General features: G+C 40.6%; 2 protein-coding genes across 10 annotated transcripts; both read left to right on the forward strand.

Annotated features, from left to right (window-relative positions):
- Positions 1 to 6,532: 6,532 nt before the first annotated feature.
- NSMCE4A (NSE4 homolog A, SMC5-SMC6 complex component) lies at positions 6,533 to 16,021 on the forward strand. Of its 4 annotated transcripts, XM_010412918.3 has the most exons (11): positions 6,537 to 7,147; positions 8,347 to 8,427; positions 8,963 to 9,093; positions 10,102 to 10,250; positions 10,572 to 10,671; positions 12,556 to 12,646; positions 13,110 to 13,204; positions 13,983 to 14,031; positions 14,693 to 14,784; positions 15,337 to 15,428; positions 15,927 to 16,021. In XM_010412918.3, the coding sequence occupies exons 1-10, from the start codon at positions 6,955 to 6,957 to the stop codon at positions 15,418 to 15,420; spliced, it is 1,065 nt and encodes a 354-aa protein (XP_010411220.3). In that variant the 5' UTR covers positions 6,537 to 6,954; the 3' UTR covers positions 15,421 to 15,428; positions 15,927 to 16,021. The 4 variants fall into 4 exon arrangements, with proteins under 4 accessions (XP_039410032.1, XP_039410029.1, XP_039410031.1 ...); XM_039554095.1 differs by lacking the exons at positions 13,110 to 13,204; positions 13,983 to 14,031 and having other exon boundaries at positions 6,534 to 7,147; XM_039554097.1 differs by lacking the exons at positions 13,983 to 14,031; positions 15,927 to 16,021 and having other exon boundaries at positions 6,535 to 7,147; positions 15,337 to 15,426.
- Positions 16,022 to 16,753: 732 nt separating this feature from the next.
- On the forward strand, positions 16,754 to 86,820 carry ATE1 (arginyltransferase 1). 6 transcript variants are annotated; one of them, XM_010408070.4, is made up of 12 exons: positions 16,754 to 16,776; positions 18,234 to 18,297; positions 18,639 to 18,701; positions 19,185 to 19,288; positions 20,070 to 20,342; positions 22,890 to 23,119; positions 24,735 to 24,863; positions 35,134 to 35,166; positions 40,776 to 40,957; positions 43,837 to 43,936; positions 67,933 to 68,053; positions 83,647 to 86,820. In XM_010408070.4, the coding sequence occupies exons 2-12, from the start codon at positions 18,236 to 18,238 to the stop codon at positions 83,823 to 83,825; spliced, it is 1,476 nt and encodes a 491-aa protein (XP_010406372.1). In that variant the 5' UTR covers positions 16,754 to 16,776; positions 18,234 to 18,235; the 3' UTR covers positions 83,826 to 86,820. The 6 variants fall into 6 exon arrangements, with proteins under 6 accessions (XP_010406372.1, XP_039409644.1, XP_039409642.1 ...); XM_039553710.1 differs by lacking the exons at positions 16,754 to 16,776; positions 24,735 to 24,863 and adding exons at positions 16,785 to 17,005; positions 25,784 to 25,912; XM_039553708.1 differs by lacking the exon at positions 16,754 to 16,776 and adding an exon at positions 16,894 to 17,005.
- Positions 86,821 to 123,443: the final 36,623 nt, after the last annotated feature.

A 123,443-nucleotide genomic window follows, 5' to 3' on the forward strand; every position in this document is an offset into this window, starting at 1 on the left:
CCATTTGCAAGGACTCAAAGCTGGCGGAACCTTGGGTTTGACCAAGAAAAAAGAATGCTGGCTAGATCTTATGCTTGCTGGGAAACCAGGGAAGTAAATGAGTCTGTCAAGTTCTAACTAGCATTTAATGACAAATTTAACTTGGCAAGAATATATAGTTCAGTATTTTGTCAAGCTTGCTGAGGCTTGTATATTCTGTGTATGGATCTTGACCAACTGCTGTATTTTCATAGGATCCTGCATTAAAGAGCTTCTAATGCAAACATACAAAACTTAAATCAAACTTTGTTTCACCATGTGATTTTTAGAACACAGTACTTAAAAAGGATTATGTCAAGAAAAATAAAAACTATAATCTCTGATGGCTCTGCTCTTATCCTGGCTGTCAGCAGTGCAGCTCTTCAAACCATTAGTTTCTGCAATTAAATGTGGAATCAATTAACTGCACTTAAGCTATTCATTTAGCTTTAAGCCTAGATCATAGAAGTAGGGTAAATTGTTACTCTTTTCAGACTTGTTATGGACTTTAGTGATAAAAACCCAACTATAATGTAGCTTAGATCAGCTTAGATTGGCTACTTCCCAGACTAGGTTGCTTCCCACAGATTGTTAAAATGCTTGATGAAAAACACTAACTAGGTAATTCAGGAGCATGTGCAAAGTGCTTACTGATCTCCTTAGGCCAGGATACCAAGCCTGTCATTGTCACAGGACTCTGCCTTAGAGATGGAAAAATGACTGGATGTGATGCAGATGCAGATGTCAGGTTACTTAAAACTAAGCCAATGAGGATTAGGTCATCCACCCATAGGCCCATCTGACTTTTCTGCTCAACTACCAGCACTTTTTCCTGTCCAAAATCCCTTTAAAACAAGATTTATAGATTCGATGTATTAACATTTAATTAGTCTTTGAATCTATAATGAAAACATTTTGGCATGAAGGGATGGAATTTTTTTTTAACTCCTACATGTATAGAAGGTTTCTAACCTGTCTTTTGGACTGTGTAAAGGGAAAAAAGTCTACTCCTAGGTAGTTAGCAGCTTGATTGTGAATAGCTGAATCATGAGGACAAAACTCTATTTTTTAGATAAGGTCAGATTTTGTAGGAAATACCTGCTTCATAATACAGATAGAAGCATGCCTGCCATTGTCATCCTGTTGCTGTCAGTGAGATTGTTAGTTTTGCCTGAAGCTAAACCTATTTTTTTTAACTTGGAAAACAGTTTCCAAAACATTTTGATAATATAAACCCTGTTCAATATAAAATCCAGAAATAACTGAAGTGGTCATGGCACACTGACAAGGGATTTCAATATAATGTCGTCAGTGTTAAAAAGACTAACATAATCAAATTTTTGCTAATCTTATTTTGATCTAATTAGCTTTCCTAGTGGGTAAGACTAGAAGTGACTTCAGCTACCTGAAGATCTGTAAGTTTTGGATCACCAGAGGCAATACTGTACCTACAACTGCTCAGTGTTGTGTTTTACGGCCTGAAACAAACTTTGCTATGCATGAAAGGACAAAACATCGTAGACAGTTCCCACTTAAGAACATCATCAAACATCTGCATAATCTGTGTAGTGAGCAGCCAGCTCATTTCATCCCTGAAATTCTGCATGAGAAACACACATTCTTGTTGTTACATGGCAACTTAAAAACAAGCAATCCTTTCTGACACAAACCCTTAGAACTGTTTCTGCAAAAAAAAAAAGAACAAGTGGAAGAGAGCCACATTTAACAACTCCAGCATTTGCAAATCGTTATGACGGTCTGTAATGTTGTAACTTGTTTTTAAATCAGCTATTTTAGGACATGCACATTTAATGATCAGTCTCTTGGTCTTAGAGATATACTGACTAAACAAGACATCATCCTGTAGACGTACTATATAGGGTATGGGATTGTAAAACGAGTTATACAAGAGATCATGAAACTGTAGAACCTCAAAGCAGAAACTCTTTTCTTCTGGTACAGAGAAGAAAATTCTTTTACTTGTCAGGCACTCCCTTTGCCTTTTTGTAATGTCTAAAACATAATTAGTAAACTGTTTTGAGTCTAGACATTTTTAAATTTAAAGAACTAATAAAAAATTACTTACCCAATCTTCCTCTAGACTAAAAATGAAAATGCACCACTCTGTCCCTGATTTTTATAACCTTCTGCACTCCTTCACTCCTAGCTGGTGTGTGGATCCCCTTTCTCCCTGGATCACATGAAAGTGTTCTATTAATGTGAATTGGCTGATGTTTGAGAACACTATGCTGGAGAGCTATGAAGTGTAAGGAATCTGACCCAGGGAGCTGTGGGGCTATGACACATCAGTTCTTCACAGGAATTCTCAGTTGCTGGATGGGAATGACATGGGACAGGTCCTGTAAACTAGGTGCAGCACGTTGGCACTGTCATTGTTGTTGTTGGGATATAGATTACTTAAGGCAGGGCGGTGAGTTCCATGTTAAACCAATGTAACTGGAATTTTACTCTCTGGCTTTTCACTCCAGAACTGTAACTTCCACATATCAGGCTGTCCCTTTGACCTCCCAAGCAAAGGCTGGGAAAATGGATCAACTTAGCATGTGACAAATGTAAATAACAACAGCACTGCTGAAAGTGACAGCTGCCTTAAGACAACCACTGCAAGTCAGCGCTGCTCTGCAGATTTCCTAAGGAATGCCTTGCTGGAGCTCAGGATAAACTTTCAAAGCCTAGGAATGCTAGCAGATTACCTGGCAGGATGGAGAGAAGGAAAAGGAAGTCTTCTGCCTCTGTTCCATTCTTCATCTCTTTGCCTGTGTTCAGTTTTCTCTTGCCCCCATGGGCAGAAAAGAGGGAATGCAGCTTTGTCTCTTCCCACATGGGATGAGATGGAGCTTTCAGCCCACTGGTTTGAATGGAGTCGTTGAAGTTAGAGGGTATTTTTGTGTGAGCCTATCAGGGAATCAACCCATGTCACTTCAGCAGAGAGTTGTCTCAACCATAAACCCCCAAAGTGCATCACTGCAATAGGAAACCCACACCAATCACAGAAATGTCTTAAGCAGAGCATGTTTTCAGTTACGTGGTACTTTTGGAAAATCCTCCCTTGGAATACACTAGTTCAGAAAGGAAAAAACATTGCTTTCATAATAGGTTGTGAGTTACAGGCCTTTAAAAACATAAATATATCCACATCAGCACAAGATATGAAGAAATGATTGCTGGGATAGGATTAAACCTATCACAGAAGTGCTTAGGCTTAAGTCAGTTGTTTGCGTGGTGTTGGCAATGTCTAAGAGGTGACAGTTTCTAGAGACTGCTATAAGAAGTAGTGAATTTATGGTTTTTCTGTGAATACAGAAATTATTAGCATATTAAAATTTTTATGTCCAAAAAATTGCCATGTAAAATATGTGCACAAATCTCTAGAACGCTAATTGGCTTTCTGCTTTTGCAAAAATCTGACATTGTTCCACATTTGCTTTTAATTTGTTTGTTCCTCTGTTCAAAATGTGCTGGATGGACCACCAAGGCTGCAGCTGTCTGGCTATTCTCCACTCTGAGGCATCATTGATATATGTATATATTTCCTGCTCCTTCTTGCAAAGATTTTATTATTTTATTTTATTTTATTTTATTTTTCTACATTGCTGTTTAATTGTAGGGAAAAAGTGGAAGGTTTTCAGTATTTTGGTCTCCAGCAGCATGACCTTCGTATGTTTTTGTAGCAACCTGGTGTCAAGTCTTTCATGTAATGGAACCTTCCAAGTCCTTAATAGGAAAGGGTTTCTGGTGCCAGTGAAGGTTTGATCCTACCAGGATTTTTTCCTTGACATCCCACCAAACTGGGCCCCAGTTTTTTTCATAGTTCTATTAATAATTGTTCTTTCATATTCCTCTGAAAATACCTTCTTAGACAGGCACTGATGAGATGGGCTGTAACCTAATCCATGCTGCTGAGGGAATAACTGGTGACAGATTTTCACCTCCCACAGGATTATCTGTAAATACAGAAATAAAAGCTGCTTCAAGAACCAAGTATACAAATTTACACTTCCACATTGCTAAAACAAATTTTTTAAATTAGCTACACTCATTAAAAGAGTTTCCCCTCATCTGTGTTTGCTTGCAGAGCTGGCAGCTGAATGCCAAGCATTTCAGATGTGTTATTTCTGATGTTTTCAATTAGTCCAGGCCCCATTTCAGATCACCAGGATTAACTTTATATCAGGAACAGCCATCACTGGGCAACAGGTCTTATGTTGTCATGTTTTTAGACAACTAATTTCTTGCTTTATCTTTTCATCCTGAACAGGAGCATTTATTTTGGTGTATTCAAGGGAAATGCAAAAGGTTTGTGCTTTAAAATCACAAGCAACACTCCTGGGCAGTGACTAAACTGTCTCATTTAAAGACAACTTTTTTCCATTAATGCCTGGGAACATCTGCTAGCAAATCAGGGACATTCACATCAGGAGGCCAATTTTCAGAGCTAGACAAGTGATTAGGTTTGATAGTAAATGGAATAATGGCAGATCCACATTTTAAGGGCTCTAGGTAAGAGCAGCAGTGTGCTGGGCAATTCCCAAGCTGAGATGCACTGCGAGCCCCACTTGTAATTCACTGCTCAGCACCACAAAAAACCCAGATTATTGCTCTGTATTTGATGACAATGGAGATTGTGTTTTGCTTGCTGAAATACAGTACCTGTATGATCATGGTATATACAAGGTGTACAACGTTAGGAATTAGAATTCATTTGGACATCCACTGCTAAATGCCAGAAACTCTACATTCATTTCTGCACTCTGAGAGGATCAAAAGAGGGAATGGTGAAATCTGCACACAGTGAAACTCTCCTAACAGATCTGAAATGTTTATTTTAGGATTCCTCTATGTGAGTCTTCTCCTTTCAGTGAGAATAAAGTTTTATGGACATGCATGGATGAGAACTGAATGAACATCAGACAAAAAATAGCCTTGGTGAGTAAAGACAATTGGAAAATCTTTCAATCAATGGCATGTAGGACATTTTCTTCACTTACCATTTTCACTGTTGACGGTAACAATTGACATAGAGACAAAATAATAGCCAGAAAAGCAGACATCTGATCTTCTGGACAAGCAGAAGTCTCGAAATAAAAATGCAGGGCAATGTCTTGCAATATTGCAGAATGTTGAGTTCCTATTAAGCATAGTGAGATGACAGTAAAAAATTGTAACTCACATTTGCTAAGCCTGTATTTGCATCCTGAATATTTTTACCATATGTTTGTGTACTGCAGGGTACAATGGGCCCCAGTCTTGTTTGGATCCTCTCATGAGCCTTTCTCTGTCAGCATTCAAAAGCGAATTACTCATATTGAATTTGCAATGCAAATTTGACAGCACTCTACTAGTCACACAAAGAACGGAAGATTGTTCAAGACTTCAAATATCATTCATTAATGTTCTCCTGAAGTATTACATATTTTAGACATATATTTTGAAAGATAGCTTGTGCATAGTTGCAGTTCTGTAGTCTAGCTGAAGTACTGGTTTGGGGAAGCCAAAGTAGATCCATGTCTATACACTGAATCAAGCCAACCTATGAAGATGTTTTAGAAAATACTCACAAAAATACCTTAAAGAACCCGCCACAATAATTAAAACAACATAATAGTATTAATCAGCAATGAAGGGCTAAGTGTGATGATTTATATTTTCCGGGATTCATTTGAATCCTCTGTATGGAGAATAGTGTGGCCAGCAGGACCAGGGAAGTGATTGTCTCCCTGTTCTTGGCATTGGTGAGGCCACACCTTGAGTGGTGCATTCAGTTTCGGGCCCTATAAAAAGGACATGGAGGTGCTGGAGAGTTCCCAGAGAACTCTTCTGAGGAATGGTTTAGGGAGCTGGGGGCTTTTAGTCTGAAGAAAAGGATGCTCAGGGGGGACTTCATTGCTGTGCACAAGTCCCTGACTTGGAGGAGGATGCAGTGAGGTGGGACCAGTCTCTGCCGTGCCTGCAGTGAGAGGACCAGAGGAAATGGCTTTACACTGAGATGGGGGACATTCAGATTAGAGATCAGATTTTTTTTTTTTCACTGTTTAGGTGCTCAGGCATTGGGAATAGCTTGTCCAGGGAGGTGGTGGAGTCACCATCCCTGGAGGTGTTCAAGAGGAGCTGGGTGATGTGGTTTGTGGTTTAGGGGTTACAGCGGCAGTGCTGGGTAGACATTTGGACTGGATGGTCCTGAAGGTCTCTTCCAGCCCTGATGATTCCATGATTCTAACTAGATGATCTTTAAAGTCCCTTGCAACCCAAACCATTCTGAGGCTCTTTGACTTATTTCATTTGCCAGTGCACAGATCCCTGCTCAGTACCTAAGGCAGGCATTTCTATGGACAAATCCATGTATTAAAGGCGCTGGGACAAGTGCAGCGTCCCTTTATCTCTCATTTACGCCGCGTTCCCCTCAGATGCTGGCTGTCTCCGCCTCCCTCCTCCCGCCCCGCGGGTCTCCACGCCCGCAGCGCCCTCCGGAGGCAGCGGAGCGCGGCCCCGCCCGCGCCGGGCTTCACGGCACCGCCCTGCGCCGCCCACAGCGCTCGGCCTCGGGCAGCGAGCGACCCGTGCGCGGCCGTGAAGGGCTTACGAGGAAGTAAGTACGTGTTAGAGGAACGGTGAGAGCTCCGTTACCACCTCTGCGGCGAGTCAGAAAGGCCCAACCCGATTTGCTGAGGAACAGACTGCGCAGCCTGCAGAACCGGGGCGGAAGACAGCACCAGTATGGAAGATTGCGATCAGCGTGCAGCGGCTCAACGACCACCGGCGGTGCCCGAAGACCCCTCCACAAAGATCCTTTGAGGCGAACTGCGCAGGCTCGACTCGGTGCGCGTATCCCGGGGAGCCCGGCACACACGTGAGGCGGGGTCATCCCCGCCGCATCCCGCGGCTGTGGGTGACAGCTCCCGCGGCCGCGCACCCGCCATGTCGCAGACCAGCGACAGCGGCGAGTCCTCCCCCGCCTCGCGGGACCGCCGGTCCCGGACGCCGCGAGCCCGGGAGGACACGGCGGCGGCGGGCGAGAGGCTCCGGCAGCTGAACATCGGCGAGGGCGACGACAGGGAGCATAACAGGATGATCCGTAGCCAGTATCGGGAGCTCATCTCCACCGTGCAGCGTAAGGAGGCAGCGGGGGAAGCTCCGGGGATGCGGGTGGGGTGTCTGGGCTGGAGGCCGGGGGGGCCTCTGGGGCCGGCGGCCTGTCCTGGGCGTGTGGGGAGCTGTGGGAGCGTTCCTGGAAACTCCGGGTTCCTTGAGCTGCCGATACTTTGGGTTTGTACTTAGATCGAAATTCGACTCCCAGGAAGCGTGGAATTGCAAAATCATGGATTGGTTGGAGGGGACCTTACAGGTATTCTCGTTCCAACCGCGTCAGGGGCACCTTCCACTGTCCCAGGTTGCTCCAAACTCTGTCTAACCTGGCCCTGGACACTTCCAGGGATGGGGCAGCGACAGCTTCTCTGGACAACCTGTACCACGGCCTCCCCACCCTTACAGGGAAGAATTTCTTCCTGATATCTAAACCTACTCTCCTTCAGTGTGAGGCCATTCCCCCTTGTCCTGTGGAAAGGCCGTCTCCTGCATCCCCAGGGATAGCGAGGTTACGAGGGATTTGGCTGCATTAGCCCACATGTGGTGCATACACTGGTGCAGGGGAACTGTCAGCTGTCAGCTTTAGACCTAGACATGCACCGAAATCCTTTAATTTTGCTTTCGTGGTGTCTGAGCTTTAGTTTGAAACTGCAGGTACCATTATGTGCCTGGACTGGAAAGTTATTCTTGGGCCTTCCAAAAAATGCTGTGTAGTTTTTAGTATCTCTCCGGACAGGTGTGTGAGTCCGTCTGCTATGTGCATTTGAGTTGTGCTGTTTTCCTCACAGAAACGTGGCCATGGTTGTGTGAGTAGCACTGCCAAGCTGAGCAACACATGGAATTAGTTGTTCTCTGAATACTTGATAAATTTGTGCAGTTGTTTTACAAGAGGCTACAGTGCAGTTTATGGGGGACCCAGCCTGTTTATAGAAGTGACCAAGCATATAGTTTTGGGGGCTGGTTTGTTTCTTTCATGGAAAATGCCACTAATTTCCCCAAGTCAAGCCTGTTTTGCCTGTGACAGTAAGCGGTGAGTGATCTCTCCCTGCTCTTATCTAGACCCATGAGCTTTTTGTTCTATTTTCTCTCCCTGGTCCAGCTGAGGAGGGGAGTGATGGAGCTTTGATGGGCACCTGGCCTCCAGTTGGGATCAAACAAGCACAGTGTTTCTCAGTGCTTCTATGTTTAAGTAATTCAGGATTTCCTTTGTGTCTTTTCCCACAGAAAATCGAGAAGCTATGCTGAATTCAAAAAGCAACAGGCTGACAGAAGCTTTGGAAGAAGCCAATAAACTTTTTGATGGAGGTAAAACAAATTCTGTGCTTTTTAATCAATACGTTTGGCCAAGCGTGAGGCGATGATGCCTTGCAAACAAGAGAGGGCAAGAGTGAAGTTGAGGTGCAAGTACTTCATCAGAATTTTTATATAACTTAAAATAGATGTGTTAAGTTGAAGATTGGTTGAGTAAGTTGATGTGAGAAAATAGATGTCATTACAGTTTATTTGCTCTTAGAAATACTCCCTGCTTTATTTTGATTCACTGGAACAATGTATGTAAGTAGTACACATAAAAGATATCGGTGTAGAGGGGTTCATTTCACTTGGAAAGGTGGAAAACATGTTGATTAAAAAATGCATTTGTTCTTCAAGATCACATGTTACTTTTCCATGGTTTGTCATTCTTTCCTTTTTTTAAAATGCAAATATTATTGTAAGGATAGAGGTCACTGTAATAAAACCATTTCCAAAGCGCTAAAGCCTGGATAGTCCCTATGCTGAATCTGATTATTGGATTTGTGACAATTTCATGTTAATTACCGTAAAATCTTTTCTGTAACAGTTTGCCGTGCACGAGAGGCTGCACTGGATGCCCAGTTTCTTGTTATAGCATCCAATATAGGGAAGGAGAAGGCCAATGAGTTACACTCGGAGATGTCAGCATTTGATTCAACAGCATTTGCAGAAGACTTGGTAAGTTCCAGGCTCTGAATTTGCCAACATTTCTGCTGGAGGTTTGCCCTGTTTGTTACAGAACCATAAAGCCTCAGATTGTCAGGCAGTACATGGCATTTCTGATGGAATTTAATGCTTTTCCTATGAATTTCTTTGATTAACTTTCTGGTTACTGTTGTTAATTGTCTTAAACTATGTATTAAGCATTTGCAGTAGGGGAAATCTAACTTAAAATGCAGACAACCCCCCACTATTGCACTGCTGCTGCTTTATGGCAATTCAGTCAGTTCATGCTCTGAAAGTCTTCTGCACTTTTTTCAGCCACTGTTCTGTAGTTTCTCAGTAGAAAAGTAGTTTCTTTATCCTGTCCACTGGTTTCTATGTTTTTGGATAGAGTTCTTGAGGCCCTGTGTCACTGACATAAAATGGGACTTTGGATGATTTGAATGGTTTCAGACTGGACAGTTTGTCTCTTTGTACTGTGACTGGGTGGAAGAGTCAGTTCAGAACAGCTCTTAAGCAGGCTGTTGGCTTTTTGCTCTCTTTTGTTACAGCAGATCAACAAGGAATCTTGAGTGTTTGCTCAAGTCTGTAAAAAACATTAAGTTCAATATGAAGTTTTTCTTGGGTTAGTGTGGACTGGTGGGTGCAGGGATACGCCAGATAAATTCTATGGTGTTTGAGGGGCTGGGCTTCCTGGGAGTGTGTGGTGTTCAAAAACTGTGAAACATCTGAGCTCTAAACTGCAATAAAAGTAATGTTCTGCTACTTTGTATGTCATTGAAAATGTGTTGGAATCTAAGCAGTTTTGTTTACCTGTGACTTTCTTTCATTGCTTGCTGAACACAAGGGCGAATTTGAGTGTTCATCTGTTTTCATGGTATCCTCAGGAAAGTCAAAGTTCTTAGGCAGTGGTCTTAAATGGTAATTTGTCAGGCAAACACCACAATACAATGTTTCACCATGAATGTATCTACTGCTTTACCTCTTAAGTGAATTTTTATTGCAGCTTTTTTTCTTTTGTAGCTGACCTTCATGGGTATAAATCGCACGGAAGTAGAAGAAACTGATGACTCTGAGGATGTTCCAGGCGGTTTTTTACCTAGTGATGCCTGGCAGACAATGGGAGAAGAAGCACCCAAGTACTTTAGAAGAGCACCTACTTTTCATTACATGTAAGTTTCTTATAGGAAACAGTATGTACTGCAGCTCAAGATAATGGCTTTAATTGATTTTTATCTTTGATGCCCTGGGCTTGAGTTGAGTTTAATCTGAGGTCACAGCAGAGTGTTGACAAGGTATGAGGCTGTCAACATATTGGGAGCAACTTTTGGGGCTGGTTCTTTCCAGAAATCTCTAAATGTGATGAAGCTTTATCTTTAGGTATCAGTCAGCGCCTTGCACTTTCTTGAGGAAATCCACTGCTCAGTATAAAGATTCCTGAACATACAGTGTACACCAGATTTGCATGTATGTGTTCTTTGTATTTTGGTTAGGATGGGATCTTTCAAGTCTGAGCCTCCTGTACCAAAGCAACGGATTGAGAGGCAGAAGAAAGCTAGCAGAGGAAAAGCAGAACGGGCAATGCCTGCTCAGGTTTGTAAAGTGTTGCCTTTATTTACCATTTGTTCTGGCAGTTATAACAAGTGACTTCTAAATCTTTCAATATGTGTTGTTTTGGGTTTTGTAATTCTGAACTGTGTAGTACTTCTGACATTCTACCTTTAAGGGGGAGGGAGTACCCAAGATTCATAGATGCTTGTGCTGTGCTGATCTCCAGGAGCCAGAACAAGGACGTATGTCCCAGAAAAGTGCTTCCTTACCTCCATATGGCTCTTTCTCCACTTATATCCTGTTCTTTCTCAGAGTGGGTTATTACCAGCATTCCTTGGCTGGTAAGCCAACAATCCTTGGTTGGCTCCACAGCCATCCAGGTGGAGTTGGAGAAACACACATCAGCCCTGTTTCTTCTGAGCTTCTACTAAAGGATTCAGATTTCATTATTAGGCTTCTTGATTTGCTTTGTGTGGGCTGCAGTATTTCACTGAGTAGAAGAAAATAGGATTTACAGACCTGTGGCAGTGTAAGTAGCCCCAACTACTCTAACCACTGAGGATGGCACTGAGGTCTAAAGCAGCTCACTCTGTGGGGAGGGTGAGAACCCACAATCGCCCAGTTCTATGATGTGCATGTTTCCCTACGATTGGTTCATGTTTTCCCTTCCCGGTTTTATGTAAAAGTCGAAGTATATTCATTTCCCTTAGTTGGTATGTATGAGTTCTAGAAGCTTCTGCAATACTCGACACCCCATTGGTTCCTTCCCCAAGTCCCTCCTAGGTGTTGTTCCCATTGGTTCCCTCACTGCTAACCCCGCCTACTTCCCCTTATCTCATTGGCTGGAATCCCTTTCCCCACCTTCCCATCCCCACTATAAAATCCCTGGGTGCTGCCAGAAATTTGGATATTTGTCTCTGTCCGTTCATGTGAATAAACCTCAGCATGGAATCCATACAGAGAGTCCCTCTCTTCTTCTTTGCCTCCGCCTGTGTGCCCTCCCAGCTGCCTCAGGGAAGATTGCTCCCTCGAGTGAGGAGCTCTTCGCTCCTTTTTATGTGTGCCGCCTTCCAGAGGGGTCGCAGCCTAGACCTCCGGGCTCATCTTTGTTGGCATGCTGGGTGCAAACCCCCTCACAGACCAATTTCATTTTCAGAAATAGGGTTTACAATTTTCAAGTTATGAGCTTACATGTTCTGTTGCTTTTTGCTTTGAAAGGAAACAAAAAAGAAACTTCTTTACATTAGCCTGGTTCCCATTTTTCTTTTAAAAGTGTCTAACAGGGTGTTGCATTTGCACTGAAATGTGGTTAATGGCAAAAAACTAATTACATCACATAGCCACTATTGTTTCTGCTTTCTGTTTTCTTATTCTTTGTGTCATACACTGGCAGAAAGGCATAAGTCTGGGAATACTGAGAGAGGCTTACATCTGAAACTTTGCAAACATAAACCATGTTGTTACACGGAAGCTCAGGCTGTGTTAATGCTGGGATATAGGGGCAAATAGTTGATCATTGTTTTTTTAAAGGCAGCCTACTCAATCCAAATACTGATAGAAAGGATTTGTTACAGTCTGTACTGGGAAGGAGCTGAAGGGTTTCTGGGTTGCTTATAAATGATCATCTTCATTAAACTCACAGACTATAGCACTGTGTAACCCAACTGCCCAGAGGTACTGAAAAGTAAGTGTACACCTGTACACAGGCTCAAAACATACAAGCCATGGCCTTTCATATTGATTCTGTAAGTTGGGAATTAAACCCTAAAGCTCTTCAATGTTGTCTCATGTTTGCCTAAGTGTGTTTGTTATGTTGCATGTAGGGAGAAAAATTCAAGTTTTATGTTATGTTCAAAAGAAGCCGTTTGCATATTCTGGTAATTCAACAACCATTATTTGAGGTGAAGCTCTGTTTCTTTTTCCCAGTTAAAAGAAATGCAGGAGTCTCATCAAGAAGCTACAGAAAAAGAAGTAGAAAGGATCTTGAGAATACTGCAAACTCATTTTGAAAATGATCGTAAGTATAATTAAATTAAGCATTAACTGGAGAAAATGAATATTCTTTGTCTTCTACAGTTGGGAGTGGTAAAACTACAGAGACAAAATGAGTTGAAGTTTGCAAGTAGAAATTTTTGTTGAAGAACATATACCAACTATGTATTTTTTATTAACACTAATCAGCTGTTGTTTTCCTGCGGAGTAAATGTAAATCCTCTCCCCTGATTAAAGCCTGCTGTTTTTAGAAGGCAGTCGAATAGTCACTGTATATGGATCTGTGGGGGGGAAAAGATGGAAGAAAATAGTATACTTTATAGAACATTTGTTTTTGCAGGCAGCTGGGAATTCAGCTGAGTTGACAAATATCCCTTTAGCTTTTGAAAGGAGTATTGGCTCTCTTAAGTTTGTGTTTACATCTGTTAGCTCTGTGTATACTGCCTGTTTGTTTGTTTGATTTAACAAAGCTACATTTGCATCCCCAGCTAATACACCTATTTCCTTCTTTGATTTTGTGATTGATCCGAACTCATTTGCACACACTGTGGAAAACATGTTTCATGTGTCCTTCCTTATCAGGGTAAGGCATGACATGTTCTTGAAATATCACTTTAGATACTAGAATTACATAGAAATACTGACCTGGCTTCAATATTGAAGAATTAGGATTTAAATATGAGAAATACGAATTTATTTTCTGCAAACAATCTGTGATATTTTGGTAGTCAAATAGAAAAGGAAACAGAGTTGACTAGGCTTATTTTTTTGTAGTGCAATCAGTTTTTGTACTGCAACCAACAAAGCAGTGGTGATATTTTTGCAGTCAATATGCTTTTCAAAAAAGATTCTGGCTCACATTTTAGATGTAGAAAAGTTCTCATAGAGTATAGAAGAGTTACTGAGGCTGTAGAAAACAATGTTATGTCAAAGTTATATATTCTTTTTGAATCCATGGATTTGCACTTCAAAACTATCCTTAGTTTGTCTAATAAATAAAATTAATTCTGGAAAAGACAAAAACTGACAAGGATATTTTGACTAATCCAGGTTTTATATTGAATAGAAATGTTATTATGAATTATACTTAGCTTAAGTATATTTCGAGAATAATAACAATTTTAATAAAGCAAAACTTCTCTAATCCAACAGTTTACACACTATGTGCTATATGGGCTCCTTCTTTATGCATAAGTGCTGTGTTAAAATAGTTTTTTCTTATGTGATATGCCAGTGAAGATTCTTCATCAGTATATGTACCTGTTCATGATTATGTAATAAGTAAAACATAAGAAATTTCAGTGCATTATCCTAACTGGAAAGTTCTAAGTTTCGAAACTTTAAATCCCACTGTTGTTTAGGATGGTCTTGCAAAAATAAAGCTGGATGAAGACAAATTGCCAACAATAGGTAAAATCTAGCTTTAAAGTACTCTAACTGGTTTTTGTAACAACATTACATGTTACGTGTTCACAAAGTTTTAGGTATATTTTTAACTGGGGATATGCAGTGAGTGTAATTGAAGGCATGAAGAGATTTCTGAGCAAGGATTGAGTCTTTTCAAATATCAGTGTATGGAAAAAGACCATTATGCTGATTTATACAAATTAATTCTATTAATAGAAATCAAAGGTTATTACCTTTCCTTTTAAGTTACATTTTTGCTAGTAAGTACAGGAACATTGTTACACTTAGCTGAAAAAAGGTATTTTTCGGTGTAAGAACTCTCTTGTCTCAGAGTTGGGAACTGCTGCAGCTTCAAAACAATTGGAAAGAAAATGCCATCCTACATACGAGGTCGGCTTTCATTCCCACAGGATGTCAGTGGGGTTAGGACTTTGGTGGGATTTCATAAGGAATAAAATACTTAGGTCCTTCTGTAAAAAGTTAGTTCCTAAATTTTTAGGAGGTGAGGCTAAGGAAGTATCTTGAGCAGTATGTGGTACAGGTTGTTGATAGAGACTAACTGGGTGGGACATGTAGAATTGACGTGATTTTTGTGGAGCTTTTGTGTTCCTGGTGGAAACTGACTTTGCAGGTGTAAATCCTGAAAATGCTGTGTTTTGATCAGAGCCTACAAAACCCAGCGGGAGAGGGGAGGAGGAGAACAGAGCTGGAGCACGGAACCAGGTCGTCATAAGTCTGGACCAGAGAGAATGGAAGGTACCACAGAGAGCACTTGATACGTGGGATTAGTTCTTTTTTATTTAAGCCTCTGAGAGCTGTGCTGTTACCTGCTCTGGGGAGGGCAGATGTTCTGTGTACAGTCACACTGCATTTGACCTCATGGATGCCAGAACAGTCACAGATCTAAGGGATGTCTGTAGTTGCAAGAAAACTGAGAATCGGGGTAGTGATTCCATCTTTGATTCTTGAAGCCTGGTCAGTTTAGGTGCATTTAAGCTGTGCACTGACTTGCCTTTACTGCTTTACACAAGGCCTGGGTAAATATGGAATCTGCTTTTTTCCCTTACTTGTTTCTGGAGGGGAAGTTCTCCATTCAATTTCCTCACTGTTTGTAATAAACCCTAGACAAAAAGTAGTTTTGGGCACACATACAGCTCTTCTCCTTTGTCCCTCACTCAGAATGTGCAGGAGAAATGTAGTAATTTGAAATACTGCTTTAGTATAAGGAACTTTATTACTTGCTTGGTAGTAATAAAATTGAAATAGTTCAGCTCTGGCGACTGACATTCTGCTGTTATCTCTAACCAGGAGATCATAGAAACATTTCAGATAAGAGAAGCCATGATTACCCCTCTTTCTCAGAGCAGTGAAGAGGAAATGGAGACAGAGTAACTATTCAAGTAAGTTCTTTTACTGAATCAAACTCAGTAAGGTCCTTACGCATGTAGAAGAACTTCAGGGAAACTATGTGCGACTTACAAATGCAGAAGAACTGTAAGCAGGGTGACTGTAACATTTGGAATTGCTGTGTTCTTGCCCTCTTCATGAAACAAAATGTTATCTAGCCTTGTATGCAGTGATTAACTAGAAAAAAACCCTTTATTTTTGCGTTTGATGGTCAGTTAAGGGATGAGTTATTTTTTGGAACTTTATACTCAGAATGCACTGTTGGAAAGAATCATAGCTTTTTGTGTTTGGTTTCTTAACATCCTGACAGCTGATGTTGTAATAAAGTAGTCTGAAGAAGGACTTAGAGGGAACCAGGCTGTCTTCCCTTCTGCTTCCATAAAATTCTTTCAATGATAGGACTGAATTCCTTTACTGTCACAGTTGTTTGGTAAGTTCCAGATCTTAATGCACACTGTCTTACTGCCTTATCTTTTTTTTTCTCCCCTTAGGTGCCTTAAAGAAAATACTTCAAAACATTCGTTTCAACATTTGTTTTACATGTATATGTTGTAAAATTAAATTTATTTTTTCTGGAACATCTCAACACTTTCTATGAGCTGCTTTGTTTAGAACCATGGAATGGGTTGGGTTGGAAGGGACCTTAAAGATCCTCTTGTTCTAGCCCCTGCAGTGGGCAGGGAAACCTTCCACAGGACTAGGTTGCTCCAAGCCCCATCCAACCTGGTCTTGGACACTTCTAGGGCAGCCACAGCTTCTCTGGGTAACTTGAGGAAGTGTAGACTTGTTACAGGGTTTTTTTTCTACTATGACTTACTTTACTACTTTATACAAAGTAGTAAAGTTTACTGGCATTTATGAACTTTCTTAGTAAAAAGGAAACACTGTGTCCCTTCTTTCCTCCCTTGTCTCTCCCAGCAGCAGCAAGTGGAATTCACATGGTTAAACATCCCTACTGGGATAACCTTGCTATCCTACATGATTTTGGGTGCTGCAGAATTGATACTGCTCTGCTGTTCTTACTGTTCTGGAAATAAAGGTTTGAGTTTGGAAATTTGGTCTCAGCTAGAGATAGAAATCGCCCCTTTCTCTATTCCAAACTCCTCCTGTATTTGTTTGGTAACTTGGGCAGGCCGGCTCTATGGGGCCACGACATTATTTTATTAAAAATACATGAAGTCTTGTTCCATTTCCAGAAAACACTCCCAAGGAGGAGTTCAGGATTTCTTCCATCCTTTTTTCCTGCTGTAGCAGCTCGGGGTGGATACAAAGGGATCCGTTCCCCCTGGAAGGCCTGTTAGAACGTGTTTGTGGGGGTGAGAAGCTGGTCTGGCCATGAAGGTGTGCGGGGACACGGTGCGAGGATCCGCAGAACCGGGAGCGATCTTTTATCGCCAATCCGCCCGCGGGGGAGGCCGGGCCGGGCGCGGCGGCGGCTGCGGCTGGGCGGGGGCGCTGCGAGGCTGCGGGGCCGCCGGCGCCATGCCCGCCGCCGTGGTGGAGTACAAGGGCTGGAAGGAGGGCTACGGCTGCGGCTACTGCGGCGCGGCGCGGGGCAAGGTGTCCGCGGGTGAGCGGGGCCGGGGCGGGGCGGCCGGGCCGGGCCGGGCCGGGCCTCGGGGCTCCTCCGGCCGCGCCGCGCTGCCCGCGCGGAACATGGCGGCGCCGCCGCTTCCTGTGCGCGCCGCCCGCGCGCTGCCCGGAGCAAAGATGGCGGCGGGCGCTGCTTCCGGGCGGCTCGGGGCGCTGACCTGAGGCGGGCGGGCACCGCGGGGATGGCGGCGGGCGGCGGCTCCCCGAGTATCGTCGAGTTTTTCGGCGGGGAGGATGGCTACCGCTGCGGCTACTGCAGGAGCGACACCGGCAACGTCTCGCACGGTGCGGGCGGGGCGAGCTGGGAACGGGGCCGCGGGCGGGCCGCCCGGGGCTGGCCGAGAAGCGGCGGCTGCGGGCGCGGGGCCGGGGAGGGCGGCGGGGACAGGTGGCGGCTCGGCGGCAGCCCCCGCCTGCCCGGCCGGGAGCTCGGAACGGCTCCTATGGCCCGGTGGTACCGAATGAGTGTAACAGAACTAAGCAGCAATTTCGTGTTGTTTTTCGTGTGTATTTCTGGAGAGGTGGGAGGTGCAGAGGGGAACTTAGCGCTTGCATGGTCACAGAAATACAGTTGATTGCATCCCAAGATTTGTGTTGGGCTTGGGGTTTTTGCACTTAATGTGGTTATTGAAATCAGTAGTTATGTATTTAAGAATATGCTAAATCCTTGTAAGACATCTCTGCATAAGCGGCCGTTAGCTGCTCGGATTTGCAGTAATCACAGAGTGGTTTGGGTTGGAAGGGACCTTAAAGCTCATCCAGTCCCACCCCTGCCACGGGCAGGGACACCTTCGACTATCCCAGGCTGCTCCAAGCCCCAGTGTCCAACCTGGCCTTGGGCACTGCCAGGGATCCAGGGGCAGCCCCAGCTGCTCTGGGCACCCTGTGCCAGGGCCTGCCCACCCTCCCAGGGAACAATTCCTGCCCAATATCCCGTCCATCCCTGCCCTCTGGCCGTGGGAAGCCATTCCCCGTGTCCTGTCTCTCCACCCCTTGTCCAAAGTCCCTCTCCAGCTCTCCTGGAGTCCCTTTAGGCACCGGAAGGAGCTCTGAGGTCTCCCCAGAGCCTTCTCTTCTCCAGGTGAACACCCCCAGCTCTTCAGCCTGTCCCAGAGCAGAGGGGCTCCAGCCAGTTCTGCAGAACTTGTTGCATTTTAAAGCCAAACCGTGGTCAGTCAAGTGTGTTGCTGTGTTATTTATTTCAGGTATGTGGGCACATTCAATGACAGTTCAAGATTACCAGGATCTCATAGACAGAGGATGGCGAAGGTAAATTGGAAAAGAAAATACAGAGCCATGTTGTCAGTTGAGATAAAAGTTAGAATCCACATTTAAAATTTAGATATGCAGAAACACTTATATATCCATTAGTAATTGAACTATTTGTCCAGTGCTCTGTGACCTTTTGTAACATGACACTGTCAAACAGGAAAATATTCAGTGATTTTAGAAGGATAATATGGTACTATCAGCAAAGAGCTGAAGAACTTGCTCTTTGACTTTTGTTACTGATCATGTAGTATTTTGATGTGATTTTAATAAAAAAGCTTCTGCATTTATTTTGTAGTATAAACAAGAAAAATTCAATGCATATGTATTACTCTTTTCAGAAGTGGAAAATATGTCTACAAACCTATCATGAATCAAACGTGTTGTCCTCAATACACAATAAGGTAAGAAACTCAAAATACACTTTTATAAGGGATTTGACCATTTCAAATATGTTCCACCATTTGTGTTTACGGCTTGAAATACATCATACTTCAAAAGTTTAACAACTTTTAATGATACTTTGAATAGTAAATATATGCTCTTGGGTTTGTGCATAGGCACATCAGCTGCTCTGGGATATTTCCCTGTAAGGAACCTTGTCTCTAACCCACAAACACTGCTTTAGTAGCCCAAATAAGAAAAGCTCACACTCCTATTTTAGTGAATATACAGGTACACAGACAAACATGCCATAGGGACTGATATTATTCAGTACAAGACAACATAATTTCATTAACTCAAAAGCGTTGATAAAACATTTGACCACAATATAGGGAAACTAAGAAATAAATAGAAATTACAACGTAATTCTTACAAGCGGTTCCTTAAATTTTTTTTCTGAAACAATCTTTTGCAAAAGAAATGGTCCTTTTTTTCTTTTTTAGGTGCCAGGCTTTGCATTTTCAGGCCTCCAAGTCCCACAAGAAAGTTCTGAAGAAAATGTTGAAATTTATTTCCAAAGGGAATGTTTTGAAAGTAGTGAGTGAAGGTAAGAAACTCTGAGTGTTTGAAAACCAATACTGATGCATGGAAGGAGGATTTAAATACCTGCTTGAGTGGTCAAATGGCAGATGGGCTTTGAGTTCTGTGTGTAGACCCCTGGCTGGGTTGTGTCTTGGCAGTGTTTTGAATCAAGAGCACTTCAGTAGCCCAGAGGCCAAATTGTGCAGGTGACTTGGGTTATTGAAGAAAATATTTCCTTACTTTTTCCGCAGATCAGCTTATTTTACTGGGCATATCTTTACTTTCTAGCTGGGTGCTGTAGAGAATTAGATACTGGTTTTACTTCTATTATGAAACTGATAATCTGGACAGGACTAACCAGAGCAGCTGGTGACAGAGAAAAGGAAGAGCAAAGAGAGTTTTTCCACGTGACTGAACAGTCACCCTCCGTTTATCCAGCACCAAAACCAGTGATTCTTCGTGGTGGTGAAACTTGTATTGGTTCTGAATCATTTTAATTTGCCTCTTTTGTGTGTGTGGTATGCTAGGTTGGTTTGTTTTTATTTGTTTGAAGTTATGGCCTGAAAAAGTTGACTTTTTAAGTAAATTTTAATGGAGAAAAGAAAACTGTTCTCATAAATGAGTTGGTGTTCGTAATTCGGGGTCATAAAGGAAACTTTGTTTTCAGGCTACTGCAACAGTCACTTTATCTGTTGGAAAACACTTGTCAAGTTGGAAACGAGTTAATTTAGTGTTAATTTTAATTGTGCAAGGTGTGAGCTGTGGTTGTACAGAGAGAAACTCATGCAGGTTTTAATTATTGGCAGAAGAGCCGATGGATTCCCATATAGAGGATGTGGCCGCCTGTGATTTTCCATACAAAAGTGAGTCTCAAGTCAGTCAGTCTGAACTGACTCCCTTGGCTGTGGATCATGCTGAGAGGGTGGAGAATGAAGATAAGGACTCAGGAGAAACAAAAGAAGAGGGGAATGTGCAGAAGGTGGAATCAGATTCTGTTCAGATCTGTACAGACAAAGACACACCAGTCCCTGCAGAGCCATCACATTCAGCTAAAGCTGTTCATGCACCACCTAAGCCAGGTAATTTCTGCTAGTAACTGGAATATGCTGTCATCATTTCTCATCTTCTTGAATCCCTTTTTTTTTATGTTGCTTAGTAAATTAATATTTTTGGTTTATTCCCTTTGCTCCTCCCAGTTTATGGAATTACACCATAAAAACTGAGAGGTGCTGGGTGTTACTTGTAATAATGTAATTTATATTTTGTTATATTAAAAAGTTATATTTATCCTCTTATTCTCACCTTAATTAAGACTGAATCTCTTGGATCTGAAACTCTAAAGAGGGGAGATTCACATTAGAAATTTTTTATGATGAGAGTGGTGAGGCCCTGGCACAGGTTGCCCAGAGAAGCTGTGGCTGCCCCATCCTCAGAGTGTCCAAGGCCAGGTTGGATGGGGTTTGGAGCATCCTGGGATTGTGGAAGGTGTCCCTTTGAAGGTCTCTTCCAACCCCAACCATTCTGTGATTCAATGGCTGCCTTCTTTTGGGACATGGGTGATTTCTGGAAGGAAGGTAGTAAGGGTGAGTGGATTATTGCCAGAATAATTAATTTAAGGTAGAATTGCTGACACACACATTGTGGCCCAGAGGCTGCAGATAAGACAGCCTTGTCTTACAGATCGTGTTTCCCATTTTGTGTAGGCTGTACTGGAAAATAAAGGGAATTTTCTGAATTGTGGTTTACTGGTACATGGTGAGTGATGGTACAGAAAATTCTAGTGGCAACTTGTGTCTTTAGAGTTTCTGCCTGTGTTGGGCCATCCTACTAATTCCTGATTCCACTCACCTGTTGCATGTTGTGCCAGTATTCAGGAGAACAAAGTACTTCTGTCTCTATCTATAGCATGACTGATTTCAAATAAAATAATGTTTTTTCCTGAATAAACACTCATCCCTATTGGATCTGATTTTCCACAGCTTAATAAGCAATTTTTGCATCTAAATAAAAGGAAAGTTTTCAGAAATGCTAGGTCAGAAAACCAGTTGTGTTGCATAGAACTATTACAGATTTTTTAAAACTGTATTTTAGATTTTGATCTTATAAAAACCTTTATAGCCCTTACATACTTTATTGTTCATACGACTTTTAGTGTGCAAACTTTCAAAGCTCTGTTGTTTTTAAATAATAAATGAAAAACTTTGGCCTGTGTGTAAACTTAGTATTGGAAAGAAAGGAAGTGGCTGTTGACAGCAGATGGCAGACTTGGGTAAAGAATAGGAGTGTAAAAACCTGCCAATGCTTTGGATAAGGTGAGGTAAGGTCTTCAGTTGGGTTAAGAATAGCTTTGAGTCAGTCTTTAAACACTGGAAATGCAGATAAGCAACATTGTAGTGCATTTCAGAAAAAGAGGGTTTACTTTTACAGAACAGAAATATTCATTTGTGTGCTTCTTTCTGGAGATTTTAAAGGAAATCTAAAAGTGAATAATAAGTGCATCAGAAAGCTTATTTAATTTTTTTTTCTGTGCTAGCTGGTGTCACAGGTCAAATTTAGTTTAAAATTTTCCAGATAGGAAGATGTTTAGTTTTCATCTTGGAAAATGTAGACTTAGTCTGTAATAAGATTGTTTAATTGCATTTTTATTCCTTTATAAACAAAACAGGTCATTGTCCTCTGGGAATAATGGTCTGTTTCTGCACAGTTTCAGATAGAAAAGAAGGTTTGCTTATGTCTGTGTAGGCACACTCACTGCTTTAAGAAGTTTTTCTTGCTAATTTACAGCTAACAGAAGAGACGAGACACAAAACAGATCCCAATACAGATGAAGTACTCGTTCTTCAAATGTATCATGAGTGTTTGAAATAAACTCTTCCTCTGACTTGTTTGCCTGAGGACAGGGCACATCATGTCTGTAATTCCCTCGTGTCTTTGGATTTGTGTTGCTTTACAACTTGCAGTTCTTGTATTAGTAAAAAACAAATGGATCAAGATGGGAAATAGTGCTTCGGTTTCACTTCTCTCCTTAGCAAATGCCATTTCACAAATAGAATTCTATAAATGGCTGATCTGTTATAGGTAGAGGGAAACTGCAAAAAGTGAATTTATTAGTTAAAACAGACAATCTGAAGATAATTTTAAGCAAAGATGCAAACTTCTGTGGCCTTTTACTCTTCCATTACATGATCACAGTAGCACTGGCAGCATTTCAGCATCCTGCCTGTGGATTCCAGGTGAGAAAAAACAAATGCTTTGTTTTGGGGTGTGTGTCTCCTACAGGAGTCTGTGGTATAGCCACGTGGGCTTCGAATGCAGAAGCAAAATGCTCTGTGATTTTGTGGCTGTATTTTTGTCCTTCAGTACTTCAAGTTTTTAAATACACCCTTGGCTTTGGGGTGAAATGGTCAAGGTGATTCCAGATTAAAGTGCTGCATTAAATGGCTGTGGAAGAATCACTGCATTAGCTTGGCATCCGTGTTGGTAGTTGTAAATGTGAAAGGCCATGTTGAGTTCAGACCACAGTCTGCAATAAAGGGTGGTTTTAGCCATTTCTTTTTGGTGATTAGGTAAGAACTGCTTGTTTGGTGTCAGATGTGGTGTTTAACACTTTGCCTGTGCCCTTGTAGGGAAAGGGGCTGATTTGAGCAAGCCCCTGTGTCGGAAGGCAAAGGACATAAGGAAAGAGAGAAAACTACAGAAGCTCCTGCAGAGCCAGATGGGCACATTAGAAGGCTCTCAACTTCAAGGAGATCAAGCTTTCTTCTTGCAAAACTCTAAACCTAAAACAAACCAGCCTAAAAACATTGAAGACTTTGTTTTTGCCCCTTTACCTGATGATGCACTACACAAATTAGAGGTAATGTCTTGTTCACTGTTGTTGGAAGCAGATGAAGGAAAAGTCTAGTTAAGGAGTTTTTCAAAAGCTTAGGTCTGTATTTATGATTTTATGGAGTAGTTGTGGTTTAAATCTTGAAATATATATGGTACTGAATGGTGTATGTTTATATTTTTATAGATGTGCATCATAGGGAGGTGTGTGTGCGTATATATATAGATAGATATATAGATATATAGATACAAATTACACACCTGTGGTGCAGCTGAGCTCTGTTAACCACAGGAGGGTACTCTTGCACTGCAGTCAGTCCTAGCAGAGGCCAGTTCAGTTACTAAAATAACTTGCAAATTAATTTCATACAGTGTGACTTGAAAATGAAAGTCTTTGAATTGAGTATTGAATGATGAGAGAAATTCAGTATTTAGGTCTACAGTATGTAAATACTTAAACTATCTAAGCTAAGGAAACTTAACAAGGAAGCAGCAACTTCATGAAATTAAACAGATAAGATAGTTGCTCTTTATACACATCATTGGTGTGTGTTGATGTCTTTGAAAGCTGTGAAAATGAGGGTAGAAAAGTTTGTTTAATACACTGGTTGCCACTACATGTATTAGAGACAGTAATCTGGAAGACTTTTGGACTTTCTAACATTTGTTAATCATAAAACCGTATTTATTGTTATTTTTTCTATAAGCTGGAAAACTTACTGAGTATGAGTATTTCCCCAGATCATTTTCCATGATGGTACTAGAAATGAAATTGACTGACTAGAAGCCATGAAATTGATCCATCTCCCTAACTCCTTCACATTTTCTGAGGAGTTGTTTAACAGAAGCATGATGGCTTTGTCTGAACATCTTCATTTGGAAGATGCAGGGAGAATTAGAAGGATTAAAAAAAAATTGCTCTTTGTGAAAATAAAACCATTCTGAAAATTACATAGTTTTTGAAATTAGTATATCTTAAATATGTTTGAAAAGACATGCACTGCTGCTTATGTGGTAGCATTCTTTTGCTTAGGGAGCAATCATTTTTACTAAGAAGAATTTTTAATTTATAGATTATTTTTCTTAATTATTTTTGTGTCTTTAAGGGTGATGATGTGAAGACTGATAACTCCTTATTATGGTTAACTCATAATTGAGTATGGAAACACTGCTTCATCTTCCTCTTTCAATTTCAAAAATACCACGAAATCCCCTTGGGATTATTGCCATAAAAACATAACCTTTGGATGAAGAGCAGATATTTGAGTCTTCCAAGTCTTTCAAGTATTTTTCAGTGTAGTGTGAGACTACAAGAGAATATTTTAAGTAGCACAGAAAATGTCTTTAAAATGATGATCTGCATACCATTTGTTGGTATTATTTCCTGAAAATTGTGTTGTTCTTCTCCAGGCATTTTAGTTAATTTGCAGTTTGAAAAGCTTTTATGTTATTCATTGTAAATATAAAAGCCTTCAGTAGCATAAATTGAGCTGGAGAATTAGAAGACTATTGCCTAATAGTAATTAAATTGTGATGGCCCTTATGCAGGAGGTTAACATTTCTGTTGTGGTGTTTGTATTGTGTATAAATGTACAGTTATTGCATGATATTTTAATAATAAATGTGTTTAACTTCTTCTGAAGGTGAGGGTGGTGAGATCATCTCCACCAAGTTCACAGTTCAAAGCCACATTTCAGGAGTCTTACCAGGTCTATAAACGTTACCAGATGGTTATTCACAAGGACCCACCTGATAAACCAACCATAAATCAGGTCAGAAGGCCAAATTTAATATTATGCAAAGCTTCCCCTCCATTTTACGTGTCCTGTTTCTAGGAGAAACAAATGTGGATTTTATATCCATTGTATATTCAGGAGCTTGTAAAATACTGTATCCAATAAAATCAACATCCTGAAAGTGCAAACTCTTGATACCTCTTTGTGAGTGCCACAAATATTTGGTTTTAGTTGCAGGCAGAAAAGTTATGGATGCTACAAGGGGATGCTGTTGGGGAAGAAATGGAGAGGGTGAGGCTCTTGGAGATAGAGATGGGCCTTAAAAATACTAATCCCATAAATACTAAATGCAGCTGGACACTCAGCCTGATAATTGGCCTCGTTGGCTTTGGTTTGAATGTTTCCATAAGAAGGATGCAATGATCAGTGCCAAGATGTGTGCAAAAATTTATCACACACACAAATTATTGGCTTGAGGTTCACCAGAATTCAGTAAGTCTCTTCAGTTTCAATTTAAGTCTTTAAAAAGTAATCTGTGCACTCCATCTAAATTACATGTCGTTGCTGCTTCTTGCAACGACCAGGTGGGGTGTAAGGGTGAGCTGTCAGATGTGTTACATCTCTACTACTGTAAGGAAAAAAAACATCCTGAATTTGGAGCAACAGTATATGTAGCAAGAATAAGTAAGTGTTGAACCAGGGCAATCAAAGAGTGATGTGCCATTAAAAATGAAACATTTTATAAGTCCTTGAGACTGTGCAGTGAAACTAAAATTTGTAGTTGATTTGTTAGATATTAGTAAAAGTAGGAAGTTGTCTTATTATTAAGGTAGACAACTGACTTCAGAGGCTTTGAAGTGGATAGGAGGAGATCTTTCACTAGCCTGACCTTCAGAAGCAGATTATCTGATGCTATGCACTCAAAACAGAATGCTTGTATTTCCCTTGCTCTGAAGGTGAGGTTAGTACCTGTCTCCTTTGAGGACCCCCAGTTCAAATCATCCTTCAACCAATCTGCCACTTTATTTGCCAAGTATCAGATGTCTGTACACAAGGACACACCTTCTGACTGTGGGGAAAATGAGGTACAGTTCACTGCATGCACCTTTCTGAAAATAGCTTCTTAAAATGCACAGCTAAACAGTGAGAAATGGTGTCTCTAAGTAGTAAAATGTTGAAATTGCCATTTCTGAGGTTTTTTGATGGCAAAATCATCTTCTTCCTTAAAGTTCTTTGGTACCTTTTCTATGTTAATCCCTAATTTTTTGTGATATTGCTTAATTTAACAGGTGAAGGTTTTAAAAAGCTCAGTTTTATTCCCGTTGCATTGCTAAGCACACTGGAGCTCACCTTTGCAGTAGGAATAGTGCTAAAATATCTCACCAGCTGATCCTCTGAGGCTTGATGAGAGTCCATTGCATATGGATAAACTCTCCTCTCAAAAGGGTGTTTACAGGAGGATAATCCTAATCTAATAAGTTAAAAATAATTAAAAATACTCGTGGGGTTCTGAACAAGCAGCAGTTCTCCATTTCTCTGGCAGGTGGCACAAGCTCGTCATTGGCAGAATTAATGAAATTGCTACCTCAGATCTCTCATTTCTATCTACTGCAGATGTGCAATTTTAATATTGGTCAGCTAATTAGTCTTTTCTGTTCCTGAGAGTGAACTACCTGCAGAAATGAAACCTTGTAAACTGGGGCTGTTTTCCAGGTAGAATTGTAAAACCACATCATAATTTTTGGCTTCAGTTCAAAAGAGTGTAAGGAGAGCTTTTTTTTTTGGTGACATGTCTGTAATGCTACTCTGGAAAGCTATAAAAACCATTTCACTTTGTTTTGTAAAATAATAGGTCTCATAACAATAAGTAGTAGTCTCTGCCCTTTTTATAATTGCTGACATAAATGGGTTTAATTATAATAATGTAAAATTTGGAGGCATGCCAAGAGAGACTGAGCTATTTACTAGATTTGTGCCAAGCATTACCTGGTCTGATTAGAGTCTTGATTTTTCTGCTGTGATGGAAGTATTTCAGCCTAGAAAGATGTGTTAGGGACAGTCAGGTTTCCACCACCTGAAGGTGTAAAGGCTGTCCTGGGAATTGCTGCTGAATAGGAAGGAGATGGATTTCTGTTCACTGTACACTGCTAATAGTGTAACAGATTTTTATCCTCTTTTTCCTTGTTACTTGCCATAGAGGTTTCCCTACTTTGCATTTATCTCCTCTCTTTGGCCTCATGTTTGTGCAGGCTTAGATAATTCCAGGGGAGACATAAAACCTTCCCTGAAGCATCTACTGAATGTAAAAACTTGGTCTGATGCTGATGGGTTTGAATTTAGGTTCTTTTTCAGCCATGGTAAATCATATTCTGTGTCCATGAGACTGCCTGGCCAAGAAGGTTTTTTATTCACAATTAGGAGCTAATACTCTGTCACTTCAATCAACATTTTGTATTTGATCTCTGCAGGAAGTAAACTGAAGAATGTTTTACGTAGAAATGTATTTTCATGTAGTTTAGAAGCCTTTTTAAAATACTGAATTTGTGTGGGAAGAGACTTATCTGAGTCACTTTTTAAGATACCAAGTAGGGTAAAATTGATCCAAGTTATTGACAGGAAGAATGGAAAATGCTACTTGAAAGACCTCAAAACTTTTTCTTCTTCCTCTTTTTCAGACTTTTTAATATATCGTACAGACATTATGGAACCATGGAGTTTCTTAAGTAAAAGGAATAAAATTCTGTCCTGTACACAGGGCTTTTTATCAGGATAGTAAGAAGCTGCTTTGAGGTTTAAACTGGCAAATATCCAGGATTTTTTCACTTTTAATTTGTGCAAACTACTCTGTGAGGTTGTTGAAGGTTTTTTTCAGGGAGAATCCTGCACACTTTTGTGTTTGGAAAGTCTGTAGTTTAGGAAGAGTTTTTAGCTTTATATTTAGCTGAACACTTCATATTTAGAAACCTGCCTATATTTAAATTCAGAATCCAACAAAGATTATTATGGGACATATTAACTTCTTTTGGGAATAAGTTCTTAGATTGTTGGCATTACAATATACTATCTGTTGCTAGACTAGTTTAATATTAACCTTACTATATTAAAAGGCAATTCTAAGAATCAATGTAGAATTTTGTTGGTTATTTGAGAATAACACTAAGGTGAAAAACTATAAAAATATTCACAGTAGTAATAAAAGCATGTGAACAATGAAGCTGAATATTGCTCAGTGAGTGTGGAGAGGGCCTCTTTGCACCTCTGTAATGTAAATGTAGCTTTCCATCAAAAGTTTATGTGAGGAGGGAGAATAGAGGATTTTCAGGGCAGCGAGTCAGTGGAATTGAACTTCTGGACACTCTGGTTAATGCCAGTTTGAGACCAGTGATTATTGGTGTTTCAGTGCCCTTTGTGATGCTGAGTCTTTGTAAATTTTGCCTTTTCCTCCTTTCCTTCTTCTGCTTCCCTGCTGAAGACTGCACAGCACTAATTACGCTGCGTTCATTAAAATAATTGGAGATTTTGCTGGGGAGAGTCCTGCAGCACATTTTGATGGTACAGTACTGATTCCTGAGTGAGGCAGTGACTTCTGTTCTAATAAAAAGAAAGGTGGAAACTTCATTGTGAAATCAACTTTTTCCAAGTTCCAGAGTAGTGGTGAAACCTGCCTTTCTATGGAAGCATCATCACAATCTTCTGTTCATCTTTCACTGGCAAGGAGAGGATTGGGTAAAGTAGAAATATATTATCTCTCTGCCAAATAAGTTAATATTCTAGGAACAGTTTGAAGTATTTCCTTGCTCCTGGAATTAAAACCAATTTAGCTTGCAAGAGAAAAAAATTCAAATCTGTTTTTATCTTGGCATAAAAGCCACAACTATTTTCTCCGTAGTCTTTTAAAATATTCATTATGCCATTTTTTCTTAGTTTGTCTGGTATAAGTTGAATTTACCCTGGAAATCCTCTCACCCCTCTCAAGAACTTCTGATCACTTGCTGCAGGAACTCAGCTTCAAAACTGACCTGGTTGTCTCTGTGCTTTGGAGTGGAGTCAATTCCTGATGTTACACAAACTTGTTGGCACTTAAGAATGTTTATGTCAGCATGTTTTTATTGTATGGAATTGGTGTCCTGAGGAAAAATAAAGCAGACCATTTTCTTATTAAAGGTTTCTTCGTAATACTTGCTCTTAAATAGTGCTGAGGAAGAATTGGTTTTTCAGTTTTCCTCTGTGGGAGCACAAAACTTTATTAAGCTGCTGTGTAAATGCATGGCCATCCCCTGTTGGAGGAATAGATGTATTCTTATTATAGTCATTGGAGAAAATGAGATGAATTAGGGGGAACCTGAACAGATTGTGTAGTTAAAGTATAAATAGCTATGAATGAATCAAGATAGAATCATGGAAAATAGGAAAATAGGTGTATCCCTGCCTATTGGAGAAGTTTATCCAAGGCTACTCTTGAATTAGCATAGTTCCTGAACTGCTCATTTTTGGAAGCTATGAAAACAATCTGGTTTAGTGTTTGTCCCATTCTTTGCATTTCTTCTGACCCTTTATGAAAGTGCTTTGTGTGGGCCTTTGTCTCAGGTCGAAAATGATGGTCTCCACGTCCCATTCCCAGTATAATAGAGCTGTTACTCATTAGCTTTTTTGGTTTTGTTGTTTTCTTGTTTGTTGCATTGCTTTTAATGTAGTGGAAGATGCTTAGTAATCGTGCTTAGAATGAGGAGAAGTGTCTGTAACATACAAAACCCCCACAAATGTAATCAATTGCAGGGATTTGTTTGGGTTATTTCCTGTTTTAGTGGCAGTTGTATTTATTTTGTGAAATGAGTCAAGCTGTAAGGAATAGAAATTGAAATCATGAAAGCTTGGAAAAACTTGGAAATGGAGACCACTAACGGACAGAGAGATGAGAGTAGGCTGAGCATCCTTACATTGAAAAAACCTTAGTTCCCTGTACTATCAGTGAAAGATCAGTTGTAGCATAAATTATTGAGCTGATCAGCATATCAAGAGTAAAATAATTATGCAAAAAAATCATGTGGGTGAGGGTTTGTCCACCTTTTTTTCTTCATTTGTCATAAGAAAAATAATAAATGCTAATACAGCTTTGTTGTAATAACTCCTGCACAGAGAAATGCATGAATACGGGTTTGGAGCCTGTATTTTATTTTTTTGACTGACTTTTAATAGTATTTAATTACATTTTTGGGAGAAAATGTGTAGATTAATATATGGAAGGGTGATCTAAGAATAAGAAGAATGAACTTGTGTCTTGTATAATCCCAAGATTTGCCTCTTTGGATGATCCAGTTCCATTGGATTTGTGGAAGCTGTGTAATGGCTTATCTGTGCTTTGCTAAGAGCAATCCTTATCTGCAAATATTTTAACTCTTGCTCAGCAGCAAAAATCCCTGTTTCTGGGTAAGAAATGCAAGGAAGGCCTTGCAGAATACAAATCACCTGGGAGATGCTGTGATCCAACTCTACCCCAGCTTCAGGATGAACTATAAAATATCTGGAGCTATTTCAGAACATTCTGCCACCTGAATCCTGTGTGTTTTAGATGAAGCGATATGATAGGTGAAATGACGGGTACAGGTGTGGAACTGTGGGGCTCTAGAGGCAAAGCTTTTAGGTGAAACAAATACAGTCAAAACATTTTTTTACCTTTTCATCTCGAGAAGGAAATTTTGTGATCCCAATGAAATAATGGCTAATTTGGATAGAATAGAGGGTGTCTCTGGCAGTTCTTCTTAATGAAGTATCTTCTCATCAGAGGCATCACATTTCTGACCCAGTGTCAGAATCCTCAAGTCTTTCATAGCAGTCTTTGTCTTTAAGAAACAGAGCTGAAGGGTAACTGAAACAAGCTATGTGGCAGCTCCACAAGCTAGAAAACATTTCCATAAAAGATCATAAAAATTCTACAGTAGTTTCCAGAAAGAGCAAGAATGAACAGTTTATTGCTGTTTAGACCTCCTGAAGCAAACGTTTTATTTAATTTTTCACAAGGGCTTCATAATGACAAACTTGTAGAAAAACAGTATCTGTCTGTTCCCTCTGAAAGTAGCTGGACTCTCTCTTTGCTTTGTGCTTAACTAAATATTTGTCTTGGAAGAAAAGAATTTCAGGACACACAAAAGATACACTGTTTGAAAAGGTGCAAAAAATTACTGAAATACGTATAGTGGGGTTTTTCTTTCACCCCTCCCCCCTCCCCTTTTTTTTTTTTAATTGCTTCCCAGGAATCCACTTGAACTAATAGAGAAAACTGAGCAAGTAGTCTGGGAAATGCCAAGGAACACGTTCTGATCAGTTCCTAACTGGTATCAGCAGCCAGTTGCAAACTTCTAGGTCTCTCTAACCTAGCTTCCTCTTTTATATTCCAGTGAGAGAATGCTGAGAAATCAATAGCCTTTGTGGTTATTTTTAGCCTTCTATACATTTTTGTACAGCTCCTGGAAGCCATGGCAGAACATCTCACTGCAGTGAACTTGCATTTCGCATCCTGGTAGCTCTGACTTAAAGACTTAGAACAAGTATTTCTAGATCAGCCTAATGCCTTCTGTTTATTTGTGTGGCCCTCATGACTGCAGTGCTGTGGATTTTGTCATGAAATGCCTATAACAGCCAAAGAATTTAGGCATCCAGACAATTAAGTAACTTGTCCACAGTCATATCATTTCAGTTCAGGTTGTTTTGCATGTCAGTTTATATTGTTTTTCCTGATTTTCCCACTGTGTTTTCTATGTAAATCCAAATAAAATGAAATTATCTTTACTGTAATACTGATAAACCTCCAGTATACTGAGAGGAAGTTTCTTCTGAGCAAGAAAGCCTCAGAGACTTTTGTCACTGCATAAAGGAATTGAAATTGTTACTGAAATGTATCAGTGGTTCTTTCATTAGTCCAGTTCTTCGACTGAAAACTGCATTCGAGACATGCATTTAAACTTTAAATCCCCACTTTCCTTAAGCACTATATTTTGAAGGCCCACTCTTCACCTTCAGGTCTGTGGATATCTCTGAAACTCTCTTCTTTTAGCATTTCTGTATTTTGTAAGCAATTGTTGAAAATGCTAAGTAGAGCCACCCTGGGGATAAATCTTTGATTCCTCTGCTGAGCTCTAGTTTATTGCCAAGTTCAAGGGTGGTTTGGCACAATTTTTTCCTGTAAAAATTTCCTGACAAAAAACTTTGTCCCGTCTTTTTGATTTTTACAAGAAATTGAAGAATTTAATTCATTTTTCAGCTCAGTTTCCATGTTTTCCTAGATAGTTTGTTTTTATTGTTTGGTTTGTTGTTTTCTTTTCAGTGGGAGGGTTAGTAGCTTCTCCTCTCCTTACTGAAACACTGACTTCTAGTTTTTCACTGCACAGCTTTATGGTTAATATTGATTCTAGTCTGTCTTGGGTAAGGAAGATTATTTCAATTAGAATATGGCAGCACAGAGGTGATGCACTGGATTTGTAGGTTTTATGATTTGTCATCATTATCTTTTATTTTGAGCCTGGCACCTCTGTGAAAAATAAAGCAAAGAACCCCTCATGACCAAAATCCTTGGTTTATTTGAATTCCATTCAGGGATTGGATTTTAAAAAACAAAAAGAAGGAAGGCCCAAATCCCATCCCTTCTGTATCCCCAAAAAAAGGGCGAGTACTCAATTTTCCTTAACAGTGAATTGCAAATATGAGCAAACTCTAATACTGTCAAAGGGGAAATGATAAATGAATGCTTTTTGTGATGCCTCCTTGCGGAAGATCTCAGATAATTGAACAGTTCTGCTGCTGGCACCTGGAAGGTTTCCTGAGAAGGCAAACCTGTGTCCCTGTGTGACATCAGGAACCTTCCCTTCCAGAAATTCCTGAGCTGCCAGGTGAAACCCATTCTGGTTTAGCACCTGAATCTCTTCCCCTCTGTGTGAAAGGGAGCAGGTGTTAATGCTCTGGTTTATTATCTTTTTAAAGCTGTGCACCTGCTCTTACTCCAGCAAATAGCTTTGGGTTGAACCCAACCTACCTTTTAATTTTCTGCCTTTTTTCTCCCTTTGATTTCATTCTCAGTGATGTTTTTCTTCTCTTAGTTTTATTAATTATGTTTAAACTTACTCCCTGTTGTTGAGTTGATTCTTTCTGGCAGCTGTAATTAGTTTGCACCAAAGTAAATATGTTGTGGATTTCTTACATATTATATAGCTTTTAAAAGTTTATGTAAATCAGTTAGAAATTAAAATTAGAAAAGCATGGCTTTGTGAAGGGAATTTTAATTGTGCTTATGTGACATACTGAGTTATTTTACATGCAACATCAGCTTTTGGCTGTATTTCTTTCCTGGTTTATTGGATAATTTTTAATTGTGTTCATAATAATCTTGCAGTGTTAGATGAGTTTGTTAATTTAGAAACTGAATATAATGTTTTCCCTTTTAAAATAAATGTCTAGACTAGTTTAAGAAAATTTTCTAACCTCTGAACTTTACCAGGTATTATCAGGTGGAATAATTTATAACAAGACTTATAGTGGTTTTTTTGCCCTTAAGATTGTGATACAAATTCAGGTGCAGTTAAAATTTTTTTCCTAGCAGCTGTAACAGCAGAAGTTATGCTTAGGTACACTTAAAAAGTCCCCCGTCACCCTCAGAGCCCAGGGATTGGGGAGCAGGGCCTGGAGAATAGATAAAACTATTTGAAGAGTGTTGTGGGCTCAGTTTTCTCACCATAGGGTTTAACTTGCACTATAAAGCTAAAGTTACAGATTAAGAACTATTGGGAGTCTTCTGACATGGAAATTAATAACACATGGTTTATTTTTTCGGAAACCTGCACTTTCTAAAACCGCTGGCTGTAGGGACTGATGCACTCAGTGTAAGAATGTGTAACTCTGTGTTTTTATTACAGGAAAAAAACTCAATAATTCAAATTTTTAATTCCCTTTTTTCTCTTTAAATATTATTGGTGGTTTTTTTCCTTATCCACCAAACCAAAATAATTCTACAATTTAATTAAGATACCACAGTCATTTGCTGTTCCAAACTCTGAGTAATTTAGAGTGGTAGTGACTAGACCTGAAATGGTAAATTATAGGAAATGTACAATCCCCTTTACCATCAGCATATAGAAATTCAGTGTTCTTCCATAAAGTCTATGTCCAAAGGTTTCCCATCCATCCATAGATTAGCAGGACAAGATAAGCAAGATGAGGCAGCAACTTACACTGTTGGCACTTTTTATTGTTGCCTGCCTTCCTCTCCTCCCCTTCCCTGGAAAAAATGGGATGGCTGACAAACAATCCCCCCATTTTTTTGTATTCCCCTGTAATTAATCTCAGAACTTAATGGAATTCTTGACAACAGTCAGGTTTTTGTAGCTGTCTATATGTATTGTTTTTATCTAACTTTTAATTAAAAATTCCTATTTACTATTACTTTGCAGTGTGGGAACTGCTGAATTTCTAAATCACCCAGCCATTACAAGAGGGGGAATTAAACTGTGTATTAGACTATTCATTTAACAAGGGAGTGTTTGGGGTTAAATACATACCAGAACTTTGCAATGTGTTTAATGTGGACTCCACTAATAAGGGAGTATTTGTATCAAGTAAGTAAATGATAGTGAGTAAATAAGTATTGTATTTCATTACTCTAAGAATCTTGGGCAAGCTCCAGATCATTAAAACATTGCCTTTTAGACGAATTATCAGCAGCACATCATTTTGTACTGAGTCAAAAATCCAGGTTTGAAATGCTTGCACTTTCAGGAGGTTGATTTTCATTCTTTTATTTTCCCTTCCTCTTCTTTAAACTTAAAGTGAGCTTGCTTTTGATTTTTTGAATGTAAATTAATTAATTTCTGTTAAGAGGTGTGAGGGCCCCAGCCCATTTGCTTTGGTGATGGGGAGGTGCCAATGGAACAGTGGGAAAAGACTCCCTGTCGCAGGGAGCCACAGAGGAGGGTAATGCGTGATTTAAAATAAAGGACACCAGAGACAGACCTGTATTACAGGTCTGATAATTCTCTCACTTCATATTTTTAAAAACCATCTTCTGTTTTATAGAAAAGCAAGTACTTTGCATAGTTGATTACTGTATCTATTTGTACTACTAAACAGAATGTGAGAGTTTAAGGTTTAAATGAAATTTCCATAAACAAAGTCTGGTGATGCTTTTCAAAGACATGGATTTGAAAGAGTGTATTTGACTACTAATGCATCCTAAAGCATTGCTAATAGTTTTCTTTCTCTGCATTGCATATTTGGGCTGTTTTCTTGGGCACATGTTCCTGATGAACCCACCTCGATGCAGTTCACACGATTCCTCTGTGATTCCCCTCTGGAGGTATGTATTCATTCAGGATGGGGGGTTCACAATTAATGTAATTTATTTCATTTAATGAATGTATGAGTGTCCTCTACGCTCTCTGTAGACAGCCAACCATTGTTAGAGGTGGTGGAGGTGGCTGGCACAGAATTTCTGTCTCCACTGACTGGTAAGGAAGATACTGCTCTGTTTCCAAAGGAGGCTGTTGGCTTCTTTGCAAGATAATCAGCTACCACTGAATTTCATAGCACTGCATTAAGAGAAGCACAAAACCCCATGTCTTTCCTGGTTTTTGATTTATTTCTAGGAAAAGAAAAGAATGTATTACTAAATAACATGCTAAACTTGTATTTGACTACAATCTGAGGTAAAAGTTGAGGAGAGATGCTGTTCCTTCATTTCAAGTGAGCAAACTGCCATGGATTCCTTGCAGTGTCTTTCTTGTTCGTCTTAAAGCGCTCAGGACGGCGTGACTGTAATGAAATTGTCAGGTTATAGTAATTACACTGGTAATTTGATATGTCGCAGTTTGAGTGAATCCATGTGTGGAGAGTTTGTTGCTTTTCTCTGCTGAGTCCACTGGCCTTTGCATTCCTGAAAGCTGAAGAGTAATAGAGCTCATTAGACTTTATAGGAAAAGGGCTTTTATCACCTCGTCAACTCGGGCAGCAGACTGCCATTATATTCTTAATTTTGTATGGCTGTGTAGATGTTGATGCACACTACCCTGCCAGCTTTATACCCATATTGTTTCTTACAGACACTTTTTATTGACATTTCGAAGCTTGAATTAAATTTTGTGTGGCACCACTACAGATGTCTTCAATTAGATGAAGTTAAATAAAAGGGGTTATATATCAGAGGCCAAGGGATTCTTGAAATTCTTTATTCTGAAACAGTTGCCACAAGCAAACCTAGCAGTGTGTAGTGTGTTTACTCTTTTGAACAAAAATAATTTAAAATAAAATTTAAACCTTACATGTTTTCAATTCGTAATTTTTAGAGTTTTTAATGTTATCATTAGCTGCAAATAGTATGAACACCCAAACTCTTCTTGTCTTTTTTATTTCCTCATTTTATTATTCAGTTTAGTTTCTGTTTTGGCTATGAGCTCTGACAGAAAAAAGGAATGCTTTAAAAAAAAATACAGTATGTAGTAGCAGAAAACTAGGCAGTTTTCTAGCAGTCAACAGCATAATGTAAAGTGAATTGTTTGAGGTGGTTTTTTATTCATCCTTTCTTTTTCGAGGCTGCATTTAACCATTTGCCATTTTGCCAGTTCACACAGACAGATGTGGAATGGTGATAATGGTTCAGCACAGGGGAATGGCCTGCAGGACTCAGCCAGAACAGTGTGGGCTGGGACCCTGCTCTTGCCAAGGTGGGAGGACTCATGGAAGAAGGTTCCAAGGAAAATCCAGACTGCTGAGGGTGATTCCTGGGTTTTGGTGCCCAGTGAGTGAGGGGGATGTCGTGGACCAGTTGTGTCAGCATCACTGATGGTCATCTCAGTGTTTGTCCTGCCCAGGTTGCTCCATGTCGTCCTGAAACAGCAGCTGGACTGAGCCTCAGCACTCGGATGGGCCATGGCGTTACACAGTCGAGGGATAATTTTGTTTTATTCTCAAATTATTGTCTAATTGCTGCTTAGCCTTTTTTTTTCCCATCTTGACTGATGTTAGGCATAAAACAGACAATTTAATAAAACTGTTGTCAAAATGATCTCTTTGAAAGAACTGGTGATTTATGCCCATTGTTTTGAGTGTGCCTTTAGCAATATGTTTTCCAGCATGCATTTACGTTCCATGCATTTATGAACATTTGGTATCTCCTCTACCTTTTTGATCACTCAGTATTATGGGATTTTTCTGGAGCTATTTACATTCAGTTCTTTTTTAACCATCCTGAATACTTCTGAATCATCTTCTTGGTTTGCTGCCAGATCATTCAGTCTTCACTGATTCACCTACCAGTCTGGAGAATGTAATAGATGCAGCATGATGGAAAGTGATCTTTTTTCTGTTATGCAAATGATCATTTCTTCTCCTATTTACCATGCTGAGATGCTTTTGAATTGTAAAGAACTGAAAGATGTTTGTGAATCTTGACCTTTGTGCTTTAAAAAGCACATTAGCCTCTGCTTTGCATTATTTTGTTTACTGATAAGCTTTAATTTTTAGGAGATCTAATAAGTGAGATCATTACAAGTCTGTAGCTCCCAGGTCATCTTCTTAGAAGGTTTGTATTTTACTCACGTTTGATACACTGCTCAGGACTAAATCAAAACTCATTACATTTAGAGACTTTGGCAAATTGCTTTTTTCTTCCTTGCAGTCGTGTAGACATCCCCATGATGGGACTCAGCACCTCTTGGGACTGAAGTCTCTTGTGCCTTCACTAATCCTTTCAGCATTTTAAGCTTAATGTCCCTGTCCTGACTCAGTAGTTGACAGTGTAGCTCAAATTCTAGACTTTTCCAGTCAGGCACAGAATGTGGCTCTGTAAAGAGTGTCCTACTAATCCCTAATGAAAGGAGGATGGAGTTCTGGAAAGGAAATGTGTTGCTAACCAAGACACAGAAATCTACCATATGGCAGGTTTGTGTGTGTGCCATCGGGAAAGGAACTGCTGGAATTAATCACTTTGCTTATTTTGCAAATAATTTCCACTGGAGTGGAGAAGTCATGGGTTTCCTGGCCTTTTTTTTTTTTTTTTTCTTTGATAGCATAAATTTAATATCTTCCTCCTCCCTCCGTGCACAGCAGAGGGTAAAAGGGAAAAGTAGAAAATAAGAAATTTCATTAAACCTCCCAGAGAAAAATAACCATGCATTGTACATATGGGCAGGACCCATTTTTGTTAATTATAATAAGCAAAACACCTCTTAATATTAAAGACAGACCAATGTGCTTTGAAGAAATTCGAGTGCTCTCACCATCATTGAAGTTCAATCATAAGCAGTTAGTACACTGAGGTACTAACTGGGCAATATGTAATGCCAGTTCTGTTAAATATTTAAATTTTAATAATGGGTTATAAAGTGTGAGCAGTCAAATGTGTTCATGGAATCATTAGCTAGCAGGTTATGAAGACAGGGAGAAATAACATGTAAAGAAATATGTTGTATTTTCATATGCATGGCAGTCTAAACATTGAAAATTGTGGTTTCAATTTTTTCCTGGATTTTTTCAATATCATCAGATTATAATAATTCATTGTATTGAAATAGGACTATAAACTTGATATTTTAAATAATCCCTCTAGATTGATTCCAGGGCTAATGTATCATTTTGGGTAGATAAGGTAAGCCCTTTCTGGTGGGGCTTGCTCCCCTGATGTCACTGGTGTATTTTTGCATCACCCTTGACAAACATGGTCCCAATGGAGATGTCAGTGGTGTGAAATGGTGTAGCTGCTTCAGGAAAATGTTTCTTATTCTAGACCTGTTTCAGGTCAAATTGCCTGGATAGTGCACAGGAAATCAAGTTAAAGGAGCCAAGTATTCATTGAGAAATGGGAGAAAATGTAATACTGACAAGCATTACAAAGGATTACATTGTATGAGAATTTTTGAAGGTGGAGGGAAGTCTTGCTCTCTTTAAAATGTTATTTGCTTAATGTAATGGAGATCCCCGACTGTTCTGCCTGAAATCAGTGCTGTGCTCATTATGTTTGTTCCAGAACATAGACTCTCTTATGTTCATGGCATTTCACTGTAATTGCATTAGTGAAATAACTGCAGGTTGTACTTTGGCAGAAGTTTTAACTGATGTTGATACTTCACTTTGTAGAGGTCCAGTGACCAAACCCATGCGCTGCTCTTTGGAGGTTTGGGGTCACACACAGACACAGCATTTGTTTGACTTCAGAAGACTTTGCTTTGAGTGAAAATGTTTTCCGTGGTGGCTTAGACTATCTTCTTTAACATTCATTAAATCCTATGTGATGAATTTTTGACAAAGAGAGAAAATCTGTTGTAACTGAAACTTATTTAAGCAAGTCTGTGTTCTGTTACCAGCCGCATTTCCCTGTGGCTTTGAGATGTTTCATTTTTCTGTCACTGACTGCACTCTGAGAAGGGAACTTAACCTGTGCTGAGAAATCCTTAGAGAACATCTTTTACTTGACTGTGTCCCTGCTTAAAATTTTACCACTGACCATGTGATTTCATTTGGGTCTGTTGAAAAGTTGATGATGCTGAATGAAATCATAACTGTTGGATAAGTGTGCTTTACCTGAACAAGAGAAACACATTTTAGTGTACTATAGCTGAGTTTAATGTCCTCACATACTGCAGATGGAGCTCTCAAATGTTTTATCATTTCACTTTTAGAGTATTGGTAGCTCCACATCTAGTTTTATGCTATGTAACTATATAAAAATGCAAACATATTGTTATGTGGCCTTGATTTTGGGACTTGCTGGTTGGGTAAGCCAGTTGAAATTATTTTTGTTCACGTGATTGATTTCTTTTGACACATGTGGTACCAATTAGAGCAACTTCTGCCTATCATCTCTTCAGTCTGGGCTACTGTATCAAAATACTTGATTAAACCCACCTTCTGCTGTTGTAATGCAGAACAGTTGGTAATAGCAGGCAATATTGTCAGATTTATTGAGTGAGAAGCAGCTTTCTGAAGACCTGGCAGTGCAGTGAAAAACATGACTAGATGGATAATTAAGTTGAGCACAGTGGAATTCAGGATTAAAGTAAACTTGACGTGGGAGAAAATGGCATGCCAAAGTTGGTTGTGTAATACAGTTTAAATTAGGGAGATCATTTTCTTCTTAACTTCAAGGATCGGTTTCTGGCTCGAGGTGCTTTACCCCATCCAGAGTCAAACTTCAGTGCACATCCAAAACCACAGCACACAACAATAGGCAGTCCCTTGGTGGTTTTGCAGGATTTGCTCTGATGTGGGCTGACAGAGAAGAGGTTCCACAGATTTTGTTGCCACACAGTTTCAGGTTCTTGGATAAAAGGTGTTTTGTTAGTTACAGAGAGTAAACATCACGTAAATAAAGAATAAGCTGTTCAGGTTTTTTTATGAATGCTCCTCTGATGTAAATTTAATGGCCACTCTGAGGAACTCAGTTTCTGTGGATAAAGTGCTTCCAGTGCTTGGGGACATGGAGGAGAGAATCTGGAGGGTCCTTGCTGTGGCAGGAAGTTTTGGAGGCACCAGGCAGCCACTGCCAGCCTTGGGAAGGGCCAGCCCAGGGATGTGTCTGCATTCAGCTTCCTGCCCTCGGCTTTGCCTCTTGCTGGACCACAAGTTACAGGGTGTCTGCAGAATTTGTTTGCATGTGCTAATGCATTAATAACTTGATGAATCACGTTGGTTTTCATGTCAGTACCATAAGAGCTGGATGGTAGAGGCTGTATCAGATTCACATTTGGGATGTGAATATGTGGGTTATACCCATCATGGGTACAGCGAACGGCACAAAAGATCCAGTAAATAACATCGTTTTCCCTGCCTTTCAAATGCCTTTTTTCCTTTTTCTAAATACAGATGGCCAGCAAAAATTTTTACAGTACTTACTTATGTGTTAAAATTCTCTTTAAAATTGTTTTCGTACTGAAAGTTCATCAGGGAGTTAATCCCTCTCTTATTCTTGCTTAGGCAGAGCATGCCCCAAACGGACCGGAATGTGGCTATGGCTCTTTCCACCAGCAGTATTGGCTGGATGGGAAGATAATTGCTGTTGGTGTAATTGATATCCTGCCCTACTGTGTGTCCTCAGTCTATCTGTACTACGATCCAGACTTTTCCTTCTTATCTTTGGGAGTCTACTCTGCATTACGGTAAGAGGACGTTTTTGTTATCTGGTTGGATGGAATGGTAGGAATTGATACTTGTTTCTAAACTTGTGCTTTTATTTTTAGTCTAAATATGTACTAGTAACACTACCTTTAGCAAAGTAGCTGTGGGGTTGGTTGCCTTCCAAATAAATTAATTGTCATCCTTGACTAGGGATGTATCTTTCTAGTTAGCTAAATACTTTTACAGATAAAATAGCACTCAGAAACAAAATGCCTCATTTTTATTGCCCCTGAAAATAATTTAGTATTGCTTGGTTCCAGCAGGAAAAGCCCCTTTTTTGTTTGAATAGAAATAATTTTTCCTTTGACCTTTTTCTTAGCCCAGTCACCAAATGAAATTAATCACTTTTATAGTTTTATGCACATTGAGATCATAAATAACAGAATACCTAAAAAGCGTTGTCTTCTGAATTAGTGGTCTCCTGCTGTACTAGCACTAAGTATATTTTTCAGGTATGTTAATCTCATTATCTTAGTTTTCAGAAAGGCTAATGGAGAGAGTAATCCTATGAATTTTAAAGCCTTGAATTAACTGTCCAACATGGTCTTGCAAAACAGTAGGAATAGTGGGTATTGCTTTTCACTGTGAATGAAACTTGTATGTGAAATTGCAAGTTACTGTTTTTCTTCCATAGGCAATTTTATGATTCCATTGTTATTATAAGTGAAAAAAACCTGCACCCAAATGAGTGGAAATACTTGTGTAACTATTTTTTTCTTACCTTTTTCGCTTCTCTGTTGGCATTAAGTAAGTTGGCCACAGACAAATGTGATGTTTCCAGGGAGCTGCTCATGAAGCAGCGGGGTTGGAGCCTCATGCCAGACACGTCTGTTTACAAGCTTGAGTCTGAGAAGCCTGTAGCATGAATCTTTTCACCTGTTGAGATTTGCACTGCACTCTCTCAGGTGCAAAAGGAGTACTGGAATTGTGAGATCCAGCTTTCTCTTTTCTCCAAGGCCTCTTGGTGAGAGGCACCTTCTCTGCAGGTGCAGCTCCTCAGCTGCAGTGTCAGGTTCAGTGTCACCCACCAGGGTGGGTAAACGGCACGACTTGAGCTGTGTGAAGCACAAACACTTTTAGGAAATTCTTAGCACAATTAGTTAATAAACTTTTGCTATAAGTGATAAGCCATGTGCAATTTAGTATCTCAAAGGTCTAATCTGAATTTGTTTGGATTTTGATTAGGATCGGACAATTTTATAGAATTAATCAGAATTAACAAATGTGGAAAAATGTTGGAACTCACTCCTATGACTTAGAATTGATCTTTTTTTCTCTAATGATCTAGATTTTTAGAACTATTCCATTACATATGCTGGATACTTGGAATTAGCCTAATTTTTTCCTTGCAAGATGAACATATAACATAAAACACTAAGTCCCCCTAAGAACTGTTTTTTAGTATTTGTATGTATCACATTACTTTATGTAATAATAGACTGACATAATCCATGCTTGCGAATTCTTTAAATTATTTAAAATTTTCTACATAATAAATTTAAAGCTTTGTCGCTGCACCATGCGTGCATGGCTCAACTTGTGAAAAAGCAGCTTGTAAATTCTGCAGCATTTAAGGCAATAAAAATGAGTTCCCAACAGTCCTGGAGGGAGCCAACCTCGTTCTTCTTTCAAAAAGGGAAAAAAAAAAGTTGAGTTAGGGAGGACTTAGGAAGTTGCAAAGGAATCTGATACCTTCAAAGCTGTTGCCAATTTTACTCCAAGGAGGTTGGACTGCATTGCTGTCACTTCCACTTCATGCCACTCTGAGAATTTTTGCTGCTGAGTTGTAGAAAGGATGGGATTTGAGGAACATTTGAGATATGTAGGCATGTAAGTAGAGAACAAGAGGGGAAGAAACTGCTTGGAAATACCAATTTTATCAAAGGAAAAAAAAAATCAAGAAATACGGAGTGATACTAGTTTAATTTTAAGTGATAAAGAACCTCCAGTATTTGTAGATGCTTCCTATATGTATATAGTCGTGTCTTGGATCAGAGAACAGTTTGAATAGTTTGTGTTGGAAGGGACCTTTAAAGATCATCTATTCCAGCTCCCCTGCAGTGACCAGGGACATCTTCTTATCCCTTTGACACAGAAAGTAAGAACCAGCATCCATTTTTTATGGGATTTGTTACAAAAGTGATCTGCACAGTTAGAAATGCTGTAAAAATGATCATTATAGAGGAAGCACTGGCTGAGTCTTTGTAGTAACAGTGCCTTCCTTGTGCCAGTAAAATAAAAAGCAAACTTTTTTTGGAATACATTGACATTTTTCTTTCAGAATAAATGAGAAAATCATACTAACAATCATGGGATGGTTAAAAATACCTTTTGTTGCATAAAGATGGATGTTTTTACATGCAAATCGCTGGAGCATAAATGATAGAACAAACAAGAGGCTTATCCTTGAAGCTTATTTTTTAAAAACACTCTGATGTTTTCCTGAGCCACATTAGCCAGTCTGCATGCAATAGCTGGGCCAGGTTTCTGTAGAGTTCCAATGTACATGAATATTAACAAGAAACCTATTAAATAGAGGCTCTTAGTCCCTTTTATTAAAATTTCAAATCAGGCAGTTGGCAGACCAAAACACAAAAATGAAAGTACTTTTACACCTGACATGGTGTTGTGCATTTTGGTGATTTGTTTGTTTGGTTTCCAAGTATTAATTTTCAGTTTATTGTGTTTGAGATTTTTAAAAACATTAGTTTGGAGTTTATGATCTTCATTCTTTATTATAGAAGTCTAGTCCTTTATATAGATCAAGAGCCAGGTAACTGTAAAATATTTCAATATGAAGAGGTAAAATGACTGTAAGAATTGTATTCAAATGTAATTAATCTTTTCTTTCCCTTCTCAGGGAAATTGCTTTTACTAGACAGCTTCATGAAAAAGCTCCTGATCTCTGTTTTTATTATATGGGTTTCTACATTCATTCATGCCCCAAAATGAGATACAAGGTAAAGTGTGTTTTCACTTATTTCCTTAGTGTGCTGTTATTCAAAGCTTTTGACAGTGTTCATAGTAATATAATATTTCGTAATTGTCATTTTGGATTTTAATGTAGACGTTATATGGTTAAATTTGAATGTTGGTTACTATTTAACTTGGCTTAGGGCTTTATTTTTTTTTTTTTTCCAATTTAGCTGCATGTGCTATTTATTACATCTTGGCTTAGGAGAGGTTTCCAAGGCTGTCAGATAGTAGTTTGTCATTTGGTTACCTGGCTATCTCGTGTTTACAGTATCTCTTCCAATGCACTAAAATTCTCCCTTTTTGAGGTTGGCATATTTGTAACTGTTGCTTAGTGACTCCAAGCAGTGATAACATGTCTTCTTGGGCTTGGCTGGGTTTTCCTCTTTATTTTTTGTTAGAGTTTGGGGACTTGCTCTGCTCATGAAACCAGTGAGAAGTTTGGTGAGCAGCGATTTGGAGCCAGAGCAGATTTTTGAGGAGAGGATCAGGAGAATGCACAGAACATTTACAGCAACTGCTCTGACTCCTTTGTAACCCCTGTTGGCTTCACCTTTGTTGAGACCTCAGTGCCTAAGAGTGTTTCTCTTGTGTTTTTTAGATCTTGTGAATGTGTTACCTCTTCTCGTTAAATGTATCATTGCTTTCAGATATTATTATGATACAGTTTCAGAGTACTGAACTTTGATAGCAATTTGCTGAACACTTACACATAGCCATTTTTATCTGTTAATAATGTGGAAGGATAAAAAGCTCACAAAACCTAGAGAAAGAAGTGCGGTGTTTTCATTTCCTTTTTTCCCCCCCTCTCAAAATATGTTAAAAAATCTGCAGTGTTTTCAGCTGGTTTTCAAATAGCCAAAAAATTGTGAGGCTCATTAAAGTGATGGTTGTGAAGGAATTTTATCTTAATTATGGCCTACACTACAGGTGACCATGATGATTCAGTCTTCTGAAAATAACAAATCCCTCTTGTTTTGTTAGATGATGTGTGTGTGTGTGTGTGTGTCCCTTTTGCCAATTTGAATTTATCATGTCCATCTGCTGGCCAAACAAAGAGAATATTAAGTTTGAGGCAAGCAAATGGGTGAGTTGGAAAAAACTGCCCTCTGTCATGTGAATCATCTTAAAGGCTGTCCCATCCCCAGGTTGAACCAAAGGTTTTGATTAGTTCTTCTACTCTTTGGAAAGATTTAAAAGTTTGGGGTGATTTGTTTGTGTTGAGACACTGCAACTTAACATCCCTTGTCTCTTCTACAACCTGCATGGTTCAAGACTTGTGAAAAGAATGGATTTAGTTTACCAGGGCACTTAAGAAACAAATCTGGCTATAAGGGCAAAAAACATCTCAGTTCTGAAAGATTTCATGGATGAGAAACTTTGGTTCAGCTGCTTGTAGTGTTTTACTAAAACCATGAACTTTGTGTACCCGGATTAAATAAAGCTTATACATGAGGCAGTGCATTAAAGGAACCACTATTTCTTTGTATTATTTATTGTGTTCTCTTGAGCCTGTGCTGCAATTTGAAAATGATTGCATCAAGAATATAAAACTTCCACAATGCTCCTAGATTTCATTCTTAAATAATGGAAATTGATTAAATTGTAGTGGGAGTATTTCACATTTTGTTTTGCTCACAAAAGCTCTTTTTCTTCCCTTGCTTAGAATTAATGACTATTTGATATGACTGTGGTTTGGTAGAATATACATTCTAGTCTTCCAGAAGTCTACACAAGTCAATGTGTTAGGTAATTAAAGCTGGAGCAGGGACTGGGGAGGATAAGAAGAAAGCCTGTACATGTATGATTAGAACACACACAGACACACACACAATGCTCTCTGTTGGGAGGGACAGCAGTATTCTAATAAATGAATTGCAAGGGCCTTTGTTCTATTTTATATTTCTTTCCTGGGTGTATTTGTTTCAGAAGTAGACAAAAGTAATGGAATGGAAAATCAGGTTGACATTAATTCTGTAGTTCTACTTTACCCTCACTGAAATAGAACACCAGAACCAAAATATCAAACTAAGCTCTGAAATGCATCTGGATAATGCTGCTGCTCTTGTGAAGTGATTGGGAGTGGTGAAGTAGGGTGGGGAAGTCCTGACTTTGCAGATTAAGTAATTTCAGTAATGCCTGGTTGATTTAGAGGCATTACAGGTTGAAGACTTTGCTTTATTGCAGTTTAATAGAGATGTTAGAGGCTCCCTTCCCTTAATGATATTGCTGTGGAAGAGTGACAGGCTGGGGGTGACTGTTGTTAAACTGGTGTCAGGTAAGGAAATTAAATGAAGGAAAGAAAGAGAAGGAGCTGGAAAGCTCTCTGCTGGGTTTTTAGCCTTTTTCTTGTCATTCTCTTTGCACATTATTTGTGCTGGGATATTCAGAAATGGAGGCTGAGCACAGGAGCACTTCTCTGTATGAGCTGTGTTTTATGAGAACACAAGCACTTATTTACACTGAAGGCACAGGATTTGGGAAACAGTTATTGGGGGTCAGTGTGTGCCATTTCATCTGAAGGATTCTCGTTCTACAAATGGTACAATTTGGTGTATGGATAGTGTGTAGTCCAGTGGAAGATTGGAGGCCTGAAAGTCCTGGAAGCAGATCCTGAAGTTGGGATTCCTCTGGCACAGTAACAGAGTTGGAGAATTCTGGATTCTCAGGCAGGAAGATGAATGGTTAGAGTATCAACTAACCCATGGATCAGACATAATTACAGAGGTTTTTAAAATAAAGCTCCCTTTTGACTCACTGTTCCCATTCCTTTTGTTCCCAAGCAGCCAGCATTTGATTGCAATGTGATTTAAAAGCAGTGGAGTCCCAGTGAAATTACTTTAAAATGGGGGAAGGGACTCACTTGCAATATTAGGATATCTTTTAGTTCCCAGTCTCTCTCAGAGTTGTTCCCATGTATGGGTTAATATTTACAAACTGGTAAAATAAAATCTACATTAAATTGAGACAAAAGGAGTCCTGTAGTCCTATTATGTTAATATGGAAAAATCCAGTGAAAATCCTTAAGCAATGGCTTTGTTCCATTTTTTCTGGGTAGGTTAGGGTAATACAAGCTTAAAATGATTCTCTGAAGAAATTCACGACCTTGTGGGAAACCTTCTCAGGCTCTGTTAGATGTGGTAGTTCTCACATTGGAAAGCAGTCTCCTGGAAAATTTTCCACAATCATGCAATGCAAAGTCTTTTTCCAAATGCATTTTGGAGCATGTGATAAAGTTTTAAGTATAAGAAAGTATTTTACTTGAAAATGAGGTTGGTCTCAGGGTTGCTTCTCATGTGTACTTGTTAATGTTTTCAGTTAAATGCAGTAATAAACAAGCATATTTATGGAATTACAGAAGCAAAAGAAGCACCTTTAGCAAACAGCCATATCAGAGGAATGCTTGAGAGGACCTTGGATTTTCTTCCTGTGTTGATATTCTGTTTTATCCTGCATCCTTGAAGTAAAATTCACTCTGTGGCTCTACCTTACTACATTCCCACTTTCCAATTACTTCTGAACTCTTTGAGGTCCTTTCTTGTCTTTCCATTGCAGTCCTTTGATACTGATTTTGAGTCTTGTGGTGAGGGTCGTTAAATAGATGTTGAGGTTGTGTTTCTGGTATAAATAATAAGTGTATTTGCTGCCTTGCATTTGCCTCTGTTGACCTTAAATCCCTTTCTCCTCTAAGTTCTCGTGTTGGGAGGGATTTGTTGGTGACATTTTCTACGTGAGTTTCCTTAGTTCTGGGGTTTGTGAGGCTTTTTCAGTGTTGGTGTTTGCATGCAAACGCTGCAGTTGGAGCATGGATCAGTACTTGTTATGGTCAAGGATGTGCTTCCCCTGAGGCCACCCCACTGATGCTGGTAAATAACTCTCAGAGCACTTTGGAGTGCACAGCAGATTTAATGTCTTCTTGCCATGTTATCTCTGTGTGCCATTTTAAGACCATTCTATGATGTGAAGAGGTGTTTTGACTGAAACCTTTATCCAGACTTGTATGCTGGCCAAAGTAAATGGAATTATTTCAAACAGTCTCCTTCAGTATCAAGTCATGGCCAGACTTCAGATAGATGGAATACTAGAAAGGGCTCTGAAATGTCAGAAAAGAAACAAAAGGCTGATTCAACTGTGATTAATCATTCTTAAACTAAATACCTCAGACTGACTGTGGTTGTAAGCAGTGCCCCTGAAATTTTATGGCACTTGAGAGCCAATTTCTTTGGCTGCTTTCAGGAATTTCAGCATCACTCCTCGTGCAGCAGTGAAATGCATCCAGTGGTAGCCTGCATGTCCACGTCCACAAGATCCACAGGAGTCTGGCTCATCTTCCCCTGTCCAGACTCTTTCACCATGTCTCACTATGGAATTTAGTTAATGTTTTCAGTAAGCTCGGATTTGCTGTGTAAAGTGAAATTTGTGGGGGAAGGAGATTTAATGTGACGTGCCTTAATGTAATCCTCTGTGATTTTGGGGGTGTAAGCACATGCTTGTTATGGTTCTGCCACTGAGCAGCAAAAAGTTTTGCTAAATGTGTCACCAGTTCCACACAAAAAGAGCTAGTGCTTTTATACATCCATATGTCATCTTTTTATTCAGCCTCCTTTTCTCACTGGTATTACTATTTACCTTAAAATGGGAAAATATGATGAGCTGGGAGTAGTTTAGAGGACTGGAGATGCCCTGAAAAAACTAGTGGCTTTTCCAGGATTAATTTTGTTAGATTATAGGAATAAATCTGCATTGCAATTAGTACAAAACAACTTTTTATGTGAACAGGTCATAAATAGTCAACTAAATATCCTGAAAAGTCAGTGCTTGTTATAGAGTGCCAAGTTGTTGCTTGCAGCAGCATTTGATAGTAAAGAAATGAAGTATCTGCATTGTAAAACCATTATTTACTCTAAGAAGGCAATAAAAGTTTCGGCAACACAATGGTTTTGGTTTTTTTTGCAAGACTGTTAAAAACAAACAGCAAATAATAAAGACTAAAACATACAGTAGTAAAGCTCTGAGAATGATAAATTGCACAAGTTGGGAGGTAATCCCTGCTTTTGTGTGTGTCTTATTAACATCATTTTCATCTGCCTCCTGCCTTCCTTCCATGTCCTCACTGAACTTCCCCACTGGCTGGGATCCTCCTCTGCATGAGCATCAGCAGCTAAATTTGAACATTGATTTCTTCAGAGCTCTGGGCTTACCCCAGCTGTTCTTTCTGATGGTTTGGGTTAGTGCCTGAGGAGAAAGACAACTCTGAATTCTATTGCAGTTTGGGCATTAAAACCCAAAGCGGTTTTGAGAAGTTTTTAAAATGGCCAAGACTTCCAAAAGGATTTTGGATGATTGACTTGATGTACATGTGTTAAATGCTTCTGGAAATCAAGCTGCTTTAATATTCCTTCAAGGTGTACCTAGTGCAAAAGTCCTTATCTCTCAACATATATTTTATCAAATGTGTTTTGACTAGGAGGGATGTATAGTTTTTGGCTGTGAGAAGGCAGGTGCTCTATTTAGGACTGCAGAATCCCTTACAGCTTGCTGCTCCCTTTTTAAAATCTTTTTTCCTTTTGCTTCTTCCTTCCATAAAAGCTTTGTCCTTTCACCTTTCCTTATCTGAAAGCCTGCACCAAATAAATGGAACTTAACGTGTTGGGATAAACAACTATGGGAATGTGGGACAGAATAAAAACACCATGGGTGAAAAATTATTCGTTCTTTAGTTCTTGATGTCATGCTAGTGATAAATATTTAAAAGCTTTTCTTATTTACTTTTAACAGGTTCTTACAAAGTGTTTGAGGCCACTTGCTAGGTTTTTTTTTCTTTAAGACACTTGTAGAGAGGTTGTGAAAACCACATTATTATGAGCATCAACAGGCAGGAATAAAGAGATGCGCCACTCTGGATAGCAACAGCCATAAGTGAATGCTGACAGGGGATAATTGTTTACAGCAGGATATCAGTTTCCATGTTTATTTACATGTTTTCATTGCAGGTAAAGACAGTGAATGCAATTACTTTTTTTTTTCCCCTAAACTGTTGGTTTTTACTGCATGTGATTGGTAAGTTATTGCTGTTTTTCCTCAGTACAGGTGTTGAAGCTGTGCTGAATTTCACACAGTATTTTTCTGCAATCCCATTTTTCTGCTAGAAACAGTCACAGATCCCAGCTGTGTCTTTTTGCTTAACTTTATTTTTCCTGGTAAAATATTTTCAATGAGGACTTAATTTTTTGGTCAGTTAGAACTCCCTTGGGAGAGAAGTGAACATGTCCCTGGGGATTTATTTTTCTAATGTTAGAAATGTTTATGTTCCTAATGTTAGAAATCCATGTTACTTTTTTAGTTGTTTATGGAATTTACAATGACTGAAGTTTGTAGCAGAAATGAGGTGGAAATATGTGTATTTGTGTTTGATTGTATTATTTCTAAGCTTTTATCAGAGCAGAAGATGTTTGTTCTGTAGGTCTCAGCTGACCTCTGAAGTCAGCAAGTTTCTTCTTCATTATTGCACCTTGAGAAAATGAACTGGGTTTGGATCAAGTTATTTTCATGTGGTCCTTAAAAAACCTAAAAATATTCTGTATGTTCAGCATTCCCAGTTCAGATGTTGTGAAGAATAAACATAGAAATGTGATTAATGTGGCATTAACTACCTACATTTGCACATCAGCAGGGATGCATTCTACACCTGTTACTTGTTACAGGAATTCTATTAGTTTGGGACCACTTCACTATAATGGTTTTTTTCAATAAATACGATTTTGCTAATTCGTGTAAGATTTGAGTGAAAATCCTACCTTATTTTCATAAAAACCCAAGGGTAAGAGGCACAGTTTGTTAAATTGTTGGCCAGTTCTGTACTGGTGGATGTTTTCAGAGTTACTAGAGGTAACTTGCCTGTCTCTGTCAAAAGGACCTGCTAAAAAGATTTTTGCAGGATCATGTTAATAAACCTGAGGCAAACCATCTTCTGCATGATGGTAGCTGGTAGAAATTTATCATGTCTAATTCATGGCTCAGCATAAATTCCCTGCTTATTTCTGACTTACACTAAATTTTAGTTGAAGGCTCATTTGGGGACTCCATAGCAACCACTAGCAGTTAAAGTGAGAACTGTAAATTGTGAACTGCAGAGACAAAAGAGCTGTGGATTTTGTTTGGGTGGCTTTCTTGTGTTTTTGGGTTTTTTGTTTGTTTGTTTTTAATTATTTTTTTAAGGAGGAATAGTATATTTCACAATTCATGTGTCTTTAATTTTTTTCTTCATCTGAGGAATGAGGTCAAAATTCCCATTTCAGAATTTTCCAATTGTAGTTCTACAAACCCATTAGTCCTTGCTAGTAAGTGTAAGAATGCATGGAATTAAGAGTATTTTTAAGGTTTCTATTGAGCAAATGAATTTGATGCAGTGCTGCTTCGTCAGCTTCACTTCATTTTTTGTTGATTTAATCATTTTGGACGGTCCTCAAACACTACTTAACACCCTTTCCTTCTGAATTTTGTCTCTGTAAATGTCTCTTTGTGGGAATTCCCAAAAGTGACTGGGTTTGACTATTCAGAGATGGACATTGTGCAGTGCTGTGGTGGAAAAGGTTAAAACATAAGTATTGAGATAATGCTCTTCACTTTTCCTGACACAGTCCCTGTGTGAAGCTGTTCATAACCAGGCCAGATTTCAGATGTTGAGCAAAATATTAAAGTTCTTGTGTCCTACAGAAAAGTCAAATCTGTCACCAAAGTGTGAGTCACTGAAACTGGTTAATTTTATCTGTGCACTACTTTGATTGAAGCTGGCAACACTTGGAGTATTGCCTCTCTCATTTAACTCCAAATCCAGCTGCTCTTATTTTTGCTGTTTTGCTGATTATATTAGCTTTAATTAGGCAATATTGTCAAGTGGAATTTATTTGGTCTGAAAGCCTGCAACTCCTGCTTTTCCTGGCTCTGCCATATTTCACTTGTGGCCTTTACAGTAGGAGCTGACTGACAAGCCAGTTAATCAACACAAGAGATGTTTTCTCTTCAATTTTCCAGGAAAGGTTTAATGGGAGATACTTTAATGAAGCCTGGTTTAACTAAGACCTCATTAATTTTACAGGGGTATCACAGTACACTTCTCTGAAGTGTTACATGTGATCTAGAGGACAATTCATTACTATGAATGATTATTTTCTTTGTCTGAGTTTGTTTAGCTGCCAACTGTATCAAGTCTCCAAGTAAAAGTGTAATTAATGAGCAGAAGTATATTAATGAGGTTCTGTTATTTATCCTCAACCCTGATGTTAAACAGTCTAGTTTGCAAAAAGTTCAACATCAATACTTGGATGGGAATGAGAGTCCCAAAATCCTATAGAGGTGAGTGATTTGGATTTTCAGGAGGGAAAAGTGGAATCATGGATGGTGTAGTCCATCCCTTTACTGCAACACAGCTTCAGTTATATTTGTGTTAACTTTTAAGACCTGTAGGACATGTGTGCCAAGGGCCTCCCTTGATAGACTCATGCACATCTCTCTGCCTTGGTGAGAGTATATGAGAATATATATTCTTATATATTCTTGTTCTTTAGTGGTCATCTCACTGAAATTCTTTTTCTTCATGTCTCACCTAAGCTTTTCTTCCTAAAGAATAGAAGTATTATTTCTTTTTGTTGTTGTGTTTGGTTTTGTAGGATTTTTTGCAACACCCTTCTTTTTAAACCTGATGGCTACCAACATTTCTCTTCATTGGCTTCTCTAAAAACCCCCATCAACCATCCACCAAAAATACCCCTCAATTCCTTCTTCTCTCCAAGTCTCATTATTTAAGCTTTTTTTGTAATTTTTTTTTATCCATCCTAGAAGATTTTCGTCAACCAATGTATTTTTGTCCTAGAGAATGGTGGCTAAAATTAGGCCCTCAGATGCTGAGGTCAGCTTGTAACATTTGTTTATATAACATGAGTTGCTGCCTTCATTGTACTAAAGAAGATAGTAACCTCTGGAGACAAGGAGAAAGGGAGGAAAAGGGAATTGTGCAACTACAAAGTTTTCAGAATGGGCTGCATTGGGATGTTGGCTGAGTTATTTTTAGTGTCAGGGTTTGTGACTATGTGGCTGTGAAAGCAAATGTGTGTGTGCTGTTGAATTTCTCTGTGCTCCATTCTGCTTTAGGTAAATCTGTTTTAAAACTTGCATTTTCCTTTCTTTCAGGAAAGACTATTGCATTAGGTGAGTTGACAGGGCAGAGAGGGTTTTATGGTTTTCCCTTCCAGTGCATATGGAGATCTCCTGGATGAGTTTACTACTTTATTGTAGTAAATTATTATTTATAGTATTATGGTAAATACCTGAAGTGACAGCTCAAAGTAACAAATGAGGAATAAAAACCTAGAGCAAGGCTATGATAGTACTGGGTTTCAGATGATGGTAATTAATTGTATTTTCACACCAGCAGCACATCCCTGGCAGGGGAGCAGATTAATTTATGTTATCCTGTGGTAGCCACCACCATTATTTAGATGCAAGTAATTTGAAAACAAGTCTGTGCTCTCTTTAATTGGTGTTAGAGACAGTCGTTGAAGTTTGTGGAGCTTGGCAGGCGCTTGGGTGGTGCTGAGTTTTCCCAAAGATCCATGAGGGCTCTGAGAGGCTGCACAGAGAAGGGCCCCAAGCAGGAGGGTCAGTGGAGAAGTGAAACATTTTTGTTACAGCTTCTTTAAAGTTTTTTCTTAATCTAATAAAATCAGTTCCCAAAGGCTTTCAAAGGTTGCCTTACTGTGGAGACCTGGGAGCTTGATGAGTTGTTGTCTTTTTGAGTACAAATTAAAAAAAAACCTAAAAATCAACAACCCCAAAGCCCCCCTTGGTGTTTTCAGACACTGCCCCGAGGTTTCTGCTTGTCCTGTGAGAATTAACCACTGCCAAAAACTTTGTTCAGTTGTTCTAAAAGGAAGGACTGAAACTGTTCAGAGTAGTTATTTGCAATGTTAGACATGTTGGATAATTTGGGGATTCTTACTAGAAAGGTGTCAAGGGAGTAGATCGTCTTTTTTAATAGCATGGGATACTGTTTGCTTCCTCCCCTTTTCTTGTTTGGAATAAAAACGTTTTCACAAATTACACTGAGATGGGGTGACAAAAAAAGGGTATGAAAATGACTCCATTGTCAATTAATGGAAGAAGAATGGGTCTGTGGAGCAAAAGTACATAGGACCCAAAATCTGTCTTTGTCCCAACACAAATGCACTGTTGTTCTATGAATGGACAGAAGACAAGATGAGCTTTTTGTTCCACTGATCTATTGATTTCTTTTTTTTATTTATTTCAGCTATTAGGGCTAGTGCTCTCAAGGGCTGCTGAGTGATTATATGGGCAACATATCCATGATTTATTTAATGATTTTTTTTTTTCTTATGTTCTTTCCATTTTAGCCTTTACCAGTTGGCATTGTGTGGCTTGTTGTTAATTGCTTTTAACTACCTTCCATTCAGGGCAAAAGAGGAGGTGTAGAGATGTTACAGTATATTTTTAGAGACAGAAATGTTTAGAAACATTTTTGGCTGCTGTTCCTTAGATGTGCAGATCTGAACTAAACTTGTTTGACTCAAACTGATTAAAGTTTTAGTCATTTAAACTTATATTATGGCAATAAATATTGACATAATATATGCTAAGCACACAACTGTTTATAACACTTTGCTGTCTATTTTAGAAGTGTGTTAAAAGTACAGGGAAGTGTGTGAAGCTGCCTTCTTGTTTCAAGATACGCATGCACATAAGTACTGGGTGGAGCTTTATTGATTTTAAAATAAAGCAGGGTGATTGCCTGGGCAATTTTTAATTATTTTTAATTTTGAAAAGCAGGGATTATAAACTGTTAGAATGGCAACAAAGTGCTAGACTTCTGTAAGTGCAGTTCTAATTTAATACTCCCCTAATCCCATATTCGGGTGGATGTTTAATACACCCTTGAATTACCAGGTTTTGGAATGATGAGGACTTATACAGCCTATAGTATAGTTACTAATTCCAGCCCATTTGCTGCCAAACTTGTTTTTTAATGTGAAGGTGTTTATAAAGCAAAGTTTCCAAACATCTGGCATTAAGAGAAAACTGAAGTGTTGATGTTTCAGCTCAAAGACTTTGGGGATACATAATGTTAAACAGTCTGTTTTCCTAAACATGCAAGTAGACATTTGTGTACCTTAAATGGCAGTAATTCAGATGGAAGCATAATGGTGAACGTGTTCTGCCCAACTAAAAGAATAGTGTTGGGCAGTTTTACAGAGCCAGGAGCTTAATGGCTGCAAAGCTGCATGAGGAATGACTGCTACAAAATCTCCCACTATAATTTCATTTTTTTCAGCTTTGTGTGATAAAAATGAACTTATTTGACAAGAATTCCAGGATTAGAAGTTTAATATTTGTTTATAATTAAGGAGACAGAGTTTAATAACGTAAGGAGGAGTTTGAAAACAAGTCAATGTCAAAAAGAACATGTTGAAAGGATACAATTATTTTTACTGTATTGTGTCCTCAGGCAGTTATTGTTTCCTGCAAAACAGCTTAACAAAAATTCAGTACATCTCTGTCTAGCCATGTTTTCAGTGTCTTATTCCTACATTTGTTTAGTGTCCCTATTCTTGTATTCTTTCATCAATTTCTTTTATTTAGCATGGTCTCAGAGGGAGTGCATTGAAGCCCTGGGGCTCTCTCAGTTCAGTGTTTTTTCTGACAGCTAATGTAGCTGCAGCCTGGTTTTCAGTTTGGAGTGTTAAGGCAGAGAAGAGAAGAAAAGAAAACCAAACATGTCCTGGGCTCTAGGGAGGCCTTAGAGGCCCTTCCAGTGCCTAAAGGGCTCCAAGAGAACTGGAGAGGGACTTGGGACAAGGGATGGAGGGACTGGACACAGGGAATGGCTTCCCACTGCCAGAGGGGGGGGTTACTTGAGATATTGGAAGAAGTTCTTTACCGTGAGGGTGCTGTCAGATTGCCCAGTGCAGCTGTGGCTGCCCCTGGATCCCTGGCAGTGCCCAAGGCCAGGCTGGACGGGGCTTGGAGCAACCTGAGACAGGGGAAGGTGTCCCTGCCCATGGCAGGGGGTGGAATGAGCTGAGCTTTGAGGTCGCTTCCAACCCAAACCATTCCATAGCCCTGTGATTGCAAGATGATGGGAAGCTGGTGGGGGCTGTGGTGGCAGTTCACATTCTGCTTCTTGCAGCATTGGGGCTCTTGCCTCTCACAGATGTTTGGGCTGGAGGTGGATGTGGTCCCACTTCACTTCCCAGTTTTCCAGCCTGGGACACCACGAGCCATCTCTTCAGGGGTGGCAAAACGGTGATGCTGTTGCACCACAGGCTTTGTCTGTTCTGAGCCTGCTGCAGGGATGGCTGCAGTTCAGGCCTGTGGCTTGAGCTCCACGTGCTGGGATGGTCCCAGGGTGGTCAGATGCTCTCCTGCTGAGAGGGGACTCCTGGGAGAACACAGAGGCTTTGTTTACAAATTCCCCTCTCCCAGCAAACAAAGCAGGCTTGTTTAACAAACACTCGACAAACAAAACCGACCTAAAATTAGAATGCTTGTTTCATGAATGAAAACTCACTATGAAAATGAACATTTTTAGGGACAATAGAAGAAACTTCTCCTAAAGCGCACGTGTTTTGATGGTCCAGAATTTTCGTACAGATACTTGTTGATCCTTTGTGCAGATAGCTGTTGCTTTGGTTGCTGTTAAGGTTTAAGGTCTAACATATGCTTGGAACACTGGTAAAGTGAGCCTTTTTATTTATTTATTCAGTTTTTAATCTGCAGATGTAAGGGAGACAAGTGGGTTTAGATTTTTTGGCAGAGGTGCATTACTCTACCCTTGTAATACAAATTGTAGACACTGAAAGACTGAGATTTATCACTGCCTTTTTTCCTCCTTCAGATTTTTAGTCTGAATAACATCTTTGTGTGTGCATTAAGGATACATTACCACGAATTTCACAATATTACTTATTTAAGATCCTGCAAAAATGAAGATTGTACTTACGAACTTGACTGTGCTGTTGTCTACCTTTGTCCTACAACTTTACTCTTTTTCTTCTATCCTAAAATTACTGTTAACATCTATTTGCATTTACGTGCCGCTGGTTTTGAGGTTGTTTCTTCAGTACTGGGCTGTGTCCATTTCAGTGTTAAATGACTAAAGATAAATTACTTGGCTTTTACTAAATTTTTTATTGCTGGTCTTAAAAAAACTTGTCTAGTGTACCATGTATTGGTAGAAAGCCTTGAAGTTAAAAACCTTGTACTGTTCTGAATTACTGATTTCAGAATATTATTTCTTGTTCTTAGATGTATGAAAGCAACTAGAAATGAAAAGAGCTAGACTGACAAATTTTAGTGACCTTGTTTTTCAACATGATCTAATTGCATAAAGTTTGAAAACCCCACATAGCATATCTTAATCTAAAGCCAACATCATGCATCTGAATTCTTAATTAGGGGTGTATTTCAACTTGTGAGTATCAGTGTTTCACAACTGGCAAAGCTGTCAATTAGTCTGTTATTTATTATGTCTTGAAATATTCCACAGGCTGAGTCGGTAGCTGGGCATGAGAAGCATGAAATTATTTATTCAGTATAAGGCTACCCTCGCCCAGACTTCCTTGGGAAGGTCTTATTTTCTTGCCCTCAGAGTCTGGATGGATTTTTGGCAAGTTCTGTGTGGTTTTGGCTGGGTTTTTTGGAACCCTGTTGGAGGCTGGAGCAGGACATTGGGGAAGTCCAGGACAGGAGTTCCCAGTGGTGTGTGATGGTCTGGGCAGTCACACAGGGAGAGCTGAGCTGGAAAAGGGGCTCTGAGTGGGGTGAAGGGTTGAGTTTTAGAGAAACTGGGAGAAGGGAAGGTTTGGGGCTCTGGGGAAAACTCTCTGAAGAGAGTCAGAGACACTGGGAAAGTTTGGACACTGATAGACACTGGGAAAAAGGGCTTGTAAGTAACCACAGAACACAATAGCTCTGAAGGTAGACATGCAGGCAAAGAAGAGTCAAAAATGTCAGAAATCCAGAGAAACTGGGCAGGAAGAAAAGCAGGTTTCCATGTGCCTGTTGGTGCACAGGTCTGAGCAACTTTGTCCAGGAGCTGGGGATGTGCAGTTGTATTAAGTTGCAAGAGCAATGTGTGTGTTGTGCATGGATAAAATGAGTAAATGGAGACTTCATAGGTACCTGAAAAGAAGATATATAGAATATACCTGCTTTCTTCTTGTTGTCCTTTAGGATTGTTGCTTTAGAAGGTGAGAAAAACCAGTTTGAAGTGAGTTTTATGTCACAAAATAATTTCTTGTCGTTATTGCAAAAGATGAAGAAACTAATTTACATTGGTTCACTGTTTGGCACATCATAACCACAGCCAATGCTTTTATAAAATGAAAATAAAAGATTGTGTACTCTGCCCTGACACCCATTTCTATCATGCTGGTGCTTTAATTCTGTTGAATTTTAATTTTCTGCTTCTCACTGTGCAGTTGTACAGAAAAAAAAAATTAAAGCGTGCTCACTTTCATTTAAATTCTCTCAATTTAATTTTGTTTATCTATTTTTTCTATTAAGTAAACACGGTGTGTGGTGTTTTTACTTTGATAACTACATAGCAGAAGCCTCTTTGACAGGGAATTAATTTAGTTTTCGTGTGGCATATGTCCATAAGCTACAGATGAAAGCTGTTCTTTTAGATGTGACTCCAGCTAGAGAGGTATTAATGAATGTTTCAAGCTATTTGATATCAGTGTGACAATATTGTGTCTGGAAGGATAAAGCGTGGCTATGATCTATTAGGCTGTGCATATTTTTCCTGTGATTATTTCACCTTACATAAAATATAAGAAAACAAACTTTAACTTTTAATTTCATACATTTAATTTAATGAACTCAAAAAATACTGTCAGTTTATGGCAACCCTTCAAGAGAAAGATATGGGATCCACATGATTGAAACACTCACTTCTTTTTCTTGGGGTGTTTTTTTTTTTTTTTTGTTTCTCTTCTTTTGCTTCTCCCAGCTGCCAAAATAAACTCCTTTTGAGCTAGACCTAAGTCAACAGAGTTGGTGTGTCTCTAATGAAGAATTCCTCTCGAGGCCCCCACTTGGGTTTTATCTTTTTGTCATAGTTCTTTTTAATCTCCCTTTCCAAGTTTAATGCTAGGGTCTCCTTAAGAATTTCTGCTGCAGATTCAAAGTAAACAAGGTCAATTTCAGTAATCATATGACTTTTATTCCCCCAAACTCTTTGATTTTTTTGCAGTAAAAAGGAAATTCATATTATATTTTTTTCTGTAATATAATTAAAAATATGAAGTTGTTGAAAAAATTGGCTAAAATTCAAGTAAGTTAATAGCCTTCAAATGTACAAGCTTAACTCTTCTTTATTGTTGTTTCCCACTTAAGTTTCTCAAATTGTGCTGGTTTTTTTAGCATTCTTGAGTAGCCTCTATATGGACAAGACAGACACTGGCTTCCAGCTCCAGAACAACTGTGTGGTTCCATCTTTAATTAGCTTGTTCCCAACTGAATTTTAAATGGCAATTTCCAGTAAATGTTAGCTGATTTTATATATTTTATTTACAATCACAGAATCATTTTTGCTGTAAAATGTTTTGAACACACAACCCTTTGAGTTCATAGGGGATCTCAGTCTCTCAATGTGCACCAGTACGCTTTGAATTAGAAACATTCCTTGGAATTTCAGTCTCGTGTGGATGTCGCTGTTCTGCCAGTTTAGTGTCACTGATACTAAATATTAAGCATGTGAGAAAGATAAAATGGCAATATTTGAAGCTATGGAAAGTTTTTGTATTCTTAATAATGTTCTTAATAGTCTAATGTTCTTAATATTCTGGTGGCAGTCTCTGGAATTCCATCCAGTAGAGTTTTCCTGTAAGTACCATCTCATATCAGCATCTCCTTTTTTTGTGTACATCAAACACAAAGTTTATGTAACAGCACTGAAAGCCAATCTTGGTTTCAGTAGTCTGTTTTAATAAAATGCACAGATTAGGAGATATAAACAAGAAAAAAAGAGAAAGGAACCTTGAGAAATGTAAAGAAGGCAAAATAGACACATCATAGTTTGGTGGTGTAAAATTACTTAGAAAATACGCTTGAAAAGTGGTCCTAATTTTCTGTAAGCTCCATACCTGTAGTATTTCTCTTTGTTTCTCATTTTCAAGAGTTGTCTTCAAACTTGTCTGTCGTTTGGATATTATTATTTCAGCTTTGGATAAACAGTCACCCTGGGGCAGTCCAGAATCCATAAATTTGCTGTTGCTGTCATCAAAGGTCTGGAACCAGGGTACAATAGCAATTTCAGGGTAAATAATGCACTTTATTGATCTTGAAGGAACCTTTTTGTAATGGTACTGTTGGCTCTGCAGTGTGAAACACCATCTCCAGGGCAAATTCAGCCTGGTAGGTTTAATCTAAACAGTGAATGCTACTGAAATCTTAAGAATCACAAATGTAGAATTTGTATGTATATATCTGTCCATCTTTCTTGCTGAGAGTAGGAGGTATGGAGTGGGAATAGGCACAGATATTTCATGTCCTGTGTCTGAGTTTGGAGATGTTACCTTACACTGGACACCCACTGGCTTGAGTAAATCTCTTAAGTGCAAAGAATAGGAATATAAAGGATTGACAACTGCCCCCCTGCAAATCTTTAAATTAAATTTTCCTAAGTATTCATGTAAATATGCGTGTGTCTATCTAGTCATCAAATTTTTATGATGTAATTCCTGAACATACACTTTTTTTTTTTTCCTCTTTTGTGCAATCCTGATCATGGCTTTATTGCAGACACAGTGGCTTCGATATGGTGACTTTATCTAAAGAGAATGGCTTTAGTTGATTAGATCAAAAGGAAAACTCTCATTTACTGCTCTTTATAAATGAGAAAGGACAATCCCTTAGCAAGAAGTCTTGGAGGAGAGAGCAGTGCTTGAAAGTGGCTGTGAGAGGATGACCAGGGCTGTGTCTTATCTTTAGCTCTGGACAATTGCATCCCAAGCTGATAAGGCAGAGATGATGCAGCAGCCCTCTCTGAGGCTCTCAACCGTACTAATTAGTGCTGACTTTAAAACTTGAAACCAGAATTATCTCATTGATTCATACGGTGGTGTTGGAGAGGAGAACCGTCGGAGTGTGGTCATGGATGTGCTTTATCTCAAGCAGTGCTTTGTTGGCTTCTTGGATCCTATGGATGGCGTGTTTAGATATTAATGTGCAGCAGGTCATAGCTTGAAGCTCAACATAAACACCCAGAGCCTCCCTTGGCATGTTCTATTCAGTCAGGGGAGGGAAAGATAACATTGGCATAAAAAAGGAGGAAGAGGAGCTGCATAGACTTGAAGACTAAGGGGGAAAAGAAAAAAAAAATCAAAATGTGTCCCAAATGTTCCCTTTCCACCTCAGAGGAAAGCAATTTTTTCTCTCGCAGCCCATGAGCCTTTTCAGACACCTGTTGGCTGTTTCCCAGTATCAAAAACAAGCTAGAAAGTGTTGAATATTTCAGATAATTTCTGTGAAAGAGGACAAGGGGAAAGCAGCTATTTGGAGTGTGCACTAAGCTACAAAGATAGCAGAATCCTAAAAATTTAGGGGATTGCTAGGAATAGCATGTGTTGGGAAAACAGAGAAACAGTAAAAGTTTCTGAAGGTATTTTGAGGGGAAGGGGGAATATTTCTTTAAAAGTACTTCTTTGCAGAGCACCCTAGGCAAATAAAGGACTGAGATTTACCTTAAATCTCAGTGAAATTTAAGATAATTTAATTCCACTTTTGTAGTGGGTTAAGAGCATGTAGGCAGTTAATGGCCAAATAATTACATGATAATTGTAGGATATTGAATGCGAAACTTGGCTGCTTTCCTTTTTGACTTGTACTCATTGTCTTAATCTGTTTTACGCTTACCTGAAATACTTTATTTACCTGAGGGACACTATAAAAACCTCCTGAAATGCTTTTTTTTTTTTATATTTAGTGAAGTACATCCAAGTATGAACATATAGTCAGTATTTGTAGGAAATTATTTTGTTTGACATGTAGAAACAAGTGTCAGAAGTATTTTTGCTTTGGGTTTATCATTAGTTATTTCTCTTAATACATTACACGGACTTGGGAAATAAACAAAAAAGAGGTGCAAGTTGGTAAATTATATACAAATTTGCTTTGGACAGTCAGTTTAAACATCATTAAGGAATATTTAGAAAGACAATTAAAAGAAGTAATGACATTATTAACTGATCTAGATAAGGGTTGGAACTAGATGACCTTAAAGGTCCTTTCCAGCCCAAACCATTCTCTGAGTCCATATTTCTGTTGGAAATAGAACATCAAATTATATTTACATTTCACTTACAGGAAACCAAAGAATATGAGAGAAGGGTGGGTGTTTGCTCTGAGTTTCCATGTTTGATGTGTCTTGGGAAGCACCTTACAGCTCCCTGGCTGCCTGTAAAATTCCCTTAACATAGATTTTGTGCCTGTGCTGATGTAATTAAATGAGAATAAACACGTCTTTCTGAAGAGCAAGGGCTGGCACTCCATGTACTTGAGTTCTGTGAGTTACCAAATAGATTTTGGTTATTATTCATAACATCATTTAAGGATTACAACACATTATTCTTTAATGAAACAGAAAGGTGGCTAAGCTCTCAAGAATGCAACTCTGGGATCCTAAAAGTATGGAGTCCATAATTATTTCAAAGTTTGCAGCTTGGACAAGAGCAGCTTGTTTGATCCTGGCACTGGAGTTTCAGGCAGCCGGGTGAAATCCAAGTTGTTAATTGAGTGACCCAGTGATGTAACTCCTCTTTGGTGTATACTTTGCTGTAAGCTCAGTAGTTTTTGGTGGTAAAGGTGAAGTCTCCAGCCGTCCCTCCTGGGTAAACAGAGCTGCTTGCTTCATTCTCTGCCTATTGCTTATGGGGTTTTGTTTGTTTAAGAAGATGCTTAAAACAGTGACTGCGAGGTGGGAGTGAATTTGTGCAGGTAGTTTTGGGGCAGGGGGGTTTTTTGTTGTTTTTCTGAAGTCTTTTTGGCCTTGCACAGCTGGAGGCCATGTGAGAGTCTGGAAGAACAGAAGGGTTAGGATGTGCAGTTCTTTGTCCGGGCTGGCATGGCCATCCCGGGAAAACATGGCAGGTCGAGTTACTGGCCAAGGGCTCTCCTGGGGATCCATAAACTCTATTTCTGTTTATGTAATGAAATCAGGGAGCAGGGGTCTGCTGCAGCACTCTGCTGAGAGGATTCCAGGGGGTTGTCTTTCAGGGGAAAGGCTGAATTCAATAAAGCCGAGGTTGGCTGCACGGGCAGCGCTGCCCAGCTCTAATGGGTCCCTGTTGGCAATTTGGGGTGGCTTTGTTTGTGTAGCCAGAGCACTTCTTTTTAAGCAGCTGGCTGGAAATGGAGATGAAGGCAGTCTTAATTCACTTTTAATAAAAGATCAATGGTTTTATTTTGAAAAAATAGAATACAGATGTAAACTGTACCTGATAAAAGAATTAAATGTGAGTTTAACCTTCCTATTTTGTTTTTTCAGTGCTACTGGTGCTCGACCTTCATTTTTGAGACTATTGTTTTTCCTGGTAGTTTTACATTTTAAGATTTACTTAGACTACAAAAACAAACTCTGCTGGTGTTTTTCATCTCAAGTGCTTACCAAATCCCTCAGATTTTGCAAAATATTTAAAAAGTAATCTCCAGACTAAAGTCTCATTAAAACCTGTGCCCTTCCTGTGGAATAAAAGTTCAGAGAAGTTCTGGCTGATTGTAATTCGAAAACTGTAAAACAAAAACCATCATGGTGTGAAGTATTAATTTAGGCTCGGCAGTCTCTCTGTAAAATTTATTTCCAGAAGCTTCCAATTAAAATACAGCATGTCTAATTGTATAAGGGAAAGCACCTTGAAGGCTCTCTCTTTTATATGATATAGGAGGAAAAATGGCCCAACCATTAGTGACAATAAAACATCTTGCAGTAAAAACATCATTTTTTATTAAAAACCAGTCACATTTATGTTGCAATGAGTTGACTTGGTAGAAAGAACCATGTGCTCAGGAATTTCTTAGCCGTACTAATTTTCAGTATTGTTTTTTAGTCAAGCCATTCGATAGATTAGTCAGATATTTATCTTTTTGTATGTTTATCTAATCTTTTTGTATCTTTAATCTAATTTGTATCTTTAATCTAATTTGTACCTTTATTATGCATTGGGCTGTTACACTCCTTGCTCCATGCAATTTAAATGGTTTCCCCGCCGTGGCTCTTTCCCCTCTTTCAAAGAAGAAATAGCAAAATTGGAAAAAGGATGGGTTGACTGGGGTGGTTAAAGGTATGGAATACCTTACCTCATGGTGCTGTAAAAAATTTAATTCCCTTCAGTCTGATGGAGGAATCACAGAATGGTTTGGGCTGGAGAGGACCTTAGAGATCACCCAGTCCCACCCCCTGCCATGGGCAAGGACACCTTCCACTCGACCATTTTTTTCCTAATTCCCAAAAACATTTCCAAAAACCCACATTTTATGTCTCAGATATTTCTTGGCGAAATGTAGATGCAGAGAGAGAAATATGTGCAGTTGTTTGATATTGACAGAATTCATTTCATCAGCAGGTGGTATTGGGTTTGAGAAGCTGAAACCTGAGACAGTGCTTAGGGATGGTCTGTAAGATGATACTTTTTGTTGAAAATCTTGTAGTTGAATATTCCCAAGATGGTCTGGACAACTTAAACAGTTCTACTGTGCAAGAGCTTGTGTATAATGAGATAAGAGAAAGCAAAATATTTTCAGTTGTGAACTCTTACCGTAGACAGAATCACTTCTGAAATGAATACTGATTTAATCGGAAGCCAAAGAGAAATGATTTTCAAAATCAGTTTTGCAAATCTGATTAAGTTCTACTGTTATAAATCCCTCTGCAGCACTTCCCTTTAGGAGATCCCCTTTTTATTTTGGATTTATGTTGGGTGTATACTGTAAATCAGTATTAAGAATAAGGAGGAATATAAATAGTATGCTCAGAGGCAATTTATTTAGATGATGTAATCATTTCAGAATGAGTAATGAAATTTGAACATTTTTCTTGAAGTACAGATGCTCGTGTACATGAGGCATAGTCTGTGTGGGTTCTCAGGTTTAGATGTTTTTGCAGTCCAGGAATAACGGGAGAGTGGAAAAAGGTAGGAAGTGGATTCATAGTGGTTTATTTTCATATTGAGGTTTTAAATATTCTGAAGAAAGTAAGTAAATTGAGAGTGTGTGCTTATGGAAAGGGTGGGGGGAGGCAAAAGCCCTTAGAAATCATTTAATTTGATTTAATAAAGTCCTGTGGGTTCCCTTTTTAATTCTGTCAATATAGACATAGTGCAAATGCTGTTCATTGGGAAGCTCACCTGGGTACATCCTGTGTTCCCCCTTCCTCTGTGGAGTGAGTCATGGGATGTGGGTTTGACCAGCAGTGTAAATAAAACACCTTTACAGGAGAACTATCTTAACTTCTGGGGTGTTTGGAAACACTTCTGGGAAGGGAGGATATCAAAGAGAATCAAGGGCTTCTTTCGTTTTTGCCTCTAATTCCACTGAGTGTCCTGGGTCAGTGATGTGTCATCCCCGCAGCCTCCTGTGCCTTCAGGGAAGTTTATGAACAAGTTCCTAAATTGGGGGGTAAGAAAACATCTAAAGGAAGTCAGAACTATTTTTTCCCTTTCCTCTCCGAATTACGATATTTTGATGCCCAAAATAAATATTGAATCTACAGTGATGGGTTGGATAATCAATTTTTCCCTTTGCTGTGCTGCTCAGTGCTAAAGAAGGGTTCTTCTAATTATAACCAAACCAGTAATGCTGCAATGCAGTTAATTTTATACATCCCATTTTATGACAGACTGTAATGTTACAGAAGTAAGTGGGAAATGTAGGAATAGGGCTGCATAGTGATTTTCATGTGTGGGATTCACAAATGTGATAAATTTCAAGATGTGGGAGCAGGGTCTTCTAGGGAAACTGAGTGTCAGGGCTGTCTTTTCTTACAACCATGAGTTAAGCTCATGCTACTAGGAAAGATTAATTTGCCACTTGTATTTTCTGTGCTTAAGCAACAGCTCTGAAAGACAGTTCCTTGGCTATTTCTGCCTTCTTGGCCAGTTGAGAAAATGTCTTTAAATCAACAAGTAATTATGTTCTAATTTTTTTAAAATATGACTGAAAAGGCATATTTTTTCCTCAAGTCCTTAAACTGTTTCATCTGAGTAATGATGATTAAAAGTGTTCTCTAAACACTACCTTCACACAGCTTTCAACTATTTCTGTTTAGCGAGCATAACATTTCAAAGTGGTTTATTTAAAAATGTCACTTCCATCCTCTGGCTTTAGAGGGTTTTCTGGGGTCTTGAGGTTTAAGTTTCTAAATGGAATTGGAGGAATATTGTTTTAATTCAATACAAAAATTTGCCTTTAATTAAAAAAAAAAGCCAACAAAACCAAAAGTGGTAGTTCCAAGTCAATCCCAATTGTTTTTCAAATGAGAAAATAAATCATACAGACCTTTTCAGAAAAGTACCTCAGGTATTTGACAAGGTTCAACATGAAACTTGGTTATTTTTATCTCTTTTACATGGACAGTGATGACTTTTTATCAGAGATAATTCTTGTATTTCCTTCTCAACAATTTACTGTTGCTGGGAAATATATTTTAAAAAGTTAATTTTTCCATAAATATGAAGAGTTGAACAGTAAGAGTATAAAAAGAATTGGGAATTCCTGGTGGTTCTGATTCTCCAAAACTGGGTGTTACTGCATAAGGGTGTCCCTAAAGGAATGTCTTCATCTCTAGGCTGCAGTCACAGGAATTTTGTATTGTCCCTTCCCAAACAGTTGCTCAGCCTCATGTTAGGCTTCTTTGCCTTTTATCAGAGCAGATACTGGGCAGTAAATCAGCTTCATCTCAAGATGATAATCTTAATTATCCATTTAATGTAATTGATGTGAAGGACTCTTAATGGCACCAACTGCAGTGTGACTTCTGATAATGCCCAGTCTTTTAATTTTTAATTTGTATCCTGAAATTTTTTCATTCTCTTTACTGTATGGCTGTTTTTCAAGCTGAGATGTGTAATGAATTTGCAAGTTAAAAATTAATTTGCTGTTGCCACCATATGGCTCTGAACATTGAGAGTGTATGGGTTGCATGAGTAATGGCTCAAAGATAAAATTTTGACTTAAGTTATAGGCCGCTGAATAATCTTATTTTAAATCAAATGAACATCTGATTAGGGGAGGTTATTATTGCTGAGGTGGTGACTTTCTGTGTAGCTGGAGGGAAAATAATTAAGGCTGTTTAGTTTCTGGGAATGTCTGCAAAGAATATCTTCTTAATAAATCAGCAAAAAAAATTGGTAGAATTTTACCAATCATTACCTGTAAGCTAATCCAGGAAAAGCTCCATGAATTAAAGTGTTACTATTTAAGCAGCAATGAACGAAATGCTCCATCACTAATGTAATAAAAATAGCCTCCTGCTTACTGTTCAGTGGGGTTTTTATTAGATTTTTTTTTTTTTTTTGGTCTCCTTTATTTGCTAGAATTACCAACACTTGAGATGAGCTGCTTTTGGAGGTGCTGAGTTTTTTAGTGTTGGCCCCAACCCAGCAGAACTCCAGAGGATAACTTAAATACAGAGTTCCAGTGAGCAAAGCCAAAACTTTCCTAGTTCATCTTGGATATCGTGGAAGTGTGTTATGTTAATTTTACATTTTCATCACGTGCCAAGGTTGAGTTTGTGCTCCTGAGATGGTGCTGAAATGACTAAAGCCTGTGATTTCACTGAACACTCATTTGGTGTAGATTAGATTAAAAACTATTCCTTGCTCTTTGGAAAATCAAATTGTAGCCAGAGTGTTCTTGTGCAACTGATATGACTGCTCTCTTTTTGGGTTTTTTTTCCATCTTTTCCCCTTCCCAGGGTCAGTACAGGCCCTCTGACCTGCTGTGTCCAGAGACCTACGTGTGGACACCCATTGAGCAATGCCTGCCCTTGCTCGAGCACTCCAAATACTCCCGCTTCAACCAGGATGGAAAAGCAGGTAAGGTTACAAGGAACGATGTGTCTGTAATTTGTCTGTCTTTTTATAACTGCTGCTTTTATATCTGCTGCTGAAGCAGTATGGAAATCTTGCCTGTAAAGGATGAAAAGGGTACAATCCACAGCTCCTGCAGCAAACACTAGTAAAAGAGAATTTTATCTTTTAAGCAATGCACGTTTTAAGTACATTCTGTCCTGTAGACTATAAGTAGTTCAAAATTAACACATATTGCTGCCTTTCAGATTATTTTCAAATTATATTTGCTATTCTGGGCATGAACAAAACCAGTCAAATAATTGTTCCTCACTTACATTTCAGTTGGGTGAATGCATAAAGGAATTAAGTTGGAATCAATACAGGAAAGTGGAAGAACTGGAGAAGCTTAAAAGCGTCAGGTGCTTTTGTTAAGAAACAAAGTGTCAGATTTAGTTTAACAATCAGTTAAACATTCAGTTTAACAGTCATTGGATGTGAAGAACACAATAAACAGCAGAAGCACCTTAAACATCTTGACATAGTTTTACACATTGTGTAAAATAGGTACTTAGTGATTTACCAGGATTGACTGGTTGAAAATATTACTGACCAGAACACAATGCAGTGATGCTAATGTAAAACAAGGCAATCAAATGGAAAAAAAAAACCCATGTATTTGCTTTAGTTACTGACTCTCTGGGAGCTGTGTTAGAGGATGCTTGGTGTTGTGCTTGGGGGGAAAGGGAATAACTTTTGTTATTAATTACGACTTGTTGAATATCCTCCTCTTGAAGTTTTCTTTCTCCTGTGAGTAACAAATGAGTGTGGCTGTGATACTATTCAGAGATGTGTGGTATTATTCAGCTCAAGAGCATGTAACACTGTGGTCTGTTTCTAGACACCAAAGCACAGATTTACCTGAGTCTCAGTAGTCTTCAGCAGCTACTTCTTTCTTTTTACTCTTTTTACTTTTTGCTTTATTTTTCCTTTTTGATCCTTTTACTTTTTACTGTAGTTTAGTAGGACTCCCTAGGCAGTTAACTGTTTGAAGGGCAGGATGTAGGTAAATTAAAGGAATTTGAAAAGACTGCTTAAGCAGGACTGTGGAGTTCTGGAAATGCTGTTGAGTTCCTTGCTTTTCCTCACCTTGTGGCTGTTACTTGGTTGCTCAACAGGAACACTACTACTACTACTACTACTACTACTACTACTACTACTACTACTACTTATAAGAACTACAAAGCAAGGTTCAAGTAAATACATCATTCTTAGATTGATGAGGGGAAATTCGAAAAAAATTACAAAAGTAGAAGGAAGAAGGGAATGGTTTTGGAGGCCAGTGGTATTTGGGATACTCTTGGTATTCAGAAAGGAGAGTGCTAAACTGGTGCCTGTGAAGGTGTTAACCCCGTGCAAGCAGAGGGGCAGCATCTTCTGGATGGTGTGAAATCCCTGTGGCATAGCAGGCATTTGGAAACCACAGGAAACAAAGCTTTGAGTCGTTATCAGCACAGAATATCTCGCTCCAGACACTGCTGGAACTGTGACTTGTGTCCTGTGGTTTAAGGAAATTAAAACATAGCTGCACATTGAGATGCTTTGGGCCTGCTGGGAGCTTGTAGGCATCGGGGGTTTGAGTTGCTGCTCAAAGGAAGCCATTTCTCACCAGTGAAATCAGTTCCCTTCCTCATTCTTTATGTTCTCCAACAGTCACTAATACGAGTTTAATGACGTTACAGTGAATTTTAAAAAGCAATACAAATGATGGTGTGCTTTATTCCTCTTGAATCAGCTTTCTGTAGCACTATCCATAATTATGTTGGTTAAGTAGGGCATGATTTATCAGGAGTGGGACTTCCAACGTTGAAACCAAGAGCAATAACCAGATCCAATAAACAATTGGGAGAAATGATGTGACTTTCATTGCTGCCTGGGGCAGTGAAGCAGTCACTGGCAATGGTCATCTTCTAATACTGTGTGTAATGTCAGAAAATTTCAGAAATATCATTTCATACTAACTTTTTCATAATTAGTATGAGACATAACTCATGGGTTCATAATTTTCCTGAGTTTTTGAACGTGTTTTCCTTCCTTTAGAAAAAAAAAAATCTAAAAATTTATTAGGTAAATTTACCCATTTCCAGTTCAGGAGAGTGTGTTATGTGCTTTGACCTTTCAAACCTCTGTAATATGGAAAGGATTTTTGAGTATTCATACACATTACATTGCAGAGCTCCTTCCTAATTAAGATTTATTTTTACTTTTCTGGAATAAAAATAAAAAGATGCTCATAAAAAGTGGGTTGGTTTTTTTCTTAAGTGTAAGAAAATATTTATTTATATAACTCATGTCTTGAAACAGATCCTTCATTTTTGTTGTCTGTTCACTTTGAAAAATGTAGACGACCTGGCATCATCTTATAAATGAGAGAGATTTATGAAGATTCTGATATTACTAACCAGTGGCCAGGCATTTATTCAGAACTAAGTAAGTAGTTAGTGAGGTGGTGCACTAACAGAGGGTTTGAATACTGATGCAATCTGGAAATGGAGATAGTGCTAAACTTCATTTCATGGCCATTAGCTGTAAGTACAGATGGAGATATGCTAAAGAAAGACAAAGTTAATTAAAAGGTTGCTCTGCAGTCAGTGACTTTGATAACACATCAAGCTGATGAGCAGAAGTCAGTCACATGATAGCATTTGCTGAAATATTCCTGGGCACTCATTAGCTTCCTCCTCCCAAACTGCTCCTCAGGGTTTTACTCCATTGGTAACTTCACTAGCAGCCTTACCCATGAAACAAGAGCAGTATGGAAAGAATTATAAATAATTTACTGATATCCTGGCAATATTCTTATCCTTCCAGTTTCTATTTTCTAGACTAACTCAGTGGCATGTCTTCTCTCTTTCTAACATCTCTTGAGGTTTTCGGTTTGTTGCTTCTGGGAGAAGTCTGTGAAAAATGTCTTCATGAAGCAAAATTTTTATGAAAATCTACTTTTGGGATGGTAATTAAGTTAGTGAGAAACTTCAAATCTTTCTGTCAGTGCTGGACTGCCAAGACCTTTAAAAAGAAACTTCAGATGAGGACAGATACAATCCCAGTCTAAGAGTGGTGGCTTCAAAACCTTCATAGTTACATGACTGTGTCACATAATTCGGGGTGTACATGGTGCCAGCCAGGGCGAACATGGGGCTGTTACCCAAGTGAAAAAGCTTTATCCAAACTTTTAGGCGTGGCCCACAGCAATCCCAGTGGTGGAAGCTGCTTCCCACCTTCCTGTGTCTGTAGAAGCTGTGTGAGCAGAGCTTTAGAGCTGCACTTCAAAAGGACTTCAGTGCTTTTTCTGTCTTAACCATTTCATTTGCTGAAGTTGATAAATTGGCTAAGCTAATACACATCTGTTCAACTTCCTGCAGATCTAATAATAGAGTGAAATCAAAATGGCATCGAATGGAATACATTAATTAAAATGAAAGTATTTTCTTCAGTGTTGAAAAATTGCACATAACAGAGGCTCCTCTGCCTTTGCTTTGTGTGTTCTTGGAGACAAGACACTCTTTGCTCCAGAGGGTATGGTTAACACAAACCATGATGGATGCAAAAGGGTGGGATAAAGAGAGAGAGAGGCACTTCTGGGTTTCCTGGTCAATTATAGTAGTAGACTAAATTATAGTCTATTAATAGACTAAATAGTATTAGACTAAACTGACCCTTTTGTAAACATCACTGTGAAGGAGAGTTTCAAAGAGAGGGATCTAAGGAAGTATCTTAGGTGTCTTTCGGAGTTTATGGAGAAATCTTTTGCAGTATGAGAGTTGTAGGAGAAATTAAGAATATGGAGACACAAAGCAGTTTCCTTCAAAAGAAATAAATTTGTCTGGGATAAGATCCTATAGTCAGAGGTAGAACTTTGCTGCCTGCAGGTGCTAGGAATGAAGATGGAGTGAAGTAGTGTGTGGGAAGCTTTAAAAGTGGGGATCTCTGATGTGATCAGGGTTTGGGCAGCTGGCAGAGATGTGGATGGAAGACAGGGAAAGAATTTTGCAGTAGTTCATGGAGGTAGAGCAAGGAGAAGGAGGACTTGACAAGAGCAAGCTGTAGAAATAAGTGGTGGTAGGATTCAAACTTGAGCATCTTGGTAGATATTTGTAGCAGTGAATAAGAGGCTGTTATTTGGATACACCGTCTAAAGAGATTACAAAGCCAAATGATTCAGCAACCACCTTCCACTCTTTGTTCTTGCTGCAGAGCAGACTTTGCATCTGCCACCTCTGCACAGCAGAAAAGGCCTTTCTTCTTCCAGCAGAGTGGAAGTCCTTAGAATAACTCAGGCTTCAGACTGTTTCCAGCTGGTGTGAGCCTAAGTGATGATAGGCAATGGAATCCAGAGGAGATGGTTTGTCTGTTCTGGGCTTTCCAGTGATCAGGCTGTGGCTGCCCAGGAGCTGGGCAAGGCTGTGCTTGCACAAAGGACAGATGTAGAAATCCAAAAAGCCTTTAAAATTGCCTCGTGCTCACATGTAAGCCTTAACCATCAGAATAAAGCAAAACATAGACCCAAAACAACACTAAAATCAGTGCCTGAGCTTCCCTTCTCGGGAGAAAGTCCTGGGACACTACACAAAGCTATGGAGAGGTCAGAAAACTCTCCCTTCACACTCACAAGAATCACACTAAAAAACCCATTCCATGTAACACCTCATAGCAGATCACTAGTTTTTGACTTACTGAACTAAAGAAAATTACTTCAGATTTCCAGTCTTTCTCTGTGGTAATCCTATAACTTTTTATTACAAGCTTTTACCAGATTTTTTTAAACTTATAGGAATATAAGCTGAAAAAACTGTTTCTTTAGAAATACATCTTTCTATATATTTTTTATCTATGCTGCTGCTCATAGTAAGCTAGAGTAGTAAAATGCAAACAACAATCCCAGTATTTAACAACTTCTGAATCCTCTTAGTAGTGATTGCATTTTGTATCTTAATGCTTCTTGCAAGAAACTGAGTGTTATTAGTTCTAGTAAATAAAACTTAAATAAAACCAGAAATCTACAGGCATGTGCAGTTATACAAAACTCTGTTTATTTTAAATATATGTTTTTGTGCGTAATGCTTCCACTAGAAAAATAATTTGTCACAATTATTTCAATAACTATCATTTCTAATGTTGTGTTTTTAAAACATTTTATTTTATGTACAATTTAGTGCACTTTGTTGTTAAAGAGTAATTCAAACGTTTTATATTTATTGTGTTTGTGAACACAAGTATTTTGATGACTTTTTTTTCCCCATCCAGTACAGAGAGTGTTTAATTTTACAGTATATTTTAAAAAATTAGTAAATTAGTGTGATACTGCTCTTGATCCTCCTCCTGTTTTGAACACAAAAGCCACGATCACATATTTATGTCCTGAAAGTGAACTGTGGTTGCCATTTGGTCCCGTCTCAGAGTTCACATCCCTGGCAAAGGGCTGTATCCGTGTAGGATGGATGCAGGCAGAGGGATTTGGATGTGGGCAGAGGGATTAATGCAAAGGCCAGGATATGTTAATGTTTGTAAGGGTGGTGTGATGCAGATTAATGTTTACAAGGATAAATGCACTGAACTTCTTGAGACGATGAAAATGTGGTCGCAAAACTATCACAGATGGAAAACATTAAACCAATTGTTTAGAACTGTGCAATCATCTGATTTGGGAGAAATTGCTGCTTTGTTTTAAAACAACTGCTGCTTATAGGTTTATTTTTTAAGGTAGTGTTGTGTCCTTCAGAGAGTTCAGAAACAGTTTAAATAAACTGAGAGATCATGAACTAAAGTCTTCTAAAGAGGTAACTTTCCACTATTGTCAGAGCCATAGGTAATAAATTTGAGTTCTGTAACCAAGAAAAAGACAGATATACCACTTCTTTCTAGCAGCTCCTCTAGAGGAGACATCTTGCAAGTTTCTCTCTGTTTCTCATTAAGTTATTGAAGACTTAGAGCCATCAGAATGCGTATTTCTAAATCCAGTGTGATCCTTGACTGTACAAGATGTTTAAACAATGAAGATAATGCCAATAAGGTGTAGCCAGGCACATTTTCCCCTCACTTTTTAGTATGTTTGGATTAAATTGAAATGACTGGGGTGTGGGGTTTTAGCCTCATATGCAGTGCTTCTGTAATAAAAAGGAAATGTTATTCTCTTAATTTGTGGGTTGTAAGCAACAGCCATGGAATAAATTGGTGTGTGGGTTAGTAAAAGCAAACTTTAATAAATATTTGTGATTTAAAAGTTTGTATTTACTGATATTCTAAATATATCTGCTTATAACATACATGTAGCAGACTAAACCAGTGCCCCTCAACTGACCCAGTGTCTATCTGGTGTGGTTCATGAAACCTGTGGCTTGGACTGGAAAATTCACAAAAATATGTGTTAATCCAAGATGACCATCATAGAGATTGTGAAAAAAACGGATGTGTTTTGAAATTACTTTTTTTTTTTTTTGAGGACTTTGCTTGAAAAATGAAGATATCTTGGCATACTTCACTTCTCTTTGCATTGAAGAGATGACTCTTAGATGGGTTTATGCTCAAGATACTCTTTCACCTTTTGAATGTTGTGATATTTGATTTTCTAGCAGAATAATTCTGCTTTTTTTTTTTTTTTTCCTTTTTGGTGAAGATTCAGGGGAATGTGAGGAAGGGCAAGGATTGCCAAGTCTTGTAGGAATCATTTTCCATGCTCAGAAGGTGTTAAGAGCACAAGAGCAGGAATTAAAAGTTCAGTAATGTGGGACAAGTAGAGCGATCATGCAGATTTTATTTCATGCTGAGGACAATGAGCATGTGGGACTGGTTTCCAAATGTGATAAAAGTTAACAGCTGTAATTAGGCACAGGCACAGAGCAGCCATGGAAGGGACACCACAGGCATGTGCTGAGCCACACTCCAACATCCACCAGGGAAACCTGTGCCAGGGTCAGACCTTCTGGAATGATCCTCGTTCACTCCCTGCTCTGCTGACATCATCTCAGCTCCTCACGTAGAGCATAATTGATTCCATGTTTTAATTACTTTAGCCAGCAAATTGATTGCTGTAATCTGATTTATTTAGCTGATAAGCTACTGCCAATTGCTTCAATTTTTCCTATTCTGTGGAAATGTTTGCATTTGTAATTCTCAGCTTGACTCTCGTCTCTGGTTCTTTTCCTCCTCACATATCAGTCTTAATGAGGACTTTGCCCTTCTTTCTGGAAGATCCTCTTGGTACTTTCTGCCACGTTCACTTCTATGCAGTTCAAATATTTTAATAAATAGTATTTCACTCTTTTGCTGCTTCAGATTTTTTTTTCCTGTTTTCTTCCCATTGTTTTGGAGCTGTAACTCCTTAAAGCATAACCTCTGACTTTTGTCTTTTGTACTGGCATTTTATGGAAGAATGGTATCATGGAATGGTTTGGGTTGGAACAGATCTGAAAGCCCATCCAGTGCCACCCCCTGCCATGGGCAGGGACACCTTCCACTGTCCCAGATTCTTCCAAGCCCTGTCCAACCTGGCCTTGGACACTTCCAGGGATCCAGGGGCAGCCACAGCTTCTCTGGGCACCCTGTACCAGGGCCTCCCCACCCTCCCAGGGAACAATTTCTTCCCAAAATCCCATCTACATCCAACCATCCTGCAGCTTTAAGCCATTCCCCCTTGTCCTGTCATCTCCACCACTGTCACCATCCCTGATCTTTCCCATGTAAGGTGCATTACTATTTTCAACCATTAATTCACTGATTTAATAATGTGTTTGATGTTTCTGTCCCACCAGTAGCAGAGTCACTTCTGATTATGTTCTTGAGATGACAGGTACCTTGCTAAAGGCTCTTCAAAGATATCTGTGCAGTTTTTGTTCCCTGTTAGCCAGCAACTTAGAGTTGCTTTCATGTGCTGTTTCCAAGTGCTTGTTGGATTTTAACCATGATTTCCCCTTCTGTCTCTGAAGAGAAATGAATAACTCAAAATGCAGAACATTCCTGTATTGTTCTAAATAACTGGGATACTTCAAGGAACAGGAAAGCTCAGCTAACAAAGGTTCTGAGAAATGTGGAGGACACACACTGATGAAGCAGAAAGCTTGGTCAGGCTCCCCAGTGCTGACTCTGAGCAAATAAAACTCCCCAGAATCAGAGCTGGGTGTTAGAAATGCCTGTGGGGTCCACCAGAAATGAGTCAGGTCATGAATGAGCCTGTAAAGCTTTGACTCTGCTAGTTCTGATCTGCAAATCTGCCTTGTGCAGACTGCTGAGGGCCTGGAGGCTGCAGTCAGGGAACCTGGGGTAGGGAGAGCGTGCACAGGAATGAGAGAGAATCACAGAACATCTCACAGGGCCCCTTCCTTCAAAACAGAGCTGTACCTGCTGTGGTTCTGCTTCTGGCCCTTGTCTGCACAGTGTACTTAAGCTGAAGGCTGCAAGTTGATTGGATAAGCAAAAAGTGTAGTTAAAACAGGAAAAAAACAAGAAAAAGAAGCCCCAAAGTGCCCTGGGTGTGCAGTTAATATTCTTCATTGGCAGTTCACATTCTCATTCCTTGTATCTGAAGTCATCAAGAATAGTGTTAGAGATTCAACTTCTTTTGAAGTGACAACTTCCTTTTGTCCTCTGGAAGAACATCTAAAAGTAAAAAAGTTATCTTTGTCAACTTGCCATCAACTAGATTTTTTTTTTTTTTTTTTTGGTCATAGTATTTTGACTTTGGAGGCACTGGATACTGTTTTCACATGGGAAGTGTTCAGTCTCATTTAACTAACATTTTCCCTGGTATTAATAGGATTTCTTGCACTGCATTCCTAAAAAGCAAGTCCTTGGAGGAGCATCATTATCACTCCTTGACAGGACAAGAGGAAACGGCCCCAAGATGAGCCAAGGGAAGTTTAGGTTGGATATTAGGAGAAGTTTCTTCATGGAAAGGGTTGTCTAGCACTGAAACAGCTGCCCAGGGCAGTGCTGGAGTCACAATCCCTGCAGGGATTTAAAAGCTGTGTGGATGTGGCATTTGGGAACGTGGATTAGTGGTGGGATTGGCAGTGCTAGGGGAATGGATGGACTTGATGGTCTTAGAGTGCTTTTCCAGTTTGAATGATTCTGTCATTCTATGATTTAAATCTTGCCCTTCAGTAGCCATTTCCCAGTCACCTTTTTTCAGGATAATATATTGAGGTAGGCTACAATAATTGCATTCTATGAGAGCTCCTCAAATAAACTGGGAATTTTATAGATACTGTTTTATGTGCATCTCTTCCAAACGTGTCCAGTTGGATTTTAGTGCTGGGCAGCACAGTCAGGGATTGTTTCCAGGTAAGGCAGAAGCCGTGAATTGCAGCTGAGCCCCCGAGCTGCTGTGAGTTGCTGCATTGACAGGAAATGTTTTCCACTGGCCCCTGCTGATGTTTACTCCAGGAATAACGGGAGTCCCAGCACAATGAGTTATTGTTTCCGCGGCGCAGCGGGGCGAGCGCGTTCCGCTGCGCGATCCGGCTGCTGCTCCTCGGCCTGGAGCTGCACATCACAAACCAGTTGTAGGAGTCCAGGCACAAAGCCCAAAGCTTTGGGTTGGAAGATGCCTTCAGGATTTCCCCTCGTTGCCACTTCCTGTCTTTGCCCATTTTAAGGATCCCCATACCTGTAAAACTGCAATTCTCCTGTTTTAAGGGCCATCGGTAAAGTTTTGATCAAGGTGCCTTTTTCCACTTACAAACATGTTCTTTTTGAACAGTGGTTTCAAAAGTTCCCTTTTTTTGTTAGAGTAACTGCAAAGATTTGGCTGATTGAGAATATCCTGAGCATTTTACTGTACTTCCTTTGTGACTTGTGCTTTCTGGTTTTAATTAAGAATTCTTTTCGTTGAATTTTTGTGTGTTGTTGTTTATGCTTCATTTTAACTGTACTCTTATTTTGGTTTGAGTTAGTATTTTTGTACCCCAAGGCATAGGGGTCTTTAATATTCCTTAATGTATGAGTCTAGTTTGAAAGAAGCAATATGAGAAAAAGCATATTTCAGCTCACTGTTTTATATAAATATGACTATTCATGGGTATTGCTGATTGTCCCTTTTGTTTTTGAGGATGACATCCTATACTTTGCTGGTGAACAAAAGAAATTAAGCTTTAAATTGAGTAAGAAATGAGCTTAAATTCAAAGGTCAGAAAGATCTGGCTTCTGACTGCAGTGGAATAATTTTTGATTTCCAGTAATTAGTATCTCCTATGTTTCAGTCATAAAATTTGAAAAGTTAATGTGTTTCTTCCTTTTGCAGTTTCTTTGTTTTAAAATCATTGATCATTAACTGTGACAAGGTCATGTAAACCAGATGTAGCTTTTCTTTAAAAAAAATTCGACAAGGCTGTAGTGTTTCTCAGATAAATTAACTTCACCATAGTGTAACCAGCAAGGGATGGTGCTTCTTTTCATCAATTTTACACCTCAGTTTGAAGGCTTGAGTATCATGAAACTTTTAATCTCCCTGTAAATTGAATTTTTATTTTTTTTTCTTTGATTATAAAAATGGTAACATTCTGTTCATCTTTAAAAACTATGCAAATCCTAACTGCTTCAAAATTGAAAATTAAAAGCCACAAGCAACATGAAACAAAATCAAAACTCCAGCACATCCATGGGCTGGAAATGCAGCAGTTGTCAAGTGTTTATCTTCATACTTCTTGTTCTGTGGATTTAATGCTTAGAGGTAAAAATAATTCTTTTGAGAATCCATTTTTAAGCAAAATGAAAACTTAATTTATAATGTGAGTTTCCTTCAGTGTCTGCTTTCAAAGTGAATCACAGGTTTCAGTTAATGGCACAGGTTTAAACATTTTAATTTTTGAATTAGGGTTGGTTCTTTGCCTTTTCTTTCTTTCACTGTTTTATCCTTCTATAGTAGGGGAAAAAAATCCAGGTTCTCTATGTAGTATGGATGCAGAATTACAAAGTGAAGAGGGCCAAATGCTTTCATTATTCCAGGGAGTTAAAGGAGCAAATAAAGAAACTGAAACTTATGATCAAAACCAGCAACATTTCAGAGTTTAGCAGGAGTTCCACATTTCTTTCTGTGAGTTAGAAATGCCAGTCCTCAGTAAGGCTTCTTACTAATTCTGAGTCCATTCTGAGTACAGAAAATGTAAGAAATATTTTCCTGTGACTAATGTGGGTTGTTTTGGAAATTGGCAGTTGTCCTTTCTCCTATTTAGAAAATAGGAAAGTCAATAAATTTGTCACTTTGTTTTTAATTATTTCTTCACTTGTTTTCCTGTAAATGGAAAAAAGCACTTTTAAAAAAAAAGTTAGATTGCTTCCTTCTCTAGATTATACCCCTGAAAAACTTAAAATGTCATTTTTGTGAGGAGTCTCTCCAAGGGGAGGAGGGAAGACGTACCATGGCTCTGAAGAGGAGCAGTACAGGATGCTGCAGCTCAGGCTGCCCTTCCTCATTACTGTTGATCAAAACCAGCTTGGCCCAACAGCCACCACCAAAAAGCTGATTTAGTATAATTTGCTACAGAAACCTTTGAGCCATCACCCTTTTTTCAGCGTGGTGTTGGCTCCCAGGCTCTTGCAGAGCTCACTCTCCACTCTCCAAGGCTCCCTTGTCCAGCTTTGCATGTGCTTACCCAGCTTTCTGACCAGATGGAGCTGGTTTTCACTTCAGATTATATTAGGTAGTAATAATAAAGGTTAATGCACTTGAAGAATAAAAATATTTGGATGTGGGCTTCCCAAAATAATGTTAGAAAAATGCTAATCCACCCCTGAGCTGTAAGAAAAAAATCCAGACCATGAAATTCTGGATTTCTCTGAAAAAGCACACTGCTGTCCACCTTGCTGTTGCTGTGAATAAAAAAGGTGAAATCACTCCTCCTTGTTTCGTGCTGGCATTTCAGCAGGAATGCATATCAGCATTTGAAAATGATGTTTTGGTTTCAGGAGGGAGCTTGTAGTTTTAGGGGGAAGTTGATTTGGGTTGTGCAAAGAAATAAGGACTGGATTGTACAGGAGGTTGTCAGGCTTCCTGCTCCTCACGTTCCTCCTCATCCCTGGAGTGTAAAAGCCTTTTTTGGGGTGAGTGCAGGCTGAGGCTGCCTTTGAGCACTTTTGGTGAAGGTGGATGTGTGAGCTGGGTCAGGAACCCAGACCAGTGCCTGCCAAGCCACGCCATTGCATGGAGAGGCTTTGGATCACTCCTACTCCTTGCTTTGTTTCCTGCTGGTACTTAGCAACATACCTGATATGCTTTGTGTTTTCAGAAAGGAAATCCTCCATGTGTGAATTCCATTTAACAGTGGTATGGGGCTGGGAACAGAATATTTTAACACCTCTGTGCAGTCTTTATGGGATCAAGGTGGCAAGGTTGAATTATGAGTGAAATCTCTCCTATATTCAAATTTCAATAGACAACTGCAGCATAAATAATTCGCTACTTTAGGAGTATAGAGGAGAAAAGAAAGAAGTGACAGGTAATTTATTCAACAAGAATTCACCTGTATTTTTAGCTCTGAGACTTAGAGGATAGTATTTCTCTTTTCAGTTGGCAGCTGCAGTTGCCCAGTTTCCTAAGATTACAGGAACTTCCAATCTATATAATTGATTGCTCTGTATTTTGTGTATCTAACATCCAGACTATATTGATAGATGTAACTGAATTAAGGGATGAAACCTTGTATGTTTTTTATGTCAAATGACAGTGTCTCTTCTGTAGACTACAATAAATCAACAGCTCAGGAGGTGAAAAATGAGAAAATGTGAGGAGGAAAAAATAAGTCCTTTTAAAAAACTTTTTAGTGGTAAAAGTACTGCATTCAGTAATTACAGTAATGACTAAAATTGCCCTAACACACTGTTCCACTATCGGATCAGTCAGGGTCTTTCCAGAAATGGAAGTCACTAAATAAAATTTCTTTACTAAAGCTTGGAAATATAGGATGGTTTTTTCTTATTTGCAGCAAGGAACTTTATTTAATAAAGCATTTGGTCTCATTTTGGACTGTGATTGCTGCTGTATCCCAGCATCAGCCACATGGGGAAGGCCTGTTAGAATTCAACTGGCATCATCTTGAATAGAAAGCAAATTTTACCACGTGCCACTCAACAGGAGCAGATACTTAATTTTTCTTACTGGGAGAGTAATTTCTTTGTTAAAGTTTTCCAGAGCCCAATCTGCTTTTATTTTCCATAAAATTATCTTAAATTTATTCTGTTTATGTTTAAATTGTGTTTAAAGGGAATAGTTTCCTGAATTACTATGGTGTTGCCTCCAGACCAGAAGCAACTGAAAGGTGGTTGAGTTTTGACTTTCAGATTTGTTATGATGGTGACACAAGTTCCTATTTGCCTTGTCTAAAAGCTTAACTATGTACCTGAGATTATTTTACTTACACTTAAGATCTCAGTAAAAGGTTTCTTTTTCAGATAGAGTTTAAATTACATACATTTAAGTGCCTTTACAGAAGGTTATTTTTGCTATTAAAGCTTTTATTTTGAGGGGAGTCAGTGGAAGAACAGGTAATCATTGTAGAAATGTGGAATGTTATTTTTCATGGCAAGGAGGCAATGAGGAAAAGTGGAGTAAGGGCACAAATGCTGAGCAGCAAGAACAGCAAGAACTTCAGCTGAGCCAGGAAGGCTGCAGTGAAACCAAAGGTACAGTAGCTTTAGTCACTCAAAGAAATCAAATCTGGGGCCAGCAGCACTGCAAGCCAGAGGATGAACTCACCCAGAGTATCAGGCTTTGGGAGTGTTTGAAATCAATGAGTATCAAACAGTGAGTAGGGAACAGCTCTAAAGTGCTTTTGACACAGAGCTGTGAGGGCTCAGCTTGGCCTAAATCCCTCTCGGGGCACAGACTGAGAGTCAGCCTAGAGGTGCAGTAAATAGAAACTTTCCAATTTAAGAAGTTAAAATAACTTTACACTTGTGTCACCTCCAGAAGCTAAACCTGCAAATTTTTTCCTTGGTGAACTCTCAGGAAGGAGGAGGATGTAACAGAAGAGGCAGAAGGGCTGGTAGTAAAACCAACCTATTGGGATATCAGGGAGGTGTTGGCCACACATCAAAACCCTGATGGATTTCAAAGAGGGAGAGAAAGCCATAAAGTATTTTTGACTTGGTGTTTATCTAAAGCAATTGCCAACCATAATTAGTGGAGAGCACAATCTTAGCAAGTACTACTCAGATTTTCTTCCTTCAGACCATGTTTTCCTGGTTAAGTCTTAAGAAACACATTGTGCTTTCATGTCAGGAACCAAAACACAGATAAAAGTAATGAAGTAATTCCAAACTTGGTAAAGCAGCCTTCATTAAGTTTCACATACTACATTCTTGCAATCAGCAGAAAAAAATTTATAGGCCATTTCTGGATGAACGGGGGCAGATTCTTCAGAATGTCTTGCACAGAAAAGCATTTCATGACCTCCTTTGTCTTAAAACATAAGGAAGCATTAATTAAAAGCAGAAAGAAGGTCCAAAAGTAAGTCTTTGCATAGTTTATGTCCCAAAATACTGGTGTTCCAGTAAGCATCTCTATTCTTACTGGAATTTATATGGTTCTATTCTCAATCTTATGTTTCAGATTCTGGGTTTACTCTTCTTGGTGACTTTTTGAACCTAAAGTTCAGAAAAGTCCAAGATTTCTTTTCCTACTGTTTTGTAATAATTTTATTAATTTATCCTGCAGTGGCCTCAGATGTGTGGCACATTCCCTGAGTTTCTTTAAAGGGTTTTCTAGCACTGTAGAGCAAATTTTTCTGACACACAGCAGCTATATAACATTATTATTCAGCAGTAGGAGCATCAATGGGATTCATAAAAATAAGGAAGTTTTAACTTGTTCAACAACACTCTTATGTGTATGATTCTGGATAAATTAAGTCACAAGGTGTATGTGAAGGTAATAAGGTTTAACTGTGGTGTGTGTATCTTTGAAGAGGAATTGTGTTGTACCCACCCAGGGAGTGCTTACACTGCTCACCCTGTTGATCTGCAGAGCCCAGGGATCAGACTTGAAGTAGGGACATGTAACTCCTAGAATGAAACTCAGAAACCACTATGAATGAGGGAAAAACAGATTGGGGCTGGAAGGCCAGGGAGTTTCACCTGGGAAGGTGGTTTATTGCCTGGTGCCTTAGCTAAGGAAACAGCCTGGAGGGTTCTTGCTGGTTTTAATACGTTTGTTCCAGTTGGTGCTGGTGGGTTTTGCAAGGGGTGCAGTAATGACAAGTCTCTCCTGGTCGGTTCTGTTTGAGTCTTTCCCAGATAGAGTTTGACTTCTGGCTCTAGGAGCATTAAATGAATGTGAATTTTTAAATACAAGCTGTAGAGGTGTTTTTAGAAATGCCATCCATCACCATTAGAAATGTGTGATGCACAATTTACCTTTTCACTCATTGTGAACACAGTTCCTTTGCAGGCTGGGTTTTGTTTCCAGCCACGATTCAAGAACGCTCTGCAGCTCAGCTCTGCTTCCATCTGCAGATGACTTTCCTCACTTCATGTGGTTTTCATTATGCATACTGGAGTTAGTGGCATAAATTAAGGTGATGTGGACACTATAAATAACTGGTTTTTGTGTTCTCTGATTGCCTCTGCAGTCGATGAAGGTCGCCTGAAGGAGCTGGGCAGGGTGAGAGTGCTCCACAAGAGAACCGTGATGCCTTACAACGTGTACAAGAAGAGGAGGAAGGGGCCAAGTGACGAAGCCAGCGTTCAGCAATATGCAAGTCTGGTGGGACAGACGTGTTCAGAGAGAATGCTGTTGTTCAGGAGTTGAGAGCCCCTGAAATGGCATTTCAATGGCGCCACATTTCATTGCACTGCCACTGGATGATCTGTACCATAGTCGTGTGCTGGTGTGCCCACTCAGGCTGAGGCACAGGTGTATAGCCAGGCTTATGTCAATACATGGTACTGTGTGTAAAGGCCAACTCCAGTAAATCTTACAGTACAGCAAGGCTTTAGCAATATAAGTTTAGCGAAACACGCTTGCAGTATATTTTAATTAAGTAGTTCTAGCCTTTCTATGCATTATGAATAATTCTAAGTATCTAAGCAAAATGAAAAACAGGTGTCTTTTTTTTTTTTTTGCAGTAGAGACGAAGGTTGACTAAATCTAGATTAACAATCATTAAATTACAGATGTTTTCAAATAGCACCTTGGGTATCTGTCATTAAAAATTGCTGTAAAATTCATGCTCGCATTTGTACACTCCTAAAATCTTGCAAGAGAACTGAACCCTGCTCTTACTTTCTGGCATGATACAATTTTATTTCAGCAGTATGGTTAGAAAACAGGAAGAAATTATTTTCACTGCCCATTCTTCATTAGTTTAAAGCAGCAAGTCAGTGTCAGAGGTCCTAGTGAGTGTAGGAGTTCGTGGTAGGTTCTCAGTGGCAGGGGATGCAATGCTTTGGAAAACTTTCCCCTTCAGAGAAGAAGCAGAACAGTTGCACTATAAATATACCAAAGATATGCAGCCAAGTGGCACAGTGGTTTTTGGTATAAGCCTTATCCTTTGTCTAACAAGAGTGGGTATTTCAATGCACATGGCTCATGTGAAATAGAGCTCGGAAGGTTTATCCTGGAGCTCTCAGTGCACATTTCAGAACTATGCTAACAAAAAAAAGACATAAGGTACCACTGCTGGGTTTTGTTGAAGGTGCTTTTTTTCTGCAGAATTTTACAGGAAGACTTAAATATCATATTCCTGCTTTTTTACTGACTGTTTTGTTTCTGGTGCAGCAGCTCACGGGTTACCATCTTTAATAACATTTTAGTAAATACTTCTGTTGGAAACACAGGAAGTTGTGATCCTTTATGAAAGCACTTTATTATCTCTATCTCTTATATGAACGTTGTCTGTGTCCCTATCAAGTCATACAAGTTGTAGGAATTTGGGGAAATAACACTGTTGTATAATTCAGTAATGTATTACAACATTGTAACATTACCAATGCATTTGTGTTTCTTATCTCCTTGGATAACAGGGGCTGGTATTTACCTTGAATCAACTTGGAGTTTCCTGTTAGCCTTTGAACAAAGATTCTCATTCAAGGATATATGGGTGGTTTTCCCCCAGAAAGGAAACAAATTCAGTTTTACCTTCTGAGGGTTACATCTCCTATCATTCATGGGTTCATTGATTTAATTTTAAACACTTGGCCAATATTATTAATCATTAATTTTAATGTGGAGCAGATGTAAGAACTTGGGGAATCAAGTGCAATGCAGATTTAACTTTGTTTTTTCATATCTGTTTGATATGAAATTACTGCAATATTGTACTATTATTGATAGAGAGCACAGCTTCAACAGCAACTTTAAAAAGTCATTTTATGTTTTACTAATTGGGCTGTATAGTATTGATCTACTCCCAGTCTGCAACAGAAGTGGTCATTCATGTCAGCATCATATCTGGTGTGTGTTTATCTGTTGCTTGGTACTGAGAAGTTTCTTTGCACTGTACCTTCTAGTTTGCCCATGCCTTACCTCAGCCTGCTGCCATGGGGAGAACCACTAAATAATCCCTGTGAAGATTATTATGAAGAGTTCCTTTTTGTGGAGAAAATGCTTGTACCCCTCTGTCCAACAGTGTAATGTTTTCTGCCCACACAACATGCTGAAAAGTGGTGATGTCCATATGGCTTGCAACCAAAATAAACGAGAAAAACTTTATGTGATATAAAATCAGTTAACAGGCACTGAGGAATTTCACTATGAATTGCAAAACCTTAAAGGTTATCAAAGCCATTTAAGGATGGCCTTGCTGAGCTCCTGGAGAAGTTAAAGTTTCTGTTAAATTTCAAGGGAGCAGACTTAATGTCCCCACTGAGAGTTCCTGGAGAGCTCCATCTCCTTGTGCCCGTATTTGTTACTGATATGCCTTGGATTAGACTTTTATCTGATGCTCTGTTTCTCCTGGGGAGCTGTTAAGGACTGCAGTTAAAGGAAAGTGAGAGAAGTATAAACCTGAAAACTGAGCACAGCTTGAAGTTGTCCTTAGTGTGAGCACTCGAGGTAAATGACCATTTCCTGTGAGGCTGAAATGGTGCTTTCACTTTCTGACCTCCACTGGGGCTGCAGCACCACGGCAGACTGGGCTCCTGGCTCTTACTCAACTCAAATATGGATTTATATTAAAATGCAAAACCAGGCAACACTGAGATTAACTCAAAGACTGAGTTCATCTGATGTGGTTTGCTGAGATCTGACTCACTTTAGTGTTATTTTTGAAGGAAACTGGTGCAGTATTTTTGTGGACTGATACCTCTATCCCTGTTTTTAGAAGGGGGACAGAGGCTGAGGATGAAGTTCTGTAAATTTTGCCTGTGACTTCAGTGGAGCTGAAAATTCACCACTATTACAGTTTTGTTTAATATATTGTCATTGACAATTACTGAATTTAGAGATATTTAACTTAGCACAAACTATTTTATAAGATTTTTTTTTAGTGTAGCTAGTTTGTGAGAGTCAATCCCCAATGTAAGGTTGCCTTGTTCTGTCATCTGTTGATAAATGAGCATAAGATGGTGGTAAGAGAATGCAGAGTTGTGACCAGTGCTAAAAAAATGCCATTTTTTTGTTTTAATTGGAAAGAAATGAGAAGCTTACACATTTCCAGCATCAATACATGTCAGTAAATGCAAAAGAACCCGCATGTTGAGTTTGTAATTGCTTTTTAGCAGGCCTGTTTGACTTGCAAGTGTAGAAAATAAAGTTATTTCCAGTCTTTGTGAATTATTATAAGAAATAATAGCTCTGAATGTGATTTCTGCCTTTGGCTGTAGGAATTTCATTATCCTGGAGATTGACCAAGTGTCCAGTGAACAGCAAAATCAAAGAATCCATCAAAGGGTAGCAGTGATTAGAAGGGGGACCTGCAAGTTTAAAATCATGTTCAACACACATGACCTGTTTTGGAACTAAGTTTTAGTTCCAGCCAGGTTAATGAAGAGATTGCATGAAATATAATTTATAATTAATTTCTGAGTAGAATAAAATAAAATAAAGAGACTTTTCACAAATGGAGACTAGACAGGAGTAGCTATTTATTTGAGTTCAGCTTGGTTGAACAAAAACCTGTCCTGAATTAGAGAGCCAAACCAGCAACACAGAAATTTGGATTGTATGCATAAAGATAACCAAACATTGCTTCATTTTCTGACTGAATGAGGCAGAATTCCAGCTAATTCTGGATTCCTGAACGAGACTTTTCTTACAGCCCAGCACCACCATGGCTTGAAATGTTGGTTGGACTTTCTCTGTTCCATTGCTCTTGTGGAGTCTACATCCATCAATCTTTTTGAAGTTCTGTGAATGTCTTTGCCAGGTGATCACTCTGAAGCTCCAGCCTGATCAGCCACATATTTCAGAATTCCTTCTCATCCTGGTTGTCCCAGATAATCCTCCAGACATGTATTAAGTGCTGTCCTGATCAGACTCTCCATCTCCACTCAAGCCTTAATGTCTCATCTTGCTCATTCTGTCCCAGCCCTGCTACAGGGACAGAAGAGTCTGCATTTGGAAGGGTGGAGGCAATTTTTAGGGCAGAAATCATCACTTTTCAGGGAATCATCAGCGTTTCCCAAAGCATTGTAGCCACATCTTGTACCCAATATATTTATAAAGCTGCACCTCCAGAGCCTCCTGTATGTAGTCCTAAATACTGAGTGTAAAAAAGCTGGATTACTTTTCCACTTGCCACATGGTTTGGGTTTTTTAAGTCATTTAAAGTGATGGATCATAGGAGCAGATGTACAATAGTAACTCATCCTCAGTGTAGCTAGTTGTGCTCAGTGGGTTTCTAAATGAAAGTGTTCTAGAAATTAATCTACTATATGCATTTTATAGCACATTTAAAGCTCATCTCGTGAGAGCTTTGTTTTCTAACAGCATTAAAATAAGAATGGAAATGAAATTAATTAACATATCTACCGAAGTACAGCATATATGAATGCTGGCTATATTAATACAGAACAATCTTAACTCTGAAAATGGCCTTACTGCTCATCTCAGACAAGTAGCAGCTCAGAAGCTTTCTGGCTGTATTCTTTCTGGTTATATTTTACTGTTTTGATGTTTATTCATTTCCTTATTATAACTATTCCCATCAGATTTTTGTGCTTCCCATCAGTTATTTCCACTTCAGTTTTTGACACATAATACATGTGTCTGCCAAAAGTCCTGCTGAGAGATTGCTATCAGGACAAAAGAAAGTGTTGGAAAGTCTGTTAAGTAGTGAGAAGAGAGCAGAGTCCACAGGGACACTCAGTCTGCAACCTTTGTGCTGCAGAAAAAGCAGGATTTATTTATAATTTAGTCTGCTGCAGGCTTAAATAAATGTGTCAGATTTCATTCATTTCCCTTTGTCTGTGACATCTGATTGTCATTGTGCAGGAAGAATCAATGGGGCATTGTGGAACAGAAAAATAAATTAAGGGCAGTGCACTGCGTTTATGGCAGAAAGCTTGAGTTAAGGAATGAAATCACATGAATTTTGTTGGAATTCTCACTCCATGTCTGCAAAGAAAAAAGTGGAGGCTGCATGGGACTTTCAGAAAGTGTTTGTTGCTTCTCGCCTGTCTCCTCCAGGAGCGGAGCAAGGACACATCCACCACCCCAAGAGGATCCCTCACTGTGTGCATTCATCTCTAACAAAGCTCCTTGGACTGATTCTGTGCAGCAAATACGTAAATACTGAAAGTTCTTAATACCCTCTATCTAATTTTCATCCTTGTGGTTGCAAGTGGCCCTGGTTTGATTGGTCCTGCCTGTGCAGGGCCATCGCTGAGGTTCCTCTTTGCAGCAGCACCAGACCTTTTGGGGGACTGTTGCCAGCTCAACCTGCTGTGTTTTTTGTAAATTGATCCCAATTACCTTTCCAAAATTTGTGTTTTTAAGATGATTTATTGAGCTTTCTTAAGTATTGCCCCACTGATCCACTTTTTTAGGGCAGTGCCCTAGTGCCAGCTGCTCCAGTAATTGAAGCAATAATTACTTCAGTGTTTCACATTGGCAAATAAATGTTACTGTTTCCAAATTACAGTCACTATCCTAACTGATTTTTCTGTTTAACACAGATCTCTATTTGCTGTGTATCTACCACACTTCAGTAAAATACGGTGGAGAACCAGCCCTTACTGTCTCAGCAAACACAATTTTTCTCTCCTTAACTGCTCTGAACCTGCAACCACCAGATGGCATTTCCAGCCTGCGCAGGTCATTGTAGCATTAATGTTATTTCTTGTCTGGGTATCCAAATTTTCTGAGTCTCTTTTATTTAACGTCTCACTCTGAGTTTAATTTTTTAGTCTGCGTTTAATTGGGGTCTACCAGAAAAAAAAATTAAAATTGTCGGGTGGGGTTGACAGAGTTCAGTGGTGTTTTAGTTGACTGAAGCACAAATTCATTAAAAGTCAGGATTAAAAGCTGTTTCAAGACAAATAATCTAGATTTTTATAACACTGAATTTATTAGATATGTTATACTACCAGTATGTTACTGAAATCAAGATCCATAGGACAATTGCAGAGGGGTCAGCTGGCAGATTTACCAGTCCCAAAATGCTTTTGGTGCTGCTCCTTTCCACGTTCCAACCAAACTGTGTGCAGCTGGAGCATTCATAATGTCTAACGTGCATTATTTTTCTGCTCTCTCCTTATCCCTCTTTCATCCTTAACCTTACTTTGATACCAGGATTTCTTTCTCACCTGTGCAGGGAGTAAAATGATGTCGAAATTAAGTTTCTAGTAGTGAAATAAGAGGTCAGGAGACTGCAACACTTCATTGCCAAAGGCACTGCAACCCATTTGTTTTGTGAATGTATTTGTCTCTGTTGCTCAAGGTGAAAACAAAGGCACATCAGCTGAAAAAGCAAGGTTCCCAAATTTAAATTAATTATTTTTTTTTCACACAAATACATTGTTGCAGTGCTCAGAAACGTGGAAGAGGCCTGGCTGCAGCAGCTGCTGTGTGTGTCCTCAAATTGAAAATTATCCTCATCCCTGAAATTTTTGCAGTCCATAAAATCCGAGATGTCTTGAACATTCTCCTTACTAAGCTGGCTGTGGTAAAGGGAGTGAAAAACTGCTTTTCCTGGGCAGGGACATCTGCCACTAGACCAGGCTGCTCAAAGCCCTGTCCAGCCTGGCCTTGGATCATTCCTGACACCCCTCACCTCAAATCAATCCAGGTGATCCTCTCAAACCTCCTGAATTCAGGAAGTTTTAATCCTGTATTCACCGTTTCATAGGATGGAGATATTCTAGGAACCCAGTGCAGTATGATTAAATTGGAGCTTCTGCATCTTCTTTTGGTCAGATTTTAATACATTAAATTTTTATTTTTCTCTTATTGCCTTGTATTTTAAAATAAAAATAGTTCATATTTACACTGTGGGGAAAAAGCAGAACAATTAAATAGAAAAATGAGATTTGCTAAAATTAAAAATGGACATTCCTGAAAAGACAGAACTCTCCTAAAAAAACCCCCAATCAATCCAAAGGAGTGAAGTTGTCAAAATACACCTCCCATTTGCAGAGAGGAATGCACTTTGTATGCCTGAAGATTCTGATACTTTTTAACAGCTGCTTTTCCATCCACACTCCCTTTGCGTTTTTGCTGTCCCCTCAGTGTTTCTTCTGCACGTTCGAGCATCTTTCAGTTCTTTAGACTTCTTAGAAAGGGATACATTCATCTGTAACAGGAGTTCAGAAGCAGTGTAGCCAAGTGCTGTGTGCTGTTCATCGTTACCTTGCAGAGTGACCTGGGAGAGCAGGAACACGTTGACATTTGCAGTGGATAATCTATTGATTCCTGGGACAAAACAAAGGCAATCAGCGGCAGGGCTGTAATTGTTTCATTAAGCCCCATGAGCAGCACGCTGTACATTGATCCAAAATGCCTCTGAGCTGCAGCTTCTCAATGTCATGACTCTCCCCATGGGAACCTTCTTTTTTAATTTGCTGGTTCTTGAGAGCGCTTTGAAGTCTCCCAGCATGGCTGAACCACTGTCCCTGAGTGCGACCCTGGGCCAGGTAAGAGATTAAAACCCAGGCAGCCGAGTGGGAATGGTTTCCTCCCCTTCTGTATTTGTTGAGGCCTTTAGAAGCAACTCCACTTTTCTTAAAAGTGAGGCCGGGGAAGTCAAATACACTCATATCTGGCCTTCACCAAGCTGCTTCTGAATGGGCTCCGTGAGCATGTTCGTTTTTTCTTACTCTGCATCGAGCACAAGTGACATGGTGCCTTTAAAAGTCAGCAGTCCATCCTCATTAGGAGCCCTGCAATCACTGGTGATGTGTAGAAATACCTGGGTATTTAATAAAAAGTTCAATTCTGACATTAATAGTTGGATATTTAATAATTTTGACTCTGACATAAGAAGAAAGCAGTTCCCCAGTTCCTCTCCCAGCCGACATCTGGGATACTTCTCAAACCTCTCTGTACCAATGTTCATTATTGTATTTTATGGTAAGTAAAATCAGGTTTACAATCTCCTGACCCTTCTGGTGGTACTAAAAATACAGCTAATGATTGTTTATACATCTTGTTTTTACTGGAAATAAAAATCCTCTGGATCGAGACATAGCCACATACTATAGCCAAGCTGTAAACACTTGTCCTTCAAAAAAATGTTGAAGTTAGGGTGGAACATGAATTTATAAGCTCAATGGTTTGTCTTAATTGTGTTACCTCTGACATCACAAGCTCAGTAGAATAACTACATCTCTCGTGACTTCACCTGTTTCTGAGAGTTTTCACCGGTGGCCTTGTCCCTTTTCCTGCTGCACACCTGCTCGGGTCCCTTTGGTGTGTCAGGTCCATCAAGAGCTCACGCTTGGCACACTGCTCAGCAATTCTTCCTATGGAAATGTGTGTGCAAAGATGGTATCTGGCCATTAGGTGCATTATCTGAGATTTCACAGTGGTCTCACCAAGTTAATCCTCCTGTTTTTCAAGGATTGTAGTGGTAAGGAGGGCCATAAATTACCTGCAGTATTGTTTTTGTTGTTAACTTGAACTAAGAAAAATGAAGGGCTTTTCGTGTGCCAAATATTTGCTTAGCTGCCTGCAGCTCTGTGCAAGTCTGTTTTGGGTGGCGAGGTTTTTCACAGTTAAGTGTGGTTGTGTTTGAAATAGAAAATGGTAAAATTTGGAGCTGTTAGAGTTGGTACAAACCTTCACCGAGTTTCTGATGGTTCCGATGTTTGTAGCTTGGAATATTTTACACACATGTTCCAACTTTGCATTCACAACGTTTGTTAAACCAACAAGTTTGTAGCAGACACGAGAGCTACCATCAGGAAACTTGTTTGACAGTTTAAACAGGCAGCATCTGTGTTTCCTACATTTCATAGTACACAAAAAAGAGCGAGGATTGCCCATAGCTCAATTAATTCAAGATGTTGTCGCATGGTGGAACTCTGTTTTGGAGATGTTAAAAAAAAAATCTAATTGAAAAAAGGGATTTTGCCTTCATATTTGGCTGAGTTTCATCAATATCACCTCCTCAGTGGAATAATGCTGAGAGCAGTTGGCTTGAATTTGGAGAGTTAAGATAAATTGGTGGCCATCAGGGCTGTCCTCCTGTGCTTCCAGCTACATCTCTGTTGAAAGTGAATTTGGGATTTACAAATTTCAAAGCAGTGTAAGAGAATTGAATTGGGGGCCACTTGAGCTTCTTTTTAAAAAGCACTGAAATTATCACCATTATCAACAAAAGGAGCAGTTGCCTCGAAGGGCTTGGGCTCGGCACAACACATAAACAGATGCTTAAGGCTAAGCCCTCAAGGAATGTTTTGATGAGGTGGACTCCACGAGAGCCAGGACACCGCAGTGTGGTCCAGCCTTGCAGCAGAGGACGTAAAACATTACAGCATTTTGGTTATAATTAAAAGGACCGTGTTCTGGCATCAGCTTCCAGATTTTTGTTGCTGTAAAAGACTAATATAAAATAAAACTAATATAAAATTTGCTCTTCTGTGACAAAGTTCCTTCAACTCGCTTAAAAATTGGCTGGATGGGAGAAGTGGGAACATTTTCCCAGAAGCTGTAATCGTGGATCAAGTTGCGATAGCGGTGTTGAATGATATCTGAGCCCGTGATTTCATCTGTTGGCTGCAGTGAGGCTCCTTGCAGGGTAGGAGATTATTCCGTGTGTTGTGTCTGTGCCTCTGACTCTTGCCTCTGGTGACATGAGGTACTTCTTCCTCCAGGGGCAGGTTTCCCACGGGCTGAGCTGTGCCATGGTGAGTACTGCTACGATGGCTGCTCTGAATTAGCCCACGAATAAAACCAGTTTAGTGTCAGTGTCTTTACTCAGAGATCCTTCCCCACTCATCTTTCTGGCTTTTTTAACACACAGCGAAAATCATGCACACTTTACGTGAAAATTTATGTGCTGACCTGTGCATTATCTCTGGGGAGGACTCCTTGGGTCAGTCAAAGTGAATTGAAACCAAATGTGTCTGTTTTTCATGTTTACTCTTTTCATAAACATATGCAGTGTGCAGCTGCTATCCTGAAAGGCTTTTTTCCCCTGCTGTTTGGGGGATCTGTGCTTTAAGAGCATATTCTATTGATGGTGCTGTAGAAGGAAGAAGTGGTACTGGCCCACTTCACAAATCGTTGATCAAGCTGGAAGAATTTCAAGTAAGGTAAGATGACAGTGGAGTCAGAGCTGAGACAGTCAGTGTACAGAGCATTTCGATAAATAAAAGTAACAGAAGTCAATGCCTTTCCCCTCTGCTTAGATCAGCTCCAGACAAAATGAGATTGAAAGGTACAGAACATTTCCTTGGGGGAAGATTACCATTTATTTTTATTGATTAGGGCTCTCAGACTGTGACCTCAAGCACTCCTTACAGCTCCTTCTCCCTGCCTTGGTCCCTCCTCACTGCTGGTGTTTGCTCTGACAAAGCAGCTTGGATTCCCCTTTGGCAGCGAAGGCTCCTCAGAGCTGTTGTGATGCTCCATTTTGCTGTGTTCAGGCCAAGCCTGACAACAGGAACGTGCTGAGCCACTAAATCATTCAGAAGCACCATTCCTCCTCCTGAAAAAACAGAGGATGATATTTAATCAACCTTGCCAGGACATCCTCAGACAAGGACATTGAGGGGCTCATGTCCAGGAAAGGGAACGGAGCTGGGAAGGGTCTGGAGCCCCAGGAGTGGCTGAGGGAGCTGGGAAAGGGGCTGAGCCTGGAGCAAAGGAGGCTCAGGGGGGACCCTGTGGCTCTGCACAAGTCCCTGACAGGAGGAGGCAGCCAGGGGGGTTGGGCTCTCCTCCCAGGGCACAAGGATCAGGACAAGAAGAAACAGCTTCAAGCCGTGTCAGGAGAGGTTTCAATTGGGTATTAGGAAAAAATTCTTCACAGAAAAGGTTGTCCAGCTCTGACACATCTGCCCAGGGCAGTGGTGGAGTCCTCATCCCTGGAGGGATTTAAAAGCCATGTAGATGTGGCACCTGGGGACATGGGTTTGTGGTGGCCTTGGCAGTGCTGGGTTGATGGATGGACTCAATGATCTCAGAGGGCTTTTCCAGCCTCAATGATTCTGTGATTCCATGAAGGGACTGTAAGTGCAAAGAACCAGCTGAGTGCTGCAGGGTGGGGTAAAGCCCACCAAGGAGTTGCTCCATCAAGCAAATGACAGATAAGGTGAAGCTCAAGGACAAATTGCAAGAGAATTTTTATGAATGAAAAACACAGTTGAATGGAAATGTTTGGATAACAGGCACCTGGACCAGCTGATCCCTGAAAGTCCTCCCTTCCCACCTCAATTATTCTCCAGTTCTGTGGTTGAGATTCTAAGATGAACCTTTCCTGTCCCATCCCTAGCTGTTGGCTGAAGGGGAACACGTGATGGGAGCCACCAACGTGAGGGAAGAGCATGTAATGAAACCCTTTCCTGGTTGAATAGGCTTGCAGAATGTCAACCAATTTCCCCAGCAGCCAGGACCTTTTGGACTCATTCTATATCCTTTTATTGCCGTTGCCATAGTGAAAGACACTAATTCACCTTTGTGGGAAACTCAATAAAGATCAGCCTATTGCCCATAGATCATTAGAAATGCTTGTGGTGAATTTTAGAGACAGGCTTTTCACAATCTGTTAATCCACTGGCTGAAGAGTTGGTTATCCCATTCTCTTGTGTGGGATCTTTACAGGGCACAGAGTTGCTGTACTGGCTTTGACTGCAGTTGTCTGCAAATAGGCAAAAATGCCTCACAGCTACTGTGTGGTTTAATTTAAATGCCAAAATTACCTTGGGGGAGACTGTTTGCTCTTCAGAGAATGGGGCTGCCTGGGAAACCCCTGCAAAGCACTGAGAACACTAAACTGGGCTGGCATTAATCAGAAATGGTCATTCAGGGGCTAAATTAGAGGGGCTGTTCTACAGATACTGAGGATGCGTTTGGGCTGTTGGGCAAGCTAATGGGGTGGCAGAGTGTGCAGAGCCAGATTTCAAGTGACACCCTGGGCCAGCCTACCTGGGCTACAAAGACAAAATACACTCAGTTACCCCCACAAGAGCTGCTTTTGGTTTGGAGGTGTGTGGACACTGATTATAAAGGCTCGTTTCTCAGCGTTCTCTAGAAAGGCAGGAGGAAGGCAACAGGCAGAACCAAAGCAGTGTGAACACTGGGGTGTTCGTTCAGTAGGGTTCTTCTGGTGTTTCATTTCACAGCGAGCACTTTTGGAGTCACAGTTTTTCTCACAGCCGTGCCACAAATGAATGTTTCTCACACCCCAACTCACGCAGCAGCTCCACCGTCCACAGCCAGGCTTGGATCCCTGCACAGAGGCTCTTCCTGCCCCCCCAAACCCCAAATCCAAGCCGTGGCAGGGGATCCCCCTGGCACAGGATGGCTGAGCTGCGGCCAGTCCCCGGCCCGCGGCGGGGATCCCTGCATTGTGCAGGGGATGGATTGTGCTCTCAATGGGATTAGCCTGGAGAAGGGGCGAAAGGCTGTGGGAAAACCTGCGTGTGTCATATTTCCCCCGTCGGCTGTCGCAGCTGAACGTCGCCACCCGGCCCACAATGGGGTTAAAAAAGTTAAGGGCGACTGTTGTGGTAGCTGGATTTTGAATTATGTATTCATGGATCTGCATAATGGCCTTTCAGATGGGGTATTGTTGTTTAAAGCACAATCTGGGAATTGTGGAGGGGCGACTGGGCGGCTTGCGGGGAGAGAGGGATGGAGAAGCACAGAGGGTGGAAAACGTGGAAAACTTAAGACTTAATCAAAGGAGAGTGACAAATTGTATGAAATGAGGTTTTCTCCCCTGCTTGCACTGTGCCTACGGGACAAGTTTCCACTTGGAAATGCTGACTCCTCTCCCAGCCTGACAATACTTGTGTTTTCTCTCTTGGCTAAGCTCTTAGAGCCCAGAGAGGGAATGGAGCAGAGCTGTAAATGCAGATACCTGCTCTGCTCATCTCTGCTCGCCCAGGTACTACTGGATTTTCCTGTCTCTAGCACAGGTGAGATGAGCAATGAGAGCTTCCCTGGTTTGCTTAATGCAAGGCTGCAGCCATCCAGGAGAGGGAGAGGCATATTTGGAAAGGGGCAAAGATGGGAAGCAGCCAAGGGAGCAGGGTCATTGTCCAGTTTTAAGGAGAGCCCCAATACAGAGCTCCCAATGCAGCCTTACTGACACAATCACCTTTTATCCTGTGCTGAGGACTCACCTCCTGCAGCAACAGCTGGAAGAGGAGGGCAGTGACGGGCAGGAGCAGTGGGAGGCACTCTCTTTCCTGCTTCTTTAATGGACACAACACAACACTGGGCTCCAAACTAATTTTCTTGTGAGAAAAAATGATTTTTCTATTATTTACCAGCCCCCCCCCCCGATTTTATAGGAAATATGACAGATAAAATAGTTTCTCCCCCAAAAAGTCCATTCCAAAATGCAAGAGACTCTAATCATGCTGCAGTAGACCCTCCTCAAAGCCTTCAAGACCCTTGTTCAGTGTGCCAAATGTGTTCCTCGACTGGGAGAACACATCCCCTTTATTCCACAGCGCTGGAAAAGTGAAGAATTTCCTTTCTGCTCCAAGTCGATGTACAATCTGCAGGAATGTGCCCAAATAAACTCGCTGATTTGGCACAGCCAGCATAAAACTCATTAGTAAAACATACATTATAATGTCCCCAATCAGCTCGATGTGGCCTGTGCTGCTGCTGAACAAACGTGCACATTGTCAGCTGTGACAGCCTCTGGAATTTGGCCCAAAGCTGCAGTGCCTTAAAGCACAGGCATTTTCCATAGCATCTATTTTTAGTAATTATATAGAGCCTGCTTAGAGTAATACCTGGACTCCTCTTGATGTTCAATGTATTTATTCTCCCTGTGAGGTCGGCAGGAATGAACACAAGCCAGTTTAGCCGCGCTGTAGCTCTTTTCTGCTGAATAACTGGAAACTGGGGAGGTTTATGCCTCTTTATAGGGGAGGCCCAGCCATGATGCACAACAAGCTCAAGGCCTTTTTAATGCATTAGGTGCAATTAAATTATTTCCAGAAATGTCAGGTGGCCACCTGCTATTGGTGGAGTGTAGACAATGTGTTTTTCTCAGCCCTTGTATTTTTCTCGACATTTTGTATGTAAAACATCACAGTTATGTAGATATAAACACAGTCCATTTCACATGACAATGCTGTTTTCATTTCCCAGAACTTACGGGCCAAGGAGGGATGCACTTGCTTTAACTGAGTTGTGAAGGGACTTTTTGGAAGTGGATTGAAAGTGATTTTTTTTTTTAAAGTTCTTTATCCTCTCCTGGAGAATTGGCTGGGCTGGGCTGCCTGGATTGCTCAGTGGGCCTTGCTCCCATGGTGTAGCTCCACTCCCTGTGGAGCTGCAGCTCACTCTGTGTCTTCTAACTCTTTCCTTCTGTGCCATCTGGGCTGGGTTTTTCTCTCCTGCCCCTCCTGCCATCTTTTGGCCAGCCTTGACTGGTTTTTGTGGGTTGGTACCTGTCTCCTGTGACTCATGTTCCAGCTGGTTCTCCTGTGCCATTGCCTTGAGTCATGAGTGCAGGAACAGGCTCCATCCCAACAAACAGGTTTTTCCTTGGGCTGTGTTTTTTAAAGCTGCCCAGGCTCATCCTCCTGTCAGTCGTGGTGCCCTTTGCACGTCTACTTTCTGCTTCTTACCTGCTTGGCCAGCAGACAAGTCCTCTGGCTCCTTGCAGGTTTGAGGGGTGTCTCTGCATCGTGGGGTCGGCTCTCTCAGCTGCTGAGCTTGCTGTAAAATCCCTTCAAACAACATCTGGGCTCGTACGTACAGCTGCTCCCTCCTCATGCCTCTTGTGGCACTTGGTGGATTTTGGCCGGATCAAGAAAATGCTTTACTGTTCTACTGCTCAGTGTGAAGTGCTGTTGGGCTGCCTGGATCCTCCCCCTGTGATGTGCAGTTATGGGAGTAGGCAGCCAGTCCTTGGGTTGAAACCTCTCTGCTCGGGGAGAGCTGGGGGTGTTCACCTGGAGAAGAGAAGGCTCTGGGGAGACTTCAGAGCTCCTTCCAGGGCCTAAAGGGGCTCCAAGAGAGCTGGAGAGGGACTTGGGACAGGGGATGGAGTGACAGGACAAGGGGGAATGGCTTCAAACTGCCAGAGGGTTAATGGGATTTTGGGAAGGAATTATTCCCTGTGAGGGTGGTGAGGCCCTGGCACAGGGTGCCCAGAGAAGCTGTGGCTGCCCCTGGATCCCTGGAAGTGTCCAAGGCCAGGCTGGACAGGGCTTGGAGCAATTTGGGATAGTGGAAGGTGTCCGTGCCCATGGCAGGGGTGGCACTGGATGGGCTTTAAGGTCTCTTCCATCCCAAACCACTCTGTGCTTCATTCTGTGAAATGGCTCTGGCAGCCACCAGACTTTTGTAAGTTGGATATCCCTTCCTGTGACTTTGGAAATACTATTTCTACTGGAACATGATACTCATGCTCCATCTGTGTCCATCCCACAAACCTCCATCCCAGCTCCCCATACTTTGTTCCCACTGATGGCTGCTGGCACTCACTCCTCCTGTGTCACCCAACTGCCACTGCAGTACAGAAGCTTTTCTCTCAGCCTAGGACAGTTTCTCTTAAAAATCTCTTCCGTTGAAGACAGTTTGTAGCTGTGTCCTATGAATGCTCCCACCCCTGTTTGGCAAACTGTTTTGTCTTCCAAATTAAACACGGAGCCCCAGAGTGTTTTGCTCTGCAGTGCAAGTATGCATCCCTTCTTTTCTTTCTGATTTTTCTGTAGGATGTGTGAAAAGATTGAAATCTCTCTACAGCCTCTTTCGGTTTGAAATTGCAAAAGTCCCTGAACACTTTTATTAGGTGTTCTAGAGCTCATTAATCCTGGCAGTGGCACATCATCCACTTCTTTTCACTTTTCCCTCGTGAGATAGAAAGAAATTTTACTTTCCTTTTCTCCTCTTTATTTCTCTCCTGGTAAGCTGTGAAGCCAGACTCAGTTCTTGCTTCCATTGCTTGCACAAGTGTTTTTACTCGGGAAACTCCAGTTCCTTGGCAGCCTGAGCCCACATGGCTGAGTCCAAACCTGTTTTCTTTATGAGATGAAATAGTTAGAGCCTTTGCTATCCTTGTGTGTCTGTGACCCCTCAGATGGGGGACAGATGTGAGAGGGAAGTCCACGTTCACAGACCAATGTCTTGGGGTGACTTTATGATGTGTATCCCATATCACTGCCCTATGCCCAGAAATTAATTCTTGTGCCTTTCTGTGCCTCTAAACTGAGCCTGAGAGGGGGAAGGAAAAACTGAGCAAAACTTTTTCAAAGCAGTTTGCAGCTTGTTCAAGGTCACACAGAGATAGCAATTTGTTTCCCAGCTGCGGCAGGGGAGCGAGAAAGCCCCCGGCTTGCTGTTCCCCGGTCAGTTTTTGGCCAGTTTCAGCTTCTTTTTCTCCAGAGAGAGACTGAGAGTTGAACACACAGACTCACAGGAGAGCCAGAGCTCCAACACACCATCCAATTTCCCTGTGTCAGCAGGGAGTTGGGAACAAGCCTCACCTCTGCTCCTGACCTCTTGCAGGAACGGTGCAATTCATCTCGACATGGTCTGCACTGAGAGGTGTTTCACCCATGCTTATGACTTTGCCTTTGCTGTGGGATAAAATACGTGTGGAATGAGCTGTAGCACCTCAGCTGGTGGGGAGTTATCATGCCCTGGAGTCCAGTGGGATGTCCTGCTCTATCAATCCAGTGGGATGTCCTTCTCCAGCCAGTGCTGACCACGAGCAGCAGCTGAGGAGTTCGGCCACTCCATGACCACCGTGGCCAACTCACCCATGCAAGGTGGGTTCCCTCCCTCAAGGGCAGGGACTCTGCTTTACCAGAGGCTTGTGCAGCACCTTGTGAGGGGCAGGCTCAGCTGTAGCCCTCAGGTGATACTTCTAGTCAATAACTACAACACCTCTATCCAGGTAAAGCAGCCTAAGTGATGCTGGGTGAATCCTCACTACTGATTCCCCCTCAAGCTGTTAATGATGGATTATGAGGCATTGTGATCCTCAAAGAATGGTTTGGATGGTTCTCCCTCCTTTGCCTTTCTATTGACAGACCACCTAATCCCCTGGAGATCCCAATCAGCATGAACAAAGAGTTCCAGGTTTTCTGGAAAACCCTTGGGATTTACTGCTGTGAGATGATTAACATTCTTGAGGTAATGTTAAATTAAATGAAGGAAACCATAGCATCAAACTGTAGCATTTCCAAGTAATCTCTGTAATGGAATATCATGTCTAGATGTCTGTGACATGTTTGATTTCTTTTCAGCTGGGTTTCTAATTTTATTCAACCAGTGCATGAAGCCATACAGTCAGAGGCCTGAGATGTGCACTCTTGGAAAAGTATGAATACCTCCTTGGCAATACTTGAGAGGAAAAATTTAGGTAGGTTGTAGGGAATAGGCCAACAAGCCTGTCACTTTGGATGTAGAAAATGAGATCATAAAGAATTATTTTTCTGCTGTTTTTAAACAGATTAATGGATAAAATGTTATGGAGAACAGCAAGCTGGTTTTGCAATCTGTATTTCCTGTTTATTGAATATTGAACCACTTGTGAATGGTATAAGGGAAGGAAGGAAATATGAAATGGGGAGAATATGTTACCAAATACTGGATTTGCAGTGATTTTTCTAGGCACTGTTCTCATGGATGATGTGCTTTACTTGAATATCGTGGTACATAGATGAAATTATTGAATGTTGCATTTCTGGTATGCAATAGCACATGAATCAAGCAGTCTGATTGCACTGACTTTAATTTAGGTTGTGCTGCTCCTGAATGACAGTCATAGCATGAAGTTTGCATTGGAACTGATTTGGACAGTAGTGCTTGATTGCTTTTGACTGAAAAATCCTGGGCTGCACTGGAAAAGCAATGCTTCAGAGAAAGGGAACCTTTTCCCAAGAGGTTATAAAGAAATGTGGTTTATTGTAGCAAAATGTAACATGGGATTTTATTCGAATTCATAGGTCAGGAAGCTGGAATAAGCTGTCTTTGTGACACAATGTTTTTTCACACAGTTACACTTGCATTTCTTCATGGCCCTGGGTCTGGTATAGGAGTGGAGAGGCTTCTTAAAACTCTGCCTTAAAATGGAATGTTGAGAGTTAATGTATAAACCCACTGGGATCTAGATAAGACTCTGGGGATCTTCAATAATAGCGAAAATGAGGTGGACAGGAGAAGTAAACACTTGCTGCTGTAAGAGTGCTAATGTACCTTTAAAAGCCCAAACTCTGCAATCTGTATAGAATTGAACAAATACTTTTTTCTTCCTGCTAAGTGAATTGGCTCTTTCTATATAAGCAGCTTTGTTTGGTGTTGACTTAAAGCCACCTCAGGAGTTTGGCACCTGTGACTCTCCCCTCGGAGCTGCCCCGGGTTTCGATGGACCCTCAAAGAGGATCTCTGCTCTGGGAGAGCAGGACGGGCTGGACCTGTGTCCTCTGCTCCCCTCACCCTTCACAGCTCTCCTGTCACACAGTCATCAATTTAAAATGACCTTTATGAGTCCTTAACAGTTCCCTGATTCCCAGAGGTGTTTCTATGGAGCTGAGTGTCCTCTGTTCCTGCCCCATGAGGATGCTCCCACTGCAGTGAGGTGACAGTCACAGCCTGGTTTTCTGTCGTGACTTGTAAACAGATTCAGGTGCTTTTCTAAAGCCAACAATGCAGATGGAGGCAGCTTTAAAAAGAAATGGAGTTAACAAGTTGTGCACGAGTCGTGCGGTGAGAACTGACTGTGTTGGAGAAGTGTTTTCAAAAGGAGAGCTACAACATCCTGTGTTTCATGGCAGGTAGTGCAAATTCATTTAACTTTGTATACCTGGATAGCTGGAACTATGGGGATCTGACTGGGAATCTGATCTTACAGGGAGACACATTCATATTCCTGCAGTGCTCATGGTTCAGAGCAGGATTTGGGAAAGCATGCAGTGGTTGGAAACGAATGGGATTTGCACTCCTAAATCAGTCAGACACTTAAAATATCTTTTGTTTCGTTTTTTCTTTCTTTTTTTTAAAATCAGACTCAAATCAGAAATGCCAAAATCAGGTCTCCTCACCTGTCCTATGTTCCCTCCCAAAGACTGTGCTTGCCCTAAGCCTGAATTTGGCCTCTTTGTAAGTAGCATAATCCTGACTTTCATATTATAACTTCCTACTTAAGACCTCATCTGCCCTGTGATGCCAAATCACACATGGGCTTGACAAGTAACTTAAAATACCACGTTGTGGAAGCTGGGTAACAATACTATCCATTTGCACCCCCATTTTCCTTGCTGTTGATTGTGTAAGTTGTTCCTTAAACACCGTTCTCTAAGCTTCTGTGGCATTTAAGAAAGCATCAAGATTTGCTAACATTCCTCTAATCCTTCGTATCAGATCTTTTGAAGGTGGGAAGAATCCCAGGTAGTTTGTTTTCTTCTTGGAAACGTTTATAAGACTGGATGCAAAAAATTTGAATATTCGAGTGAATGTGTTCTTTTAGTTAATTGAACACATTGTTTCAGGGTATATTCTTAACTGCTGCTTTAAAAGTAAGCCAAAACCTGTCGGAATGGTAATTGAATAATGTGTGCAGAGGAGTAAGAGAGCTGCTGGATATAAGGAATAGTTTAATCAGACCCGGTGGCGACGCAGCATTGCTGCTCGCCCCAATTCCGGTTGGGACTTTTCATCTGGTGCAGCCACGTCCCTGAATCCCTGCAGATACAGTATTTGCAAACTTAATCAGCAGCAACAGGTTTTTCTCATGACCTATTGTGCAGCCTCCCCCCTGAATGGGCTCTTGTGCCGTGGCATCTGCGAGCGGCTCTGGCTGCCGCATAAAGGGCTCGGGGCTGCCCTTGTGCCCCTCTGTATTTCACACCGGTGCCTAGAAATGGCACCACACATCCCGGCTTTCAAGTGACACCGAATGCCTCGTTTTCTCCCCTATTCACGGAGGATTTAATTGCCCTGCACATCAAAAGCGGGATCTCCCCCAATTACCGTCCTCCTCCCCAGAAAGCAGCCTCGCTGCCTATCTCGGGATGCGTGCCAAGGGATGCAGGCACCCGCAGGAGAATGGAAGTGTCCAAACGCAGGCCAGAGGGGCCAGGGGAAAAAAGAAACTGGCACAGACAGGCAGGTGTTAAAGCACCTTTTTTTTGGTTTTTTGTTTTGTTAGGGGTTTTTTTTTCTGTGCACTTCCATCTGTGAATGTCTGCAGGATCTTTCCTCTCCTGGAGCAGGGTGCTTTTCAGCAGCAGGGAAGGCAGATACACAACCGGCTCTGACAAAGGGTTTGTGCTGCTCCATCCCCAGAAAAATGGGTGATCTTTAAGGCCCCTTCCAAACACATCACTTTATGATGCTCTGCACAGCATTACAACTTTAATGGTGCTTTAGCAGGGTTTTATGTGAGGTGCTAGATGCCCATTCCTTAAAAATACTGCTTCTCTCCACCTCCTGCAGCTTCTGCTGTTTGCCAGTAATAAAGAATTATTTGATGAACAAATCAGGTCAAATCCAAACCACGTTAAGAACTGGGATTTTTGGGAAAAACTTTTGTGAAGAAACTGCTATAGCATTGTTGAGTACAACCTTACAGACAAAAAAACCAGATTTTTTCCTCAAAAGGCAGTAATGCTATCCACCCTGCAAATCTAAACTCTTCTATGTTGTTTCTTCCTCTTCAACCCCTTTTCTGCCTGTATTTGTTTTGTACTTGTTTTACACACCTACTAGAAGATGAAGCTCTGTTTTGTTTGTCTCTGGTAAGTTTTTTCTAATGAAAAAAAATTTAAAAAGGTGACTGCATTCCTATGGTATGGGAAGCTCCCGGGGTGTTTGCAAAGACTTTTCCATTCCAGCTTTGCTACAATGGAGATCTCAGACAGAAATGCTGATTTTAAAACTTTGTCATCTCATGGAGGAGTCAGGAAACTTTTTAGGCTGATTACAGAGATATGTCTTCAAAGGAACTTAGGAATTCAGAGAAGACTTCACTGGGGCTGCACATCAAGGTAAAGAATGCATTTGAATTAGCAAATGATGAGGAAATTATTCAAACTCCCTAGAGATAGGACAGTCTGGGGAAAAAAATGGCAGTGACTTGAAACCTTTCCAGAGAGACTTCCAGACATGAAAATTGACTTCTGCTCACATCCTGCATCCAAACCCTGTCCAGGATGCCTTGGAAATGCCTCGCCTGGAGGATGCCACCAACTCTCCAGGGAGCTGGCAAAGAGCAGGGGTAGCTGAGTGGATCCAAAGAGTGATAACTTGTACCATGGCATGGCTGGGGCTCCCAAAAATTTTAGGTCAGCTCAAGTAAGGCTCAGTCATTATTCTGTCCCTTCTTTGATTTTATGGTTCTTCTCACCCAGCCTTGCTGTGCCACGACAGCTCTGGTACAGCCTCTCTGAGCAGCAGTTCCTGAGTTTCTTTTGGGTGTGTGGATAAAAAAATAAAAGCCTGTGCACAAGCTGCATCTTCAGGCTGCAATTCTGGAAATCCTTAATCATGTTAAATGCATGAATAGTGTCCTTCAGGGAAATGCTGCTGTTTCTGTGCTGCAGGTTAAGCCCAGGCACAAAGACACTCAGTATTAGGGCTCCTGGTGATCTTCTTGTACACATATGCTAGTGTGGCAATTTCAAGTGTCTGTCTGTAAATTAAAAGATTAAAAGTGAAGGAAATGGGGAGAGACAGAAGTGTTTTCAAGTTTCAGATGGAGGAAAGCATGAGGAGACAGGACTTTTGTGAAGGCTGTTTAAGCAGCTGGAAAAAATGCCATTTGTCAGAGAGTTACGATAGTCTAGTCTAGACAAGACGAGTGCCTGCGTCCAAATCCTGACAAATTAATGTGAGCTGCAACTTGGAAATAGAATTCAGATCCTGACAGAGATTTCTGTTGCATCAGTGTAAGTACACACACATAGGCAGTAGCATATGCACACACAGAGGGAAAATTCCCTTTGGTTCACCTCGTGGATTTATCCTCATGGTTTATAAGGTGGCTGTCGGTCACTAGGGCCACAAACGTAGCAGGATGTTTGCAAATGCCCAATTCAGGCTGATGGAAAGCCTTTTTTTCTCTCTTGGCACTAGCTAAAAAACCCACTAGCTGTCATTCAGGGCTGCATTGTAGGGGTAAGCTGAGACAGCTCACTGGACTGTGTGACCAGGCAAGTGTAGTGGAGATCATCTTCATAAAGGTGATCAAAATCAAATTTAAATAATCTTTCTGATGGTTTTTGATATTTTTTTCCTTGCTACTTTTGCATGTTGGATGCCCCTGCCCCTTCTCCTCCCTCTTCCTCTTGAGAAGGAGAGTGTGAGGGACACCCAGATGCTGCACAAGGTTCTTCTTCACTGGGATACAACCCTGGCTGGCCAAACCCTCCTACAAATACATCATAATTTATCATATCACCAGCATCCAATGTCTGCAGTAAAGAACCTGATCCCGTTTGCCTCTGAGCATAGGACAACCATCTGTTTATTGTCTCAGAAAAAAAACCTTCCACTCTTTTATAGGTGTTATAAAGCCCAGTTTCATTGTGTGCAAGGGGTTATGGCCCTTCCTTCTACCCGTGGCTGGGAAGATTTGGACACCTCAGCTCCAGCATTCGCTGTTGCTGTCGGCGTTTCTCAACCTGCCCTAGCTGTTTCATTAAAGGCTGCTCCCCCTCCATGCTCCCTGAATGTGGTGTTTCAGGACAGATTTTCCCTGCTAGCATTGCTCCTCATTATTGGTCTTTGCACTTCCAGCATCTGGGAGCAGCGTAGGGAGCATATGTTCCCATAATTTATTTATGTTTAGGGAAAGCGTGGTGTAAGTTGTGCGACGCTGAATTCCCCCCTCGATGGCTGTTTCCTTGATGTGTCAGCACAGTGTTTTCAGAGCTTTAGTGTTTCCTGTAGTAAAGACTTGATTCACTGTTGTGTCATGCCATGAATCCCCTGGTAGCCCCTGAAATGATATTTTTAGCTTCAAACAAGGGTTCTGATGCTCTGCAAGGCTCAGAAAACTTCTATTTCTCTCTTCCTAAACACCTCTTTATATCTCTTGTCTTTTGGATCTTTTCTGCTCATGGAGACCGAGGTCAACACTCTTCAGAATAAAACTGGATGGTATAATTACTGTTCCGGCTCAGTTAAGAGCTTGAATGTTTCCATATTAATGTCTGTCATTCTCTTCTTTTGAATGACAGTGCTTCTGACTGGGAGCTGCCAAGAACAGTTTGAACATTGAAGATGCATGAGTAAAAACACTGTATTTTGTTAAGCCAGTCCATCTGAATGTCTTAGAAATATGTGTTCATATCACATCAAAACTGCCAGCAGTGGCAGGGCTTTTCCTTTGCAGAAAGGGGGCCTTGTAAATAGTTGTATTCATTGGAGTTAAAATTAGGTTTCTGTGGTGTTGACTTGCAGCCAGCCTTTCCCACAGGGCAATTTATTTAAGAAAAAAAAAGCCTTAAAATAGTAATGTACATATGACATATTCTGTGAACCCGAGAGTCCATTTGGACTAAAGCTTTCTTTGTATTTCTTTCATACATGGTGCCTTAAAGGAACAGCTTGGCAATAAACAAATGTGCCTTAAAAATGCATGGATAGTGCAACATTTCCCTCCAATTTGAGCTCCTGTAGGTGTCTTCTATGGAGTTATAGTTAGAGAAAGGGAACTACATTCTTCCTTGGACCATTGATCTGGGACAGTTTGCCCAGTACTTGGACCGTGAAGGTGCCCTTTGTTCTCCCACCACGCTGCTTGGATTTAAAAATTAAAATAGGATTCAGACGGATGTCACTGTATTTTAAAGTATTTTTTAAGAGAAAATAGTAAACCCTGTGAATTGACCAGTAGTTATGTGCATCACTGAGCAGGTAAACTGGAATTTGTGTTGCACACTGTGGCGTCCTGGTTTGGTCCCCTCCACAGGGAGAAGTCCCTTGTCCCCACAGAACTGCCCACTTGGGTTACCGCGAGTTTTCTTCCTGCCTTTTGGGCAGGGTAAGAAATAAATCTTGGCCATTGTCCCAGGAAGGCATTGTTCCTCTTCCCCTCTCTCTTCTGCTCTCTCCTGGCACAGCTCCACGATGCCCTGGAGTGTGGGCTCAGGAACACGGAGTCTTCCATAGGGAGTCAGTATGAAACATCTTGTGCTTCCCTGATTCAATTAAATGTAGGAAGGGAGATGTGGTGTTGTTGAATTTCACAGAGAACTTCACAGACTCACGTACTGAGTCCTCTACCCTCCGTTTCTGGTTTGCCAAGTGGTTCTTCGTGCAGGTCACAGGTGGATGCTTATTTTGATTTCTCTTGGAAAGGTCTTGTGGATGTTGATGGAAAAAGTGACTTATGGTTCAGGTGATATGTTCATATGGATAATTTATCCATCCTACTGAGCACTTTGAGGGGATGAAATACCAGTACTTGTACCTTTTGGCAGTATCTGCTTAGTGCAAGATTTGCTGTCCGCAGAAGCTTTGTACTCAGTCCCAGATGCTGTTGCTGTACCTGCACAGCAATTACAAGTAAAACCAGCCTCCACACATGAACATTTTGTTATTTGATTTTGTGGGGAGTAAAATGTATCAAGGTTAGGTCTCTACTCCTGTTTTTTTGGTTTCTGCACACATCCTTGTCTGATTCCCTGCTACAGCAGGTTTCCCTGAGCCGAGTGCAGCCAAGGTGGAGCCTTAAAGATGGTCATAAATCAACCCAGATACAATAGCTCTGCTTTTGACACCTCCTGTAAGCCCCTTGTGAATTCCACTGGGTTAATTTGCAATGTACTATAGCTTAAAAACCGAAATCCGCATTTGGAGGGCAACGTCTCACAAGAGTTATTCACAAAGATCGGTCACCCAGAAAGAAACACACATCAAAGGAAAATCTTTACACAGGACCTATATTGGTATCAATTATAAAGTGAATGCATGATGCTTTTTCATCAAGGATCCTTCATGAGCTCTATGAGGGCATGGGAAGGCAGTACAACCAAAGGCAGTGCTGAATTTCCTTCCAGGAATGGTCATGGTCATGAGGTTATAGATACAGTAATAGATGTCTTCTGACTTCCAGTCCCTCTTTGGCTCAGCAGAAATACCTTCCGTTCTCTACCTCCCATCTTTTTATATTTTATTGGCATCCTATTAAAGGCAGCCAAGAAGTATGAGATGCAGCATGTTTTGTTTCTCAGCATGCAAACCCTGCCTTATCTAAGAGATTATATTCATCTTGTAGACTACACCTAAATTTTGTTTGTTTTATTTGAGGTTTCAGTGGGTCAAGAGCCTCTAAACCCAAGTAGCCAAGGAGGAACACAGAATAGGTGTATGAAGGTGTACAAAAGGAATAGGATCAACAAATGAAGATGCAATGAGAGTCCCTTACAAAGCTACTGAAATCTGTGATTGTTTTGTTCTGTCAGATTTTGCCTAGGCTTTGAAGGGTTTGCTCTAAAAGATGAATTTCTCTACTTCTCATTGAATTCAATTAATGGTAGTCAATAAAGTTGAATACACAAATGAAGCTTTGTCCACTCCTTTGTTTTTAAAGCTTTGTCTGTGGCAAAGTCTCTTCATCTTGAGTAGAGAAAAGGAACCACTCTGCCTCTTTTTTTTTGTTTTTTTTCCTGCAGGGCATGACAGCTAAACTAACATTTCTACCTGCCAGCGTCTCTTGGAGCGTGAAACTGAATCAAGGGCAAGAAAGAATAGTAGAAAGTCTGAAAAGCAAGATTTTTAGGTGTGTAGAAAGACCTGTTTCTGTTTGCATTGCACAACGCTCGTGGGGAGGGCCCTGAAAGCTCCCCCTTCCCTGTTTGCTTTGGCACCTTCAGCAGCAAGGTTATGGAGCATCTGGGCAGGGGGCTTGGGGGAGAAAGTTTGGGGATGCTGAGGGTTAAGCTTGGATCTAGCCAGCCTGTTGACTTTTAATTTATTTCTTTTTCATGTATTGGTTGAAGAAAATGAAGTTTGATCAGCTCCTTGGGCCAGGGCTGGATGTCAGCCTGGCTGGGTGGGAGCGGGGCCTGGAGCCTGCGTGGCGGCCGTGTCTCCTCTCCCGGCCGAGCCGCAGCGCTGGCACTTCCAGCCGAGGCAGAGAAGCCTTTCCCTTCCACACACAACCTCCTGCCTCCCTGGTGCCAGTAAAAATAAGAGAACGGCATGGCTTGAATAGCAGACCTCCCTCAAAATAACTCTGTGGTCATGAGCTGAGGGCAGAAATTGTTCCTTCTCCGCAGCACATGTGAGATAAATGATTAGTGTGATTATTTCTTTCCCCGGCCCCATTTTAAAAGAGAGGGTTCAGATTTTTGAGTGGTTTCCTTCAAGGAAGTGCATGAGAGCCATTAAATACATATTTCTTTTGGAAATATCACCAGAGCCTTCTTTTCCCTGCACTGCAGAAAAGAAATATATTAAAATATTTTCGCTGAAGGGAACTTCATTGTAGTATTTTATTGGGTTGTTTTGCTCAGTCTTATCTATTCTTTGTCACTTTTAGATGAAGTGATTCCTCTGGCAACAAATAACTTCTCCTAATCACACAACTCAGCCTGGGAATTTTCCTAATTCACTCCACAACATACTTCAGCAGATGGAGGAATAGGGAAAACTGAGGAATGCTGAGGCGCTTTTGCTCACTCCCGCTTTCTGGCATCCGAGATTAAAGTTCATTTTCTCACCACAAACCCCTGACCCCTCTGCTTTCTGGTAGCTCAGCATCCTCTAGATGGCCCTTAGGCACAGCTTACGCAGGATACGTTCAGGGAGAGTAAGAATGGAGTTTCCTGCTGTGAAGGTCTTACGGATTCTGTGAAATCCCAGAGAGATTCAGGGAAATCTGCATTATAATGCAGTGTTTGGTACAGGTCTGTGCACTGAGCGGGTACACAAAAGGTAACGGAAACTAAATGTGTCAGGCATCATCTTTCTAATCCAATGTGGGTCTGTTTAATCTCTTTCAAAAGATGTCTTAAGAACTCCCAGTGTCTTCATTGAGCGCTGGGCTTTCACTGCTGCCCATATGGGGGCTGGGCTCTGGGGTGCTGAGGCTTAATTAACACATAGAAGCTTCAGCCTGGGCAGGAGGGCCTGATAGTGGGTCTGGAGGAAGCGCCTGTAATCCTATAAACAGCTCCTTGAGGGGCAGGAGGAGAGAATTGGCAATTCATGCTCTTTCTGTCTCAAATAGGAGGAACAGAAAAGCCCTTAGACCTGACTCAGGCGGGGCAGAAAGTGCCAGCTCATCCCAGCTACAGCAACGTTAGCACTAAACTCCTCCATCTGGATCTTCCTGTGCTTCCACAGCCATTGCACCTTTGCTTTGCCTCCTGCAGAGCCCCCTGGCTCAGACCCTGAGTTCTAGACTCAAAATTCAGTTTATGCTTTCTCCCCGTGCAAATGTCAGTCCCCTAAGGCAGCTCTGGAGAGCTGAACGCTGTGGGAAGGTGGAGTGGTGCTTGGAATTGGTGGGGGGGAAATATGTGTTGAATAATAATAAAGTCTTATGGTCCCAAAAGCTGTAGCTCTGCTGCTTCATGGAGTTTTTTGTTATCATGGAATCACAGGGTGGTTTGGGTTGGAAGGGACCTTTTAAAGGTCAGCTTGTTCCATCCCTCTCCCATGGGCAGGACAACTTCCACCCTCCCAGGTTGCTCCAAACCCCATCCAAACTGGCCTTGGACACTTCCAGGGATGGGACAGCTTCTCTGGGCAATCTTAAGTTATTTTAAATGTTATGTAATGTTGGAACAAGGAGAAAAGTCTGGATTCTTATAAGACTCAGTGTGCCACTAACCACACAGTAAAGTAATATCCCAGGAAGAAAATGGTTGCATCAAGCAAGCAAATAATGGATGAAAAATGAAGAATTGGTACAGGCTAAACTTGTATCAATATTGATCTTTGCCTGCTTGTGGAGTTTCACAATAGTAACTTTTGGCTACTTTGGGCAGCATAAAGCATGAAAGTAGAGCATAAAAGTAAGGACCGACCACAGGGGCAGGTAATGAGAACATGAGTAAATCAAGCAGCCTTTTTTTTCCTCAGTACTCATACATCATCTTTATTGCAAAATTCTGAGTGAGTTTAGGAAGAAAATCTGAATACTTAAAATGTTAAAAATCAGGAAACAACACAGCAGACAGAGAAATGCACACAATCAGCATTGAGATGTGTTCTGTACACAGAGCTGGCTGCACTGGTTGTGACTCAGGTGAGTTACACTGTGACTATGTATAAACTGCTACTGGCTTTGCAAAGACACAAAAGAAAGGGAGAGGTAGGAGAAAAATGCAGAATCCCTTTTTTCTAATCCACCTTCCAATGTTTGGCTTAGCTACAGAGTAATAACAAAAGAACAGTGTGTATTTATTAACGGAACACTAAAACTTGTATTTAAATGTCTGTGGAAAGAAGAAAAGCCTAACACCTGTGAAACCAGTCAAGCTCTGTCTGTCCTTGTTGGGCACTTGGATGTTCAGGTTTCCAAACTGCTGCCTGACAGGTTTTCAGCTGCTTCTGGGACAGAGGAGCTGCGTTTTTCCAGGGTATTCACCACCACCACCATGACCACTTCTATCCCCACCACCATCCTGCACTCCCTCAGACAAGGGGATCTTGGTCTGCATTCCTGTGGTGGTGCCCAGGGAAAACCCACACCAATCCCACAGGGATGAGCCCATCTCTGTGTTCAGCCAAGAGCAGAGATTGCAGCAGAGCCTTTGGGCATCACCAGCCTCAGCCACTGCAGCTCCCATCTCCTTTGTTCAGCTTTCAGGACCACTGAAAGTGGCAGCTCAGGTGGTCACAGCCTGAAATGATGGAAGCATTTCAGGGATGTCAGTCACCATGTGAGCCTTGGTCTTCCAAAGACCGAGCTGAAGTCATAAATCACCTTTTTAAGTGTTGCTTAGGGCGATGTTGTGGTGGTGGATGCACCAGGAATGCCCAGCTGGAAGAGACTGAAGCCGTTCCTGTCTGAACCAGTTTGTCAATAAAGCCATATATCAATAACTATTTACAGATTGACATCCTGGGGCAAATTCTGGGCTTTATTTCAGTCAATGCATTGGCATTGGTCTTCACCACTTGAGGGCAGAGGCCCCAGGGTTTCCTAGCAGGGCTTTTAATTGCCTTAATATATTCTCAGTTGATGACAAGCAACTGCAGCACACAACATACTGCCCAGCTATAGCTCCTCTGGCATTTTCTGATGGTATTGTGTGGTCAGAGCTGGTGGAAAGGATTCAATTGCAAAACAAAATGTGAAAATACATTGAATATTTTTAAAAATTCCGGACTTCCCTGAAAATGTAGCTATCTCTTCATTTATTTGTTTTAAATAGCTCTTTCATGTGTTGGGACAAAGGGACATTGTATTAATCGTGAAGTGTGAAATGTTTTTCTTGTTTGCTTGGGACAACAACTGGGAATACATGGATTTGCCTATTCACGCTTTATTGTTATGACAACATTTTTTCACAAAGTATTTGAAAGCCAGTACTATGAAAGGAATAAAGTTGGCTATAAAGCTGGAGGAGTTTCATGCTTTTGTTTTAAGCTTGCATGTGTGAGCTTTGTCAAAATTGTGAGTCTTTCATCCATGGTGTCTGCCCGATTCAAGGGTTCTTTTCTTGTTCAAATATCCTTTAGTAAAACCCATTTGACTGAAAGGCTGTGCAAACATGAGCTGGCTATGATAAGAGTTCTACATGAAATCTTTAACATGCTTTGTCAGCATGAGGTTTTTTCAGCTGTGTGCCCTAGTAAATATTCCCCCCTCCCCTAAACTAAGTTCATTTTCTTGAAGTGCATTTCTCATTTATAATTGCTGTAATTTTGTGATGGATTTATGACAGTAAGCCTTTATGCCTTAGGTGAAATGTTAATCCACTCTGGAATAGAAAAATAGTGCCCTATTTCAATAGTCACTCAAAAAGTAGTGCCCAAGCTGTCCAAGCTGTGCTACTAAAACAAGCAGCACCAGAACAGTCAGGTCCCAGCCATGGCTGAATTTGCACTGGATCTATTTTCTATGTTTTTCTTTCCCAAATGAGCTGCCTGTCAAGCTTTCTTTAGCACCACTAAAAGGCATGGTGAGGAACCTCATCCTGTGACTTTGCTAGAGGAGGACACATTAATCAGCTTAATCAAAGTCAAAACCCGTGGTTTTTCTTTCAAATGTGGTTGTCACATACAAGCTCATCATCCCATGGGCAGGAGCTGAGGACAGAAGGGCTCACCTAAACCCTGTACCAGCTCTGTAACATCCAAGAGTGTTTGTGAAAAAAGAGCTGTTTGTCCTGTAATAAACCATTTCTATCATGCACTATAAAACCTATTCTCTCTATCTGATTTGGTTCTGAAATGGGTTTATAGGAGGAACAAGGAGCAAAACTTGTCTTTGAAAAACTCTTTGTTTTGCTGCTTTTCATTCCTGTGTTGCTGGTTTAAAGTCTGAGCTTTTCCAGCTCCTATCCATCCCCGCTCACCTTTGCTTTTCTTGGTAAAAGTCTACATTGGCACACAGCTCTAAGGCAGGAAAATGGAGACATTTTACCACATGCCTCTGCTAAACACAACTAATAACACGCTGGATATTTTCCACTCCACCCAAGCTGCATAATTGTTCGCTGTATGAAATGAAGTTAATTCTGTGTAATGTTTTGATGAGTAATTTTAATCAGGGCTGTGAAGAAACTGCCCTCAGGTCTGCAAACGAAAGTGCTTCCTGTAGTAAACAAATCGTGTGGTTTTAGCATTTCACTTAATTTGGTTTTTCAGATGACAGAACATGTTCCTTCTCTTTCCCTATGGTCTCCAAGGCTTAGGAGCAGTTTTGTAGCCCAAGTTAATTTGTTCCTCCCTCAAACCGGTAAAAGGGGAGAGAGAAAATGTAGTTCTCACCTGTTCCTTTGACAAGGGAAGTCTTGACTTTGATTTCTTTGCTTTCACTTGTCCTTCAAACAGCAAGTGTGATTCTGCTGTGATGGCCCCTAAAAATGAGCAGCCTCTTTGCAGGGTGGCCACTGGACCATTGTCCTGTTGGAAGAGCCCATGGGAAATGGGTGAGTGTGAGTGGATTTGACACATTTCAGCACATGGCAGTGACTGCAGGCACCTGGAGCCAAATGGATCCACCAAGGAAATCTCCTGACTTGTGGCAGGAGCTGCCAGGATGAGTTTGGTCCATGAGCCTTAAACAATCTTTATTGCATGTCCTAAGCTCCCAGGTGCTTTCAAGACTCCTAAATACACAAGCTTTGCTCCAGTCTAACCTTTGAAAGCACAAAGAATCTGCAAAAGGAGTGGTAAAAATACATTTATGGCATTGTAGTGCACAAGGAGTTGTCTGTATTTGGGATGGAGGAGCCTGATCTGATTCTTGGGTTGTCCCAGACAATCTGTGGCTAAAAAGGCCAAGGTACTAAGTTGTCCAGAGCAAGTACAAAACAGAAATTCAAAACTGAAATTTTCATTTGCTATGTATGTTATCTGCAGGCAAATGAAATATGTCATAACTTTTGCAAGAATACATTAAGGGAAAGAAATCTCTAGATTGGCTGGCTGTTTATTTATTACAGCAGGCTTACACTTTCGAACTCCCCTTCCCTGCAGGCTCCTGTGTGCTGCCAGGCAATGGATCACTGTGGATATATCATGTGTATTTGTGTGAACACCCAACACTGGTCACAAAGGCAACTCTTGTGAACAGATTTCCTGACTAAATGGGAATGGTTGTGAGTCAGGAATTCACATTTTAAAAATGCCCTCCAATATTTCCATATGATTCCTTGGTTTTATGAATTTTCCATTAATAATCTTGTTTCCCCAGAACATTTCCAGCAAGGAAGCACAAACAGGGAAGTCGTGGTCATTTTAATGTATATGTAAATAGGAGGACACTGGTGTGATGCAGAGGATATTAACATTTAGCAGTACTCCACCATTTACTGTAGGTAAGCACCATTTCACACTGCAGTTGGAATTTTAAAGTAATGGTCCCATGAGCTATCCTGTCTCCCTCTTTTATTAAATTCTTTGTCATGGATTTGTCCTTTGCCAAACACATCACCTGCTCTTCCAAAACTGAGAATCTCCAGATGTTAATTTTTTACTAAAGCAGATTCAATGTTCCCCCTGAAAAATACCATGGCAAACAAAAGATGCATGCTGTTAGAGAAATGACAGGCTTCTTTTTTTGGCAGGTATTCAGCAGGCTGAGAGTGCAGGGAGTGCCTGCTGAAGTTCACAATTCCTGAAGTGCAAGAAATCTCTTTTAATTCCACACTGCAGTGAACAGGGATGTGCAGCTTTTGCTGCTCTGCAGCATCCATGGTGCAGGCTCTACCCTGAGGAGGGCAAGGGGTGATTGCAATCCTACCCCTCTCTACAAACAGTTCTAGAAAATACTGCATGAAATTTCCTCAAGCCTTCAGTGTATTTCAGCCTTCATTTGCTAAGAAAGCTTTGAAGGACTTCAACTTCTTGTCTTTGGACTTTATGCCTTAAAGCATTTCTCTGTAGCAATTGTTGTCCCCATTTGTGCAGCATCTGCCATGTGGTGATGATCTGGCTGTTGCAACTCCCTCCATTTGGGAGGAAGAATCCCACTGCTCCTCTTTTACAGAGAAGACCTGAAAAGCAGAATTAATTGTCTTGTGCAGTGTCTCAGTGGGGCAGAGATGAATTCTGAACTTTGGTCTTACCAGACCCTCAGCAGCATCATAACTCCTTTCCCTTGTTCCCAAGGTTTCTGCTAAATAAACCCAAATGGACAACATCCTCCTGAGGGTTTGCAGTTGTGTCTGCTTAGCCCAGGAAATGCTCCTGCCTGGCTGGGGGAAGGCTGGGGGGAGGTTTCCCAAAGGATTGCTGTCCATGCAGTGCTGGCTAGGGATTTATGTCACATCTAAAGCACCTGTCAAATGCTCAACACGAGAAGCTGGGGTATGGGGATTGCAAAAAGAGTGACTGGTCTGAAAGGGAGCCCAAAGCATGAATGCTGCCAAGGTGAGTTGTGTGTACATGTATTTAACAGAATTGTACAATATTGATTTTCTGTGACCTGGATGATTTCACAAATCATTTTGGCACTATATTTTGTTCCCTAAGCTGTTTAAAGAGATACTGCATATCCATGTATAAAAAACCTTGTAGCTCAGCCTTTTCTTGTCCTTCACTGCAGAAGAACACCTAAGTTGTAACCATCTCCTCTCACAAGCATTGTCCAATACTGCCCTTCCCTGGGCGTTAACCTGATTTATTTGTTGCTCCTTGGAAGACTGATTTCTTCATTCAGCCTATGTCTTTTATCACCAGCCTCCTCTTTGGTTCTGTTGATAACACAGTTACAGCAAAACAGAGGATTTGATAACATTTTAATATATTGGTGTTTTAAACATTAAATATCTCAGCTTCCATTTCCTACAGACAAAGCAGATTTTGATTCTGGCTGCAGTGAGGGGTTTTAGGTTTGGTGAAGCTTCAGGATGGACATGAACTAAACCCTTTGATCTTCTTTTCCTTTGTAAGTAACCTTCAGAGCCAGTCTGGCTGGAGGACGTAAGTCTGGCTGTTTCCTTTCTGTGCAGAGACACTGGATCAACACCTGTGACACACAGCTAGGGATGGATTCCACATATTGTAGCACTCACTCCCCTGCCGACGCAGGGACAGAACAGATTGTCGGCTTCTGCTGCAGCCATCTAATAACCCACCATCTGTTTTCCATTTTTAATTTAGACACAAGCAATAGATCTGAATCAAAACTGTGGTTGCAGACCTCGTGAAGATTGCTAGAAATTCTTCTGAGTTTAATAATTAAATAAACAACAACAACAACAACAAAATTATTTAATCTCTCAGCAAAAATCCACCGAGCTGTGCACGTGCCTGCAGACTCATTACCTCATTCGCTCCAGCCCCCGCGCTGTCAGGGCTTGTTCCTTGTCACATCTCAAGTCTCTACCAAAATTTCTGCAGGGCAGGGACTGTGTATGTTTGCCTGGTCATGTATCTCTGGGAAAAACGTAAAGTACTAATGGTATTAGCAGCAAGTGTGAAAGGCAATTTGGAAACTGGAGTTAATTTTGAAATTTGGCTCTTCAGTTCACCATGAGTAACTAGGCAGAAAGCAGGGAGAAAAAAGAAACCTGTCATTAAATGTAATTAAAATTAGGATTTGAAATGAGAAATGTCATCCAAGTCATAATGGCTATCAAGGAAGTGGCCAGTGAAATCGCCAGCCATGGGCCAGCTCAGTGCTACCCCAATGTGGCCACCAGGACACCTCCTTCCTTTTGGGCTACAAGCAAAGGTGATGTGACCATGTGGGCATGGCACAGGTCCAGCGAGGGATGTAGCACAGGGATTGGGCACAACAGAAGGAGAGCTTGTGTTGGGCTGCAGTGTTGTCTTTGGAGCCTGATTTGGGATAAATCCGTCCTGCCAGGGGGAAGCAATGACTCAGAGGGACCACTCCTCCTCCTGAGTCCTGTCCTGACGTGGTTCTCTCCCCACAGCCTCAGTCATTGCCTTCTCCTCTCCAGCTCTGATGATGCATTCCCAGCCTGCTGGCAGCCCAGGACAGGTGTCTACCTGGAAAACTGAAGGAGTATTGATATAAGAGAACAATATTATCAGAATGCAGGATTTGAGGGTGAGGCTTTCCAGGGACTGTCTCAAGCTCCTGAAGACTGAAGAGTCATCAGGATTAAACTCTGGAAAGGAGCTAGTTCCCAAAAGACCTTGGCCTTTGTCTGAAGTGGTGATGTCAACAGGAGAAAGAGAAAAGGGAAAAGTCTATTCTGGTGTTCATCACTTGGAGACAAAAATAACTGCCCGTGGCAGGGGGCTGGAACTGTATAGACTTTAATTTCCCTCCCAATCCAAACCACTCCATGGTTCTATGATTATATAAGGGCTTCATTGGTGATGTCAGAGGGTTGAAAAGCATTTAGGGGGTGAGCAGGTGAATCTCTCTACAGGGAAGGGAGTGAATGGGCCAGTCCTTTTCTCCCCAAACTTTAAGCATTGCCTGACTGTGCCGGGTCTATGGCACTCAGCTTTCGTTGTTCTGTTTCAAGCCTGTGGAGCCAAATGCTACCTCGGGATTTTCAGCAGCATCTCAGATAGTCCTCAGTAATGGAGCAGACCTTGCAGAGGACAGTGTCCCTTACATGGCTGCAGGGACCTCTGCCAGGTGCTCTCCATCTCCTTGGGAGAGCAAACAGGGCAGAAGCCTTATTCCCATGGAGTGGAGCCAGGTTACAGAGATGAAGCAGAGCTGGATTTGCTGCAGTGGAGGCTGCTGGTGGGAGAAGTCTGCTGGAGCTGCATGGCTGGCTGCTGGCAAAGGGATGAGTGATGTTTCCTCTCCTTTCGGCAGAATGAACAGTTTATCTGGTTTGGTTTCCCCTGACGTGGTGAGCAAGCTCACAGCACTCATCCAGGGTGAATGCCAGCAGAGGAGGGGACTGAGCAGCAGAACTGCTGACAGTCACAAAGATATTATGTGGGACAGGGGCAGGCTTCCCTCTAGGTCTTACTTATGTTTTAAAACCTGGGATGTAGCCTTGGAGTTGATTACAGAGAGTTTCTACCTTCCTCCAGCTCCAGCCCTGCCCATGAGGCAGTATCTGAGCTGCTAAGTTAAGGAACCATTTCCATCCCAGAGCCTCTGGAGTTATCCCTTCCCAGGAAAACAAGCAAGTGTCTCTCTGCAGGGTGAGAGAGGATTTGGGCACTGCATTCAGGCCTGGACCTCTGAATGGAAAGACTGAGCACTGAGCAAAGCTCCTCACAGCTTTCTGCCCAGAAGCTGAGTCTCCTCTGCCAACCCTCAGCTGTGCCCAGCCTTCCCAGAACATTGTGCAAAGCCATCCTGCTTTCTGCAAGGAGCTCACAGTTAGGATTAGGATAGGCAGGTATTGTCCTGGCCCAGTTTTGGAAAAGCTGACTGATGGGAGTACGGCACTGAAAATACGTGCTATGGACATGACCCTGCAGAGCTCATCCAGTGTGAAGGAAACAGTTTTTGTCTGAGTCTCCTAGGCCAGAAAAAAAAAGTGATTTTATAATTTTTTAAAAAATGTTTCAGCTTATGCCTGACTGTTGCAGCCTTCCTGTCATTTGCTGCATCATTGTTCATCCTCCTTGGGGAGGGACGAGGAGGGCAGCGCTGCTGTTTAATCACTTGCCTTCACTGCTCACTTGTGGTTAATACTTGCTCCTCAGCACTACTGGAATGCAGTAGTGCTGCTTTGCATTACCGCCCTGGAGCTGAGAAGCAGGCCAATATCATCAAAATTCAAGGCATTCCTTTCCCAAACACACTTTACATGGAAAAGTACCCTTAACTCTCTCTAGCCCCGAATACCAGGCTTGAGGGCCTCTTTACCTGCCAATGATGCTGGGCAAGCTTTCAGCCCAGATAAATCACAGGCAGCTGGGGAATGGGTGGAGGCTCTTGTTTCACCACTTGAAAGGCAACTTTTAAGAGTTGGTTGGAATTCAGCCTTTAATTTTGCACCCACAGATTTGAGCCCGTAATCAGATGTGAGCTGGGACCTGCAGATCTCATCTGCTGCAGCACTAACACCACCTCTTGCTTGCTGCCTGCCCAGTCCAAGAGAACAGTTAGGTAATTAAAGGTCTGAATGTGTTTAGCTTTTCCCACCACTAGTTATGGGCAGAGCATTAAAAGGCATTGGGTCCTCTGCACAAATCCTGGGTGAGCAGATTCCTGTCCTCCTTATCTCCTGGTCATTCCTTTGGTATCTCAAAGTGCTCCCTGTAGCTTTCCCATTTATCATAGGCTGCTTTCCTAAATTAAGTCCTCTGATATGCTGCTCCAAATGAAATTATTATTAGCATTATTGTTGTTGTTACCATTATACAAAACACCCAAACCCACTCACTTCCAAAAATGCAACTTCATTTAGTGAGGATTCTTTAAAACATATTTATTTATTTTCCAAATCCAAACTTCAGGAAAATTTTGTATGCAGCACATGCAGCATCTATGGCTCGGAGCTGTGCCTGTGGGCAGCCAGAGCCTCAACATCGCTTCCAGGAGAACATTGCTCCTCACAGCCCAGCAGAAAATTGTTATTTTTACTGGCATTTGTGCTTCAGCAGAATTTGGAAGAGGGCATGGAGAAGCTTTAAGACATGGTCTGGTTGTTCTTGTTGTCACTGGTGCAAAAAAAGCAGATAAATTTTAAAACTGCACCCTCTGTTCCCTGCATAACGATGGGGAAATGGTGCTCTGGTTTGCTGCCTTACCCGAAATGTCACTGCACAGCTGAAAGAAAGAGTCGGGGAAATAAAACTAAAAAAAAAGAGATATGTTTTCTTTTTCATTTTCTTTCCAAAGTGTATGTAATAAGTATGGAAGGAGAAGGTGTATTTTTGCTGGGTTACTCCTTCAATAAGTCACTGACATTTGTGTTTACTGCTGGATCCCATCATATTTGAACTACTTCACAGAATGATGGATTTAACTCATGGAATGAAGTGCAGGGGAACAAAATGATTGGACCTTGAATTCTGTGATTCTCACAAGTGCTGTCTTATTTTATTAAGAAAAAATTAAGTCTCTGCACAGAAGCAACTGATGCTTCATCAGGCTTTGGATGCCCTCTCCCCTCTCCTGTGGGACTGTGATCTCAGTGATCTGACTGATTCCCAGCTGGAAGTGAATGTTGTCTGGGAGTGATCCCAACACCCAAACACACCAACCATGGCTGGTGGCAGGAGACTTCCCCAGAGAAGCCAGCCCATGCCAGGAAAGCATCACTTACAGTCAGGCACAGGGGGGGAGATGCATTTTGCTCTGGGGCTGTGCTCTCAGTGGCGTTTCTTAGTCTAGATCATGATTAATGCAGTGTCCAATCTAAAAATTTAGATTTTTTTTTTTTATATATAACTGGGAATTGAGCTTTATTATTTTGTTTCCTGACTCATTTGACTGTGTTGGGCAAAGTCTTTTTCCTCCTCTGGAAAAACTCTGTAAACCTCTTATCATGAATCCTTTTTGGTATGCTTCTGGTTCTCTCCATCTTGCCCTTCATTCTGGAACCTGCAGCACGTGTACATTTGACATAATCACATTTTTATTTCTATATCTCGAGATCAATTTTCTTCTTTCCATCCTTTCGTTTTCATTACCTTACCTTGTTGCAATTCAGATTGTGAAACCTGTGGGGCAGAAACTTTACTTCTAGAAAAACACACCCATGGTGATAAGCAAACCACGGTGCAGAGGGCACATTGTGTATTCTCATGGGCTACTGCTGTGCTCACAGGGAAAAGCTCCTTTTCTGCAGATGAAGGCAGAGCATGGAAATGGAGTGGAATTTGTACTTCATAGAATCATTTAGGTTGGAAAAGGCCTTGTTAAATGCCATATATAATATTTATTCCACATTTGCTGGCCTGAACCACTGAGCAGTGCTGCTGAAGGCTGTTACCTGTCCCAGCAGTGGATGTAGCAGGGGGTTTGTGAGGCTGTGCAGGCTCCTTCAAGATGAAATCCCCTGCCTTAGGAATATCATGTTTTATTATTTATTTAAAGGATGTTTTCATGACACTGCAATTTCCAACCCAGCATGGCGAGACCATAAAATAAGAGCGGGTCTGTTTGGGAGGACGTGTTTTATTTGGCACGTTTTGGGGAATAGCAGTACAAAGGAAGAAAATAAAGTTGCAATGTTTATGGCAGCTGGGCTCTCTGTCCGTTGGTAACCACTCACCACAAATAACTGCTCGCTGGTGCCCACACGTGATATTTTAAGGTCCAAGCTCTTAAAAAGAAGCTCTTAAACATCAGCAATATTTAGTGCCGTGCAGCCTCCTGGCCACACATAATGACTGCAGTGTTTTTTATGAAAATGAAACTCATCACATTCTGGGCTTTGCTTTAAGACCTCACATCAATCACTCAACCCCAAGCCGTGCCTCACACCTTTTCAATTCCCACAGCCATGCTCTTTCCGTTACGTTGCTCTTAATGTCTCTTTTTCCCCCTTCTTCCTTGCTGCCTACTCCTTGAGGAAATATCCTCTCTCCAAAGCTGTTTGCTGACCAACCCTCCTACTGATCTGGAGGAGAGAGGAAAACCTGATCAGATCCATAAGGCAGATGCAATTAGACCACGGTTATTGACTGCTACAATAAAAACAAACATAAGTAGTAGAAAGATCAAGCAGCAGGCAAGGCAAGTAAAGGAAAAAATATTTTAGCCCACCACAAAATTAATGGGGACTCATTGCCACAGGATATTGCGAAGGACCGAAATAGAAATGATTTTTTTAAATTAAGAAAATGAATGAAGGCTGGATTTGTCACTTGTTATGAAATGCAATGACTCAGGTGAAAAGAGCTGCTGAGAAAGCTCCCAGGCAGTTGGTAGGAGCTGGGAGGACCAGGTATCCACTGCTGGTCCTATGGGAAGTGGGATGGATCTGACTCAGCCACTCCTACGTGCTTTCCAATCATGCCACCCATAAGGAATAAAACAATTACAAAACATAATTACAAACTGCTACAGACTGCATAAATGCAGTTAATTCAAGGTATGGATTTGCCCTACTGATGAAACGACCCAGTTCTTTAACCTTTTCATCTCTCAGTATTTTCCTTTCTGCCTGATACTTTTTCCTGCTCTGCCATGAATTTTGTTCTGCTGCTCCTCAGGGCTATGCCTGTAACTCTGTCTGTAAAGTTATCTCATGCAAGTAAAAGTAAAGCAGTTTATTCATTTGCTTTTGCTTTCTCCCATTCCTTGGCAACTCCAAATACTCTGTCTCTCCCTTTCTCCTTCATCATCTCCTCTTTACATATTGGACAATACATGCT

This window comes from Corvus cornix, chromosome 6 (genome assembly GCF_000738735.6).
Source record: "Corvus cornix cornix isolate S_Up_H32 chromosome 6, ASM73873v5, whole genome shotgun sequence".
Classification (NCBI taxonomy): Eukaryota; Metazoa; Chordata; class Aves; order Passeriformes; family Corvidae; genus Corvus; species Corvus cornix.

Bases quoted from the DNA above. Each gene is read 5' to 3' on its own strand.
- ATE1 (XM_039553706.1), top strand. From the start codon at position 17,211: ATGGCGGCGGGCGGCGGCTCCCCGAGTATCGTCGAGTTTTTCGGCGGG. The intron at 17,314-18,233 runs GTGCGGGCGGGG...TATTTATTTCAG, and splicing joins CACCGGCAACGTCTCGCACG to GTATGTGGGCACATTCAATG. The intron at 23,120-24,734 runs GTAATGTCTTGT...CTTCTTCTGAAG, and splicing joins ATGCACTACACAAATTAGAG to GTGAGGGTGGTGAGATCATC.
- NSMCE4A (XM_010412918.3), top strand. From the start codon at position 6,955: ATGTCGCAGACCAGCGACAGCGGCGAGTCCTCCCCCGCCTCGCGGGAC. The intron at 13,205-13,982 runs GTAAGGCATGAC...ACTGTTGTTTAG, and splicing joins ATGTGTCCTTCCTTATCAGG to GATGGTCTTGCAAAAATAAA. The intron at 14,032-14,692 runs GTAAAATCTAGC...TGTTTTGATCAG, and splicing joins AGACAAATTGCCAACAATAG to AGCCTACAAAACCCAGCGGG.